Source organism: Gastrolobium bilobum, unplaced genomic scaffold (assembly GCF_033153095.1).
Source record: "Gastrolobium bilobum isolate Gb01-03AN ecotype WA unplaced genomic scaffold, APGP_CSIRO_Gbil_v1 utg66532, whole genome shotgun sequence".
NCBI classification, from domain to species: Eukaryota; Viridiplantae; Streptophyta; class Magnoliopsida; order Fabales; family Fabaceae; genus Gastrolobium; species Gastrolobium bilobum.
In genome coordinates this window covers 1-142,498 of record NW_026895091.1, presented here as the reverse complement: position 1 = coordinate 142,498, position 142,498 = coordinate 1, and the positions used below count along the sequence as shown (strand labels likewise).

The following is a 142,498-nucleotide window of genomic DNA, read 5'->3' as shown; positions in this document are numbered from 1 at the left end:
TTCTTTTTCTTCACTTCCACTGTTGATTGCATATGCATTTTCTATGATAAGCTTATACTGAAATATGAAATATGTGATATATCATATATGCTTTGAAAATTACTATAATTGCTTCAAAGGATCATGGTAAACACGATAAATCTCCCACAAGCAGGGTACGATAGGTAACAGATATCAAGAGTATAGTTCAAAGGACCAGCACCACAGTCTGGGTACACAAAATGAAGCAAGGAACAAGAACACTTTTCAGTTCACTCCTGAGTTAGGAGGTAATTAAAACTGCAAGGCGACAGAACTAAGGGTTGTCGTGGAAGCAAAGGAGAGAGAAAATATCCAATTTGTAAATTTTTGAGAATGTCTGCATTTTGTGACATGCATTGCATCTTGCATCATCATTACAAAAATAAAAATAAAAATATTAATTATTATTATAAACATCTAGGTTCTTTACATAAATGGCACTCATGCCTACACCTAGGCAAAGCGGGTCAAGTCCGCCACCTTTAAATTTCTGTCAAAGCGGGTCAAGTCCGCCACCTTTAAATTTTCTGTCAAGCCGGGTTCAAGTCCGCACCTTTAAATTTCTGTCAAGCCGGGTTCAAGTCCGCACCTTTAAATTTCTGTCGAAGCGGGTCAAGTCCGCCACCTTTAAATTTCTGCAAAACGGGTCAAGTCTGCCACCTTTAAATTTCTGTAAAAGCGGGTCAAGTCCGCCACCTTTAAATTTCTGTAAAAGCGGTTCAAGTCCGCACCTTTAAATTTCTGTCAAGCCGGGTTCAAGTCCGCACCTTTAAATTTCTGTCAAAGCCGGGTCAAGTCCGTACCTTTAAATTTCTGTCAAGCCGGGTTCAAGTCCGCACCTTTAAATTTCTGTCAAGCCGGATTCAAGTCCGCACCTTTAAATTTCTGTCAAAGTCGGGTCAAGTCCGCACCTTTAAATTTCTGTCAAAGTCGGGTCAAGTCCGCACCTTTAAATTTTTGTCAAGCCGGGTTCAAGTCCGCACCTTTAAATTTCTGTCAAGCCGGGTTCACGTCCGCACCTTTAAATTTCTGTCCAAGCAGGGTCCACTCTCCTGCACCTTTAATTTTTTGTCGAAGCGGGTCCACTCTCCTGCGCCTTTAAATTTATGCCAAGGCGGGTCCATTCTCCCGCACCTTTAATTTTTCTAACAAGACGGGTCCACTCTCCCGCGCCTGTAAATTTCTGTTAAGACGGGTCCATTCTGCCGCACCACTTATTTTTAGCTCAATTCAGGTCCATTTTCCCGAACCATTTTATTTTTAAGTTAAATTTGGGCAACGCCATAATTATTCAGATCCTCTGTCCTTCAAATCATCAAAGTTGGGTCCCCTGTCCCACAACTAAGATTAATTTAGCCGTGACGGCTTGTTAATTTTATAATATAATTTTGGGTTATTTTAACTGTGACAGTTTGATAACTTGAAATTGACAGCTTATCCCGCACATAATTATTTTTTTCCTATTTAAGCCGGGATCTCAATTCCGCATATATTTACCTTTTAGGCCCCCGCGCCATCACTGTTTACCTATTGAGCTCCTACGCTCGTCATTTCTGTTCTTCACTCATCAAAGTTGGGTCCCCTGTCCCACAACTAAGATTAATTTAGCCGTGACGGCTTGTTAATTTTATAATATAATTTTGGGTTATTTTAACTGTGACAGTTTGATAACTTGAAATTGACAGCTTATCCCGCACATAATTATTTTTTTCCTATTTAAGCCGGGATCTCAATTCCGCATATATTTACCTTTTAGGCCCCCGCGCCATCACTGTTTACCTATTGAGCTCCTACGCTCGTCATTTCTGTTCTTCACTCATTAAAGCTGGGTCCCCTGTCCCGCAACTGAGATTAATTTAGCCGTGACGGCTTGTTAATTTTATAATATAATTTTGAGTTATTTTAACTGTGACAGTTTGATAACTCGAAGTTGACAGCTTATCTAGAGCATACTTATTTTTCCTATTAAAGCCGGGATCTCAGTCCTGCATATATATACCTTTTAGGCCTCCCGCGCCATCATCGTTTACCTTTCGAGCCATGGTGCTCGTCATTGATTATCTTTCACCTTAATATTCACCACCTCATATGTTCCCCGGACAAAAAATGAGAGTTCACGTCTTTACTTATTCTTTATAATGATAATATGAAAACTACAGTTCTTCATATTTTCTACTAAAGATAAGTAAAGAGGGGCAGCTGTAACCACTCAATTTTGTCCTCATATATAAAAATATATATATAAATATAAAAAATAAAAATGTGAAATTTCTATTATCATTATTTTTGTTTTATAAAAGAAAAAAGGAAAATAGAGAATAAAAAAATATTAATAAAAAAATAGTAAGTAAAAGAGAGATATTGATAAAAAAAAAAGAGAGTTCAGATTTTTATTATTTATTTAAAAAAATAATAATCATAATGATAGTAATATAGGGATTTCTTAATGACAAAGAAACGTGCAGGGGAGGTCGGTTCTGAAACCTCAAACCCGTCTCTCATCGTTACATTTCAATCAATCCACTTGCTATCCATATCCGAAAGAAATATAATAAGTAACAATGCTGCAAGAGGACCCAGTTGAATTTAATGACCATGCTCAGAACCTCTAGAGTGGAAACTGAGAGCATGGGCGATAAACCAAATTGCAGGACTTGTTCATTCAGGGCCGATTTTTGTTCTGACTGATAGAGTATGGGTGATGTTAGCAGAGCAGATCATGGGCCATAGAGGATAAGGGATGCATCAAACTAAGGCGGTGATAGAGGCAAATAAGGGTAAAAAAAAGGATATAAAAGGGGAATTGAGGGGGAGGAGTTGAGGTGGCTTTTAAAAAGGGAGAGGAGAGGCAGAACTCAAAAGGGGAGAGTTTGAAAAGTTTAGAAAAATAAAGGAATAAAATGAAAGGGGTTTCAGGCAGGCTATTTCTTTGATGCAAAATGGGAGTTAAGGAGAGCTTTTTTTGGGCTGGCTATTCCTAGTTGCACGACCCCTCTCTACAAGCTCGGTTGCCATTACTCTAATCCATATGTTGAAGGCTTTTCAAGTTCAGTTGCGTTCTTCGTAGCACTGTGTACAAGGCCAAAGAAGTCAGGTGAAGTTCTGCACTCCAAAACATAGAACCCAAGTAAATGGAATCTAGACTTCACCTTTATTCTATTATTTTTTAACTATTCTGTATATGATTCATCTATATTGCAAGACACATGTGCATGCGCTATCTTGATTCTTTGAATTCATATATATATATATATATATATATATTTGTTGTTTATATATTTTTTGTTCGTGTCCTTCCCCATCGTTTGTATCATATACCTGTTCGTGGTATCATTTTTTACTTTGGGTGAGTTATCAGCTTAATAGATTTACAAATTTTGTCTTTCACCCATCGTTGACTTCATTCCAAAATGAACTAAAAACACCATTCCATTTTGTAGAGTTTGAATCTGAATTCCCAGCCCACTATAAATTTTTATTCTAAATGTTCATATGCTTTTGTGTGATAATATTAAGAAGAATAATTTCATTTAATAGTGGTGGGCTCCTCTGTAAAAGTTGGTATACGAATGATGTGATGTTAGTTCACCAATTTGGCAATTTTATTCCATTATACATTATTAGACAATTTGGTCCTCATTACATTAATCTTAAAGTCCAAATATTATTAAGTAAATGTTGTTACAATACTTGATATGACAATTGTGGACTGAATATTTTCCTACTTGCCGGAATATCATAGCCCCAGATACTATGTTATTATTTATCGTTGTTGAATTACGAGGATAGGTAATATTATTTTTGGCTAATGACTTGATGATAATTTCTATAAAAAAAGATAATAAAGAATTTAAAATAAAATCTCATAAATAATAAGAGAGGATTAGCTGAGTTGAGACAGCTTGTTAATCCCATTATTTTCTAAAATCATTTCGACTGTGACAGTCCGATGATTTTAAAATATTTTAGAAATAGTAAGTAAACAAATAAATAATCATAATTGTTTATTTAAAATTATTGATTTAACTTAAAACATAAAGAATAAAAAATAGTTGGTATCAATTGAAATAGGAGTCAGCTGAGCCGTGACAGCTTGTTAACCTCACACATTTTGCTTTTGACTCATTTTTGCCGAGACGGCTTGGTGATTCAAAATTAAATCAAATTTATCATAAAATTTACGATAACAAAAATTAATAATATGAATATTATTATTCTTTTAAATAAAAGGGATTAGCTGAGTTGAGACAGCTTGTTAATCCTGCAATTATCGTTTTGGATTATTTTAACTGCGACAGTTTGATATTCTGAAACCATCAAATTCAAAACTTTCAAATTATTTTCTTTAAAATACTTTCAAAATTAAAATCAATCAACACACAAATATTTTCTACAGAACGACGTAGCTTTGAGTTCCCTATTGTACCGAGGGATACGTCGGAGCGGGACTCTTCCCGTCAAGCACAAAAATACATTTTCAAAGTTTGTTTTCCTTTCCATCAGTCAATTTTATTTCTTAGGGTGAAATAAATATTTAAAATCTTATCAATAATTTGCACAATTAATATAAGGTAACCGTTTTTTAACGGACGGTGTAGGGTGCTAGTACCTTCCCTACTCGTAATCGACTCCCGAATCCATTTCTTTTGTTTACAAAGACCAGTTGTCTTTAAAAAAGGTTTTTCCAATGTTTTCCTAAATAAACCTTGGTGGCGACTCCATTGTTTTAACCATTCAATATTTCTTTCGCCGTCACGTCGCGATACGGTTGCGACAATGACCTGTCAAAATCGCTAGACGAATCCAAAAAGAACAAAGAGGACCTCCAATCGGAAAAAGACCTATTATCTGCTGAATTGGCCTCCGTGCATGGGAACCTTCACGCCACTCAAGAAGATCTCAAAAAAGCAATTGGGCGGGTGTAAGAATTGGAAGAAGCCATGGAAAACCTCATGTACGAGTCGTTCAACAATGCGATCCGACAGGTCTGCATTCGACATCCTGAGCTTGACATAACCGGTTTCAGCCCTGAGTATGAGGTGGAAGGAAACAAGATAATTGAGCGGCTAGAAGATGGCGGGTGGAGGTAATTGAAGAGGGTCCCGCCACTGACGAAGATGAAGGTTCGCTAGGAGCCCCTCAAACTGGCGATGCAATCGGTAATGGCCATCCTGTTGAAGATGAGGCTGGGCGTGACTTGTCGACGGAACTTGCTGGCGTGACTTTATCTGGCCCAGAAGCGGGGAGTGGGGGTGGTGTTGTTACCGTCGGCGTGGCTGAACAGGCCTCGATAGCTGTAGAAGAGCTGGCACCGACAAGAGACCGCTAAGTTTAACTTGCAGATTTAGATTTTCCCTTTTTGCACGGTTGGTATGCCAACTGTTAGCTTTCCCCTTTTTTTCATGGTTGGTATGTCAACCATGGACTTGTACTTTCTTAACTATTAATGAATTTTTCCGCTCCTTGTTTAATCCTTTTTGCTCATACCCAATGCGTGGGTTTAATACATTGTAACTTTCCATTAACGCGTGGTGGTGGTGAGAACCATTTCGTTACTTAGGCGCTGGCTGGAGGTGAGAACCTCCCGTTACTCGGTCGTTGGCTGGGGGTGAGAACCGTCCCAACCCAACGCATGGCGGGGGTGAGAACCGTCCCGTGACTTGGTCATTGGCTGAGGGTGAGAACCGTCCCAGTTCAACTTATGGCGGGGTGAGAACCATCCCGTTACTTGGTCATTGGCTGGGGGTGAGAACCGTCCCAGTCCAAAGCATGGCGGGGGTGAGAATCGTCCCGTGCCTTTGTCGTTGGCTGGGGGTGAGAACCGTCCCAGTCCAAAGCATGGCGGGGGTGAGAACCGTCCTGTGCCTTTGTCGTTGGCTAGGGGTGAGAACCGTCCCAGTCCAACTCATGGCGAAGGTGAGAACCATCCCGTTACTTGGTCGTTGGCTGGGGGTGAGATCCGTCCCAGTCCAACGCATGGAGGGGGTGAGAGCCATCTCGTTACTTGGTCCTTGGCTGGGGGTTAGAACCGTCCCAGTCCAACGCATGACGGGGGTGAGAACCATCCCGTTACTTGGTCGTTGGTTGGGGGTGAGAACCGTCTCAGTCCAACGCATGGCGGGAGTGAGAACCATCCCGTTAATTGGACGTTTGACTTGCACTAAGAGTTGTGAAAAATTGGCAATCATGTTTATTGAAAAAAGTGGGACCCTACCTCGTTAAAAATCTTTCCCAATAAATCCCATTGGGATAAAAACTAGGGAAAGGAAAAGAGTGCAGGAAGTGTTACATGGTAGTTAACTATAATACTTCTTGAGCTTGTCTGCGTTCCACGCCCTGGGGATTGCTTTTCCATCCAGTGTTTTGAGGGAGTATGCTCTGTTTCCCAGTTTGTTTGCTATCCGGTAAGGTCCTTCCCAGTTTGGGGCGAGCTTTCCTTCGCGGGCGTTTTTGTTCCCAACGTCTGCTCGTCTACGCACCAAATCTTTTTCTTCGAATTTTCGGGGGACGACTTTCTTATTGTAGCAACTGGCTGACTTTTCCTTGGAACGACAGTCGGACTTATAGCATGTTCTCTGAGCTCATCCAGTAGATCCAATGCTTCTTTAAAATTTTGACTGTTGGCGACCTCAGCAACGTGATCTCTCCGCCAAGAGGGTTCGCCAATTTCTACGAGAATCATGGCTTTAGTGCCGTACGTTAATCTGAAAGGCTTCTCTCTAGTGGAAGATTGGGCGGTTGTCCTGTATCCCCATAGGACGTTGTCCAAATTGTCAATCCACGCTCCTTTATGCGCTTCCAATTTCTTCCTAATTCCCTTAGCCAGCATTTTGTTGGCCGACTCCACTAAGCCGTTGGATTGGGGATGTTCTACTGCGGCAAAATGATGCCGGATCTGCAAATTTCCCATTAATTCTCGGAACTTAACGTTGGTGAACTGGGTTCCATTGTCTGTAATGACCTCTCCAGGGATGCCGAAGTGGTAGACAATACTTCTCCAAAAGAACCTCCTCGCTTTCTGGGATGTAATGGTGGCTAAGGGTTCAGCCTCTACCCACTTGGTAAAGTAGTCTATGACGACAATCAACCATTGGACCCGGCCAGCTGCCATGGGAAAAAATAAAATTGTCGGTAATAGAAATTTCTTGCCTTAACCTTTCAAAGCTTTATAGTGAAAAATAAAATTCCTGATAATGAACATATAGAAAGCTTATATCATGCAAAGTAATTTTTCTCTAGCAATCATTTATTGTAAATATGTGATAGTTAAAAGGATTTTTAAGTACATTATTCTAACACTTGGAATTGAACTTGGAAATGTTATAGGCATAAGTGAGAGTTCAAACATGTTTATTTATTTCAGTTTATTGAAGAAAATATTGACTTTTTTTTTTTTCCAGAAAATATTGACTTCTAAACTAATCATTCTTAGAGTGAAACCAAGCCGCTTAACTCTTGTTCTATAAACCCATCAATGGAGCATTATCAATTTGATATTTAATTGTAGGGAAAAGTTTACCAATGCCTCTGTGATTTCTTCCAAAATCACTTATGCTCTTATGATTTTTTTTTATCATATATGTTCCTGTGGTTTGCAAAATAATATGCTTTTTATCACATATGTCCTTGTGGTTTTTTATATTTTACAAAGCACAGGGGCATATGTGATAAAAAAAAATTACAGAGACATAGATGATTCTGAAGCAAACTAGAGGGGCGTTGGTGAACTTTTCCCTTAATTGTAATGTCACTTAGGAGAATAAAAATAATTTTTGGTGTTATAATATGCAATTTATGATTTCACAATGTTTCACAACCCACTTCATCTTTCATGAATAATAATAATAATAATAATAATGCAATTGAAGGATTTAATTTTGTCAAAGTATTTAATAAGAAATAATTTGGAGACAATTTCAATTCATGAAGGTTTCCATATTCTGGTACCTAACCTAGATGTCAAAGCATCAACCAACACGATAAAATAGAGCAAAGAACAGCAACCTGACGTAAATAAAATATCGGCAAGATTTAGTGAAAGAGTTACAATTTTCATCTTCAATATTGAAAAAAAAAAAAATTACACAAGATGAGGCAAAATAAGGTAGCTAGCTAGAAGTTCTAATCTTTCGTTTGATAATATATACAAAGATTAACTAGATACTAAGTTATTAGGATTAACCTAATAGCGAGGGATTTGAATAATTTGTATTAAATTATGTGTTCAATTTTTACTAATGTATCAAAAAAAAAAAAGATACTTGACAACTAATTCTAATGCTTACAAGTTTCTACAATAAATTAGAAATCCACTATATAAGCATATTATTATTTATATAACAAAATTTCATCTGCGTACGAATAAAAAGTTAACTAAGAAATTACAATTTAATAATTAAATGGAGGGAATATAATTTCTTATCTTATATAAAACAATTTTATTTCATGCACAAAAAAATGAATAAGACCCATTAATTTTCTTTCTTTCCCTTTTTAACGGGGCCTATTCATTTTTTCATCTATGCATGAGAAACTATATTCTCTTAAATAAATATATTGGTGTTAACTGAGTTTTTCATAATAAATTATTATTTTTAATGAGTTTGATATTTTTATATTATAAGAGATAAAATTATATCTTATATGAGATAATAAATTATGTTTAATAAAAAGAGAGAAAAAAAATTTATAGACACACATATTTTTGTGGGTATAATATATTAAGGATTTAGTTTTTGTCATTTTAAATGACATAAGTTATGTCATTTTAAGAGAGATAGACACAGAAAAATAAAAATCATGGAAAAAAGAAAATGAATAATTTTTTTAATTTAAAATTTAAATAAAATTTGTTTTCCGTGTCCGTCTCTCTATGAAGTATTATACAATTTTTTTTTCCGCACATTAAATCATTTTAAAATCACCATTTCATTACATCGAGTGGCAGTTGCCGGCAGGAGAATTGTGTTGCTAACTACAAGAGTCAGAAAGAGAAGGTGAGAAAGCGGAAGAGTGGTTATTGGTTTCTCCAAATGAACTCTCTTCATATATTTGTCTCTGCTTCAATCGTCTTCTTCCTCTCATTTCTCTCTCTGCCTCTTCTCGACCCAACTTGTAAGTAACTCTTACTACTACTACTACTACTACTCTCTCTCTCTCTCTCTCTCTCTCTCTCAGACACACACTGTTACGATGCAACGGCACTTCAACATAGTGGCCATGTTTCTATGTATTACACTTAAAAATGAATTTTTTGGTCTCTTTCAGTTAAAAATTCTTTATTTTTAAAAAAAAAATTATAGGAAACGAAAATACTATGATAATTAAATAAACAATAATGTTAATTTGTTATGATTATGAAGTTTCTGATTTTTTTTATTTTATTATTATTTTAAATTCTCGTTTTAGATTTTTTGGCTTGGAAGTCACCATTGTCTCACCCAGTGGCTGATTTGGTTTTGAGGAATGGGGTGATATATACCAGTGATGAACATGTCCCATTTGCAGAGTCCATGGCAGTGGCCAATGGAAGGGTTCTTCGTGTTGGCAATCATTCATTTGTTCAGGTTAACCTTGTTTTGGTGCTGTATTCAGTTCCCCATTTGTTTTTTTGTTTTGTTTTGTTTTTTAAAGGAGCGATTTTGATTGAACCTCGTTGTTGTTGCTGTTGCTGTTCATGAATGTGGGCTTCAATTATTGCAAACTGGGTCTGACGCAGATGTGTTTTTCAACTGTTATGTAGGAGTTGGCAGGTTATGGAACTCAAGTGTTGGATCTTAATGGGAAAGTTGTGGTTCCTGGGTTTATTGATTCCCATGTGCATTTCATCAATGGTGGATTGCAGGTTTAGTGCATGTCCCATTTTTCTGAATGGTTCCTTTTCCCAGTTCTTATGTGCTTGAGTCTGTTTATTTACTTGTTCTGAAATGATCATATGGGTGTATGGTAAATTTGCTTAAAACGATTGATTGTCATGGAGATTATCAGAATATCAAATGTTTGATTCTTGAGGGTACTTACGTAGAACTGCTAGTCTATCAATCAGGTGCAGTTCTGAAGTAAGCACATCAGAAAGTGAAATCGTTTAGGACGAATTTCGGGTGACCATAGACTAAGATGCTTGGATCGTTTGATTATATAAACCTAATTTTGTTTTTATTATCTAAGTAGGCGAACCTTGACATCAGTTGGTGTTGTTGCCATGTGACCTAGAGGTCACATGTTTGATTTATGTAATCTACCTCTAGCAAATGCAAGAGGTAAAACTGCCTAATATAGACCGTTCCCTGGACCCTGTGCATAGCAAGATACTGCATTTTTTTTATCTAAGAAATCTTCTATGTTTGGAAACCTACAGTATGTTCCCTGTTTTAAAGTCCAGTCAGTAGTTGCAGATGATGCAGGTGGAACTGAGAGGTGTGAATGCAAAGGAAGAATTTATCAGAAGGATCAAAGATGCTGTTCAAAGTAATCCTTGATCTGTTGCATGCTTACTTCACAGTTTTGATGGAGAGATAATTTACACAGAACTTGTATTTTCCTTGAAGAATATCATGTGTCAATTCATATTCTTCAGTTGCTCAAATGCAAATTGTGTTGCATTTTTCAAACTTGATTGAGATTCCTAAGTTACAATTATCATCTAAATGTTATGTTGATGCAACTAAAAGTTGATGATACTTGCAGTCACATTTTCATTTGTCATAAATCACCTTTTGGATTTTGTTAATTCTAAAGTTCAACTCCATCAGATATCTGATCTGAGTCTCATTTTTGACTTTTCCTCTGGTTGGAGTTTCATTGAAGTTGGCTAGTTTTACCTGTTGCTTCTTAAAGATTAACCTACTTAGTGGGCTTTATAAAAGATTGTCATTCTTCTTTCTCTGAGTGATAATGCTGGAACAGAAGGCTTAAAAGCATGTTGTAAAATCTGCACAAATATGTTTATCAAATGGGAAAATATTAAATGGAACAGTTTTCAAAATGGACATACTTATGAATTATTATATATGATGTTTACTCATCTTGCACGTTTTAACTTAGGCACAAAAAAAGGTTCCTGGATTTTGGGCGGTGGATGGAACAATGATCTATGGGGAGGAGATCTGCCAGATGTCTCTTGGATCGATGATATTACTCCTAACAATCCTGTGAGCCATACCTTCTCTTTTGTTCTTCCTATTTGAAAATCTCCGTTCACAGCAATGTAATCTTATTTGGAGTATATAAAGCAGGTTTGGCTTTCAAGAACGGATGGTCACATGGGCTTGGCTAATTCAGTGGCCCTAAAGTTGGCTGGGATTACAAATTTAATTGATAATCCAAGAGGAGGAACTATTATGAGGACTGCCAATGGAGGTAATAGTTTATTATCTTCATATTAAAAGGAATTCTGTTCATTCTGGTAGTTTCATTGTTTTGTAGATAGAATGATGAAGTGACTTTCTAAAGAATTAAGACTGAAAAACTGGACCTTTCTGCAATTTATCTGTGATTACTCTATTTGCATATCCTACTCTTTATTAACCATGTTTCGTTGTGACCTCGTGAATCTCAAAAGGAAATAACTTGGACTATGAACTTTTTAGTTTGTGCATTTTTATGATGATTTTCTGGATGCTATGTTATGAGTTTTGTGACTAAGATTTTAGGGTAATTAAGCATTGTCAGATATAAAACCCTCCACCTAACAGCATAAATTCTTATGAGAGTTACTCCTTGACATGGTATTAAAGCCTATTACCCAGTGCTCATAAGTTCAATCCTTGTCACCCCATTCTTAATAAAGTTGAATTTTAGCACAAGGTATAGTAGATGTGCATTGTCTGCACTTTAGGTCTAAAGGGCTCTTCGTGAGGGAGCATGTTTGAGAGATTATTGTTCTCAACAGTATTAATTATATATATGAAAAAAATACAATTACATAGTTTGATAATAGGAAACAAATCAAATCAAATCCCCTAATTATGTACATCTACAGCATCAAATTTATATGATACGATATGATATGCTCTAAAACAGGAATAGGAAACTAACAATAAGAAAAAAAAATAAAAAATATTCAGCTATATTCAACAGAATATAAAACCATTGTTGAGCCTCCACTTGATAGCTTAAACTTTAAGGCGAATTGGTCCTTGACAAGCATATTAACATGTTCTGTAAACCAACACAGATTTCCAAGAAACACTACAACGTATTTATGATAAAGGATTACAATGAAATCTCTCTCGACTATGCAGATTGAAACTTAACAGATGACATTACAATGAACAGAAAAATGGAACGAAATGAAAGATAAATCCAGAGCAGGTTTGAGAGTGCTCTAGTGCTCTCCCAGTCTAGATTATTTAACAGTACCAATTCCCAAGATGCCTCTCCTCTTCCTTGCTTCCCCCTTATAAATCCCTTGCTCTAACTGTTTTCCATAACAAACTTCCTCTCTCTTACTTATTAGTCAGCATAAGAAAGTTGAGGGATTGTAATTCCACGCTGCCAATGATACACTTTAAGCTTAGGTGGTGTTGTATCACCATTCCATGCCAACCTTTGTTGGCATTTTGAGTGGCATTTTCCTTACCAGGTTATTACTCTCCTTTTTCAGTTTGCTTCATGTATTTTCCTGATGCGGTCTACATGTTTTGGTGTTGTTATGTTAGTAAATGTATGAATTTATTCCAACAATGGAATTGGAAAATGCTAACTGCCCAATTTCATATCAAGATTCTTTTTGGTTCTGTATTGGCTAAATTGATGCAGTATTACTAGTTTTTGTATTGTTGTTGTTATCCTGCAGATCCTACTGGACTCCTAATTGATTCTGCAATGACACTTGTTTCCTCCCAGATTCCAGAGGATTCAGTAGATGATAGGAGAGAGGCGTTGCTTAGAGCAAGCAATCTTGCTCTGACAAGGGGGGTGACAACGGTTGTTGATATGGGAAGATATTATCCGGGGGTTTCAGCAGATCTTTCTTGGGAGGATTTTTCAGGTTCAATCAGAAAGTTTGAATTATATTCACTTTATCATATTTTATGGTTTTTTTCTAAATGTAATTTTGTTTCTTTTTATTTTGTATACCAACTGAATGCCAACTTAGTCATAAAGGGAAGACTGTTTATATCTTCGAAGAAGTGATATAGCAAGCAGTTTCTACCCTTTTCAATATTGTGTTATACTTGAAGAAACCTTCTTAATCCATTCAAATGCTACACTGAATAGAGTAATGGAATAACAACAATGAGACTAGAAGATCCACCTTATTCCATTGTGTCACGTGAGCAACTCCCAAAAGCTTAAGCCGTGGGATGAAGGCATATGAATTATTTTATTATATCTCTTAGCATGCCCTCTCATGCGAGAACCCTTTGGACTTTGAAGTGCGCATAATGCACAAGCTCATTTTTTATTTTATTTGTTATCTTGTGCTTAAATTCAACTTTTTTTTTTATTTGATGAATAAGGGCGGCAAGAATCAAACTCTTGTTACAAGCTCTGATACCATGTCACATAACTAACTCTCCCAAAAGCTTAAGCATTGGGTGAAGGCACATAAATAGTTTTATTATGTATCTTAACACTGCATCATTTCATTTGTGTAATAGCTGGAGTTGATCTAAATTATATTATTCAATATTTAAATTAATTTAAAAAGGAGTTGGAAAACATGGATGATGTGATTTTTTTTTTTGTCTGACACAGCCCTAAAACCAAGGGTAATGCTTTTTGAACTGTGACTGGCGTTTTCTCCTAATTATCTGAGATATGTAAAAAGACTTATTCTTTAGCTTGGGTGACCTTCGTTCATTTTATTGTTTGTTTTTCTGAATTGTACAGATGTTTATCAATGGGCCAATTCTATGTCAAAAATGAAAATTAGAGTCTGCTTATTTTTTTCAATGGAGACATGGTCACATTTAGTGGTACGACTCCTTTCTGACATACGATTTATATGTTTAGTATATTTTTACTCTGCCTCAATTTTGAGAGCTTATTAAGTGTTGCTTCTTTATAATCTTTCTTTCCTTTTTGCAAAAGTAGATTTTTGGCCACAAAAAGAGTGATTACTTTTACATGAGTGTGTGTGTATATATATTACTGTAACACTTGATAACACTAATTTAATATTTGAAACAATTATAGGAATATATTTATTTTATGTCAAGTAAATTTAACACTTCCTGAAATCTCATTTTTCCTACTTAGGATGTGATTAATAAAATGGGCCATGCCTTGAGCGAATGGATTTATGTGGGCGGTGTCAAAGCTTTTGCCGATGGGTCTTTGGGTTCCCACAGTGCATTGTTTTATGAGGTGAGACCAGGCATTCAAATTTTCCATATAAATCTTCTCTTGATAAATTTTTTTAAAATCTATTTTTTGTTGTCCATTTTCTATCTTTTTTTGTTCTTGAACGTTGCACTAGCCTATGATTTGATGCTAGTGAACACCTTTTTCCAGAAAAGGGAGTCACATCTTTTCACTTATCATAGTGCCAAAATCGTAGTCAAATTGATTTCTTCATGGCTAGAAGAGAAGATAGAAATTCTTGTGTCGACTGCAAGGTCTACCCTGGAGAGTGTGTCGCTACGCAACATAAGCTGGTAGTTATAGAGGTTCGATTCAACAACATACCTAAAATGAGGAAGATGGCTCAGAACCCAAGGATAAGATGGTGGAAGCTAAAGGAGGAAAAACAATTAGAGTTCAAAGAAAGAATGTTGCATGAAGGACCATTGGAGTTTGCTGGAGGAGCTAATGAAATATGGAATGAGATGACTATGTGTATCCAAAATGTGGGAAAAAGGGTGCTAGGAGAAAGTAAAGGAATTGGATTCCATACTAAGGAAACATGGTGATGGAATGAAGAGGTGCAAGAGGCAATTAAACAGAAAAAGGAATGCTTTAGATCTTTGCATAAAAGTCCCAATGATGATAATTTGCAAATGTTTAGATTGGCGAGAAAAAATGCAAAGAAAGCAGTGCGCGAAGCTAGAGGTAAGGTTTTCGCCGATTTGTATAAAAATCTTGGGAGGAAGGATGGTGAAAAAAGTATATATATACTTGCAAAAATGAGGGATAAGAAAAGTAAAGACCTCACCCAAGTTAGATGCATCAAGGATGAAAACCAAAAACTTTTGGTAAGAGACGAAGATGTAAATGAAAGATGGATGAACTACTTTAACAAACTTTTTAATGGGGATGGCGATAAAAGTGAGGTGGACTTGTAGGATGCTTATGATGATCTGAATAGAAGATTTGTGCGCAGAATCAATACACATGAAGTTAAGGAGGCTTTAAAGAGGATGAAGACTAATAAAGCTTTGGGACCCGATGGCATACCTATTGAAGTGTGGAGGGGCTTGGGGGAGGTGGCAATAAATTGGCTGACCAATCTTTTCAATAAGATTTTTCAAACAAATAAGATGTCTGATGCTTGGAGGAAGAGTGTGCTTGTGCCTATTTACAAAAACAAGGGAGATATCCAGAATTGTTCTAACTATAGAGGAATTAAGCTTATGAGCCATACTATGAAGTTGTGGGAGAGTTATTGAACATCGTTTGAGGAGAGAGACCAAGGTGTCTGTAAATCAATTTGGATTTATGCCAGGAAGATGTACCACAAAAGCTATTTTCTTGATGCGTCAATTGATGGAAAGATATCGAGAAAAAAAGAAGGATTTACATATGGTGTTCATAGATCTTGAGAAAGCATACGATAGGGTCCAAAGAAAAATTTTATGGTGGGTTCTTGAGAAGAAAAAAGTACCATCAAAGTATGTAAATGCAATTAAGGATATGTATGATGGGCTACTACATGTGTGAAAGCTTGTAATGGAATATCAAGTTATTTTCCTATTACAGTAGGTGTACACCAAGGTTCGGCTCTGAGTCCTTATCTCTTTGCCTTAGTGATGGATGAACTAACAAAAGACATTCAAGAGGAAGTGTCGTGGTGTATGCTTTTTGCAGATGATATTGTGCTTATTGATGAGACCAAAGACGGTGTTAATAGGAAACTTGAATTGTGGAGAAGCACTTTGGAGTCTAAAGGTTTCACGCTAAGCCGGAGCAAGACTGAGTATATGAAGTGTGAGTTTTCTCTTGTAAGAGATGGAGATCAAGACCCCGTGCATCTACTTGGTCAAGAGGTTCCCAAGAAAGATGCTTTTAGATATCTGGGATCAATTTTGCAAAAAGGTGGTGAGATTGATGAGGATGTAAATCATAGAATCAGAGCAGGATGGATGAAATGGCGGAGTGCATTTGGGTTTTTGTGTGACCGCAAAATTCTCCTTAAACTAAAAGGAAAATTCTATAGGACAACAGTAAGGTCTGCAATGTTATATGGAGCTGAATGTTGGCCAACACATAGGCAACACGAGCTTAAAATGGGAGTAGCAGAAATGAGGATGTTAAGGTGGATGTGTGGTTATACGAGGATGGATAAGATAAGAAATGAAGATATTCAACGAAAGGTAGAAGTAGTACTGATAACTGAAAAGATTAGGGAACGTAGATTGAGGTGGTTTGGGCATGTAATGAGATGGCCCTTGGATGCTCCTGTAAGAACAAAAGTTTGTTACCAAGAGCTCGACACAAAGAGAGGTAGAGGTAGACCGAAACTTACCTGGGGAAAGATAGTTAAACAAGACTTAATGGAATAGGATATAGATTGGCGGACGGTGTGTCTTAGGACGGAGTGGAGAAAAACTATAAGCAGAGTGGAAAGTTAAACCCTTTGTTATTCCTATGTTCCAGATAGTCCCTTTTTAGTCCTTTTCCTCTTCAATCCCCCCTCTCCTTCTTTTCCCCTTCTTGTCTTTTATCTTATTTCCCCCTTCCCCAATTTTTTATTTTTATTTTTATTTTTTGTATTTATTTATTTTTGTATTATTTATTTATTTTTTATTTTTTTATTTTATTTTATTTTTAATTTCTTTTTATTTATCATTGGGTTCATCTACCACCGACCCCAATTAGCTTGGGTTAAAGGTGATGTTGATGTTGACTGTATATTGGCTGGGGGGTGACGTGGAGCACCTATCTTTAGAGAGTCAGAAATTTAGGTTCTAGTTTAACACATGCACATTCAATCATGTAGTTGTGATGGTATTTACCATGGTATTTCAAATTTTATAGCCATATGTTGATGAGCCTGACAATTATGGCCTACAAGTGACTGAACCTGAAGCTCTTCTCAACATGACCCTGGAGTCAGATTTACATGGTCTACAGGTGATTTATTCTTCTGTTATTCGTTATCAACCTCTCATGTCTTTGTATGAAATTTCAGTTACCAGCTGGCTGCCTTCCTGTTGATTTATTTCAGGTTGCTATTCATGCTATAGGGGACAAAGCAAATGACCTTATCTTGGACATATATGGTTCAGTTGCTTCTACAAATGGAATGAGAGATCGAAGATTTAGGGTAATATTTTCGCTAATACATGCAAAACTTCAATACTTTTCTATTTTATTTGATGAAAGTTGAATAATGGGAACATTTTCTTCAGTGATATTGTTCTAATGTAATAATTGTGAAGCAAGTCAAGGAACTGAAACTCTGCTTTCAGATTGAGCATGCCCAGCAGTTGGCATCTGGAACTCCAGGCCGATTTGGCAAACAATGGGTTGTTGCTTCCATGCAGGTTTCCTATGTTCATTATCTTGTGGCATTTTTATTTAAATAATATATGTAAAATGTTACTAGAACAATCACTAGAGTGGATGCAGTGTGCAATTAAAATGAGATGGTTTGACACATATCTGCTCTATCAGTAACTATGATTTCTCTTTCTTTTTTACAATGATTCTCTCATTTGATATATATCTTGAATCATCCAATCTTGGTGTTTTTTTTTTTTTTTTTAACACAATTCAAATTTCTTGCCAATCTCAAGAACATTAAGGTAAAGGCAAGTGAAATCATACAAATAGAGTTCTACCTTTCATGCTGAAAGTCAGTTTTGTTTATATAAACATATATGGGACACTGAATAAGGGTTTTGCAGATCTTAAGATCATATACTTTCTACATCTATTAGTGCATTTGGTACTTAAAGGTTCATTTCTTACAGCTTTGGGGAAAAAAGAATTGATGATTCTAGTCACCTATAGTTCAGTTGCATCGGGAAAATGATTTTTCCAAATCTTTGTTGCAGAAACGGATATTTGAAATTCCTAGAATTTGACACTGTTATGAAACCTCTTTTGCTCCATTCTGTGTTCCCCAAACTTGCCAGCGGCTTTATCCTTACTTCAATTTGGCTGATTATTGTCCTCGCCTCAAAAGTGACTTAATATGAACCCTTTGATATGGATTATATTTATATCCGCTCCATGTATTATATGTTTAGACATTTTTAACAATTTGATGTATTATTGTCCTCCCTTACAAGATTGTTAATAATTTCTTATTACCAATCATCAACAGCCAGATCAATTGTTGGACGATGCTGACTCTGCTAGTAAAAAGCTTGGCAAGGATAGGGCAGAAAAGGAATCATATTTATTTCGGTCACTCCTAGATAACAATGCATTACTGGCATTTGGTTCTGACTGGCCAGTAAGTGTGTGACATTTATTAGCACTCATCACCGTGCACATTTTCATATTCCCTAGTGCGAATTAGTTAAGAGGTACCTTGCACAATATAATGTCTCTGTTTGACAGGTGGTAGACATCAATCCCTTGAGTGGTATTAAGACAGCTCTGAGAAGGAGGCCTCCCACTTGGGAAAATGCATGGATTCCATCAGAGTGCATTTCATTAGATGATGCAATAAAGGCGTAAGCAGCATTAAAGCGCTCTTATTATTCTGATGTTATGTGGCATGTTGATATCACTTGTACTTGTGGGATGAGAGTCACTTTAGGTGGACTAGAAACTCTGGCAAATATTTGCATATATCGAAAAGATAAAACCAATCCCCATTAAGCCTCGACTAGTGAAGGTAGGGGTAGAGCAATCCTTATAGGTAGTCTTATAATATGCAAAGGAGTTGTTTCTTAGGTTCAAACCTGTGACCTTTCAGTCTCAAAAGAGCAACTTTATCACTCTCCAGACTCACCCTCGTTGGTTTGTCAAACTCAGAAAAGTAGTCAAAACATCCATGGCATTAATCTAATGAATTGGTATTGATGTTCTTCTTATCTGTACTAAGAAAAAAAAAACAATTTAGACAGACACGAGTTCAAGTTTTTAAGGAGAATAACAATAACATCCTATAGATGTGGGGATACATACATAAACTCTGGAATCATTGCATCTTAGTGGACAAGTTCCTTTGTGCTCATGCCTGTCAGAATTTGGTAGTCAGACCATTGATGCATGAGCTTTTATTTAGTGGAGACCACTAATCTTCAGTGTTTTGTACTTTACAGAATTTTTTATCTAGTGCTGTATAGTTATTTCTGTTAATCTGATAGTGATAACATGGTACATGCACGATTTCTTCATTTGATACTTTTAGCAATTCTATTGCTATACATAATCTTTTAACTGCATGCTCAACTGATTGGTTCTCTTTCCTTTTATTATCAAAATTCCAATTTCCACATCATTGCACGATTTTCTTTTACTATAAATGCATTATTCTAAAACTCTCAAATCACCTTGACAGTTACACCATTTCTGCTGCACGAGCATGCTTCCTTGACAATGATCTAGGGTCCTTATCTCCAGGGAAACTGGCAGATTTTGTCATATTATCCACTGATTCATGGAAAGACTTTGCTGAAGAAGCATCTGCATCGGTTGAGGAAACATATGTTTCTGGTGTAAGAGCATATCCTTGAAGGTGTTTCATGTTCAGTTAGATAACCAAAATTTTCACACTAAATGTACACAAAGGATGGTTGCAGTGGTAGTTTTGGGTTCAGATAAACTCAATTTGCTTAAGTGGCACGTCTCATAGTAAATGAAACAAAAAAGGGTCCATATTTTATGTCAGCCTGAAAACATTTGGATCATCATGGGAAGGTAAAGCTAATATTTTATTGTTTAAGTTTAGTAAAAGAATGCTCGTAGATTCAAATTGTGATGGTTGTATCATACATAGTTTTCAGAATGATGTTTTTTGAGAAAACCAAGAGTTCTTCTACAGTGTTAAACTTTTTTTATGAGTTTATGCTTTATTTGATATGATAAAGAGAAAAGGAAAGTAAGGAATATAATGAAATGGAAAGAAAAGAAAGAAAAGTAGATGAGTTACCACTCGTTATATAATATTATTTGGAAAAACTTTACTTTTATCCTTGTGGTTTCACTTTAATCTCTTGTAACTTTAAATTTATTAGTTAGACCCCTCTTGATTATAACCTATATTATCCAGTCCTCTGATTACCAAAAATGTCCTTATTATATAAAATTTTAAAGCATCCTTAATAAACAAAACACTAAACTATAAAAGAAATGTAAAAAAACCCCAATTAAAAATTAAATCTTAAAAATTTATATAAAGTCTACATAAAAAATAAATCATTTATAAAAACAATGAAATGATAGTTAAATTCAGCTATTTTAAAAATATTTTTTATTTCTTTACAATCAATAAAAAAAATTCAAATTCGATTTTTAAGAGTTTTCCAAATAATGATTGTATAAAACAATTTTTAAACAAAATCTCAAATTATTAAAAATTAAGTTATTTCTATTTAACAAAAATTTGAATAAATGATATATTGTATATTATCTTAACAAAATTATCATAATCAGTCAATGAATATAAATTAATATATTTGAATTTATATATGTGAGAAAAATAATTTGAAATACAAAATATAAAGAAATATTTTTCATATATAAAATTATAATATCGGTGCATATTATTTCAGTCAAAACGTTGGTTTGAATTCTAATTAAACTACCTAAACCCTAAATTAGAATATTAATATATTTACTGATTTGAATATTCTAAATTTATAAAATTATGAATAATTTCAAATAAAATTAATAATATTTTAAATATTATTTTGTATGTCATAATATTATATTTACTTTTTATATTCACATAATATATTGTCTAAAAGGTAAGTTAAATAATACAAGGGCGTTATTAATTTTCAGAGAAGTTATCTCTAGTTGACACATACTTCTTATGATACGATTCCATATGCTGAGAAGCATGTGATTGCCACAGATAACTTTTCTTTCCTGCAGCTGAAGAGACATATATCCCATAATACAATAGAAGTTTATAAAAAAAAAAGAAAATACTATAGAAAAGAGTCTAGAACGAAATATTATAAGGATATATTGTCATGTGGGAAATTAAAATATTTAAAATTTATATTTAAGATAATTCAATAGTAAAGCAAACATATATCATCGCATCATAAAAAAAGAAAAGAAAAGCAAACATATATCATCCTATGATAAGTTAAAACCCTAATGTGTATAAAATTCATATTTTATAGTTAAAATATTTTTTGTTGATTAAAATTCAATAATATATTCTTATTATTTTTTAATAATAATATCTAATTATCTATATTGTTTTATTTATAAATATTAAAATTAAGTTTGATTTGTATGAATTATGAGATTATTTTAGTCTAATTATTATATTAAAATTGCAAACATATGTTTAAACTTTTTCTCAATAATTAATATGAGTTGATTTATCAATTGCCCAATGATTCTAATTTATGTTATTTTCTCTTCTTTGACATGTATTATTAAACTATAGTTAAATATAATTAATATAACACAATGATTCTAATAACTATAGTGTTAAAATAATTTATAGTTTAACACAATGATTTATCAACTCATATTATTTAACTACATGTACAAACTCATATTATTTAACTATAGTTTAACACATCTTGCTCCGTTACTAGTAATAGTTGTCTAGGCTTGGCCCTAGGGGCGAAGTTAGCCTAAACATTTTTCCAACTTTTGCCAATTACGTATCTTGGCTAGGGGCTAAGGCATAACGCTATATGCATTATTCACAGCATATAGAAATTACCGCTGCAATTATTTTAGTAGTTCAGTAAAACTGCCGCGTAATGACCCTCACTACAAGTGGTTTTAATATATGGGACATTTACTCATACAAATTTACCGATATGTCATGGGGGGTAAATTTTTTTATCAAAATGTCACGACGGCAAACCCATTGTTAGTGATAACGGGTTTCAATTGCCATATGACAGAATTAGAGAAACTTTTTGCCAATGACAGCGAGTGGCCATAACTTTTGGTTTGGGTGTTTGAATATGATATATTTTTTTATTTCACGTAATTTTTTGAGATTTATATGCTAACAAATTTTCAGAAGATTATTTGTTAGTGTTGAAAAGTAAAAATAAGAATAGAAATTAAATAAAGTCATTTACAGAGATAAAATGTGTCAAACAGGGCACAAGGAAGCATTTTTTTGAAAAATATTTTGCTAGCACGATATATAAAAGTTACATAGAATAAAAAAATCTCCTCATTTGGACACCCAAATCAAAAGTTATGACCTTTTAAAGTTTTAGACTAACTTTCAAAATTGTGTCATGTGTCATCAATGTGTGAGTCTAGAAACTCTCCGGCCGCTAACAGTGAGTTCCAGACTGCCTGACATGGTGACGCCTGTACCTGATGCAGTGAGTCATCTGACTTGTTTGACCATCAAACCCGCTGCCACTAACAGTGAGTTTTAATGGCCTGAAGTTTCATGCCACGTTGCATTTGAAAGTTGCTATCACTGACCACGAGTTTGATACAATGGCATTTTGCCAAAAAAATTGGGTGACATTCCGATACATAGTCAATGTGCTTTCATATATCTATTTATCTATAGACTTGTTTATCATAAATCTTTTCATATAATTTTATAAAAAGTTATTCATGTAATAGTTAATGTGCTTTCATATATCTATTTACAGAAAAATATTTTTGCAGTTACTGCAGATAAGTTATCTGTATTTATTCCCAAAACGACGTCGTTTTGGGATTGAAATATTAAAAAATTATAATTATAAAGACTAGAATAACCGTGAAATAAATTAAAGAGTAAATACCCTTTTAGGTCCTCAGCAAATTTTACGATACCCGCTTTAGTCTCTAGCAAATAAAAAGGTTATTCGTGGTCCCTAAGAAATTCAAAGTAGACCCATTTGAGTCCTTTTGAGGGACTAATATGAGACTTTTTTGAATTTGTGAGGGACCACGATTTCAACTAAATGAGTCCATTTTGAATTTCTTAGGGACCACGAATAGCCTTTTTATTTGCTAGGGACTAAAGCGGACATCGTGAAATTTGCTAATGACCAAAAAAAGTATTTACTCTAAATTAAAATTACAAAAACACCATGATTTCCACCCAAAATGACGTTGTATTGGGCTTACTGCAGATAACTTATCTGCAGTGACTGAAGAAAAAGCGAACCCATCTATTTATCTATAGACTTGTTTATCATTTTAATATAAAAACTTATCTACCCTTAGCATTAAAATATAAAAACTACATAAATGTGAATCATTTTAAAATGTCAAATTACTAGAAAAGTCTCAAATACCGACATAATATATCGACGAAAAATATTTCGTCAAAAATAGTATGAAATTTTTTATGAAAATCATACACGTCAAAAAATTTTCATCAAAACTAAAGACGAAATTAGAGACGGAACCAGATTTTGCCATAATCAGTGACAAATGTTTTACAGAAAAAAATTCAGTCAAAATTATTGATAGAATCTAAATTCCGTTAAAACTTTCCACGAAAATATTTGTGTCCAAAATTTTGACAAAACACATTTCCATCGAAAATTTTCGACGTAAAACAATTACGTCAAAAAATTTTACGGAAAATATTTCCATCAAAATTTTCGACAAAAAATATTTCCTTCAAAATTTGTGACTAAAAACATTTCTGTAAAAAATTTTGACGAAATTTTTTTTTTGTCAAAATTTGTTAATCTAAATTTCGTCAAAACATTTCCCTCACAATATTTCACAAAAAAACATATTCATCAAAATATTTGACGAAATATATTTCTATCAAAATTTTCAACATAACACATTTCAATCGAAAATTTTTTATGGAAAAAAATTTCATCAAAATTCTTTATAGAATAGAAATTTTGTCAAAAGTTTTCGACATAAACATTTTCGTTAAACTTTTTGATAAAAAAATTTCTATCGAAAATTTTCGATGAAAAATATTTCCCTTAAGTTTTTTGATAAAACACATTTCAATCAAAATTTTCAATAAAACACATTTCTGTCAAAAAACTTTGACAGAAATTATTTTCGTAAAAAATTTTGACGAAAAATATTTCGATAAAAAATTTTGACAGAAAATTTATTCTGTCAAAATTCTTTACAGAATTTAAATTTCGTCGAAAATTTCGAATGAAAGATTTCCCTCAAAAATTTTGACAAAACAATTTCGGTCAAAATTTTTGTCAGAACACATTTTCATCGAAATTTTGAACAGAAAATATTTCGTCAAATTTTTTGACAGAATTTTTTTTTCGTTTAAAACATTTGATGGAGGAAATCATTTTCGTCAAAACTTTTGACGAAAACTAAATTTCGTCGGAAATTTTAATAGAAAATTTATTTTTGTGAATAATTTTATCGGAGAAAAAATTTTGTCGCTTTTCGACGAAAAATATTCTGACGAAAAAATAATTTTGTGACGAAATTGTGGTCATTTGCAACATAAAAATTTCGTCGAAAATATGATCTTTTTTAATATTGTGAAAAGTACATAAATATTTTTGTTAGAAATTTTAAATTTAATTTAATTTGTAAATTTTAATAATTATATTTATTTTAAAAATGGGGTAAAATGGTAAAAATATCCTATTAATCCTCTATTTTCCTTCCTTACCATTTTTTTAACTCCCAAACAAGGGAAAAAAATATCCTTCAATTTTCTTCCCTTCCTTCCCCTCCCTTCCCTTTGGATCCCTTTCCTTTCCTTCCCCTCCAAACTCCCAAACAAAGCCCCTAATTTCGTCTCTAATTATGTCACTGATTATGGCAAAACTGGTTCCGTCTCTAATTTCGTCTTTAGTTTTGACGAAATATTTTTGTCGTCTATGATTTTCATAAAAAATTTCATCACTATTTTTAACGAAATATTTTTCGTCGATAAATTCTGTCGGTATTTGAGACTTTTCTAGTAATTTGAAATTTTAAAATGATTCACATTTATGTAGTTTTTACATTTTAATGCTAAGGGTAGATAAGTAATTTTTAATATTTTTCCCCTCAAACCCCCCAAATTGGGGGAACTTTAATTTTATAAAGAATGAGGGTTTTGGAGGGTTTAGTAAAAAATTTCAATTTCTTCCCCTCATTTTTTTAAACTCACGAACAAAGAAAGGACTTACTAAAATTCTCTCTTTCCTTTCCTTTTCCTCCTAAAACTAACTCCCAAACAAATCCTCAGTGGAAGAGAAGTTGTCTACTATTTTGGCATAGGTTTATCACTTCTTTTTTTGCATAAATATTATTACCTATTTAATTTTTTAAATTTAAAATTTAGATAATTTTTAAGATAGTATTTTTGGCAGAAAATTTATGCAATTTTTTGAAATTATTTGCGAATTGAATTTAACAATAACTTACATACTATAACAACTTAAATGAAAAAAAAAAAACCAAAAAGTGATATTTCCTATTTATGTAAGGATAGCTTAATAGTTTACCCAAAAAAAAAAGGATAGCTTAATAAATGCCGTATGTATACTTTTTCGACTAACGCTATCAACGTTGAACAAAATTTGCTTCAATTTTAGTTAAACTCACATAGATCTTTTGCACATTTAATTTTTCTACAACAACTAATTTTTGTTTTTATGGCATTCTTTTAATCATTACAGTAAAATGCTCGGATTAACAATTGTGTGGCCTCACTTTTGCTCATTATAAAACTTTGGATTTATTATATCTGTTCTAGACTAGTATATTAAAGCTCCCACATAAATCTTTTATCATAAAGAAACATCTTCAAAGAGGCTTTTTTTGTACACTTCTGCTCTGATTAACATGTAAATATTGGGTATGGCTCATATTTCATATGTTGATGAGGATTTTTTTTGTCGGGATCTGCAGAAAGATAATTGGAGTCTCGCTTCTAGGTGAGCAGGCGGGGGTTCGGGGGGCAGCGACCTCAGGCCCGTAGAGGCTAAGTACTATTATGGGCATCTGATTTATTATAAATTTTCCTTTTCTTAGTAGTTTGAGCTTGGATCCATGAATAGCTGTTGTTAGAGTTTTTTCTAATCCTATTTATATTCTACTTATAAACCGAGTGACCTGTAACAAGTGGCGGTGAGGTGAATATAATACACACAAGCTGGACGTAGCCTAAATTGGGTGAACATGATAAATCACTGTGTCTATTCTCTCTCTTTTTCTCTTTTCGTTTGCAATTTGTGTGAATATCGATTTTCAATAGTAATGGCTCTATAAAAATTATGTCAAGCCACTTACATCTATAAACAATCAGGGGTATCCTCAAAACTGGTCATTCTTCTATTATAAATATCAACATCATCATCAACAACACCTTTAACCCAAGCTAATTGGTGTCGGTGGTAGATGAACCCAATGATAAATAAGAGGAGATTAAAAAATAAAAAATAAATAATAAAACAAGATAAAAAACAAACAAAAATAAAAATAAACATAAACTAAAATAAAATAAAATAAATAAATACAAAAATAAAAATAAAAAATTGGGGAAGGAGGAAATAAAATACAAGACAATAATGGGAAAAGAAAGAGAGGAGGGATTGAAGAGAAAAATGACTAAAAAAGGACCATCTGGAACATAGAAATAACAACGAGTTTAACCTTCCACCTTACTTGTAGCTTTTCTCCATTCCGTCCTAAGACACACGGTTCGCCAATCTATATCTCACTCCATTAAATCTTGTTTAACTACCTTTCCCCCAGGTAAGTTTCAGTCTACCTCTACCTTTCTTTGTGTTTAGCTCTTGGTAACAAACTTTTGTTCTTACAGGAGCATCCAGGGGCCGTCTCATTACGTGCCCAAACCACCACAATCTATGTTCCCTCATCTTTTCCGCTACCGGTACTACTTCTACCTTTTCGTCGAATATCTTCATTTCTTATTTTATCCATCGTTGTATAACCACACATCCACCTTAACATCCTCATTTCTACTACTCTCATTTTATGCTCGTGTTGCCTATGTTCTGGCCAACATTCAGCTCCATATAACATTGCAGGCCTTATTGCTGTCCTATAGAATTTTTCTTTTAGCTTAAGTGAAATTTTGCGGTCACACAAAAATCCAGATGCACTCCTCCATTTCATCCATCCTGCTTTGATTCTATGATTTACAACCTCATCAATCTCACAATCTTTTTGCAAAATTGATCTCAGGTATCTAAAAGCATCGTTCTGTTAGGAATGTGACTTCCATACTCAAGAGGGGGGGATGAATTGAGTATTACAAGATTTTCGTAAAAGCCTCATTCTAGTTTCTAAATAATCATTTCAAGCAAACATTGATATGTAGAAAGTTAATCAATATATTCAAGCAATCCATAATATATAATATATCACAATTATAGAACTTATACTAGCACACACAATATATTAGAGAAGCAATTAAAGTGCTAAACATAAAGAGTTTAGAGAATTGCAAACACAATATATCCTGGTTCGCTCACCACCACTTGTGACCTATGTCCAGACTAAAGTCGCTCGATCAACTCTTTTACTAATGGTCAAGCTTCTCGGGTGCTTGACAAACCTTTACAATCTTCCAAGACTTCGGGTTCTTGGATACCTTACAATCTCCAAGTTTACGGGTACTTGGTAACCTTACAATTCACTCCAAATTTACTTAGGTATTTGGCCACCTCTCAAACAATGGGTCTCACAACCCTTTCAACTCAAGAATACAAGGAGGGAAATATTTAGAAATGAATATACACTCTCAAAGTGTGGATATACAACTTGAAGCACTATGGACATATGAATTTTCAAGATATGAGCTCAAATATGTTTGATCTTTGAAAGATATGAAAGAATATGCAAATGATAGAGTAGAAGATCTCAAAGCATGCTTAGTATGTGTAGAAATGATGCTCAATGTTTCTGAGTCATTGTGAATGCATATATAGTGTTTTCATTGAAATACTAGCCGTTTATAGCCGTTGAGAAACTAGCCGTTTATAGCCGTTAGGATCCCATTTGAAAAGCTAGCCGTTTTATAGCTGTTTATAGCCGTTGAGATCACTTTTGAAAAATTAGCCGTTTTATAGCCATTGAGATCTGTTGCAGTGGTAATCGATTCCCAACTTAACAACAAGAACACTATTTCGTATTTTGGCTATAATTTGAGTTATACTTGTCGGATTGATGTGATCTTGGTCTCATTGGAAAGATAAAAGAGAGATATACAACTTTTATGAAGAACACAAGATCCAAATCCATTATCTTAGATACGAAAAATTGTATGGAAGGAAGAAACGAAATTAAGCAACAAATTTTTAGTTCAAATGTATTCTAGCTTGCTTCCAACTACTTTTTGTGAAAGATCTTAACTTGATAAATATGTTTTGAAGTTAATGTCAAGGATCTTTTCCATGGATTTTTCAAATTTCCTTCAAGTATATAAAGGTTATGATTATGCAATTTGAAAACACGTTTACTTTGAGAAAAACTTTGAGCTCATGCAATGCAATCTATCATACACCCTCACATATATTCTAAGTCCTAAAGATATATTCTAAATATGATTTTAGACTTAGCTTCATGTCTTGTGTCTGGGATCTTTTCTTGAACTTGATGCTTTGACTTGTTGAATATTTCAATGCTTGACACTTTGTTGGTTTTGATCATTTTTCACCATGGTTATGATATTGAGCTTCTCTTAGATGTCGTCCATGGTTAGTTGTCTTTGATCTTGTTATTGCTCTTCTAATTATTCCTTTTTGCTCTTGATCTAATGATCTTGCCACTTTGATATGACATCACTCTTCTTGTGTGGCCGCATCATACATCTTCAATCCACATATGGTTGATGTTTTTTGCTCTTGATCAAATGATCTTGTTTTTTTTGTTGTTGCCACTTTGTTATCATCAAAATATACCTTGTATCTCCACTTTCTTGGGTACTTCTTGACCAAGTAGATGCACGGGGTCTTGATTTCCATCTCTTACCAAAGAAAACTCAGACGTCATATACTCGATCTTGCTCCGGCTTAATGTGAAACCTTTAGACTCCAAAGTGCTTCTCCATAATTCAAGTTTCCTATTAAAATTGTCTTTGGTATCACCAATAAGCACAATATCATCTGCAAAAAGCATATACCACGACACTTCCTCTTGAATGTCTTTTGTTAGTTCATTCATCACTAAGGCAAAGAGATAAAGACTCATAGTCGAACCTTGGTATACACCTACTGTAATAGAAAAATAACTTGATGTTCTATTACAAGCTTTCACACATGTAGTAGCCCCATCATACATATCCTTGATTGCATTTACATACTTTGATGTTACTTTTTTCTTCTCAAGAACCCACTATAAAACTTTTCTTGGGACCCTATCGTATGCTTTCTCAAGATCTATGAACACTATATTTAAATCTTTCTTTTTTTCTTGATATCTTTCCATCAATTGACGCATCAAGAAAATAACTTCTATGGTACATCTTCCTAGCATAAATCCAAATTGATTTACAGAAACTTTGGTCTCTCTCCTCAAACGATGTTCAATAACTCTTTTCCACAACTTTATAGTATGACTCATAAGCTTAATGCCTCTATAGTTAGAACAATTCTGGATATCTCCCTTGTTTTTGTAAATAGGCACAAGCACACTCTTCGTCCAAGCATCAGGCCTCTTATTTGTGTGAAGAATTTTGTTGAAAAGATTGGTTAGCCAATTTATTGCCACCTCCCCCAAGCCCCTCCACACTTCAATAGGTACGCCATCGGGTCCCAAAGTTTTATTAGTCTTTATCCTCTTTAAAGTCTCCTCGACTTCATATGTATTGATTATGCGCACAAATCTTCTATTTAGATCGTCATAAGCATCCTCCAAACCCACCTCGCTTTTATCTCCATCCCCATTAAAAAGTTTGTTAAAATAATTCATCCATCTTTCATTTTCATTTTCATCTCTTACCAAAAGTTTTTGTTTTTCATCCTTGATGCATTTAACTTGGGTGAGGTCTTTACTTTTTCTATCCCTCACTTTTACAAGTATATATATACCTTTTTCACCATCCTTACTCCCAAGATTTTTAGACAAGATGATATCTATAACAGCCCGTTGTACATCGGTATTGTTAACATTAATTATGATATTAAGCGCAGTTACAATCACATCAATTCATTTATAAAAATGCGAATAAACTTTTTCCGATTATTACGCGAGCATTTAAAACAATAAAAATCGTAATAATTAAAAGTTGTGACCATAGATGTAAACTCTTTCGGAATACTTATTTAAACTATTTTTATATCTTATTTTACTTATTATAAGTTACTAAGGGGTTCCCATAAACCCACTTAGCCAATTTCTCAATCTTACGTTTTTACCTATCCGAACATGGTTCACTAATTATTTTTCTGCGAACACACCACGCAAAACCAGACCTCTCTCTCTAGTTATCTTTTTTTCTTACTTAATTAACTTTCTAGGAAGCTATCACACACCTTATTTAGAGCTCGTTTGCTCCGGTTATCGACGTTTGAAGTTGGACAAGCAAAACTGCCAACCAACTCCAAAACAGCTCAAAACTACTCTCACTCCACGAATTACTGCAGAAAATCCACTCATCCAATTACTCTCAAATTTTTATACTGAAAACTAGACACCTCAACCTTCAATTTGATATATCATACGCTTAATTTGACTGAGAAACGAAGCGGGAATTAATTTCCCAAAAACTGCCAGAAACAACCCCTCCATAGGAATGATCTGGACAGTCAGGGTTTACTGGCTCCTACAGGGCGTCGTCCAAACCAAAAAATTCTCATATTTTAACACCATGTAGAGGATATCTTAAGATTTAAAATGGCATATGGCACGTCCCTATCGGACCTCTGTGAAGAGAGATATGCTCTCCCGAAGTTCGTTTAAAATCTGTCAATTCTACAGAAAATTCGCTAGAGTTTCCTTTATTTTTCCTAAAATCCCCAAGTTGTAAATGCTCACTAATGTCTCAATTGTACCTAATAACCAATGGGTGGCACACACAATGACCAACAATGCCTTAGGCACTTACAACCCAACTCAGTTTATATTTATTACACAATATTGCTCACTTTATAATCCTTAACTTGTTTCAATCACCAAAGTCCATTTTCATGCAATTTCTCAACATACAAATAATCATAAACCTAAAATAGGCCTAAGGCCCTTCCATCATAGTACATCATGCATCCATTGTACAATTACAACATTTAACTTACATGTTACAACTTACAACTTCAAACTATAAATTACAACTTACAAATTCACAACTTTAATTTACAACTTGAAACATAAAACTTCAAATGACATATACACTAGACTTAGGCAAAACGACATGAACAAATATGACTATGAAACTCATCCTACATACATATGGGATGTTCATGCCCTAAGTCTAGCCTAGGCCAAGTGGCCACCAAAATGCAAAATAATAAAAGTGCTCAAATTAGTCATCCTACGGGCTTCTTGCTCGCCGCTCCGCTGCCACTGCTACCTCCTGAAATAAAGCCCCCAAGACGGGGTGAGATATACGAATATTTCTCAGTAACCCAGAGGTTCTGGAGAAAACTCCGCCCAATGGCTCACTTCGATGCATATAAATAATATAGAACAACCACTTTCAAAACGGGATATAGCAAGGGATTTAGAGAAACTGGGGAATATCAGGATATAAAATACGACGAAGCTGGAATGGTAGCTACCAATACCACGCAACGTCCTCGGCATATAAGGGGTCTCATCCAAGGCGTGTTCCTAGAACATCAACCAAGGTACCCCTCCCATCCATATACACCCGAGACATTCTTAGTGTGCTCCTATCCGGATCACACACCACGACCCTAGGTCAACTGGAACTCCCTCTCGGAGACCTATCCAGTGGAAGTCCGCACTGCCCGAGGGCTAACTGTCTACTGGCCAGAGACTCGGTACATAAGTACCCTCATAAATACTACATGCATGCTCATTTTATTCTACACTACTCATATATACTTCCTACCATCACCCTCAACAGGTATGGCGGAACACACAAGGAGAATAAGCCCCAGGACCAAGAAGTTACCTCAATATGTTCCTCCACTTAGCTCCGCAGCAGCTTATTTCCCAAACTTGTTATTCAACAGAATGCCTACACAGAGGATATTCCCAATTACTCAAAAACTCATACAACACATGCTAATTTACAATTATACATGCATTGATCCAACCACTTACCTCAATCCACTTGATCCAGGACCAAGGGAAATCCACCGACTCACAGTTCAGGGTTCAAATCGACGTACGACAACCTACATATCCATGTACAAATCGTCAGTACACGAAAATTCTATCAAAACGCGAAAAACGTCAAATTCCTACACCCACACTAGGTAGGTTCGGCCAAACAAGGCTAAATTCCAAATCTATTTTTCTAAATTTTCTTTCTCATTTTATTATACATCCTTAGGTTGCCAAATGGCTAAATCAAGTGTCGTTTTCCCATTTTATGTCTTTTAAGCGTCGTTTTACTTAATAATTCGTTCTAGGATCCTTTATGACATTTTACATCCTCAATTATTTTTCATTGATTCTTTCACTTTCCAACCACCACACAACCCTTCTAAATACCATTTAACACTTGAAAGATCAACCAAGCAATGCAAACAACCTCAATTCCCTAAAACTCTTTATATGGCCGAATTGCCAACTTGGAAATTCCAAAGAATTCTCACTCAATTTTAATCATTCCACACCTCATACAATCTCATTATATCAACATATAATCATCCAACAACTCACCACTAAAATCCTAACACATTTTCTAAGTTCAAAGTCATGACACCTCAAAATATTCCAAGTTACAAAATCATATTTTTCACCTAAAATTTTCATTGCATTTATCACTAATACACATTATTCTAAGACACTTTCATGTACAAACTTTTTTCAATTGAGCTCTCTAATATCACACATCAACAATTCAAGGTTTAGGGTTTATAAATAAAATCTACATTTAAACCATGGAAATGGGGTGAAAACATACTCACAACCAAGGCTTGATACTCCTCCAAGACTTATCCAAGCAATGGAAGACCAAATGACACCATGAACATCAATTTTCCCTAAAATTTCGCAGCTGAAAAAGGCCAATAACTCACCAAAGAGAGGGTTTCAAGGGTAATGGATACCACCAATGTGTTTGGAAGGTTGTTTCCAACAAATTCCAACACAAAAATCACTTGATTTGGTTGAGAAATGAAGGATTTATCAAGGAAGAAAAAATGGAATCCTAAGGTGCCTAAGGAGGGGAGCTGGTCGGTTTTTGAGAGAGAGAAAATGGAATGAAGGTGATAGTGAATAGTGAATAGCTTAGGTGGATAAGTGGACTTAAGTGGGATGGGTCTCACGCCACCTCACGCGACTTAAAATTCATCCGAACTTTCACTAACCGTCCAAAAATTCATAACCTATTTAGAAACTCTAATTTTTAACATTAACTATTGTCCTTTAATTATACTTGATCAGATGAATCCAGAGTTTTCCGGTCGTTCGGAGAAAACACTGTTTTAAGCTGTTGCGCGCGTCGTTGGCACGCTTCCTCAAACTTACTTAATTCCATAAAATATTATCAGAAATCATATTTCCTAATTCTATAGACCGTTTATAAATCATATTTAAAACCTAGAGCTCAAAACTCGATCGGCATGTTTTACGGTGCAATCGTACCGCGGTATTTTTCCCGATAAAAATACTATTCACTGATTTTTCTAAAACTTGCCTATTCACTCAATTTTTCGTTCTGAATCCATTTCTAGGGTTCTTTTTATCATCTGAGACCTTCTACTCAATTTTTTTCTTCCTAAGGTTGAGTGTTGGTTAATTATCGTTTTGTCATTTCTTTGTATTTTGGCCTAATTTTTAAGATTTTCACTAATCCATCACTTAATTACTCATTTAATATTTTAATATTTAAACTTAGAATTGCGAGGTGTTATAATATCTTCTCCTTAATCTGTTTATACAAAATCTGATTTGAGATTGAAATATTTTACGAATACAACCATCATCTTATTTCATTAAGAACGATAAAAGAGTTACATCAAATTATGGATAAAAGGAATTTCATTAATCATGGTTAATCCAAAAAAATTCAGGTTTGATCAATATCATTGCAACAATTAATAATGAACTTTATATTTAGTAAATAATCAAAATATAAAATTCAGGATTGAGAATCCTTAATCAGTAAAGAAAAAAAAATCATTACGCATGTACATCAATTGATAATTTTTTTTTAATTTAATCAGTAATTTTAAACTTAAATTTTATGTTAAAAATTTAATAGAATATCTCCCTTATTATTATATTCGGCTTGAACAAAATTAATTGAATAATTATTAAAAAAAATAAAAATTAAATAATAATTTAAGTTTGAATTATTAATAGAAAATATTAATTTAATATCTCATATTATAAATATAAAATATATGAGGTCCACTTTTTTAAAATAAAATAAAAAAATAAAAAATGGATCCATGTACTACAACTATGACATGCAATACTAATTTCCTATTAGATGAGACTAATATTCCCCTTTCTAATAACTATAACCAGTTTTTTTCTCGTTTTATATTGAATCATGAAAGGAAGAAATTAAACAGTAAAGTTGATTGATTTCAGCCAAAAAAATATATATAAATATAAAAGTAATAATAAATAAATAAAGAACATCATTATGTCATATCGTTGTCAATCCAGTTGGCGAAAGTGACAAAGTTGAATTGTGAGGGCCAACTTTGATCTAGTGAAATGAGATGGCTACAGTCTTGTAGGCCATAGGGAATACGGGCTATTTGTTTCCAATAAGGCAAATTTATGAGGCAGTTAGGGTTAGGCTCTGATCATGACCTGCATAGACTCTTTATATCTATGATCCTATATAGGGATTCCGTGATGGTATGATGCACCGATATTGATATGAGATATGAGATATGGGATACGACACAACACGTTGACATGTTAATTTTAAAAAATATTATATTTTGATATGTTGGAATATGTTTTGATATTAAATAAATTTTTTAATATATATAATATAATTTATATTTAATACATATAACAGTCCATCATAAGTCATATAACCAATCAAATATTCAAATTTTATAACATAAATATAAATAATAATTTTTCGTACTTTGTTAATTTTTCATGTCAAATTTCATAATAAGAAAAAATTAATTTATAATTAATTTTTTTATATTTAGTTAATAAAATAAAAATAAAACTTAAAAAAAAAATGTGTCGGAACGTGTCGGAGCGACTGTGTGTCCCAAAATAGTAACCACATATCAAACGCATGTCGGTGTCCGACACATAAATTTTTTAAAAATTCGCGTATCCGCACTTGTTAGCCGTGATGTTTACCAAACCTGCTAATCATTTCCCCAAATTTAGTACCATGTCATTTGCCACACTTCTTCCACAATTCACCATATAAAAATGGAGTGCTTTGTTATCAAAAAAAAAAAAAAAATGGAGTGCTTTTTATTTTTATTTTTGAGTTCATGATTTTCGGATTTCCATAGGAATTTAGTGTAATCATTCTTGATTCCATGGGATATTTCAATTAATTACGTACTAATGATAAATCATAAAGAAAATGAGAAAAAAAGAAGATGATTCCTTACCAAGAGTGTATTTCATATTTATAATATTGAAAAGAGTTATTTTTCTTTTCTTTTAATGAATTTGGAGTAAAAATTAAAAAAGAATACAATCATCACGTGAATATGATTATTTACTGCTTAATTTTATGGGAAATAGTTGTATTATGTCACATAAGATAATTGTCTTATGTTGCACACTCATAGAATCTTGTGCCCATATTTTCTTTTCTTTTTTTATTTTTTTAAAAATTTTGGGCCCCACAACTTTGTTTCACTCACATAAGATACCTATCTTATATGACATAAGATTAATAACTCCCTAATTTTATATGCTTCTCTGTTTCTATTATAATTTACTATGCATGAAAAAAGTTTTAATTAGTTTTTATTTTATATTGTGGATAAAATTTTAAAATATTTTTGTCAGTACATGAATCAATAAAAGTGACAAAATATCCTCACCAAAAAAAGTGACAAAATATAATTCATTGAATATTTTATTTGATAAATATTTTGGATTCAAAATTAATTCATTATGGGTGTAAAATTTGGGCTTTTTGACCCTTTTGTCCCTAATTAAATAATTAATAACCAATTTGCCCCTCCCCCGAACTATCCACCATCCTGCCCTCATTTAGTCGATTAAGTTGCACTTTTAATCGACTAAATGGGCTAAACTCAGAAATCATGAAACGCGAATTTTAGTCAACTAAAAACTCACCTTAATCGACTACATTGTTTGCACTTTTAGTTGACTAAGCACATTATTTAGTCGACTAAAGGTCGCAGATCAGGTTTTTTAAAAATCTCCCATTTCGCAAAGGGGGTTATTTTCAAACCCTAATCGACTAAATCGCTCAATTCCGTCCCCTCTCTCCAACCAAGTCCGAATCTCAACCCTTGAAGGTGCGATTGAAGCTTCCTTGGTTCACACTTGCGAAATCGACATTTAGGTAACGTATTCTAACTTGCATTTGGTTTTAAGTTTAGTTTTTTTTTTTTTTTTTTCTCCATGCATTTGATTTCTGTTTGCGGTTTTGTGGATTTAGGTTAGGGGTAGGGTGCTAAGTTTGTTGTGAGGGTGAGGGTTAGGGTTGATGTGGTGCCTTAGGCTTATGGTTAGGGTTATGTTAGGGTTAGAGTTAGGGTTTATGTTGCTGTTTTGTTTGGGTTATAGTGTTAGGGCAAGGAATGGGTTTTTGTGATGTGTTAGGGTTAGGGTTTCTGTTTTAGGGTTGGGGTTAGGGTTTCTGTTTTCTGTTTTATTTTAGGATTAGGTTTCGTTTTTTATATTGAATTTTAAATTTTTTGATATTGTTATTGTTCATTGATTTTTGTTTCCACTTGTATTGTAGGTACAGTTGTTCCATGGCTGGCCGTAGAAGATCGTCTAGCACTGGAAATGAGAGGCGACAGAAGCTACGACAAGACCGTCCGTCTTCGTCAAGGCCACAAGAGGAAGACACCGCTGCTGTCGACCTCCCATTCGGATACTTGTTCGAGAATGACCCGGTGGTTCATGAATCTTTTGTCCGTGACTTTGTTAACCGACCGATTTGTGGGGCCAAATCACTTGATACAGCCTTTTTTGAACAAGAAGGTTTTAACATTGTGAGGTGGTTGGAGGAATCACATCTTAGGACCTTGGCTGAACTGTCGTGTTCATATTCTGAGCTGCATGTACGGGCCTTCTACCATAACCTCAGCTACCATCAGGGTGAGCTGAGGTCTAGGGTCTGCGGGGTGGAGATCATCATGACGGCTCCGGTATGGTTGGAGTTACTGGGGTATGACTTTGATTCTGCGCAGACTGTGGAATATGACGCAGACAGCGGGACCATACTTCCAGGATATACACGCGGTGATGCCGTGCAGGAGCAGAGAAGAGTCCGTGGGCAACACATTGCCTATACGGTGGGGTTGCTTACTGTGGAGTCCCGCATACTACACTATGTCATCACCCACATTCTGTTTCCGCGAGCGTTCAATCATTCCAGGGTGTTGGAGCATGACATTCCCATCATGTGGGCTATCCGACATGGTACTTCGGTGAACTGGAGGCACTACATCTGTTGGATGATGTATAAGGCCAAACACAAGGGTGCACTTCCATTTGCTTGTCTTGTTCAGAGGATATTGGAGCATTTTGATGTTCCCATGGGTAATGTGACCTTGAAGAAGACCACAGGGTATAATCATAAGTTTGGAAAACGTCTACTGGAGCAGTGCAAGATGACAAAGAACCCCCAAACAGGAGTGTGGCAGTTCACAGGTGCGGCTGATGTTGAGGTTCCTGATGTTGCTCCAGTTGTAGACATGGTTGAGCCCGAGGTGGAGGATGATGATGACGATGATGATGAGGGTGACCAGCAGGAGATAGCTGAGCCTGAGGGTGGGTTTTCATTACGTGATGTCATGAAGGGCATAAACGCCACGCTGAAGAAAATAGGAAAAATGGCGCTGAAACACAAAAAATGGAGGAAGAGTCACGTGCAGAAGGGAAATGAAAGATTTAGACATATACAGGGACGGTTCAAGGGTGTTGAAGATAGGCTTGCTCGTCTAGAGCTTGGACGAGGACAACAGATTGAGGATGTTGCAGGGCAGGGGGCTGATGTGTCAGATGAGGATGACGAGGAGACGGCGTCCGAGGAGGATGAGGATTAGATTTAGGGTTTATGTTTCTATTTTACGTTTGTAGTGTATGTTGTTATGTAATTGACTTCAGTCTTCCTATTTGACATTTGTAGTTTATGTAATATTATGGTTATGAAATGAACTATTTGATGTTCCCATCATGTTGTGAACCGTTTACGTAATTATTGCTGTTTTCTTGTTTACCAAATGAAGGAACAAATATCTTTTACCTTCTTGTTTTCAATTTGTGTCTAATCACAGTCCAACGGGTCTAAAATGTCCAATGAAATTCAGAACAGGTGCTCATAACAGAGTTAAATGAAGAACACAAGTTTCGGATACCCTAACCCAAGATTTATGCAATACATGTACATTCGTGGTTTATAACCTGTACAATACTATTTTGTACCTGAAAGTGTGTTCCCCAAGTCATTATATGCGTGTACATTGATATTCGATCGGTTCCGTGCCAAAAAAATGCGTGCAAAACAGAATGGGGTGTCAAAACCAGTTATTTAGTCGAGCAACCTGTACTGGTTTAGTCGACTAAACTGTGTAGTCGACTAAACCAGTACAGGTTGCTCGACTAAAACTGGTTTTGACACCCCATTCTGTTTTGCACGCATTTTTTTGGCACGGAACCGATCGAATATCAATGTACACGCATATAATGACTTGGGGAACACACTTTCAGGTACAAAATTGTATTGTACAGGATTCGTATGCGATTGGGTACGTATTACCCCAAACCGTTTGTTTACGCTCCCCGAAACTTGGTGATTTCATTTTTTGGTAATATTAGTATTAGTTATGAGTTTCAATCTATCAATATGGACCAATGTTAGATAATGGACTTAGAAATGAAATGTCAAATTACATAATGAGTTATACAGTAACACAAAGTAACATCAAAATTCATAACAGAATTACATGAACTCTTACAAAAGACCTTAAATACATGCACAACATTGGTTCAGCTAGGATTAATCCTCATAGGACATGTACGTTTATTGTGACCAATTTGCTTGCAGGTGCTACATCTAGTTTGACTGCTTGTGGGTTGGGACTCAACCCAATCCATTTCATTCTGTATCCTTGAAGACTTCGGTCTACCTTGTGCACGAACCAAAGATGCATTTGGGATAATAGTTGGACCATCTATTTCTGGGATCAACAACTCATTACCCATTGGAAACCAATGTGCAGCATAGACCTTCTCAATTTGTGTAATTGAGAACACAGGATCGACATAGTCATAGTGGTTCAATTTTTCAACCTTGCACACCGCTAGCACATGACTGCAAGGAAATCGTCTAGCCGTGAACCGTCCACATTGACATTTACGATTTAGCAAGTCAACCCTCATAATGTCGCCGGCATCATGCGTAGATTGATTGTAGGCATCCTCAACTTCAAACAACTGCAAGTCTCTATCAAAAACACGGACACGGAGACTGACAGTTAACTGATCATTCTTTTGTAAGAAGTCCTCAACCTTTTTTGCAATTCTCCAGCCTTTGTCCTTTACTTTTTGGATCTTTTCACGCCTCTTCACAAAATACTCTACAAGTCTACTTTGCGTCATCTTGACCAATGCCGTTACTGGCAAATTACGTGCACCCCGTAGGACCTTATTGATACACTCAGATAGGTTAGTCGTCATATGACCAAACCTTCGGCCCTCCTCATCATAAGACCTGCACCATTTCTCTTTGGGAATCTGATCTATCCATGAGGCTACTTGTGGGTTACTGTCGACAAATTCTTGAAATCTTAAATCAAAGTGAATCTTCGAACACATGTAACCTGCAAAAAATGAACCCAAATTGCAATGAGTTATACATAAACAACATTACATACAACATGTACACATTCATGTAAATAGGTTACCTAGTTTCATCAGCGTTTTCTTCAGTTCCACGTCCCTAAACTTAGTGTTGAAGTTGCTTCCAATGTGACGAAGACAAAACACGTGATACGCAAATGGAGGCTGCCAACCGGCATGATCCTTCACAGCCCTGATGATGCTGGGGTGACGATCGGATATTAGACATATACCATGCCTACGTGTGACATGGAAACGCATCTGGCTAAGAAACCACAACCAATCATCCAATCTCTCACCCGGTGGAACAATGGCAAACGCAATAGGCAGAATGAATCCATCACCATCCTGTGACGTAGCAATCAAGAGGGTACCTTTGTATTTCCCGTACAGGTGTGTGCCATCAATTTGGATTATGGGTTTACAATATTTGAAAGCCTCAATGCACTGGTGAAAAGTCCAAAATACCCTGCGAAAGACAGCCTTATCGGTGTAGACACGTCGTTCGTCACAACACTGATCCGTATCAATCTTGAACACAGAACCAGGATTTATCTGTGTCATGTAGGTCAGCCAACCAGGTAAGATGGCATATGATTTTTCCCAGTCCCCAAACAACTTCACAATGGCCTTCATTTTAGCCTTCCAAGCCTTCCTATAAGATATGTTGTATCCATACAAACTTTGTACCCTCTCCTGAATAAGAACTGGTTTCATGGATGGATCTTCTTTTAACATACCTATACAAAATTCGAAGTCAACACAATCAATAAATATACCGAAAAATTAAACCATAAACAAAAATTCTGTAATACATACTTATAATGGCTGCACAGATTACATCAGAATCCAGCTGTCTATGGTCCCGAGTAAGGCCTTGGTTTAGGCAGGTGTGTTTTTTACCTCACTTACTAACAACCCAACTATTTCCATTCTTGGGCAACATAGCCCGCACGTACCAGGGACAACCATCATTATGGTGTCGACACTTCATCACAAATATATGGTCATCACTTTTTGCCACCACAGCAGTACGATGAGACTTCATACAATATAATTTGACTGCATGTTGCATTTCAGATTTAGTTCGAAACTCCTGGTACAAATATAATGGATCCCCTAAATGCCATCCACCGTGGATGTCATCGTCGCTATACAATATCTCCGTCTCATCATTAGGGTGAGCCCAATTAATGAACGAATAGTGTGGGCTGTCGTTCCAAAATGGCTCAATCTCAAAACCTACGTCCAAATTTAAACTTATCCGTCAGTACGAAAGAAAACACAAATATATATATATGCAAAATTAAAACTTTAATTTACAATCTTACCACTGCTAACAGGGTCAACACGGAGCGGTGGCATAACCTGGGAACTCAAGTTTCCTGAACTAGTATCAGCGTCAAAATTCCCCTCTATGTCCGTATCTGAGGTGTCACCCAGCGGAATAACACTCTCGGGTTCACCATCGTCTTCACTGTCCATGTCCTCGTCATGCTCATCCTCATCCTCATCCTCGTCTATTTCCCTCAGTGGTATCTGACTTAAGACAGGTGCAGGTGCAGATAAACCGACCACTCTGTCTTCTTGACTTTGACTTCTTCCATGCACAGGTGCAGATGAAGATTGACCACAGTCTATTTCAACATATATCTCAATAAAGTTTTGAAATTTTCGGTCCACAATTGCATCTATGACACAGCCAAATCTTCATCGTCACATATATCATTACCAATGTAGAATATAGCATCCTTACTAACTGTAGACTCTACCCTAGCGATCATCCGTTGAACGCCATGGCTGCTGTGTAGCCCCAATTTTTGGTGAATCCTCCCCTTCAGCTCATTGTACGTAGTGCCCCGTTTGATTTTCAACATTTTTGTTTTTCCTTCAAATTGAACACCGTTGGGGCCTTCATAATACTTTCCATCATAGTAAATCATGGTAACATACATGTTTGGACTTGAGCTCATCTTTCACACAAATTTTGGGGGTAGGAATCGGATTTTAGGGTTTTGGGTTCGGATTTGGGGGAAACAATTGAGAAATAAAGGAAAATGACAATGATTTCACAATTACTATGCTTTAGAGGTGGTGGGATGAAATGGAAGGGTGATTGGAAGGTTCGCAGCTGACAAACAAGAGAAAGAGACCAAGAGATGAGTTTTACATTCGAATATAATGAAAATGAGACCAAGAGAGGTCTGGATATAGGGTTTTTCGCGATCTTTAGTCGACTAAATAATGTGCTTAGTCGACTAAAAGTGCAAACAATGTAGTCGATTAAGGTGAGTTTTTAGTCGACTAAAATTCGCGTTTCATGATTTCTGAGTTTAGCCCATTTAGTCGATTAAAAGTGCAACTTAATCTACTAAATGGGGGCAGGATGGTGGATAGTTCTGGGGGAGGGGCAAATTGGTTATTAATTATTTAATGAGGGGCAAAAGGGTCAAAAAGCCTCCTATAATCACCAATTAAGTAATCATTTCACCTACACTTTATGGCTTTTCTCTCTGTTTTCTAAAAGGAAATGAATAATCTAGATTTAGAAATTTAATATGACCGGAAGCTTTTGACAATTCAATGAACATAAATAAATTATCTATGTTCTACCTTGTACTGTCATAATTTCACTAGAAAGAGTTTAGGGGGGGCGAGGATTGAATTCTTGAAAAAAATTAATATACTATCGTCATATGTACATCTCACCAATAGAAACATAACACATTAGCTGGCATGTTTCGTGAAGAGAGAAAAATAACAACTTTAATATTATAATTATATATTTTTCGAAATACATAGTTTGTAATTTTCATTTTGAACTACTCCCGTACTCAATGGTCAATACGACGGTAGTACTGAAGATGCTCTCAAACTCTTAATCTCATTGTTACCAATCATAATAAGTGCTTGTTTGGATCCTCTCTTTTTTAAGCTAGAAGCTACTTATAAGCATAAGCTAAGCCAAACAGGTTTTGAAAAAAACTCTTATAATGAAAAACTTTTTTTTTATAAAGAAGAAAAAAGCTAAGAGCTAAAAGCTCCAAGGAGGAGCTTTTTTTTAAGCTCTTATTCGCTTTTTTTGAATTGTATTTTTTTTTAAATAAAGAGCTATAAAAATAGAGAGCGATAATTTTCTTAAAATATGTGCTTTTAAGTAACTTTTAAGCTAAAAATTGTATGTAATTATCAAACAATTTTTAACTTTTTTTTAATTCTTTTTTTTAACTTTAGCTTATAAGTAGTTTCTAGCTTAAAAATAAAAGAATCCACCTTACAAATAGTAGAGAAAAACAAATATTATGTTGCAGTAAATTTGATAGATTATGCTATAGAGACAATAGTTATTGGGGCCATTGTTGTTGTTTTTTTAAAAAAAAAAAAACACACAACTTCCCATGAGTTAGATGAAAGAAGTTTATTTGTCCAGCAACATGAGGCTCACATCGGCCTTTATATTATACCTCTAACAAAAATCAATATCAACATATCCATGTCAAATTAATTCCACTTATTACGTGCTAGCTTTCTGATCATAACTGGAATCAAAAGATTTTGATTCACACATGTACAATATATTGAGGATATGAGACGTTGACAAGTGACAGAAATCTTGTCCCACTCCCAAAAGAATGGGCCAAAAAGAAAATGATCAATTTCCTCAGCCAATTATAGTGAGGAGGAAGAGATAGAATATTCAATAACCAATTAATATTCATCTTTTAAAAAGTTTGTGTTAATAGTGCATGTGCTTATCAAATCTAGGGGTGTTCATCAACCGATCCAAATCGATTCAAATCGCGGAGACCGAATCGAAAAATCAATAACCGAATAAACCGAAAACAAAAAAAAAAACCGAAAATTTTAATTGGATTGGATCGGTTTTTGGATGGGTTAATGAAAACCGATCCAATCCAAACCGATCCAATATATTAATTCTCATGTACCTACTTGGGTATTTTCTCAATCATAGCCCAAAAATTTCTAAACCCAAGACCCATTAACCCATCAACTAAACCCAAGAAAAAATCTTGTTACATCTCATCAACAAAAATTTATCTTTGTAGAGTTTCATATCTCATTGCCTGAAAAAAAAACTATATTATAGTTTACTAATGCTTTTATATTTCAAAAAAAATAAAATTTACAAAGCCAATATATATAAAAGAAGTTATTTGCACAATAATCATGAAATAAATTTTAAAATTTTCAAAAAACCGAAAATCGATCCAATCTAAACCGAAAAAAATTGGATCGGATCGGATCTGATTTGAAAAAAAATCCAAATCGAATAGATGATTAGATGATCAAACCGAAGGGATTGGATCAGATGATTTTTGTTTCCAAAACCGATCTAATCCAGACCGCGAACACCCCTAATCAAATCCATATCCCTTATATATATAAGTTCGTATACATCCTGTTATAAAAGCCATGCAAACCCAAAGTTGTAAATGGATAACAAAAATGCTTTTTTAAAAAAAATAAAAAAAGAACTCTCTGAACTCTGTTCGATTCGAAAGGACTTCTATATTATAAACAATTTCATTTTCAGTAATTGTTCATGAATCAATAACATGATCAGATGGAAAATAAAAATAAAAATTTGCCGTGGATTAAAAGCAAGCTATTAGCATTACCCTTAAATTTGACGAGTTTGTATTAAAAAGAAAAAAAGTTTATATTAAAAAAGAAAAAATAGAACGAGCGTTCTTTTTCGGTTGGTATCTAATTTTCTGTTTTGTTTTTTATTTTTAAGCTTCCTTTGCATAGGCTTAAAAGTAGGTTTTGGGCCCTAAAGCCATATTAGTTTCCCTTAATGGCATTTTTAAGGTGGACCAAAAACGAGAAAGTTTTACCACAGAGCAACATTGGGCCGGGCCTTGAATATCACTAAATAATCTGAACTCACTTTTTATTAATGAGGACAGTTTGAAATTTCACTCGATAATAAACAAGTGTTAGAAAGAGAGAAAAAATAAATAAATAAAAAACAGTGTGTGAAAAGAGCGCGTTGAATTGCAAAATTTTGAACTTAGCTGACCACAAAAAAAAAGGAGGAACAAATTAATGGAAACCGGTGTATATTGTGAATGGGTTTGCATTCATCATTTAACATGACACAAAAAAATTTCCTACACACACATTTTGTGAAGCCACACTTTTTGAAGCAAAAAAAAAAAAATTACGGCACGCAAAACGAATCTCTATAACATTACAACATAACTCTTATTAAACCCTATTGTGAATTAGGCCTAAACTGAAAACGAAAAAAGTAAAAAAGTAATCTCTCTATAGAGAAATCCAATATAATTGCCAAATTATCAGCACTTGTTTATAATTTTTTTTATCTCCTGATAACATTCCAAAACAGTCTTCATTTCATTTGAGAATTTATAAATATTTATGCCAATAGATTTATTGATTGAATTCTTTTGACGGTATGATTTTTTCACATACACAGAATATGGAATTAATGTTTCTCATGTTATAAGAGATAATTTTATCTCCTACACAAATAAAAATATGTGTAGCTCGTGTGGAATCACGTGAAGAGAAGAAAAAGAAAATATGGACCCTACACACTTTTATGTGTACAGAAAATAAATTTATCTACTACTATAACATGAGAAACATTAATCCCATAAAATGTTGTGCCATACTTTTCTCTCTTCTGTTTTGATTGCATAAGCACCAAAGCTAAAAAAACAGAAAGTAAAATAGCAATTCAATTCAAAAGAATATGTGTTAGCACTTAGCACCATAGTGGCGGACACAACTAGCAAAAAGTTGAATTTGGCAATCCAATTACAGAAAAAAAAAAAAAAAAAAAATCAATTCAATTTCCTCATATACATTCTCCTCCCCCTCTAATGTTAACTATTATTGTAGATAAATCTTCTTTCCTTTCTTTCATTCTTCCCTCTTACCATCTTAGACATCACTTTCTAAGAAAACAAAGGTTAATAATCCGCGCATGCTGTACTCTCCCTTTTACAAATTTTCATGCCCCATATGGACCCAAGAGAACAATGATCTCTTCAATTTTTATACACTTTCAAGGATAAAGTAACTTGGCAAACAGAAGTTCATTCCAAGTATCCTGTAGTCCAGGTAAACACCAATGCACACAATCAGCGTAGCTAACAGGGTTAGATAGTTGCTCTGGAGTTAATGGACTCCATTGCTTCTTGTAGATTGAAGTGTGTGCATCTTTGCGGTAGCTGGAGAGCTGAGTGATGTTAAGAAATGTTATGGGCACTCTGGATTTTCTGAACACCTCTCCAATTACTTGCATTATGCTTTTTTGAGAATCAGAACTCCAGTATGTTGGATCATTGATTGGAGTTGTTTCATTGTAGCAGTTCCCTCCTGGTTCACCTCCCCACTCTATGCTTCTGCCATATATACTTGTACTATATGAGTCCCAACATTTGTGCTTCCATATACCAAGCTTCTTAAATAATTATTACTCTCTTAGGAATAAATAATGAAGCATTGGTACTAACAGATTTAGCATATATAATATATTTCTCGTGTTGCATAAGACTTTGTACACACACAAAAATAGATAGAACCCACTAAGAAAAATATAGAGAAAGTAAAGAAGTAAGTCTTATCCACTTTTTTGTATGTGCATAAGATAAAATTATCTCATGTAACACGAGAAATGTATTTCCCCTAGATTTAACTTAACTCCAAATGTAAGGAACATTGGAATGTAGCTATCACTCTTTATTTTATTTTTACTTTTTTGTCAGCACAGAAAATTATGACATTGTTGGTATATTATATATGTGTGTGAACTATACTCACTTTCCATGAGAAGGTGACATGCTGGTGAAGAAGACTCTTGTTTTGTTGGGGTCCATGTTCATACTCACCCATCTAACCAAACTTTTCATAGCCATACGATAGGCATCCTCTGTTGACAGCTCAACAATCTCTTTTACTTCATCATTAAAAGATCCAAGCCTAAAAAATTTGAGGACACATTAGGTATTATTTTGCAATGGCATTGGCAAAAGAAATGAGGACCAAGTGAATAATTATTTGAATAGTATAGAGAATCATACAAAATCTTCATCTTGGAGCCAGTTATCCACCAAAGATAGGTGTTGAATACCACAATGTCAGCACCTCTCCAATAACGGCCATGCTTATTGATTGAACCCTTCCTCACAATCCTATCAGTTACCCTATGGATGACAGCGTTATCGGAGTTTGATTCTAGAAGAAAAGGTGCCCAATAGAACTCAATTGTGGCATTGTATTCCTAATTAAATACAGCAAAACGAACAGAGAAAAAAAAAAAGATGGGCACATTAATGTAGCTAAAACTAACTATGTTTGTGAATTGTGCATGAGCTAAGAGTAAGAGGGTACACCTACTTTGGCTGTGAAGACAGTGAGTGAATCAAAGGTTTCCATAGATTTGGCATCTTCAGGAATGAATTGATGGAGAAGGCATATCAAAGAGACATACTGACCCCGGTTGAGGGAGTCTCCAATAAACATCATCCTCTTCCCACGAAGCATTTCCAGCATCAAACTTGCATTGAATCTGTAACATTGGTAAAGAGGTGTGTTATGTTTGGCTTAAATCTACGAATCTATGATTAATTGTTGCTTTTATTTTTTTTTTAATACAATTAATCCTCTTCCCACGAGGTTTTTTTTTTCATCAGGGAGCATCTAATGATTCTAATATCATATTGTAAGAGACATTCTCTCTCATGCTACAGACTCAACACATGGTGGGTCCTACCATGTATTAAAAAAATAAAAATAATAAGACATATTTATTGATGTATCTACAACATAAGTTAACTCTCTTCTATTACATGAAAGAATAATTTCCCTTTTTTTTTAAATACAATCCATGAAACATATTCATCAAAGATAGGTAAGATCAAACCAACATAGTTACTTCTAGTAGTTTCTGTAAGTAGAACTTCAAGGAAAAGGAAAAGCTAAATTTGACATTCTAAATTTTGACGTAATCTTTATAGGAGAAGGTTATATTTAGACATGTTTACAAACTACGTTAAGTATGACTGGTTATACTTCAATCAAGAATGTATGACCGGTCATACTTAGTGTAATTTGTAAAAAAAAATTGTATACTGATCATTCCGTATCTTTATATTATTTTAGTCTTTCTAGGAGAATTGGATCATTTCTTGCATCAAGGATCAATATTTAGAAATAAAATAGGTACAATAAATTTTAACTTGTGCATAACATTTCCGTGTTTTGTCATTGGAATTCTTTTTAGGTAATGGGCATATAATAGCAATTAATTTTCTTCTTGTATGTCCTTTTCCTTCTTGCTGAAGAACAGTGAAAAAGTAGGTGATGTCTGAATACACTTGAACTTTATTGCCCAAATGAAGGGTCCTGATGTATTAAGTTCTTTGATCTAATGAAGATCCATTAGGACTAAATAGCATTCACTCAGTTTTTGGTAAATACGCTGCTTATGGATTAGATTCTTAAATATTCTCTCAATTCCAAAGAAGCTAACAATTAAATCAATCTAACCAGTACCTAAAAACACCTAAAGTTTCAACCACAAACAAATAGTCATTCAGGTAAGAACCTAACAACGTAGCCATAACTAGAGAATAAATATGTCCAAAAGAAGGGTTCAGAAACTCAAATTTGACATAAATTAAAATAGAAAATATCAAAAGCATCAAATTAGTACAAGTTTAAGGTGACTAACTCGCATATACTCAAATTACTCATAACCTTTGCATTGTAATGTCCGTATTGTATGTAAGGTCCCACTACCACCGATAGAATACAGAAGGCAGAAGCAAAAAAAAGGAGTGGATTCTTTTATAGAAAAATGGTCACGTGATCATGTTATTTAATCACAACCACTCATTGATAATAATATAAGAGAAAGAAAATTGTATAATTTTTAAATGAGTAATTATGATCAAATAACATGATCATGTAATCACTTTTTCACTCAACAAAAAATGCTAAAAAACACTAGGTGGCAATCATTCAATTGTTGGTGAGTTATGACTTATATGACTACAATATTCATAGCATCCAACCACCGTTTCACACGTGACTGTCATGTCGGAAACGGGTCCAACAAATCCAGTACTCCGACCCACCGACAACTTGACCCGAAAAAAAAAAAAACCACACAAAGAAAAAACAAAACAAAAACAAAAGCACCTACGTGGGAAGATCGCAACCGTGAGGCTGCCAGCGCCACCGCCGGTACTCCTTATCAGGCCGACCGTGTTCTTGACAAGTCAACTGTGGTTGTATGTACGGACACTCCGATTCCTCGTACAGTGGCCGAGTCAACTCGTCGCGAACCCACCTTCCGCTGAACAAGTCGCAGCCTCCTTCTTCCGCCGTTTTCCCCACCGCGAACGCCGCCACCTTCTGTTGCTTGCTCCTCTCTGATATTGAGATCACCCCACAAAATAAACAACAACACGAAATTCAGCTGAGTTGACACTTGAAAACCCAAAAGCAGAAAGAAGAAAGAAGAAAGCACCTTGACTCGGTGGGCTGAGTCAACTCACCGGGTGTGGTGGAGAAGAGTGCGTGTGTGTCATGATGATGGTGTTGGCGGAAGATGAAGATGAAGTTGTGGCCATAGATGAAGGAAACAAAGAGAATGAAAACTAAGAGGATGAAGAGATAGGGAGAGATACGATGCTTGGTTCTGAGAAACGGTGGATTCATCATTTGCATGCATGGACCCCAACTCCTTAATTTGTTGTGGGGTTGTTCGTTTCTTTCCTAACCTTACAAGTATTTTCATTCATATAGCAAATTATTATTCTGATTTAAAATTTAAAGTGGAAGCTATGGTGAGTTGGAGCCATCAATGTGGAGTTTTTGTCCTCTTAATTAGGTATGGATTCCGTCAAAGGCAAGCATCACTATCTGTAGGTACAATTTTTATGCTTAAATACAGTTCCACGGGGAAATTTTGAAGGTCCAGTGTGTTATTTAAAATTAGAACAAATATCATTTTCGATACTCAACAAATTTACCCGCTTTAGTCCCTAGCAAATAAAAAGATTATTCGTGGTCCCTAAGAAATTCAAAATGGATTCATTTTAGTCCTTTTGAGGGACTAATGTGGGTCTTTTTTGAATTTGTGAGGGACCAAAATTTCAACTAAATGGGTCCATTTTGAATTCCTTAGGAACCACGAATAGCTTTTTTATTTGCTATGGACTAAAGCGGTCATCGTGAAATTTGCTGATGACCAAAAAAGATATTTACGCTTAAAAGTATATAAGGTGTGTTTTTTTAGTAAGTATGATCGGTCATACTCTTGTAATTCTGAAAAGTTATTTTTTTTCACTTTATATATAGAAGAGAAAAAAATAACTTTTCAGATTTACACAAAATATGACCGATCATACTTTATATAAATCATCTAAAAAGACACAACTTGTGTCATTTTAAATTATACTTTGAATTGATTAATGCAACTACAAGTTAAATTATGTATAGGTATAGCCTAATAAACTGAATGACCTGGGAAAAAAAAGCAAAAAATGAATAGAATGAATGAAGTAAATAATATTTTATGTATCTTCTGTCTAATTAAAGACAAAGATGCCTAGTGAGAGATTAATATGTTGATTTTGGATTTAAAGATTTTCTTAGATATCTATGAGTTAAATATCTTTAAGTTTGGCATATACACTAGGAATACTTAGCCAAAGAAGTAATGTGTGTACAATGACAACATAATAATATATATAAAATGTTCATACATGTAAATTTTATCTCTTATTTATAAAATTTACGACAGTAAAATTTTGGACCTTATATAGCTATTCTAATAGCTCATGTCCTAGGATTCATGTCAATTAATAATCATTTCCTTTATTTGCATTACTTCCTTTTCTCGTTCCCCTTCTTGGACCAATATGGACATCTCTTATGGTCCATAACAATGTATAATACATATTTTTTCATTATTAAGTTTATTTCCAAGGTTAAAATGTTTGACGGTCAGCTAAAGGTGTGAGGAAGATTAAGACTAATAATCACTTTTCATGTTCACATTGGATACACATTACATCGAATAAACAAAAAGGTCTCAACAAGCTGTTTGGTCATTTTTTTTCTTTTTAGTTACGATTAAGGCATTGGACTTTAGGTGGCGGGTGATTTACGTTGCTTTGGAATTATGTTGCTGTTGATTCTCGCAGAAACACAGGAATTTTGGACTCTGCAAGTATTATATTATTATGGAGCTGTAGTTGTGCTGGACATTCAGAAAATGTTTAACAATGGGACAACTAAAAACGAATAAAATAACTATAGTATCTTCAACTAACGAATTATAATCCCTATTCTGATGCAAATTATAAGCATTTGTGTATCCAAAAAAAAAAAATTATAAGCATTTAAAGGGTGACTCCAGGCTGCATTTATTATTTTATTATACACGAGTTTGGTTAGGAAGTAGTTCGTGATAGTTTGAGGTCGCACAAAATATTCTTTATTCTTCCACAGTTTTGTCATTCACAAAGTGCTTCATATGGTTTTAATTGCGGACACCGGGAAATTCATCTTATTTTAAAATTATTTATTAATCTATTTTATTTTGAAAATTATTTATTTATCTTCTTTATTTTAACTAAAGTTAACATTTTTATTATGTGAGTTTCATAAAGATGACACGCATCGCATCATTTATATGATTAACTACACGTATCAGTTATAAGACCTATGCGATGAGAAGATCAAATTAAGTCAGATTTATAAATATTTTGTTAAAATCAGTAAATTAATATCGAATTTTTAAAATAAAGGCGATTTGGTTATTCTGCCGGACTATCGTGTTAGATACAAATTTTTAATTCGAGCGTAACTATCGTGATAGATACTGTATCTTTTTTTTCTTTTTTTTCCATCTTGATCAATAAAGTTTCTATTACAAATTGATTTTATGATTATCAAGAGTCGAACATAAATTTACTTTTTTTCGTTTGTTTTTTACCATAAAAAAAGAAGGTAGAATTTTCTAACTGAAATTAAGAGATCGGGGTTTGATCCTGGTTTTTTCTATTTTTGAGCGAGACGCTTGGATCAAACGAATTAATAATGTTATAAATACTTTCTAAGGATAAGGATGCGTACGTCATGTGTCTCTAGAAAACTCTACCTTAGATACCAAAATATCCTCAATATTCCTGTAGTACTCAAGACCCCAGTGCATCCTTTATTTATTTTTTTTGGTACTTATTCTTTTATGTTATTTTCACCTAAATCCCACATTTTCCTATTTTTAATAAAGGAATATATACTACTGTAATACTAAATGTATACTCCTTAGGTACATATATAAATAAATCACCTATAGCAGTGCAACTTTAAGAAAACTAAATAGGTATTTTAAGAAAGATTTGTAAGATTCTTTCGGAACAAGGAAAATTTCTTATTCTATATATTAAATAGGGAAAAATTCACCAATGTTCCTGTGATTTACTTCATAATCACTTATGCCCCTGTGATTTTTTTCTTATCACATATGCCCCTGTAATTTGTAAAATATACCCCTGTGATTTCTTATTTTTTACAAAGCACAGGGGCATATGTGATAAGAAAAAAATCATAGGAGCATAAATGATTCTGAAGCAAACCATAGGGGCATTGGTAAACTTTTTCCTATTAAATATGCACATTTTCAATTATGAGTCATTACTTTTCCTTAAAATTTACCTATATTTTTACTGTTATATTAAGAGTGATAAGTAAGGAAAATCTAGCTCGAATACTGCGTAAGAATTTCCCGTTTGTCTCGTAAGGCATCAGTTGTAGACATCTTTCATATATTTTCTTCTCTCATCCCAATAAAAGACATCGAACTTGAATGTTATTTTTTTATTTTATTCTTAAATAAAAAGAATAAACATCAAGTTTAGTCTTCAAAAGATTGGGTTGACAACTTGACATATTACTAAAAGATAAATAACATCAATCTATTCCTTTAATCATATAAAGTGACATTAAAACATCATTCTGTTCATAAATCATGAGATTGAGAGACTAAATTAGTGTCATTTTCGATTATTAATATACTAAATGCATGTCAACTTTATAAGATTGAGACATTAAATTAATATCATTTTCTATTATCGAGAAACTAAATCGATGATAATATTTTTTTAGGAGATGGAATCTTTTGACACCAGTGTCAAATTTGAAGTTTAACACCTCATCTAATAGCCGTTAGATCAAAAAAGATCAATGGTGTCACATGCTTACAAATCAGAGTCGTTGATCTTTTTTGATCTAACATCTATCAGATGAAGTGTCAAACTTCAAATTTGATACTGGTGTCAAAAGATCCTACCTCTCTTTTTAGAGGACTAAATTAATATCAGTTAGTTTTTAGAGATTAAATTGATGTTAACTCAATGACTAAAGTAATAGTTTACTCTTAATGAAACCATACGCATCACTAAAACTAGCTAACTAGGGCCATTAATTGAGTTAACCCAAGCTTGTAGTTGGCTCGAATCCAGTTCTAACCTAAACATAAACAGCTAACCCAACCGTTGATCCAGCAATCACACAATGCGCAATCAATCACAATTCACTAAGATAAGTACTAAGTCATGTCGACAAGAGAGAGATTGATGATATCAGGTTATGATAATATAATATAATGGCTCCATGTGATGTATCCATGCCACAGCAACAGTGTCTTCGGTTGGACTCTTGCTAAGTTGCTAGTATTATACAATTATTCATATTTGCGGTGCGCCCAGGCTAAGACAATAGGATTTAACAGGATGTATTGTTTCATAGGATTTAACACAGGCCCATCTCATAGTGCATCTGTTGGATGAAAGCGACAAATAACTCTGTTGACACAGGTTGTCTTGTTTTTCTCGAGGCAAAGGTACATGGCCTTTTCCCCCACAAAGCTACCTTTTGCTGCTAAGCATTAACATATATTTGATCCTATTCACTAAAAAATATCAACACCACGGGATCAACAGAAATTTCTACAATACTCTCATCCCACCCACTTTTTCATATATCCCTCTAATAAAAACTAAATACAAATGCTGACTGATAACATGGAAGAGAGAAAAATATTATCTTAAATACAGGTGTCCCATCAACAGGAAATTTAATTTTCAATGTGATTCCTCGCAATCTCCCAGAGAGCATCAACTATATCTGATTGCCGTGGCACCCTATTAGCTCTCACGCGTAAAGCACTGGGAGAGCAGGACTCGGTGATTTAGCAGGGATAAATAGGATGGAATTTGGCTTAAGACCCAAAGATGAAGCTGGCCATTGAAGTTGACATTTACTTTATATAAACTCAAGCTTCATTGGTAGAAAACGAACAGCATAAAGACACATCCAATCCATACATAAATTAACTAGTAATGCAAAAACGATTTAGCAGGGAAAAAGAGGTGAAAATGAACAAAAAGAGAAACAGTAATGAATTAATGGTCAAAGTAACAAAATACAAGTTACAATAAAAGAAGTTCATTCAATTACCTGATTATCAACTAAAGAATGTCAACCAAAATTATTGGATTAGTTCCATTGTATTGTCTTTTTGTCCCGTTAAGAATCACACTAAACTTTCTTTTTATCTCCTTTCTTTTCCTCCTCCTCCTTTTCTTTCATAGATAAGGATTAAAGAATGTGAAATACTAAATTCAGGGAGGGATAGTCAGAGCAAGAATTACAGATTTCTGCAGAATGTCCCATTTCAAGGAAGCATCTGAGCTGACCAGTAGGGCATCTGAAAAGTGACTTATCTGCACTTTTCTGCAGCATGTTCATCTCATATCTGAGATAATCCGTAATGAATTCACCAGATAAATCCAGAATCAAAAATATAATCTCAGAAGTTCACAGGAGAATAGGAGCTCCGGTGACCTTGAGACGGTCCCTTAAACTTTCTCACCAAAGATGCAAACAGATTCTGCAAAGACAAAGTAGACTACAAAGGTTATACGAAGAATGTAACTCCCAACCTTCTCGTGCATATGAGTGAGCTATAAAGTTTAAAAAAAAAAAATTTGTCTACGGACCAGATTGGGAAAACCGATATTGAAGCATTCATATGGAAGAATACCTGTGTTCGCTTTGGCAAGCTGACCCAAAAGTCCAAGTTAGGGATAACCTGAAAAATAGGGTCAATGAAAAATGATTTAAATCCCAATTGCCGTAAAGTCCCAGAAAAGTTTGCTTTAGTGTTCTCAGAAATTGGTCGTCAAGGATTGACATGGAATAACATTATAAAACATCATAAACCATGCAAGAACCAAAATTACTAACAGATTGACTGAGTGTAATTAACAAGCAATTTCCCGCCATAAGAAAAGAAGGAACAGTAATGATATTGTGTTTCAGCACGAGATGCATAAAAAATTAGCAATTACAGTTTACCCATACATAAATGGCTACAAAGTAAATCCACCATGAACTGTGTAAAGAAGCTTTACAATATTGATTCAAACTACCTCAAAGATAACTAAATGGAAATGGATCACGAATAACTAACTGAAAAAGGTTCCCTTTTTCTTTTTTCACTTTCTAATCAGAGCAAGTATAAGGAAACTGTTATGGAGTAGCCAATTCACACAACCTAAATGAAAAACATAAATAAAAATAGATAAATATATCCTACTATGAAAAAAGACAAGTAGACAACAAAAAGGACAGGAGAGAACATACATCTATACCACGAATCCCAAGGAAGAAAAATCGATAAGCTATACCAGCCAGTAGATATGCAGCAAAAAGGCATAAAACACTGAAATGGGATAATATGAAACAATTATTAGTAATCCAAATGACAGCCCCTTGTAATAATTAAAATTGCCAGGCAAGACAGTAAAATCCTTACATAGTTAGTAAGGTGCCAAACCACCCCCACCCTCCCCCATGAACATTTACGATCATGGCACAACCAGATGGATGCTTTAGCTCTGTAGCCTGCTTTGGAAACAAGGTTACAACACTGGTAAATAATACTTGTCTTTGGTTTCAAATTCCTATCAACTTCATATTGTCCTTCTGGTTTCAACTTTTACCTCGCCATCACTCCTATTCTCATGTTTCATTAGATGCATATTGATGCAGGGGAATAAGAGACTGAACTTCTGTCTAGGTTTCTTCATTTCGAACAAAAAAGAATTGAAGACAAAAGAACAAGACTCATTATGTTGTGTATTACAGCTGAAAGCTCGTTAGCTTAGCTCTGTACTGCAATTCTGTGAAAGCTATGAATCTTCTTGCCATCTATATGCAACATTTAAAGCTTAAAAAAATGCACTTTTGACTGTTAAGGACAATGGGTTTTTAATTTAACAATCAAAACTCCAATCAACATGAATGCAGAGATCAATCAACATGATTACAGAACAATCATGTCTTTGCATCATCGAGAGATGTAACGATTGGTGAAGAAAATAGCTGAAAAATGAAAAGCAAGATCTTCCTTCATTACTCTTTCAAATGGTAAATCATTTCATAGAAAAAAGAGAGGGAGAGAAAATAATAGGATGCCTGCAAGATAGACTAAACCGAAAATAGTAAATAAAAGGAAGCCAAACTCAAAGCATCAACATCAACAACACATTTATCCCAAATTAATTGGGGTCGGTAGTAGATGAACCCAAATAAAATATATGAGAGGGTTGAAAAAAGAAAAAAGAAAAATAAATAAAAAGAAAATAAAAATAAATAAATAAAATAGTAATAAAATATATATATATATATATATATATATATATATATATAAATATAAATATAAAAGTGATAAAAGAAGGGGGAAAGAATAAAGGGGGGAGATGAAGAGGAAAAAGGACTAAAAAAGGATCATCTGGAACATAGGAATAACAACAGGTCTAACCCTCCACCATGCATATAGATTTTCTCCATTTCGTTCTAAGGCACACCGTCCGCCAATCTATATCTCAATCCATTAAATCTTGTTTTACTACCTTCCCCCAAGTAAGTTTCGGTCTACCTCTACCTTTCTTTGTGTTGAGCTCTTGGTAACAAACTTTTGTTCTTACAGGAGCATCCAGGGGCCTTCTCATTACGTGACCAAACCACCTCAATCTATGTTCTCTCATCTTTTCAACCACCGGTAGTACCCCTACCTTTCGTTGAATATCTTTATTTCTTATCTTATCCATCCTCGTATAACCACACATCCACCTGAACATCCTCGTCTCTAATACTCCCATTTTATGCTCATGTTGCCTATGCGCTGGCCAACATTCAGTTCCATATAGCATTGCAAGTCTTACTGTTGTTCTATAGAATTTTCCTTTTAACTTAAGGGGGATTTTGCGGTCACACAAAAACCCAGATGCACTACGTCATTTCATCCACCCTGCTCTGATTCTATGATTTACATCCTCATCAGTCTCTCCACCTTTTTGCAAAATGGATCCCAGGTATCTAAAAGCATCTTTCTTGGGTACCTCTTGACCAAGTAGTGCACGAGATCTTGGTCTTCATCTCTTGCCAGAGAAAACTCACACTTCAAATACTCAGTCTTGCTCCGACTTAACGTGAATCCTTTAGATTCCAACGTGCTTCTACACAATTCAAGTTTTCTATTAACATCGTCTTTGTTCTCATCAATAAACACAATATCATCTGCAAAAAGCATACACCATGGCACTTCCTCTTGAATATTTTTTGTTAGTTCATCCATAACTAAGGCAAAGAGATAACTTGATGTACACCTACCGTGATAGGAAAATAACTTGATGTTCCATTACAAGCTTTCACACAAGTAGTAACCCCATCATACATATCCTTGATTGCCTTTACATACTTTAATGGTACTTTTTTCTTCTCAAGAACCCACCATAAAACATTCCTTGGAACCCTATCATATGTTTTCTCAAGATCTATGAAAACCATATGTAAGTCCTTCTTCTTTTCTCGATATCTTTCCATTAATTGTCGCATCAAGAAAATGGCTTCCATGGTACATCTTCCTGGCATAAATCCAAATTGATTTACAGAAACCTTGGTGTCTCTTCTCAAGCGATATTCAATAACCCTCTCCCACAACTTCATAGTATGGCTCATTAGCTTAATGCCTCTATAGTTAGAACAATTCCGGATATCTCCCTTGTTTTTTGTAAATAGGCACAATCATACTTTTCCTCCATGCATCAGGCATCTTATTTGTCTGAAGAATCTTATTGAAAAGGTTCGTCAACCATTTTATTGCCACATCCCCCAGGCCTTTCCACACTTCAATAGGGACACCATCAGGTCCCAAGGCTTTATTAGTCTTCATCCTCTTTAAAGCCTCCTTAATTTCATGTGTATTAATTCTGCGCACAAATCTTCTATTCAAATCATCATAAGCATCCTCCAAGTCCACCTCGCTTTTATCGCCATCCCCATTAAACAGCTTGTTAAAGTAGTTCATCCATCTTTCATTTACATCTTTATCTTTCACCAAAAGTTTTTGATTTTCATCCTTGATGCATCTAACTTGGGTGAGGTCTTTATTTTTCTTATCCCTTATTTTTGCAAGTTTATATATACCTTTTTCACCATCCTTGCTCCCAAGATTTTTATACAAATCGGCGAAAACCTTGCCTCTAGCTTCCCGCACTGCTTTCTTTGCATTTTTTCTCGCCAATCTAAACTTTTGCAAGTTCTCTTCATTGGGACTTTTATGCAAAGATCTAAAGCATTCCTTCTTTTGTTTAATTGCCTCTTGCACCTCTCTATTCCACCACCATGTTTCCTTTGTATGAAATCCATTTCCTTTGCTTTCTCCCAACACTCTCCTTCTCATATTCTGAATACACATATTCATCTCATTCCATACTGTGGATGGACAACAATATCATTCTGAATACACATAGCCACCTCAGAGCATATACCACACTAATAATCAACTGTGGATGGACAACAATATCATCTGGTAATATGATGAACTTCTACAAGTAAGCTAAATGAATAGCAATACCCGACAAATTCAATCATGTTCCTTGTTGATACAAGAGTCCATATTCAACATTTCTTAGATTTTCACCAATTGTCACTTATTTTCAATTTCTAAGTTAACAAATTAAAAAAATATATATATAGTGTGCACTTGGATACAAAAGAACTATGATAGGATGTTGGAAACCTACATCATACAATAATAAATAATATGCTAGGAAGCAATAACAGATATCCCAAAACAGAGTACTCACATAATTGCAATCTCCTACTCTCTTTAAAGTTTGCGGTCCCTGTCAACAGAAGATTGATAATGAAACAATCAAGTCATTATAAGGTCCATAATATCGGATTAAAAACTGGGGGGGGGAATAAAAACCTTACTTGTACTCCATTTAAATTGCAAAGCACAGACACTGCCAGCGAACAGTTGTACTTAAGGCCACTGCTTGACATTTTAACAATGACACCAGTATGGGGATTTTCCTTATCTGCCATTGGAATAGCATTACAACCATACAATATTCTAGTTTAGTTCATAATTTTAAGCATTATCCAAAATCACTTAAACCAAATAATACATGATGCCATACAAAAAGCACATAATCAAGAGCATAAATGAAGCACCAAAAATTAACAAAAGAAAACCATGATTTGAAGCAAATTAGAAAACAGAAACATATAGGGGAACTGGGCTTACCAATGACATCAACATCTATTTTTGGGCCACGTCCTAAGTTTGTGCATACGTGATAACCTGCATTTATCACTCTGTTAGAGTACGTGGATTCCCTCCTGCTTAAAATTTCACTCTCAGAAATAAAGAATAATTGACTTCAATTGGATATAGTTTATCAAAAAGTTAAACTGGATGAGCAAAGTAGAGACACCACTTCAAGTTTTGAGCCCTTCCCAACTGATGATGAAGGGCACTCAATATTTAGAACCAAAAACAACCTCTTCTAGAGAACATAATTTTTACTATGTAAAGCTCTTCTAATAATTCCATTATGGACAAACTGAAATAATGTCAAATGAAAAGACCCTTGTAGTTCATGTACGAACACATTTTTTAGATGTTTCAATGAGGTGTGAGAGCGCACATATGAATATATAAAAGCAGATGAATTAATAATTGCCACAGCACATGCTAGACTATATGTTCTCCATATGACAAAAGCAGTGCAGACAAATGAAAAGAAAAAGTCAAAATACTAAAATAATATTTAAAACTTGTAGAAACAAAAAGGTCTGTAATTCTTTTCTAGAAGAGTAAGGAGTGAGAATCAGTTTGGTCGTGCTGTTGCGTAACATAAAATGCTTTTAAAATAAATAAAAGTACTTTCAGGCAACCTAAATTGCTTGATGTGGCAGTAGAATCTTTTTTTACTGTGAAAGAGAAGTAGGTACTTGGAGGTTCTGCTAGCAACAGAGACTAAGAAAAAATTATCTGTATTGCATTTTTCCTTAATGCTGATCTTAAAAACTGACAGGAATTCTACCTCCAATGTTGTTTGCCACAAGCGCATTGCACTCCATCCCACAACGTGTTGGCCCTCCACAATCCTAAAGCATACAATAAGGGAATCAAATAAGCAGAAAATTTTGCAAAATTATGGGATAATAGATATTAATTCCATTTTTCAAGATATTCCGTGATAAAATTTACTTAATCCACATAGCAGCAGGACCTTTGAACTACCTTAAAATCCTATCCAATGTTATCCCTAATGATATTTATCACTGATATGCTCTACCTTTTCATCTCAACCTTTGAAGTAGCACTACTTACATGTGAACAGTGACCACTACCCTAGACAAACTGATTGCCAATTTATTTGTAAATTAAACTAAATACAATTTCAAATCAGTTTCATCTTTCTTTTGGAACATTTATAATATATTATTACATTATGATGCCAAATCATGCTTGATTATAAGGTGACTATTCTATTAACTTATTCTTCTGTATTCATTAAAATGTACACCTTTACTGTTATTTGTTGTTGGGTTTCTTGGCTTAAGTGAATATCCAAGTGAGAGTAAGTGTTGCTGTGTTAAAGCTTCATGTATACAATTGGGTTTATTTCCTATAGGCTCAGATCTCTGAAATGATTTTTACTCCACAATTCCTCGAGGAAGCTTAAAAATGATGGATAAATACTAAGGAAAATGACTCGATGAGAAGAAACTTGTACTGAAAAGAAAGCAGGAAACAGTATATTTGAGATATATATTACAAGTAACAAATATATCTACAAATCCTGTGACTTCATCAACTATTCCTTTATAAAAATATGCATTATATTCATAAGTATAATTAATAATAAAGTATGATCATAAATCACATCTATCAATACAGGTTTGATAGCAATGCAGAATCTATCAATATAGCGAAAATAGGTCAACAGAAAAAGAGACATATTTACCCAGCAGTCAGCACATGTTGGAGGGTCATGATTGAAAATCATTTCATCACAAAGCTGCTCAAACAACCAATACAAGAAATTCAATAATAGTTCAACTCGGCATAAAGCTACATCAAGGCTACCATTTCCTATAAAAGTATATGCTGTGCTTTGAAAGTACACCTATTATAAGCCAGTACAAGAACTGGCATAGTTACATATAAACACATTCAAACTCAGTCATTGAAGGACCAAAATGAAGCAAGACTCTGCTTTCAAAGTCAGTGTACCACAGCCCGGAAGCAAAAAATAAAACAAGATTTTTGTCTATGCTTATGCAGCTAAAAAATATTACTAACCAATGGAACCGGTACTAGTCAGAAATCAAAGAATTAAGAGTGACCTGATGGAGCCAACCTGAAACCAAAGGGTGGTCTCGTTTACTGCTACTTTGTAAAATCTACATGGACAGAAATAAATATAAAAAATGAAATCTTCAGTCAGAACCATATAATTAATATGTTCTTACAAACCAATCATATTTACATATAAAAAATAAACTTCTTTTCCAATTCGTGAAGTTATTGCCGAATTAGAATAAAGCCATAACGCAGACCCTAATTGCCAGAATCCTCCAAATAACTAAATTCCAAAACTCTAGCACCACAATTCACTAAGCACGTTTACGTCATAACATTATTTAACTAATCCAGGAAACGTTTCTAAAGATGAATCAAAATAACAAAAAATAAAATAGAATAAAAGAACCTAATAAAGAGACATCACCAAAACCGGAAAAAACGAAACTACGTCAGATCAACAGCAGTGGAAACACATATTGATCTGGATGCAGAGAGAGAGAGAGTGTGTACCCGTCTTCGCTGAGTATGCCGTGAGGGAAGTTGCGAATGGGAGAAGAGAGTGTGTAATTGTAAAGCTTGTTTCGGTCGAGAAAAGTGAATTCACAAGCTGCTGCAGCGTCAGCGGCGGAGCTTAGAGACGCGAGTAGGTGTAAAACGGTGAAGAGAGTGAGGAGGAACCATGTCGTTCTGGTTCGGGTTCGGGTTCGGGTTCTCGGGGATCTGCGTCCAGCTACCATTGTCATTGTTGAAGGATGAAAAGTAACAGCTATTCCATGCTTTGAAGATTGGAGAAGAGAAGACACCACCGTGGAAGCGTGAGATGTGAGCTATGACCTGTGGCGGAAGAAGGAACACCTAAGTAATTTCCGATAAATGCTTCATACGCCCTGTTAGATAAATTAAATTTAACAAGGCATTTGCCACATAACACTACTCTCACAATGAAATGAAATTATATATATGGAAAATCGTTTTCTCGTGAACGAGATTATTTTCATAGGTTGTGAGTATTGAAATGTGTGCTATTCTTTTCTTTTTAACAAGTGTTGAACCTTATTATTTGATATATCTATCCCACGAGAGATATTATCTCATGTGATATGTGATACGAGAAAATATAAGTTCTTGTAATATATGATGTTATATATTTGTTTATTGAGTTATATACTTCCGCTTGAACTATTTAAATACAAAATTTATTTGAGAATACTATTACTTGAATTTATGATCAATAGGAATGCTAAAATGTCTTATGGGCTGTATCAATATTTTGGACAAGATAAAATTAATTTTGGTGTAAGAGTTTTCATGAATTAGTATGGGTAATTGCCATCAAAGTGGGATTACTTATATTGTAAAAATTCTTTGTAAAATTTGAGAAATAGTTTTGATTATTTCATGTAATTTCCTGCCCAAATGGGATAATTGTGTGTTATAACTGTCAATTTGTTTGGGATGAAGTTAACAGAGGTGCACTGATCTATGAGATATGTCTGTCCAAAGGGAATAAATATCTGAAGTCAGTGTATGCTCACTGAGCAACTTTTCTTTGAGGTTGTAGATGAAGTTATTAGAGGCTCATTGGTCCAGGGATCTATCTTTCCAAAGGTGATGAATTTTCGAACCCAATGTTGTGCTCATTCATCTGAGGTTCTGACCTTGGTTTGTGCATTGGGAATGTACTATTATGTTGGCCTTGTTATAACAACTTGTTGTGCTAAATGATTAACTCATCCTGAGCAATTTCTTCTTGAGATTGTAGATAAAGTTATTGGAGGCTCATTGGTATAGGAATTTATCTGCCCAAAAGGGATAGATTTTCAAACCCAGTGTTGTGCTCATTGATTAACTCATCTGAGGTTCTGGCTTGGTTTAACCTTGGTTAGTGCATTCTGCCCAAAGTGGAATGTACTATTATGTTGTCCTCATTACAATATTTTGATTTAATTGAAGGTGTATATTGTCCTTTAGTTTATTCTGATGCATACATGTTTTGCCTTAATAATGAATTTCTATGTTAGTTCCTTTAAATAGATTTGAAAACATGTTTGATTCATTTTGAAATATTTATTTTAATTTTTTATATACATAAATATTTATTTGGAATTATTTGCTCTCATTCATATTTAATTTTGTGAGCTCTTATTCATGTCTAATATTGTAATAAATATGGGGAAAAAGTATTTAATGTTAATTTAGATAATTTTGTCTAATGTTCGTCGAAACGACGTCGTTTTGAGGTTGCAAATTTAAAAAATTAGAATGATAAAGACTATTATAACCCTGAAATAAATTAAAATTACAAATACGCCATGATTTTCGCCCCAAAACGACGTCGTTTCGGCGAACATTAGATAAAATTGTCTAAAGTAACTTTAGAAAAAACGAACCCAATAAATATTATGTTCCTTTTTCAAAATTTTAATTAATGAAAAATTGTTACATATTATCGTGATTAAAATATTAGTATTTACTCTCCCAATTTTAGCGTAGATTTTATGTGCTTTGTCAATTAATTTTGATTAGTGAGCGAAGATATATAATTGTTGATACTGCGGATTGAAATTTGTGACACAAATTGTAGTTTAGTAAATGCAATATGAATTTGGGAAATATATACTATAAAGTTTTTCATATTATTTAGGTATTATTATTCAAATTTTTATTTGTGAATCGACAATAAGGGTGTAAATGGGCCAGGCTGGCCCAGCCCAGCCTACATTAAGCCTGACTTGGCCCGGCCTTTCAGAAAAGTAGAGTAGGTTTAGGCTTTTAAGAAAGTCTTTTTAACAAATAGGCCGTAGGCCAATTTTGTCAAGCCTGACCCAAAGCCTTGTAGCTGGTCTATTTAATTTATTAAAAATAAAATAATAAAATAATATTTATTTTATGTTGCATGGCAAAGTACCAATACCAACCTTAATTTTTAGATGAATGACATTCTCTTGTAGACTTTATTTTAGCACTCAATAATTGTATTTTTCTTATTTTCCCCATTTCTTTGACTCTATTCCTCTATGATATACATTCTAAAGCTGGGGTATTATGTTGACTCTTTCTTGTTTGTTATTTTTTTCTTATGAGAAGTACTAGTGCATTCATGAATGAAACTTTATTTGCTCTATACAATTATTTTCTTTGCTTGGTATCTACACTGGTAGCCATGTCGGGCTTTCTTATTTTTTAAAATAGGCCGGGCTTGGCCTACAAATAAAGCCTTTGATAGGTCAGTAGGGCAGATAGGCTGAATTTTTTTTACGTAGGCTTGGGCTAGGAAGGGCAAAGCCCAGCCTAGCCCAGCCCATTTACACCCCTAATCGTCAGTGTCTTTTGTTAATAAAAATTATTTTTTACAATTATCTGCCCAAAGGAAGTTATTGTATGCATCAATTTTGAAATTTGCATTGAGTTAAAATTTCAAATAATGTGAAATAATTATGTACTATGTCCAAAGGAGAGTTTATAAAATGCTAATTATTTCGTTAAAATTATTTCATTGACCATAATTAATATAATTGCATTTTTGTAATACATATACTTATGATATGAATGATAACAATGTCATAATAGAATTATTGATTGGATTAAATTATAGTAAATAGATATGGAATCTATATTTTTTATTATGAATTTTGATCTTGATAAGGTATTACGTTAAAGTTAGCCTATAGTTAATGTGGAGATTATACTTGATATTTTCTTTAGCGGGAGAGATATAATTGATTTTGGGTGATCTTGAAGTTATTATGGAGTCAGTGGAAGATATTTGCTTAATTTTTTATATCAGGATACGAGTTTGTTTTGAAATAAACTATATATGAGGTCTCTTATAAAGATTTTTAATTTTTATCTTGTTTGGATCACCTTGAGTTTTAATTTTAAATCTGGTGATGGAAAAATAATGTTAAACTCTAATGTCATTGGCTATGAGTTTTATTTAATTATATGTTTTGTGGATGACTTAATTATTAATACATTGGTTGACCCTCTAATCGAAGGACTTAGGCCCGTGATATTTAAAATGCATATGAAGCACATGTGTATATGAGTTCCCTTGATTTAGTTGATTATTGGGAGTTTGAATTATTTATTGTTTTACAGTGTTTAACCATTTATTTTGGATATAATTGATGCTTGGTTGACAGATAAAATATTTTGGAGCAATTGATAATGCTTTGAGTTTTATTATTGTATATATTGAGTATGTATTTATGTTTATCAATTGTGAGATATTTTGAAACTCAGTGTCGTTGGGAGTTGGGACCACCATGTCTATGGTTGACACTGTATTGGAGTTTGAGGCATAATTTTGAAACTCAGTGTCGTTGGAACCATCATGTCAGTGGTTGACATTATATGGGAGTTCGAGACATAATGGTGTTGTTAGGACTACAAGGCCCGTAGTCGACACCATATTTGATTATATGATGGTTTTTTGATAAACCATGAAATTTCTATGACTTTAAGGCATTTGACAGAAATTGGAGGACTAACCGAGAAAATAGCAGTTTGCATGTTGTTGGATCACATTGGCATGCTATTTTCTTGCTACACTCTACACTAATGACTAGTCGACGGAATCAAGTAACATTTGTGACCATGGAAGGTCTTATATCGGTAAGGGTATAATCACCGCCTGATTCAATGTTATTTGATTTTAGTTGGATGGAGTCATATTCAGATATCGTACCTTGGATTATGTGTTTTCTTAAAATGTGGCCACATTATAAAAATTAGTCCTTAGCCCAAGAGTCGTTTTCAAATAATTTATTTTCTTTTTCTCTTTTAAATTAAAATTCTACAATTGATTTTGTCCAAGTGAGAGAATGTTAGAAATTTTTATAATGATTATGGACTTCAATCAATTGTAGTTTTTCTTGTTTTGATAAAAACAAGCTAAGTCATGATCCATATGGGGGTGCAGTATAAAGCCCATTTAATTAAATGATCATTTTGTTTGGGCTTGGATATTTGTAAACTGGTTAGTGTGGGTAACAATGTAGGCCTAACTCATAGGCCCATGATGAGAAGGGGACTAGGGTTAATAAGTTTGGCTAGGTCCCCTCTGCATTCACAACGTGTTAGAAAATCGTTACTCCATAACTTGCCCCATCGGCGGTTGTGATCAGGGAATGGTGTGAATTGTAGAGGAAGATCCTAGTCTTTTCATTGCAGGAGCATTAGAGGAAACAAGAAGCCTTCAAGAAATCAAGAATCATGTCTTCAACAAGTAAGCTTAAATCTTTTTGGTGTTCTAATTTCATATAATCTCATCTTGAGATTTCTTACACGTGCGGCCCGTGTGAGAATAAAAGAGATAAAATATGAGTCCCCACGTACTTTTATGTATGTGTAAGAGATAAATTTATCTCCTATAACATAATAAATAATAAATTCACACTCACATCATATATAAGAACTCCAAAAATATTAGGTTTTTTTTACCATAATAATTAAAAAACGGATACTGTTTTCCTCGCATTCAAAAGTTAAATTATTTGATGGGTGTGCAGTGCTTTACAATATGCATACGAGGTGTTCGCAACTTTAACATGCATGTGGTAATATGCGTCTTGCAAGCACAAAACATAGCAAGTGTACATGAACTTTTGCAAAGTCGTGCATAGAGATATGCACGACTTGAACGTGATGCACATATTGAAGAAAACGAAGCATGGTAGGCACGCGTTAGCTTTTGCATAAGTCTTGGCATGGAGTAATGCATGACTTGGAGGGCACACTAGGAGTGTTCCTTAACCAATCTAAATCGATTCAAACCGTGATAACCAAACCAAAAAATCGATAACCGAATTAACAAAAAATTGAAAAATCAAATAAAAAATAGCATATATTTTAATTGTATTGAATCGATTTTCTATTTGGTTAGTGATAATCGATCCAATCCAAACCGATCTAATGTTTTATGTATTTATTATTTTCGAAAGATGATGACTTGAAATCTTGTTGTTTTGTAGACTTAGAATCTTGAATATTATTAATAGTAAACTATCTTGTTTTAATTTTTTGGAAAAAGTTCACCAATGCCCCTGTGGTTTGCTTCAGAATCACCTATGTCCCTGTGGTTTTTTTTATCACATATGCCCCTGTGCTTTGTAAAAAATAAAAAACCACAGGGGCATATGTGATAAAAAATATACCCTTTTGCAAACCACAGGAGCATATGTGATAGAAAAAAACCACAAGGACATAAGTGATTCTGAAGCAAACCACAGAGGCATTTGTGAACTTTTCCCTAATTTTTTTAGTATCTATTAATCTATTTTAACTCTTCATGAGTTTTAATATTTGTTTTAGTTTAAAGACTTTAATTTTTCGGTATTTTGTAACTTTGAACGACTCTATTTTTATATAGCTAGTGATTGATATGACTGAAATTTTAGACTTTTCGAAAAATCGAAAATTGTTCCAATCCAAACAGAATAAAATTAGATTTAAAAAATAAAATGAAACCAAATGGATGATTAAATAATCAAACTAAAGGTATTGAATCCTATAATTTTTGCTTCAAAACCAATCCAATTCAGACCGCAAACATCCTTAGACAGTGGCAGAACCACTTGTATGCCAGCTGGTGCCTTGGCACGAACTAATTTTTAAAAATGGTACAGATTTTCTTCAAAAATTATAGTACAACCTTAGCATTGGTTGAGTTTTTTAAAATAGTACAATAATAACACTGACTGAATTTTACCATATAGGTCTTTTGACACTAATTGAGTTTTTGTTCTGACTCCATCACGGCCCCTAGGGCACACCCTCGTATGTTTGGCTTTTGGATCAACGAGGGAAAGTATTTTCCTTTTAGTATTAAGGGATATATTATTTTATCTATAATTTTTTCTGTTTATTACTCTTCAATATCATTAGATCATAATCTCAATACGAGAGAAAAATTAAATAGGTTAAAAAGCAACAATATTAATAAGATTTATTAAGTATTAACTAATGAAATTAAATGTTTCATAAGTAGTGTTCAACTAGTTAAAAAACAAAAATTTATTTAGAGACTCGCTATTATGTGTGTTCGTTTTTTTTTTAAAAGTGGGATCTATTTTTTTTTTCTTTTTTTAAATGCCAAGATATGTCGGCGTATTCTGGAAAAGATATATCTGCTGCACAAAAACCTTTTTACTGCGACGAGAGAAGTATTAATGTCCTATTATATTATACATAATGACAAAGATATTCTTTATGAAAGCCATAGTTACTCGCTAATAATAAATAATCGTTTGATTACCCAAAATAAAAAAAATCGTTTGACAAAAAAATATTATCTATTAATGTTAGTCACTAATGAGAATAAATGGCCACTTAATGATGAGTAATATTCAATCGTAAAATTATTCCTAACTATATCTAATATAGATTTTCATTTTCTATTGTTAATCACTCAATAAAAATAAATTATCACTTAACCACCCATGATCAATCATTTTTTCATTCTTGATTTCATATGTCTAATCTTAATTTCATTTATAAACTATCTATCCAATAAGAATAAATAATCGCCCATTTATATCTAATATTTATTCTCAAATTTCTTCTAAATAAAAATACTTTTGTCTATTAGGTAGAATACAGTGGCCCTTCTTGCTAAATAAATATTGTTTAGTTTTTCTTCATATATAATTCAAATTTTTATATGTTTGGAGATTAAATCTTTTTAAACTGTCACTGACATTAATTTTCTCGGTATTTAGAGGGATATATTTTGGGAAATTATTTGATTTGAAAGTCCCTTTTTATCTCGTTTGCTTGAAAAAAGTTAAAATTAATTGGATTTGAATGCATTTGGTTTGTTTTAAGTTTTAAAAGTTGAATTTTTTTTTTTTTTGGTGGAAAAAGTTGAAATTATTTAACCTGTTATAAGTAAGGTTGATAAAATGAATTACTAACGTAAAACTATTTCAATTTATCTTTAACGTTTGAAACACGTCAAATTCAATTTGTAAATAAACTTAAATTCGTTTATTTTACTTTGTGTTCCGAACAATAGATTTGATTTCTAAATCAAATCAATGCATTCAAATTAAATCAAGTTAAATGATTCCAAACACAATCATATTAAGTTAGCAGTATCTCTTTATATAATTGGAGAGTAAAATATTCAGTTTCATAATAGAATGGTTTAAAACAATGACATCTTGCAAATATTTTGAATTTTGTATAATCAATCTATACCTAATAATTTATGGTTTTAATGTTTGTCTTTCTCGATAAAGTCGATTGATTCAGATCAAATTGGATCCATTAAGAGCCGTACATGCACCTTTTGATGCATACGGTTCACCAAAAATCGCAAAAAGGAATCAATGTGTCGATTTCAACCCTTTTTCATATTGATAATCAAAAATCGAATGTAGATAAGTTGTCTATATTCACTCTCAAAACGATGTCGTTTTAGGTTGAAAAAGTAAAAAATTATAATAAATAATACTATTATATATAACTCTGAAATAAATTATAATTATAAAAATACATTGATTTTGAACTCAATGTAGATAAATTATCTACATTGATCGAGGAAAAAGTGAACCCATAATTTATTAGATTATTTAAAAACAAAAGTATTAATATTTTCTTACTTACCAAAACTTTGGAGTTTTTCTTACACTTTTCATTTTAAGTAAATAAACATTATAAAATGTTTATCAAGAAGATATAATGCATCCTTTTAAAACAGGTATATGTACATGCTTCTTAAAATTTTATAAAACAAATTAATTTATTTGATGACTCAAACTTATGAAAAAGATATGGCTCTACAGCAATTAATCTTGAATTGATTGGCGGGTTATACCTCCTGAAACTTGGTGGGTGAGAAATTAAAACATGCCTAAGCATGTCTACACAACATCTTGCATGGGGTATCTGATTTTATGGTGACACACTGACACTTGTCTCGTATGCTAACAAAAATATCGTCAGAATTAAGGGTGTCGTAGGTTAAATTCAAATAGTTCTTAAAAGAAGTGATCCAATTTAATATTATTGATTTTTTTTATTATCATCATCTAATTAATTTAATTTTAAATTCAAATTCTATCCAATTCAAAACGGTTTGGATTATTGTAAAAAAAAAAGGGTTTGGATTATATTATTTCTCCATCAATATAAGATAAAAATATTTCCATTAATTTCAAAACTATGTCATTTTAGACTAGGGAAATTAATAAGGGATGTTTTTGATAAAATTCATATAATAAGAAACAAATAAAATTTTAAATTACCTTTATTAATTTCCTAAACTCTCAAAATCACGTAATTTTGGAAATAATTGAGATAATTTTATTTCATATTAATGAAGAAATGATAATTTTTATTTATTTTTTAAGAAAAAATAAATATAAATCATTTTATATGAAAGAGAGTTACAGAATGTCGCAAATGACAATTTACCTTTTTTTTTCGGAAAATACTTTTCTTGTAGGAAAATAATTATCTCATGTTATAAAATTAAAATTACAAGTAGAATTTACAGGTAAAAGAAAAAAAAAGAGGTGGGACCCATCTTTTTTTGTGCGTGTAGAAAATTTGTTTCTATCATATAAAATAATATAAATATAATTTTTATTTTTTATGTGTTTTATTTTAGAGATTTATAAAAATAATGTTGCATGAGAATTGTTCTATCATGTCATAAAAATACCAAATATAGCTCCTATGTTTTTCTAAAAAAAATAAAAACCACACATTTCAATTGGTCTGCTTCAATTTCCTAGCAACATGATCAAAGCATAACCCTTTATTTTATGGCTTGTTAAGGATATCATATCTACTTTTATTTTATTTTGGTGAATTGTCCACTTTTATTTTTCTTGCTTATTATTTAGTACAACTTATTCTTTAATTAAACACAAATTAGATAATAAAAGAGAACAGAAAATACAGTAACATATTTTAGCCTAATTTTTCTTTTCAATAATAACATTAAGGTTCAGACCTATAACTCCATATAAATTATTCAAATCCATACTAATTCTTAGTTAATAAGCTTATAAATACTATTAAAATGATAAAACATAATTTAGATAATAATACCTGAACTAAAAATATATATTATAAAATAAGCTTGAAAAATAAATGAATCTAAAAATAGCCATGAACTTTAATTTGCACTGTAAATATGCTTCTATAGAAATAAGTATAATTCAGATATATGGACATTTTATTAAAATTCGTGATTATTGATCAACAATCAATAATAATTAGATACAAAAAGTACATGTGTATTTTCTAAATTTTGAATAATTTAAGGTCTTATCTCTCAATAAGGACACGAAAAAAAATACATATATAAGAGATAACAATCTTTTAAAATCATAATTACAAACTAATCCAATCTAATAGTTCTTTAAATTTTTCTAATTTTTTTATTTTAAATTTGGAAAAAGTATTTTTTTGGTCACTAGAGATAATTTTATCTCCGGTAAACTCAAAACGACGTCATTTTGAATTATAAGTTTAAAAAATTATAATGATAAAGACTAATATAACTCTACAATATATTAGACTTACAAAATATCTTGATTTCAACTCCAAAACGATGTTATTTTGATTTTTCCAAATATAACTTATCTTCGTTGACTTAAAAAATTCTTCGCCCTTTAAATTTTAGCGGTTTAGTATCTAATATAATCACTGAATTGAAAATTCAAAATTATATTATGATTTATCTTTTGGCTTATGATCTAATATAAAATTATATTCATAAAGCCATTAGGATTTATCTAATAATAAGAGATTTGGATAAATTGTAAAGATTATGTGTTTAATTTTTATTTGTATAAAAAAAATAAAAAATAAAATCATATTCATGGTTTGTCTTTGGGCTTAAAGTCCATAAAAGAAACAGTCAGGGGGCGTTTGGTACACGGTATTTGGCCGGATTCTCGGGAAATTGAATTTTTCTAAATTTTAAATTTCTGAATATTATCATATACTGAATATAAAAATCATATTTTTGAAAATTGAGATTCCCCGACAAATAAAAATTTCTCCTGTACCAAACGCACTAAGAGAAACATAGGAAGGTATAAAGTTGCGCTTTAAACAAGGAACAACATAAACCTAGTGAACTGCTAAGTGTTGCAAGGTTGCTATGGATTCCGACTTCCCCAACAAAGCATTAACCAGTACACGTTTTTCTGATCTTGAACCACCACTTTCTGAACCGGTTCTCCAAGCCCTATCCGGTTCAGGGTTCGAGTTCTGCACACCGGTTCAAGCCGCTACGATCCCTTTGCTATGCAGCTTCAAGGACGTTTCCGTTGACGCCGCCACCGGTTCAGGAAAAACCCTAGCTTTTGTTGTTCCGCTGGTTGAGATTCTACGCCGCTCTTGTTCTCATCCTAAGCCTCATCAGGTTCCTTCATGTTCTGTTTCATTGAGTAGTGTATGCAATGTGCTATTTGAGTTTAGACTTGTATGCATCCCTGAAATTCAAACAACTTTGATTTAGGGCTTAAAAGTTTTCAGCTTTGAAGAATTTGAGAGAGAGAGAGATATATTATTATGGAAAATGTGGAAAAGGGTTACTGGATTTTAGTCATTGGTGTTTTAATTTCAATCTATTTTGATGAGCTTGATTATAATTGGGTTAGTCATTTATTTTTATCAAAGATTCAAAATTGAATAAATAAATAAATAGTTGGGTTAATCATTGTAACATGTTCATTTTTTTTATTTTTTTTTTGGTGTGCCTCTCAAGCATTTCGTTATTTGTAGGTACTAGGGATAATTATATCGCCTACAAGGGAGCTATCTTCCCAAATATATCATGTTGCACAACCTTTCATATCAACCTTAGTGAATGTTAAGTCCATACTCCTCGTTGGTGGGGCAGAAGTTAAAGCAGACATGAAGAAAATAGAGGAAGAAGGAGCAAACATATTAATTGGCACCCCTGGGCGGCTATTTGACATAATGAATCGGATGGATGTTTTGGATTTTAAAAACTTTGAGGTATATGTTTCATTCTTAGCTTCCATGGATGATTTGGCCTTGGTTATGTATATCGGATGCAAATATTTACTGTAGAAAGAATGTTCAAGATTTCTTTGGTCCTGCTGACCAAATAATGTTTAATTCATGCTGCTGCATCCTGCTTTAAGATCCCTGATCTTCTATGGATTTATGCATTAGCAGAGGAACACGGATTAATGACTTCGCTCTAAAATGTTATGAACTAGCTGCAGTTGGAAAATTTGACTGAAAATGATAGAATGTTTGATTTGATGTATTTTTTCACCACTTTAGTCTGTTGACATTATTGTGATTCTGTGAATTTGTTTGTGCTTACAGATTTTGATTTTGGATGAGGCTGATAGACTCTTAGATATGGGATTTCAAAAGCAGATAACTTCCATTATATCTCTCTTGCCTAAGCTTCGTAGAACTGGGCTATTCTCTGCTACTCAAACTGAGGCTGTTGAAGAGCTTTCTAAAGCAGGATTGAGGAACCCTGTGAGGGTTGCAGTTCGGGCAGAAACAAAAACAGAAAATGATCCTGGAACATCAAAACAACTAGAGTCTTCAAAGACACCTTCAGGACTTCACATTGAGGTAAACTTATGAGGCATGACATCCTACTGCAGAGTAAATGTAATTTTTTTATCCAAGATTCCAATGATTTCACTCTTTCATATTAGTAGTGGAATCACTTCAATATTTTTTGGGTAATTTAGCAGTGAGTCTCTCATTGGCATTCTTACTAGAATCCATATAATATGTTTCATATATTTCTAATAGATGCATGATACAGTTTATGCTCTCCCTTTATTTATATATTCATCATCATCTTTTTGTTTTGAGTTTGCAGTACTTGGAATGCGAGGCAGATAAGAAGCCATCACAGCTAGTAGATATCCTTATTAAGAACCGCTCAAAAAAAATTATAATGTGAGATAGTCATAGTTAATAATCTATAATGTGATTTGCATAGTAGAAGAATAGTTTATGATTCTCAAAACATCATTTTGACTCTAATGCAGATATTTCATGACTTGTGCTTGTGTTGACTATTGGGGAGTTGTCCTTCCTCGCCTTTCTATTTTAAAAGGGTTCTCCTTGATCCCCCTTCATGGAAAAATGAAGCAGGTATAAATTTTGCTGTTAGCATTTCTCAATATTATATTGAAGAGTAATATTCTATAAATCAGCATTTTTTTCCTTATTTCCCATTATTATTGTCAAATTTTTACTGTTTGTATGCTTGATTGATTGTTATTTTTTTTTTTTCATATAGACTGTCAGGGAGAAAGCATTAGCTTCATTTACGTCTCTTTCAAATGGAATTCTTCTATGTACAGATGTTGCAGCACGTGGACTTGACATACCTGGTGTAGATTGTATAGTGCAGGTAGCTTTGTGACTATGTAGACGCTACTAATAATGTCTATGGACTATTATGTTTCTTTGCTTCTCTATCTCCATTGGTTTCCAAAGTAAATTATACATTTTGATTCAAATGTTCTCTTGATATTTACCATTTGAACACTAATATATATATATCCCCTGTTGTTGGACAGTATGATCCTCCTCAAGATCCAAATGTTTTCGTGCATAGAGTTGGTCGAACTGCTCGGCTGGGTAAACAAGGACATGCTGTTGTCTTTTTATTGCCAAAGGTATGGTCACAAATATATTCATGTTGTATTGCTTTTTATAATCTACAAATGGTTCTTTAAGTTTGTCTTGTTAATGGTAAAGTACTCTACATAAATCTGTAGGAGGAATCTTATGTAGAATTCCTGCGTATAAGAAGAGTTCCTCTTCAAGAGGGAAGCTGCTCTGATGATGCACCTGATGTTGTTCCTCAGGTTTGCCTCAGCCCTTTATTATCTTAATTTCTTGTATTGTCATAATATTTGTATAAACACCATACGAGGATCCCTTTGTTATGCTGGTTGGTAGTTAGTAATAGTCATTAGATATGTGAACTGATTAATCATTTGCTCTAATCGAGCCAACATAATAATAAGTGGAAATAAATTCCCTGATACAACAAACTGAAACCCTGATTGCTACTTAGGCTGATGCTGATATCGCTCATTCACTCTTAAAATAACTTGTTTTGATTTACTGTCTATTTAACGTGCTTACTAGTTCTATCTTTATCAAACTGGAATTCTATATGAAAATTTAAGTTCTTCAACTCTGATAACAAATTATTAATTGAAACTTGTTTTAGATTCGTTCTGCTGCAAAAAAAGATCGCGATGTCATGGAGAAGGGAGTCAGGGCATTTGTTTCTTACATCCGAGCTTATAAAGAGCATCACTGCTCTTATATATTTAGGTGAGTATTGTTTATGTACAATGTTGCAGTCACTCTATGATGGAACATTATCTTTATCAAACTGATTGTTCTCCCTCTTCCAGGTGGAAAGAACTTGAAATTGGCAAATTGGCCATGGGATGCGGCTTATTGCAACTTCCTTTAATGCCAGAGGTAAAACACCACTCACTTTCCACTGAAGGATTTGTACCAGTTAAAGATATCAATTTGGAGGACATCAAGTTCAGGTAAAAACATTTTCATAGCATGACCTTTCTCGGGTAAAAAAGCTTTGTCAAGAACCATTTCTCCCAAAACTTTAGTTATCACATGAAAGTTCATGAATGTTTTTATATCTAACATGTTCTAAGAGCCTTTTGGGCTTAAAGTATGGACAATGCACAAGCTCACCTTGTGCTGAAATTTAACTTTTTTATTTTGAAGAATGGCGGCATGGATTGTCAAGAATCAGTTCTCCAAAACTTAAGTTATTAGTTGAAAGCTCATAAATGGTTTTATTTGTAACAAGCATCATTTGTATCAATGTTATCTTAGGGAATGAAAAGCATATATAGCTTACATCAGTCTCACCTTATTGTCGTACTTCTAAGGGATAGCAATTGAGTCAAGCAACATAATGTTGCTTTGTTTAGTTTGAAGCTCACTTATGTCGAGGACTCCGAGTTGGAACGATATAAAAGCTCAATAGTCTTGGCTTGAGCTAGATTTATTATATTTTTATCAAATCATAATATTATATATTTAATTATGTAATTATAATTTAATATTTTAAATTATAATTCAAATTGAGCTTCAACCTGAAAATTAAATTTGAGTTGGAGCTCTAGCTTTGCATTTCAAGAGGGGAGGGATTGGGAACCCGTTCTTTTGTTTACTTAAAGCTATGTTGATCTGGATTAAGAAAAAGGGATTGTCCAATTCCCCTTTTAAGATTTTAGAATGATGAAAAATGAAGTTCTTGCCACATAAGGAATACAGCAGAGTTTCATATGAATGTCCTGGATTCATATTAAGTGCCATTCTCTAGTCCTTCAAAATTTATTTTTCCTTTTCTCTTGTAAACTTATGCTGATGGCTTAAAACTTCAATTATTTAGGGATAAATCACGAGAGAAACAGAGGAAGAAGAACCTAAAAGCAAAGAAAGAAGCCAAAGAGAAAGAGCAAAAACCTCAAAAACTAAGCAAAACCCCAAATGCACCTACCGTCACGAGGAAGAAAACAGCCCGACAGAGACGTGCTCAGCAGACAGTTGAAGATGAGGAAGAGTTGATGCAAGAATACCGCTTGTTGAAGAAATTGAAGAAAGGGACCATAGACGAGAATGAATATGCCAAGTTGACAGGCACTGAGGAATTACTACTATGAAAATATGCTGTTCTGGACATCATGTTTGGTGTTGTAAAGGTGTTCAGTACTGAATGACAGTTCTAAAGACCACAAAGTTTGGGTGGTAAATTACAGCATCTTTTGATACCACATGGTTCTCTTGGCATTCTCTGAAAGATCTTGAGATAAATACATCTTTCATCAGTGAGGGAGTTTAAAAAGTTCAGAGGATCGATTTCCTTTATTGGATGACAGAAAGAGATCCTTTAATCCCAATCAAGGTTATGAACAGCTTGAAGATTAATGTTATCCAACATCAATTGCCTGCTATTTAGTCTGTCTTTTATTTATTTTTTTAATTATTCTTTTCTTAGTTTGATAGTGTCAGATTTTGCTGGAGCATAATAGTAAAATTATGCTCTAGGTGTTTGTATCATTAATAAACAAAGTCATATTAAAGAATTTTGCTTTGTACTCATTACTGAATGTCAGTGAATTAATCCCCTCGCCTAGTTTGAAGTTATATTCTTTTTTCTTTTCTTTTTTCAATTTCATCCTGTGGCGCGTTTGATTGAGGAGAAATTTTTTGAATACTAGGAAAATGATTGGAAAGTGAGTTTGGTAGGAAAATATAAAAAAAGTTGTTTGGTTGATTAAATTATTATCAAGAAAATTTATTTAAATTTGTAAAATCTATGTTCGGGGGAAATTTCGCACCTGTTTTTTCACTTTCTCAGTTATCTCAAAATATCACATCTCAAGTGGTATTCTGTAACAGTGAATTTCATCCAAAAATCAACACAAAAGTCATTTCTCCATCTATTCTATTTGCTTAGTATTTTTTTTAAAAACCTGAACCAAACGTGGTATTTTTCAATATCCACTTATATTTTTTCATCAATCCCAAAATAAATCTTATACCAAACACCTGAAGTAGTTTTGTCCCTGAAAGCGTTGAATTTAACTTTGCTAGGATACTTTCTTTAATGGAAAGAATATTTTCTACCTTTGGAAGTCCTTTGTAGCAAGATTACAAGTCATTAAGGAGGCTAAGCGGGTAAAGCTCTGAGTAAAGTTTTCAACTGCAAGGTTGAACGCAACTGAAAGATTAAGTGAACAACAACTTGTATATCTATTCAAACTTCAAAGTAACCCCATAAATATCTTACCAATAAAAAGAAAAAGACAAAAAGTAACATATTTTCTGTGGGACTTTTGTCCTAGTAGGGCATGCCCGCCCTTTCTAAACTCTAAACCACTTTGATGGGAATCAAATTACGAAGGTTTTTGTCTTTGGAAGAGATTTAAAGTCTTAATTTTTGAACCAATTTCAAATCTAACTAGTCACAAAACGATGAATCGATTGAAATATCTTAAAAAAGAAAAAGAAAATTACCACAGCCTTGGCCCCACAAAGAGCATTATATATGTCATTTGAAGATTTTTAACGCAACATAAATCTGTGAATTGGGTTATACTTAATCTTCTCCAGTAATGTGTGTAAAGTAAATAAATGGTAATGATCTTAATTTTGTTTTACTCCATCATTTCATATCAGACCTTTCCAAATTCAGAAGAAACTTTTTTCATCTTCCAATACTTTGTTACTCCGTTGTCCGTAAAAGTTATATGCATAGCATACTCTTACATTTCAGTATTAATGATGAAGGCATAATGGGTTACCCTTCGAGGTTCATGCAGAGGTTCATGCAGTCACAGTTGAAACATCTTGCATGAAAATAAGTATTAACTTTTGTTGATGTAAATGTTCATATTAAGAGTGAACTATCTTTTCTTTTTAAATATTTTGTTTTTAATATCTATAAACTGGTGATATATTTTGGATTCTTAATCTTTGAATTATAAAGCTAATATATATTTACACACACACATATATATAATATATATATTTTATATATATATATATATATATATATATATATATATCAAATTCAAATTATATAATTATCATGAATAAAATGTTTAGCAGATGTTGCAACTTATACTTTATCATTGTTTCCAGTTTAGAATTTAGGATTTGATTCTTTTAAAACAAAGAGTGTATTTTAGAAGGTAAAATGAAGAATTATAATTGTTGATTGAAAAATTAATTAAGTAAAGTTTAATAATTGTTACAGGGAAATGATATTGTAACAACCAAGTTGTGTTACTATCAAGTTACTACCAATAAATCTCACCGTTAGATCGATCATGTTGATCCAACGGTTATATTTATTTCCATCTTTGTATGGTCATGATTTTTCAAATTTAATACTTTATATTTATTTCCACCTTTGTATGGTTATGATTTCTCATATTTAATGCTTTCACTTTAAATATGGGAAATCATAACCATACAAAGATGAAAATAAATATAACCGTTGGATCAACATAATTGATCTAACGGTGAGATTGATTGGTAATAACATGGTAGTAACACGACTTAGTTGTTATAATATCCTTCTCCTTTGTTATACTGTAAATTTATTTTATCATCATCTTAACTATTAATTTTTTTAATAAACATCATCTTAACTATTAATTTTTTTAATAAAAAATTATAACTTTATATTTTACTTTTTAAAAATGCATCCTTCACTTTAAGAAAAAGTAAAATTCTAAAATCTAAACTTAAGAAATACAATTGTTAAATTGAAAATTACACTTATAAGCTACCTTGTGTCTTAAAAGAATTTAATCCTTCAAAATTTACTTGTCTTAATTCGTATTATTGGAAATAATATTTCTCTTCCGAGATGAAAATAATTTTATTTTTTGTATTTACATGAAAATAGGTGAAATTCATCTTTTGTCTTTCTCTTTCCTCTCTTTATTAAGCTTTACTCATTTTTATCTGAATGCCGGAATAAAATTAATCCTATGAAAATTTAAAATTACTTTCGAATTACAAGTATCTTGACAAAATCTTGTACTGTTTTTAATTTGAGGAAATGGAATCATAACCGTTGACGTTGGAAAGTTTCTTTATTATCCCAGCCACACTGAAGACTCATTATTATCACGTATTAAAAGAAAAAATATCTACCTAACTACATCTATTTTACCCCTTCTCTATTAATTAATGACATACGAATTTTATTTATTTATTTGATATATAATTTAGAAATATTCTCATTCAATCTCCTTCTATCACGTTTTATTAGAGTACGGTCTTAAGATTAGACCATCACTGAAAGAGATAATGCATAAACCCTTGTCATTAGAAAAAGAAGACTAATCGAGAAACGATTTTTCTCTAACCATGCTTTAAATAAGATTTGAACCATTGATGAAAGCAATTGCTTAGGCAGGTTGTCAAGCAGTGTTAACTCTTAATAAAATCGGACCGACTCGGTCAGATCAATCTGAGAATCAGTAAATCGGTCATATAACCGATTCGATTGAAGTAACGGACGGGCCATGCATCAGAACCGATGCGACTTGGCTGATTTTCATAAAAATCAGTAACTCGGCCCGATCCAAAAAAAAATTCCAATACTTTATTTCAAAAAAAAATTCATAATGGACATATTTGAATATTTTTTTGTTTATTGATTTACATAAATTATGTACCTTCAACATTAATATTATCTCAATTATGCATTATGCAAAAAAATTTAATTTGATTTATAGTTAGAGATGTCATTTTCTGAACCTTAAGCCCCGCATCACGATCATTATATTTTTGTTTGATCATTTATTGAATAATAATATGTGATTTATTATTTTTTATATTAAAATATTTGAAATTTTTATATTTTTTAAATATTTGAGTATGTTTATAATTTTTTAATATAAATTATAAAATTACATATAATTACTTGGTGATGCAGTTGAACCAGTGATCTACTACCTCGACCGAGTCAATGACCGATCCAATTTTAATAACACTGTTGCCAAGTGAGCTACTTGGGGCTTATTTTTATTTTTAATCAATAGATAAAATTACCACATAATTACATTAATTCTACCTCTTTAATGGAGCACTTTTTTGGTGCATCAGATCCACCATATATCTATCCAAAAATAATAAAAATTTGAGATTAGATGAAAAACATTTAAAAAGATATGAATTAAATGAGTTTTTTTTTTTTTTTTTTTTGTTGTAAAAAGATGTATCTACATCTCCAAGAAATTTCCCCTTCAATCAGATTAATGTAATGTTATCTCATTTATTTCTACATAGTCAAAAAGTACAAGCTATGCGAACGAGTACTTGCTCGTTGTGATGGTAATGAATGTGAAAGAAAGAAGATTTAGCGTACGATGATTACTCAGCTTCTTCGAACCTATATAAACCGCGAATTCTTAATCTATGTCCGAAACATCCTGCGTTTCCTTGTTAAAACAATCCGAAGTCTCAACCTTTTTGTTACCATGTCTAACCCCAAATCCGAGACACAGCCTCAAACCTCTGCTTCCGAAGCTCCACCCTTTGATCCAACAGAACCATCCGTACCCATTTCTTATCCAATCAAAACCCTTCAAGAGCTTGAGTCTCGCTCCTATTTTGAGTCCTTTCACTACCCTTTTAACATAGCTACGGTTCCCCTTCTCAATGATGGTTTCTTCTCTACTTCATTGCCCAATAGGCGCAGATTGCTTGTGTGTCATGATATGGCTGGTGGTTACTTAGATGACAAGTGGATTCAAGGTGGTAATAACCCTGATGCTTATTCCATATGGCATTGGCATTTGATCGATGTGTTTGTGTATTTTTCCCACACTTTGGTTACTCTTCCTCCTCCTTGCTGGACTAACACAGCTCATCGCCATGGTGTTAAGGTACTTGCTTGTTCAAGATTGTGCCTTTGCTTTCTTAACTTAGTTATTAACTTTTTTTAAGTTCAATTTTGAACTAGTGGTGTTAGTATAGAGTATAGACTCATGTTGTTATGTGTCCATATATCTACAGTTAAATTTTATAATATGCAAATGTTTGTAATTTTATTTTATCTTTTGAATGGTCTGTATGTTATCACATGTAGGATTTACCATGAACATGATTCTATAGTCACATCACTCCTTTTTAATTTGGTGAGGTTGAGGTGAGTTTGCATGACCACTAATTGTTGAATTTGATTGACATGATTATTTTTGTTGAAGGTGTGTTTTAGATGATTATTACGATGCTAAGTGAGTAGCTTCACTGTCCTTTCTTTCAGTAGTGATTTTGTAGCCATAATTGTTGTTCATTTTGATTTCGGGGAAGGGTTGGGATTTTCTTCTTTGGCTGCCTCTGCTTGTTTAAGTTTTTAATTTGAATGGTTTTGTTCGATCCAAGAGGGATCATCATTGATATTGGACCTGAGGACTGGTGGTATCTATGGTGGAGATAATCGCCAATGATAGCAGATTATTGTGCACAAGAAGGCTAGAAGTCAATGGGGGTGGCATGTGTGCCTGATGGCAATAAAGGAGGCTTGGGTTTCAGAAGTGTTTGCCCGTGATGTTTAACCCTTTATTTATAGAGTGAGTTTAACTAAAGTTGGGAGAGTTTGTTTATGACTCAAACTCTTTAATGGTAAAAACTCACTATCTATGATTCGTATTCGGAATCAGAATTGGTTTGGGCTTTTATCTTCTAGAGCACGTGAGACCCATTATGTGTGTCCACTGTCCAGAACAATTTTCTTTATGTTTGCAAGGATTTTTTGTGAACACTGACCCACTCACCCTCAAATACTAAATAGTTTGACATAAATAGTAACGATTTAGGTTTGTTGCCATATGGAAGTTTGACAGATGATATAACCACTCATATAAACTTTAAAATTTTGACAAATCGTTTCTTCTTTGCTTTACTAAGAATCAAATATTAAGGTCAAATATATTCTTATAATGTTGGTTTAATTTAACTGATGATCTATTGGTAATGTTAACTTCTTTTCTGAATCCTTTGTGGGAGCTCAGGATTTTTGGCATTTGAGTTTTTTCTCACTTGGAGATGTTTCTGGCATTATTTATTTCTCATGCTTTGATCAGAATAAATAGTTTATTTTTTGGTTGTACTTGTTACTTTTATGTTTCAGGTGTTGGGAACTTTCATCACCGAATGGGATGAGGGAAGGGCTGCCTGTGACGCACTGCTTTCAACAAAGGAGTCTGCACAAATGTATGCAGAACGTCTGGCAGAGCTTGCTGTTAATTTAGGCTTCGATGGGTGGCTAGTAAATAATTCGTTATCTCAGTGTGCTTTTTAGGGTTTTTATTCAAGTCTATTTGAATTTTAGATTATCTAATTAAGTTGATATGTGATTTTAATCACATCCTTGAAGTTTGATTATGCGCAATAAGTGAAAATTCACAGCATTAAAGCTTGCTCCACATGCACGTTTAGTGCCAAAATTATAAACTAGAATGGTTAGAGTTCCCGTTCATTGAAATTTGGCTCTCAAGTTGAAGGCCTTTGGCCTGCTATCTAAATACTGCCCAAATTGAAACAGAAATAAATTTCTAAGAAAATGATGGGAGATGATAATATTGTAGAGATTTTACTAGAATAATAATGAGGATTTGTTTTTTAGCTAAATTTTTTATTATCTAATGTTTTAGAAGATAAATGTATCATTGGAAATTTTATGAGTGGCCTCACCCATCCATATTTTAACAATTGTCAGACATTCTCAATGAATTGACTTTATTAAGTAAATCATATTCGGTGCATTATGCATATTTATACTAAGAAGCAATACATATCTATTTTTCTAATACTTCACCGAATTGCATTTATCATATTCTTGTCAATGATTAAAACCAGTAATTTAATTGCAGATAAATATGGAGGTAAATTTGGATCCGGGGCAAATTGCTAATATGAAAGAGTTCGTAGACCATTTATCATTGACAATGCATTCTTCTGTGCCTGGATCATTAGTGCTATGGTGAGTGGTGTAAGATAAGTCAGCAATTATTTATTGCAGTGGATGGTGCCAAAAGTCGACTTTGATGTGTTTTCTTGGTCATGTAGGTATGACAGTGTTACAATTGATGGTAAACTGAATTGGCAAGATCAACTAAACGAATATAATAAACCATTCTTTGATATATGTGATGGAATATTTGTAAACTATACATGGAAGGTATTGCTTATCTTCCCCTAGCATGCTTCTGCAACACTGATTTTTGATTAATTGCCGTTTTTCTTAGTTAATTTTATGATGTATGTTGTAGGAAAACTATCCAAGGCTCTCTGCTGCAGTTGCCGGTGATAGGAAGTTTGATGTATACATGGGAATTGATGTATTTGGAAGGAACACATATGGTGGTGGACAGTGGAATGTATGTGGTCTGTAATATACACATTTTTTTTATTGTATAGCAATATGTTGTATGTCTGCTTTCCCAATTTCAAACTTGTTCGAAAATCTTTTTTTTTTTTTGGGTCCTGAGTGGAACATAGGCCAGAAACTGAATTTGGCCCATTGGACCTTTATATTTCTTAGTGAACATGCTTATGTGGCATTTAATAGACATCAGAAAAGAACTACATGTACCACCAAGCACTTGGATCAACTGGTAAGGGGTTGTTCAAGCTTAGCCATTGGTCTCGAGCTTGAGTCCCTGAGAACACAACTGTGTTAAAAACTTGGTAGACATTTAATCATCAGAATACATTGATTTCATTTTGGTATATTGCAGAATTTATTGTGGATGTTCTTTTAATGTTATAATTTCCTTCAGATAAGTTTCTTATTGCATGTGGCACCCCTTCCTACGCTGAAACAGCCAACTTGCCTGTAACCGCATATCTTTTTACCAAAAAGATAATTATCACTTACTTTTGTTTCAAGTTGCATTGTATTTAAAGTCTATGTATGAAAACACTTTCTTTTGGAGTTTTTGTGGGACATAAACTTGTGAAATTTGAGATGCCAATTAGTGTTGGACAAGTGTAGTGTATGAATGGTAAAGTGAATAGGATATGTGTTATATTCCCTTTTCTTGTTAATTATATCAGAGTTGTTTTTAATGCTTTCTTTACTCTGTTATGGATATCTCAGGCAAATGTTGCTCTTGATTTACTAAGAAAGGATGACATCTCTGCCGCAATATTTGCTCCTGGATGGATCTACGAGACAAAGCAAGCACCAGATTTTGAGACTGCTCAGAATAGGTAATTTAGCTATCTGTTTTGCAGTACCCAAAAATTTATTGCAAATTTGCTATAAAAAGGTCAACTAAGTTGATGAATAATAATATTAATAGAAAAAAAAACACTCCCCATTAAACCCCGATTAGTAAGGGTAAGGGTGAGTACAATCCTTGTACGCAATCTTACTCTTGCATAGTTGTAAAGAGGCTGTTTCCTATTTAGAAAAAAAAAAAAAAATCTAATGCCAGAAATGGCCAACATTGTAAATAAGAAGGAATATAAAATCGGAGACACCAAAAAGGCTAGAGGTGATGAATACAGTCCACCATCTATAAGCTGGAATCATTTTGAAAAAAAGAGGATAAACATATAGTTGCCACAGAAACTACTCTTCAATATCTTCAAACGTTTTGATTTCAATCTGATGGCATCTTTAACTTTTAAAAATTCTTGTATTAATTTTATAGATTCAGACAAATAAAATGATACAAATTACTTGAAAGAATTGCAAGTACTCTGAATATGCTTCTTTGTATTTATATTATCCAGAATTACAATCAAATGGAAACACATTACATCTATTTCTCCATAGTTCTGCTATGGCTCAGCGTTTAAAGGAAAGAAATAACAATGAAAAGTAACCAGGAGCAGCCCCTGCATACTCCTAAGAAAGATTCCCAACTATTGACCCCTTGGTGCCTCCACTCTCCTCTCACCTCACTACTAATACTCATTTCTAACTAACTTGCAAAATGCTGCACGTTGCCCTCCTCTAACCGAATGGCTGACTCAGCATTAGCCAGCTGCATTGCTTGGGCTTCATTGGCTGACTCAGCATTAGCCATTGCTTGGGCTCCATTCGATACTCGTCTCCTGTTTGGATCCCTTACGTGGACCTTGCTTAGTTGGGCCTTACGCAATTGTGCTCTATCATAAAACCTGTGTCATTTTTGGTTCTTGTGTTTTCTTTTTGGATTCCATAATACATTTGGATTATTCCACATGTTTTTTTTCACTAAAATGTATCACATGACAAGCCTGGTATTTTATTTCAAACATTCTCCTGATTACATTTCTTCCTGATCACTCCAAAGTCCAAAAACAAACCATTTTTGTCATATGCAGTAGCCATAAACTGTAGTTTAGTAAATTTAGTCTCAAGTTTTTTAGTTCTTTGATTCCCTGAGAGAACCTTATGAAGTATTGTTACTTTTATCTCAATTCTGCATTGTAGCATTATGTCAGGTCATTCTTCTCTGTGTTTATTCCATCCTGAATGGAAACTTTACTGATTTATGCCAATCTCTTGGCGCACTTGCTATTTTCTGGGAGTTGATAATTTTATTTTTTTTGAACCCGCAAAAGTCATATACATTATTTACGCAAGCAGAAAAATTTAAGAAATTAATCTATTCTTAATCATGCATATCTGATTGCCACAGAAATTCTAAAATTTTTCATGCATTTTTCATATGGGTTATGATAGTGGGTACCAATTACATGGTCAAAGTTTCTTTTTGTATTAATGATGGAGATCAAAACTTAAATGTCTTTACTCATGAGTACCAACCAGCATCATTGCCATGCATTTGATATTGCAGTTGGTGGGGTCTTGTGGAAAAGTCATGGGGAGTACTGCGAAATTATGCTGGAGTACTACCATTCTACACAAATTTTGATCAGGTTAACAATTACAATTCTTTTCCCCTTTTATACTTTTTTTTTTCCATTGTGCATTTGGCAGCTGCCGATCTGAATAAAACTTCCAACATGCTTTTTCCATATTTTATTCAATAGGATTTATTTTTAATTTAATTTCAGTGAAACTGATTCTAAGAATAATTTGTAAATGCCAAGAGGCAGATGATGGATGGACTAAAAAATTTTTATATCCTTGAAGATGGAACTTCCTCTATCCAACTTTAGTTCAGTGCACACCAAACTGGCAAGGAAGAGATGACCAACACAAAATGTAGCACTTAACCTCTGGCAAAGAAATAATTTGCTGCATGGTAGCTTAAAAGCCTAAACAAAGACCTTGGCAATCTTCTACCAGAAATAATTAAATAAATAAAAACCTCAGAAAATTTCCTTTTTTGCAATCTCACTTTAGATCAAATACTTATGCATCCTATCTTTATTACTTTTAGGGACGTGGTTATCATATTTCAGTTGACGGAGACAATGTATCAGATGCTACTTGGTGCAACATTTCTTGCCAAGGCTTTCAGGTATGCACCCAATAATGATTCTTTCTTATTGTTGGCTCAACTATTTGCCGTATAGATAGTTGGATGGATGACCTAGAAAAGATTATATGCCCCCTTATTTTTTAATTCTTACTTTGTCATTTGTAAGATTAGTGGTTTATTTTAAGTAATATCACTATAATAACTGGAAAACTAGGTTTAGTTTAATATGGTGAATTTGTGATACTGGTTAAGAGTTTTATTTTAATCTAATATTATCATATATTTGTGTGCAGCCGCTACTTGGGTTTGCTGGTCCTACAAATTCTATTCAAGTTCTTGTAGAGTAAGTGATAGCATATATCCAATATTTTGAAATGTTCCTATAACTGGGAAGTGCAACGGAATGTATATATCACATATTGCATATGTTCAAAGTAAATATTCTATGATAATATATGGCTAATAAACTGAGGAACTCGTGTGTGTGTGTGAAGAAAACCATCATAGGTTCTTTTTACTTATTGAATTAGAGAGACTTATCTTGGCTAGAAATATGATTTATTACTAATCTTGCTTCAATTATTTGGCCATCCCCTAGAACATCTTTGTCTATTCTTCCATTTTAAATGTAATAGAGTTACTACATTACAGATCTAGCTCTGACAAGATCTAAAGTATTTGTTGTCTTGCTTGCAAATTGCAGCTTGAAAGAAGCATCATATAGTGGAGGGGGAAACATTACATTCAAAGGATCTCTTGAAGAGCGAACTTACTTTGAGAGGAAAATCTTTCAAGGAGAATTTCTTTTGAACGAGTTGCCTATCCACTTTATTTACTCTGTAAGCTATAACTTTTTTGTCATAATTGCTGAAAAAACTGCACATCAATCTATTATCCTAGAGATTAGGGGAATTAGGGTGTGTTTCCTTGATCAATGGTATAATGCACATTCAGACAAGCTCACCGAAAGTCATTATATATTATGATTTAGTATTCCTATCTATACCGTCTTTTTTCACACGTGAAGTCCATGACTAATGCAGGTGAAATCTGATGGAAAATCTTCGTTGGGGCTTAAGCTCGAGTTCACTTCCTCCAGCAACAAAAGAATGTCTGTACTTCTCACATCCCGTGCCTTGAATCATTTCTCAAGCAAATTCAGCAAAGTAATCATGACAAGTGAACATAAGGGATTTTCCCATGGATGGGTTATAAATGAAGGTACAATTGCAATGGATGGATACACTTTAACAGAAATCCATGCAGTGTGCTATAGATCAGATTCTCCATTCAATGGAATGAGATGGCAATACAGGTTAGATGGCAATGATGGTACTGTGGCTTCTCCATCAGATTATTTTGCAGTCCTTGGTCATGTCACAATCAAGGCTGCTGACTATAAATCAGATTTTCCCATGTCTTCTTCATGGCTAGTTGATGGCAAATACATAAAATGGACATCAGGTCCTCAGGATTCAAAGACCCTTAGCGTTAAAATTTCTTGGAAACTGAAAGATGGAAAGAGTTATCTATGTCCAAAGTATAACTTGTATTTGGTGAAAGTACCAAAACAAGCAGGTGGTTATCAAGGTAAAACATCAGAACATGTGAAGGAGTACCTTGGAGTAGCACAAGTAAACTGTTTTTATGTTTCTGACCTCATAGTTCCTTATGGCACTTCTAGTCTCAAATTTATAATTCAAGTCTGCAGTGTTGATGGGACAGTTCAGGATTTGGATGAGTCTCCATATTATGATTTGGATGATGAAGATCCCTATATTGTCATAAGAATGTAAGATTATTTCTCCTATAAAGGAAGAATGTAACATTGGATCTATTCTCTTAACATGTTATACCTAATAAATTACTGATTCCTACTTTCATGTTCTATATACAAGTAACAGGACCGAAACAGTAGCTTGACTTGTGAGTTCATTATCCATAGATGACTGAAACTATTTCTTAAGTCATTCTTGACATCCTATGGTAGTGTAAAGTCAAGTGCTTATTTTTTCTTAAAAAAACAACTATCTTCTTAATGTAGATTTTTTCAGGACATAGTATTAATTTTGTTTTTTTAGGTGAAAGTCGTATTATATCAAACACTAATGCCCTACAACTTATTAAGATATAGAATGTTACACGTCTAAACTTACTGGAGTGAATTAACAACGGTTATTCTATGAAAACTACTACTAAACACTACAGTAACTGGTTTAATGTTTAACCTGAACCAGGATTCAGGTTTGAAGTGACATGGGTAGGACTCTTTCAACATAGGCTTACCCGTGATTGAACACTGCAATACCACCCTTGTTAAGTTAATCATTAGATATTTTTGACAAAACAGCTTTGTCTGCGTCCACATGGTGGTGTGGAAAATTTAGGATCAATATTTGTATAGCTTCAAGTTCAACATTGTGTAGAATTTATTTTTTTCCATATATGTTTATTTGGTTGGTATTGAAGCAGATCTTACTTTGACTTAAGTAAGAGAAAGAAGAAAGATGAAGAGAACTGAAGTGGGGTAGGTTAGTGGCATCTGAATTCCAATACAAACTTTCGTTTGGAATTATTATCCTCGAGCCCTCAAAAGGAAATTCATGCTGCCACAATCACTTTCTTTGTCTCCACAAAGGTGTAGTGTTTTAGATTGATAGACAACATCAACAAGGACATGCCTTTGTCTCGTTGTGTTTTTTAACTTATTATCAATGCTATATTAAACTTAGGACTTTACTTCTCTCATGTAATATGAGAGAAATTATCTTATGTTGTGAGATAAATAAAATGGGATCCACCAATTTTTAAAAAAAAGAAAAAAAAGGGCACATTTTTTCATGTGAGTGTAATATGAGAGATGAATTTCATGTAACATAAAAGTATAAATTTTTCTTAAACTTACATTATATAATTTGAGGAGCGTTATATTTATAAAATTTTCGTTTATAAACTCAATTATGTATTTTGGAGAATACAAATATTCAAATGTATATTTCTTGAAATACATAGTTAAATTTATAAATAAAAATTTATAAATATAACCTCACCCATATAATTGAGTATTTTTTTTTTATTTTATCTAACCCGACTGAAGTTTCACGAATGAGAGGACACGTAGTCAAGTATAAGGTGCAAGTTGTGTTCGTCTCTTTTGCAATCTTAGCTATAATCTGAAGCTTCCTGCACTTACCACCACGTAAAGTTCAAGAGCAAACACGCAACTAGTTCCCATTACTGGCACATGACGTGTCTCTGTAAAGTGCAAACCAAAAATTGAGTTACGGTGTTACAACATTGACTCTGATTTATGGTGTTAACTACTGTTATAACTTTGTCTTTACCCAAAATTGAGTTAAACATAAGTTAGATCTAGTTGAAGCCACGTAAAAATCCTGGTGTGAACAATTCACAATTGAAAGATAAATTATCAATTGAACGAGAATTGTTCTTGTGAACAATTCAAATAAGCCAACTTATAAGGATAGCTTGTGGTTTAAATAAATAACAATTATTATGCTATGCATCATTGTAATCCATAATGTCAATATCCACTTAATAAATATTTGGAGTTCTTTCTAATTTAATGCATTATTCCAAACTTCAAAGTATTCGGGTGCATTTTATAAGAAAATTATTATATTCATTTTAATTCCACAAATTAAAAAGTTTGTCAAGAAAAACATTAATCTCTTCCTTTGAAACCATCCGTGCATGATTCGGTCTAATTTTTTTTATGGGAAGTGTTATAGTTATCACCAACTAAACTTATCATCGTTACAACTAATCTAATTTCCGTTAGATTATAATTAAATCTAACGGTGATTAGTTACCCTTTATAATCTTAATTTTTTCTCTCATATTCTCTCTCTCTTTAAATGATTCGGATACTTGGACAACATAATATTCAAACTGAGAATGCCCATGGATCCTAAGAAGATTAAGAATATACTGCAATGGCCTGGGTTCGTCAAAGACAATGAAAAATTCGTTAAGTTGTTCGTTAATCTTATTAAAAAATATTTTTTATTACTCAACTCGCTGATCTGGAGGGGTCTTCTGCACAGATCTGGGTTGCTGCACCTGATTAGTTTATTTCTTCTTACTGTTTTGTTTTTGCTTTGTTGTTTTTAGGGCATTGTCCCTTTTGTTTAACCAAAAAAAAACTAGAGAGAGACAAAGAAGGATGAAAACCAAGAGAAAGAGAGAGAGAGAGAGAGAGAGAGAGAGAGAGAGAGAGGGGATGTGAGAGAAAAAATTAAGATTATAAGGGATAATTAATCAGCATTAGATTTAATTCTAATCTAACGGTGATTAAATTAGTTGTAAAGGTGGTAAGTATATAACCCTCCCTTTTTTATTGGATAAATAACAGATATTTTTCATAGGAGGCAATCATGTTTGAGCCAAAAATATTCACATCATGGTGGGATTAGCTCTCGCAAAAAGAATTTTTTGCATTCATAAAGATTTAAATCCATGATTTTGCTTAAGCATAATCAAACATCTACCACTTGAATCAATGCCCTTGATTTTTCTTGCCCGATTCTAAGCAAGTATAATGGATCTAGTGCACGTGAGTAGCTTACCCATTCTTTGTAACACGAAAATTATAGAGACAAATACTAAATTGTAAAGGCAAAGAATATTGTAAATTTGCAATTGTTTTGAACAATATGGCAAGTATGTAATAATATAATTAATAATTTTTTCCAGTCAAATAACTAGTAGTTGAGTAAAACTATATTTGGAATCCGAAAGACATGTTCTTTTTAATATAGTTTCTTAAATATTAATTGTGTCAACTTAATTAGTTTTATCTTAATTTACATTTCCATTATTTTTAGCTTCTCTGTCCATGTTAATTTAATGAATGGAATTTTTAACGTGGTATTATAATATTCAAATATTGGAAGACTGGTATTCGAATATTATAATGTAAATTTTAAATGATTAAGTATTTGATCAGATATTTATTTATTGACCAAACTTGTATATTTTAAAGTTTAACACATAAGTATCGAAGTGGTATGTTGTACAATATTTGAATGCAGAATCCTGATGTTTGAATATTTACAATTTTCATTGAGATATTTGATGACTAGCTTTCAATATTCTAATAGTATAAAGTTATATGAGCACTTCATTAATGGTATTAGGTTAAATAAATGATAGGACTAAATTATTTAGATTTATATCTAAGGGACTAGATTAATAAAATTAATCTCTAAAAAGTTAAACTAATATTAATTGTTTTTTTATATAGATCCTAATTATCTCTTTAGGTGGTGTTTGGTTGGGAGCTTTTCAGCGGATATCTATGTTTCTGAAGTATGGCTTTTAGAAACACCATGTTTGTTTCAAGTATTTTCCCCAAAAACCCATCTATCCAATTTGTCTGGATTTATGAGAAATATAGATATCCGCACTGTTTAGAAACCCAATTTGAAGGTGGGATTTTTCGAAAAACTGGTTATCTGACTTTTAATGCACTGTTGATTTCATAAAGTTACCTAATTTTCCCAGTAAAGTTTTTCCCCACCAAACAACTTTTTTTTACATTTTTCTACCTATCTCACTTTATCTATCTTTCCAATCATTTCTCTATCTATTACATTTCCCTACTATTCCAAAAAAATTTCCGAAACCAAACGCCCCCTTAAGGTAAGTCGGCTTCCGGGGATCACTACAAACTTTAACTCTTCTAGTCGGCTATAAGATTAATTTCGAGTTGGAGTTTAGCCACAGTTAAAGTTCTTCGCCCCAACTCGAGATTAATCTCATAGCCGGTTCAAAGAGCTGAAGTTTGTAGAAATATTCCGAGAGCAACTCGCTTCAAAAAGATAATTATGATCGATATACAAAAAAAAAATGGATTATTCACTTTTTGTACGTAAACCAGACACTTAAATAAAGTTTAACTTCAAAATGTTCAAAGAGGCAGGATCCTTTGACACCGGTGTCAAATTTTAAATTTGACACCTCATCTCAGAGTCGTTAGATCAAAAAGATCAACGACTCTGATTTGCAATCATGTGACACCATTGATCTTTTTTAATCTAACGGCTATCAGATGAGGTGTCAAATTTAAAATTTGACACTGGTATCAAAAGATCCTACCTCATGTTCAAAATAAAATACTAAACTCATTCACTAGCAAAATACACTAATTATCTGGCTTTTTGACCCTTTTGCCCCTCATTAATTAATTAATAATCAATTTGCCCCTGATCCAGAACTATCCACCAACGTGCCCCCTTTTAGTCGACTACCTTGCTTTTTTAGTCGAGCAAATGGTCAAACTTCAGAAAGTGGACTACCGCATATTTAGTCGACTAGAAAAGCATCTTAATCGACTACATTTTTGGGATATTTAGTCGACTAAGTAACGATATTTAGTCGACTAAATACCGACTGAAACCCTATATTTTCCATGTTTTCAGTCTCGTTTCGATTGTTGTTGTTGTGTAAACCTAAATAGCTCCCTTTGTTCATGTGTAATCCTCTCAATTCGATTGTATTTCATCCCACCATCTCTACAGACCTAATATTGTGAAATCATTGTCATTGCCCAATTCCAAACCCCAAAATCCGAACCCAAACCCCCAATTTCAGAACCCTAGTCCCAATTTCGTGAGGAAGATGAGCACAAGTCCAAACATGTATGTGACAATGATCTACTATGATGGAAAGCATTATGAAGGCCCCAATGGTGTTCAATTTGAAGGAAAAACGAAAATGTTGAAAATCAAACGGGGCACTACATACAATGAGTTAAAGGAGAGAATTCAGCAAAAATTGGGTCTGCAAGGTAGCCAATGCGTTCAACGGATGATTGCCAGGGTAGAGACAACAGTTGGTAAGGATGCTATTTACTACATTGGTAACGATATATGTGATGATGAAGATGTCGAATGTGTCATAGATGCAATTGTTGATCGAAAATTTCAAAATTTTATTGAGATATATGTTGAATTAGATTGTGGTCAATCTTCATCTGCACCCATGCATACAAGAAGTGAACCGTATTTTGGTCATGAAGAAAGAGTAGTCGATTTACCTGCACCTGCACATGTCATAAGTCGATATTTAGTCGACTAAATATCGTTACTTAGTCGACTAAATATCCCAAAAATGTAGTCGATTAAGATGCTTTTCTAGTCGACTAAATATGCGGTAGTCCACTTTCTGAAGTTTGACCATTTGCTCGACTAAAAAAGCAAGGTAGTCGACTAAAAGGGGGCAGATTGGTGGATAGTTCTGGATTAGGGGCAAATTGGTTATTAATTAATTAATGAGGGACAAAAGGGTCAAAAAGCCCTAATTATCTATATACTGTTGTACACCGTGGGTAGAACAAAGGCTAATTAGACCAAACCAATTCATAAATAAAAGAGTAAAGTTAATTTTGGGTCTCTAACAAAAGATATGATTTCTATTTTAGTCTCTTACAAAAAAAATTAATTCTGAGATCTTTAAAAAATTCAAAGTGGACCCATTTAGTTAAAATCGTGATACCTCATAAATTTAAAAAAGATTCACATTAGTCCCTTAAAAGAACTAAAATGACTCCACTTTAAATTTCTTAGAGATCTTGAGATTTTTTTTTTTTTTTTTATAAAAAACTAAAATGGAAACCATATTTTTTATTAGGGATAAAAAACTTTACTCTAATTAAAAAAAGAAAGAAAGGCGAATTAGCTCAGTCATTAATAAAACTAGTTTAAGTGACAAAACATATCCAAAAAGTTATAGGGGGAAGGGGTTTGATGAAAGTCTTATATGTTGTGTAGCGTTCGGTAGAGAATAAATTTTTTTATTGAGAAAAAATAATTTTTAGAAATATGATGGATAATTTTTTTTCTGGGTAAGTTACTAAAAGGTATTTGGTAGGTCAAATTTTTTCCAAAAATATTGAGTTAATTTTACTGATGCTGTGTGTTAATTTTCCCACCACATGAGAAAAAAATAATTTTACTTCTTCAATGATAATCTTCCCCAACCATTTTACATAGAAAAGCAAATATAGAAAAAAAAATTTCTACAATATTTTTATTTCACCTTCTACTAAATATAAGCAAATAATTTTCTCCACCTCATTTTTATAGGAAATTTTTTTTGACCTCCTATCAAACACCCCTTTTAAACACGAAAAACTTTGGAGAAGGCCATCCTAAAGAAGCTTGGCCACTGATTAGTTTATAGTGGTAGGATAAGATCACAATGTAGGTACATAAAGAAAAAAATCGATAGGGATATGAACGAGTATAATATATATGCTTTCAAAGTTTGACTTTCCACATTAGACAAACATGTGAGGAATCCTAATTAACTCGGTTGTTAACCCCTTTTTTTTTTTTCTCTGTGTATTTATTATTTATGGAACAGTCGTTGTCGTCCTTTCGGCTTTTCTGGTTTTCTCTTGACCATTTAATACAATGCTTCGATTGTGACATAAACTTGTTAGGAGAGATGGATTTAGAAACCCTCCATATAATAGTTCAAATGTGCACCTCGCATGAGATGGAGAGTATTTTTTAGTGCTTTCATCACATTCAATAATGGGTAGTATTGTCATTTAAAACGCGATACTTTGGTATTTAATAAATAAATTATGCGGAATATTACTTTCATGTCTCTCATGCTATAGAGAAAATTCAAGTAGGGCCCACCAGTAAATAGAAAAAAAAAAGGTGAGATTTTCAAAGTGAAAGAACACGAGATAACTATCTCCCATAAAATGAAAGTAATATTTCTCATAAATTATTTGTGATTGTTTTCATTTTTCTCTCTCTTCAGCACTGACATGTTAAAGTTCCCACAAAATAATATGTCAGGAGGTAATATTTTTTTTTATTGGATGAATGTATCAAATAATGAATGTCATGAGAACACTTAAAATATTTTCCATAAACTGATGAGAATTTTGTTGCACAGCCTCCCACGTGAACCAGCTAGGAGGAGTTCATAACCTCTAGCTTATTTAAGGTTTTTCTAATATGATTAGAAGATTGTAGCCTGTGAGGAAATGGACAGCTGAAACATGGAAGTGAAAGCGAAATGCATTGAGCATGTTATCACTCTTGATAAAAAAGGATAAGACTATATGGGGGTGAAAGTAACAATAAGGAAACTTTGTGAATAATTCCAACAACAATATGAAACAACTAAACAAGGATATTATATCCTAGGAAATTAATGAAGACTAAAATATGAAACTACGGCCTTATATCCTTGGAATGTCGTTTCCATGCCAATCATAATAATTTGGGATGATTAGAGCATTATTTACATTTCATGTTTATTCTTGTATGAAAGTATTATATTAATGGGAAATAATTATCTCGTGTTGCATGAGATAATTATCTCATGCAACAGAGACAAAGTAGTGGGATCCATTATTTTATTTTTATTTTTTTTGAAAAAGTAATGGATCTCACTATCTTGTTTATGTTTCATGAGATAATTATCTCATATAACATGAGATAAATAAATTTCTGTATTAATTTATTCACATGTTAATTAGGCTGTGGCCTTGGGATGGAATCATATATTCCAAGAATATATAATTGGTAATATTTACTCAACTTGTGAGAATAAACCGCGTTAACTTAAAGATGTTGGTTCAATTTTCAATAAGTATTTATTATCTATGGATTTAGATTAACTTATTTTGTGTTCACAATAACTTTCAATTAGTTATAAAATTCCAAGAAAGAGTTAGAAGTTAAGGGATCACTAATTATAAATAAATTGTAGTCATTAAATCTAGTTAGGATCAATTGCTTATATGAAGTATAAAACTTTTATTCTTATATTAAGTATAAAATAATATTCTTTTATATATAAGGTGAGAATTATTTATATTAGTAAAAGTTATGTTCTCAATTTTAATCGTATATCTCATTTATATTTAATTGTTTTAATTATGTGAACTATTGAATATAAATGAATAAATAAACAAAAATAAATATAAAATTTATTATTCTTACATAAATATTAAAATTTTAAAAAGATGGAGTTAGATATTGGTGACTCTTGATGTGAGTCATTTGTACAAGTGCAAGAATATTCTCCTAGTCCTAGATAGTGAGCCATTTGTACACTTATATCTAACTCCACTCACCTATTTCTACATTTCTTAATGCTTGTTTGGATTCTTTTACATATGTTGAATTTTTATTTTTTTTGGATTGCTCCACTGGTTTCCGAGGTTTCGCCCTGACTATGTTCAGTCCGACTCGGGTAGGTTACATAGCAATGGCAGGTGAGTCTCTCAGCGAGAATTTTTTACATACACAAAATCTCGAACTCGAGTCCTTGCTTAAGCGAACCCAAGTACCTTACCACTTGAGCCAACCCCGGTACATATGTTGAATTTTAACTACTAGATTTTTTGCTGACATTTTTACTAGGTTATCCAATTTTGTTTTAGTTTTTGAGTTAGCACAAGCGAGTGATATTTCTTCATTCGCATGCAGTATTTCAGATACTTGTAACTAATGTTATTATCGGGTCAGTGAGTTATTGATTAAACCACTTAAATTGAATTTATGTCAAAATATATAATAAATATATAAATAAAAATAATATGAGAACCAAAATAATTTGGATTATTAATTGGCATGTCACTTCCCTTACTTTATGTATCAACTTCAAATCCTAAGGAGGCGTTTGGTTAAGTAGAAAATTTTTCAATACTAGGAAAATGTAATTACTAAAAAAATGATTGGAAAATGAGTTTGGTAGGAAAATGTAAAAAAAGTTGTTTGGTTGACCGAAATATTTCCATGGAAATTTATTTAAATTTGCAAAATCTATGTTCGGGAGAAACTTCGCACCTGTTTTTTCACTTCTCCAGGTATCTCAAAATACCACATCTCAAGTGATATTCTGTAACAGTGAATTTCATCCAAAAATCAACACAAAAGTTATTTCCCCATCTATCCTATTTGCTTAATATTTTTTTCAAAAACATGAACCAAACGTGATATTTTTTAATATTCACTTACACTTTTTCATCAATCTCAAAATAAATCTTTTACCAAACACTAGCTAAGAGTGTAATTGTAATTAAATATTTTGTTACAATTTTAAAGAACCGATTCAATCAAAAAACTAGTATCGAGTCAGTAATAATTATACCCAATTTTTTACAGATTCACCGGTTTTTAACCCAGTTACATGTATAACCGATTAATTAATTAAAGCAAATCGGTTAAAAATTCGTTTCCAATTCAATCAATCCTACCGGCTGGGCGGGGTTTAATAATACTGTTTTGTAACTAACACCTTATGCAATCCTGGCTCGAAATCGTATAAAACAATTGGACAATGACACTGCTTTTTAGGGTCTTCAAGGAAATCTAAGCAGAGGTCCACAAAAAGTCTAAACACCTATATATTCCCACCAACAAAACAACTGAAAAATTCTAGCGGAAAAACAAAAATGTTTTAGGTAGTGTTTGGTTCGGGAGAAATTTTTTTTTATCAGGGAGATGTAATTGATAGGGAAATAGTTAGAAAGTGAGTTTGGTAGAAAAATGTAAAAAAAATTATTTGGTTGATCGAAATATTATCAGGGAAATTTATTTAAATATGCAAAATTTATGTTCGGGAGAAACTTTGCATCTGTTTTTTCACTTCCTCAATTATCTCAAAATACCACATCTTAAGTGGTATTCTGTAACAGTGAATTTCATCTAAAAATCAACATAAAAGTCATTTTCCCATCTATCCTATTTGTCTAGTATTTTTTGAAAAAAACCTGAATCAAACGTGGTATTTTCCAATATCCACTTACACTTTTTCATCAATCCCAAAATAAACTTTCAACCAAACACTAAATTAATGTTGTTAGACCGGTTAGTTGTCTTTCAATATTATGAGACGGTAATTTTATAAGTAATTACCAGAATGTTTGCCATTTTAATAAGGGAAAAGCGTTTGCACTGGCGGAGTTCAGTATGTCAGCTGGTGTCATCATATCAGAGCTAATTTTTAAAAAAATATAGTTTTTTTTCAAAAATTATGATACAATTTTAATAATAATTAAGTTTTTTAAAATAATATAATTTTGACACTGACTAAATTTTATCTGATGGATCTTTTGACACTAATGGAGTTTTTTCTTTTGGATCCACCACTGAATGTATGTCCTTTTAAGAAAAAGATAGACATAAATAGAGGAAAAAATATATCTTCTTTCACAGAAAAAGATAGACACAAAAAAATGGAACTCACACATTTTTTTTGTCTTTATTTTTTTAATAAAACCCATATCGTTTATCTTTCTCTTAAAAGATCTAAATTTGAACCCCCAAGGTAGCTCAGTTGGCAGCTGAGCTTCCAATGATTTGCTTGGGTCAAGAGTTCAAACTCTGTCTCATCCTGCCTGATCTTTGGAGGCCAAAGGACGTGCATATGTCCTCGAAGGGGAATTAGTCTGTTGAGATATATAGTCTCACATTAGTTGTATGAGCAACTAATGTGGAGTTTATAAGGCCTTGGGCACTCCCACCCTTTTAGGTAGCTTTGAGATGGTGTATCTCAAGGTTCTTTACATAGTCTCATCCTTCTTCTAGTACCCGTTGTTCCAATGAGGAGGTAGCCTTCGGATCGTATTCCAAAAACAAGGTGACCGGAGAAGATTGAATGGAGATACCCTCCAGATTATACCAAAAAAAAATACAAGATCTAAATTTCTGTCTTTTAAAAATACACACACTTTTACTTTTTAATAAAAACCAACGACTATCGAAATAAATAAAGACCAAGGACCCTCGTCTGAATGCATTGATGTTCAAGCACCTTAATCATTAGTTTAATGGGTTAATTACTGATCCAGAACACTCTAAATTACTTCATCGATACTTAATCACATGCTAGAGTTGACCTTAGAACTGCATTCCTGTGTCTTAACTTAAAAAATAGTAAAACAAAAATGCAGAGAACTTTCCACACTTCATAAATGTATGGAAAAGAATTTGTCTGAATGATTAAAAAAAAAAATAAGGGGGCTAAGAACCCAAAGCATGTGAGAGACAAATTATAATTTAAGTAACCATGTCATGTCCAAATATGGTCTCTCTTGTGAGAGAATCATGAATTACATTGCTAGAAGAGGCAAAGTCAAGGTACTGAGGGAGGTCATTTTGTTGAAGGCAAGGTTTATGATCTGTGTCCATTTGTGGATTATTGGGCATTCCAGGCTCATGTTGCATCTGGATGCAGAGCATCTCTGCTTGAGCAACTGCAAGCTGCATTTGAAGCTCAGAAACCTGGTTTTGCAAGTAGGATATGACTCCAACACAACCATACACTGGGTCCCTCACTCTTGCATGTGCTTCATACACTAAACTGCTCACTGCATCTGCTCTCTTATGAACTGGAAGTTCCTGAAACATTGTAAAAGAACCCTTTTGAGCCCAAAGGATCAAAACCCAAAAAAGTTTATTTCTTTAATCAAAAGTGAGCAAAGGGAGCACAGAAAGAGTAAGTGGTACCTGTAACATTTTGCTAACGTTGCTAGCACCAAAAACCTTGTGAACTCTGGCAAACTTTTGTGGGTCATCAGAAGGGAAATAAGGAGCAAAGATGCAATCTTGGGTGCACCGGCGTCTCAGAAGCTTGCATGAAGCACATGGGGAATTCCCACCCATTTTGATTATGAAAATCAAAGGAAACAACAAAAACTCTTTTTTTGTTTGAACAGAGGAAGTTAGTGGAATACAAAGCTTCTACTACTGGGCTTGAGAGAAAGAGAGATAGGGAGTGTTTGTATTTATAATGGCCCACAGCGTGTGAGGCTAGCCCCTAGCATGTTGTGAAATAGCATCACTAGCAAAGTATCAACCACACTCATCTTCTAAAGATATTTTATTAAATTTTGAAATATTAAACGAATGGCTTTGGCTTTTTTAATTCTCTTTTTTTGGTGTGCACTTGAAAAGATGTGCTTTGCCGATGTTTCACACGCACGAGGACTAGTGGTACCATGTGGACATTGGAGCCACGTTTTCAATGGTCATTGGTTATTAGTTTGTCTTACGAGAAATATAATTCTGCGTCACTTATGCTATCGCAGCGCAAGTTGGTTATTGCAGAATTTCAAGAAAAGGGCTGAAGCGTCTCGATTGTTCTTAGCCTTTGACTTAAAATTGTCATTACAAAATTAATAAAGGAGTAAATACTCTTTTTGTTCCTTAACAAATTTCACGATACTCACTTTAGTCCCTAACAAATAAAAAGGTCTATCGTAGTCCTTAAGAAATTTAAAATGGACCTATTTTAATCCTTTTAGGGACTAATATTGGTCTTTTTTGAATTTGCAAGGGACCATAATTTCAATTAAATGAGTCCATTTTGAATTTCTTAGGGACCACGGTGGGCCTTTTTATTTGATAAGGACTAAAACGGACATCGTGAAATTTGCTGAGGACCAAAAAGAGTATTTACTCTTAATAAAAAGGAGAAATTCTTAAGGGATTCTTGAAGTAAGAAAAAAGGGTTATATCAGTGTAACTTTTACGGAACAGAGATCAAAATATCATTTTTTGACAAAAAATTTATCTAAATACTATGTGAATAGTACTTTTTACCAGACTGTCATATAAGCATAATTCGCTGCGACGGGTAGCATATTATGTTCGTCAATGATTTTATGACACGTGGCACATTTTTGCAGGAAAAATCTGACGTGTCATAATTCGCTATCACTGATAGCGAATTTGGTCTGCAATATGGCCTCGTGTCACGAAATCATTGACCACGAAATTGGCTACTAGTGGTAGCAAATTATGACACGTGACAGTCTGGTAAAAAATACTGTTCGCGTGGTATTTGGATAAATTTTTTGATAAAATGTGATATTTTGGTCACAAATCCAAGTTTTACTCTCCATCTTGATGTTTATCTCATTTATATGTAACCATTATGATTTATTAGATGTGAGCTTTTAGATGCCAAAAATTTGATATAAGACTTCTTCTTTTTATATCAGTGTGAGAATAACCTGAGGTAAAAAAAATAAAATTACTTTTATGTTATTGAATGTATAACACTTTAATTATAACATTGTTACTAAAGTAGGAAATTATAATGATTTACAAAATTAAAATTAAAATGTATATGCAATATGCATTATTTTATTTCATATCCTCTGACGTTACTTATTATATAGAGTAAACACCTTTTTTAATCCCTGGCAATATCTACGAAGTCTTTTTCAGTCCCTGGCAATAAAAAAGGACCAAATTGGTCCCTGAAAGTACAAGAAAAGGGCCACTCTACATATTTAGGAGTTGACATAAGGACTAACATGGTCATTTTTTGTAATTTCAAGAACCAATTTGGTCCTTTTTTATTGCCAGGGACTAAAAAAGACTTCGTAGATATTGACAGGGACTAAAAAAGGTGTTTACTCTATTATATAATTTTCGGAAACAGATTGTTGCCTACTCTCAGATGTTGGAATGATGATATAATTGACCCTTATTTTCATTTATTCAGTAAATTGAGATCTCCAGAACTAATTATATAAGAACATGCATGTTCGGTAAAGATTAATCATCAAAACACAATTGCATTTCTCTCAATTCCTGGCAGATGTTGTAAATCATCAAAGTTGGAGGCTTGGAGCACCAAGAACTAGAAGAGGTCTATAATAAACTAATTTGAATCCCATGAGAAGAGAAACGGGGGAATAAATTCAACGGTTATCGCCGGCGCGCCGCCAAAGGTTGTGAATTGTGATAACTAGGTTGGCTAGTATGGCTTCCACGTTGTTTGACTCTTTCATGAACGAGTGTTGTAGCCTGATTAGTTGCGCTTAGTTAAGAGTACAGAACTAAGGGTTGCCATTACTAAGAAATGAAGATCAACGTGGATGTTTGTTAGACATACAAACATTCACGTGAATGCACACATTATCATTAATTACTCGCTCTCGCTCTCTCTCTCTAGTTGTGTGTAATTTGACTCAATTCATTTATTAGCTCAATAATCAAAGAAAATTGTCCTTTTGTACATATATATATAAGTGCTATATATATGAGTCACCAAACCTTAGGACTTTCCCATGAGTTATGCTATGCATGACAATGAATATAATATACATGACCCAATTAAATATATGAATCACATGGTGAACGTAATAACACTTAGGGACCATTTTGAGAATTTGTGAGAGCTCAAGAAAGCCTAACTGTTATTAATCTAATGACTAATTAAAGTTTTTTATTATTCAAATTAGTAGAGAATTAGATGGAAGGAAGAAATGAGAGAAATTAAATTCTTAATATGTAATAATGTGATATGATATGATATGTTACAAAAGACAAATGCTAGCTAATCCCTATCTATATTAATATTATCATAATTAAATAAGGGAAAAAAATCATGAAATATAAAAATTAACCAATTATAAGAGATTATTTATGATACTTAAGGATGTTATAACACTCGACTTTTTGACCTTTTTATCCTTTAATAATTAAAAAATAACTATTTTGCTCATATTCCAAAATTATACACCAAACTGACTCCATTTATTCGATTACAAGACACATTTAATCGATTAAGTATTGAAAAAAGAGAAGAATTATATTGATAAACTTTTTTTCTTACGAACTTACAAATTAGACTAAGTTTGACTAGTCAATATAACTTTAGTGTAGTTTGTAAGTTTATAAGAAAAAAATTTTGTCAATATAACCCTTCCCAAATGATGTAATCGATTATAAACTTCTTTTAATCGATTAAGTTTCGGTTCTTTTGACACTGCCTTCTTTTTTTTGTGCTTTTTTTTTGCTCTTGCATAATAATCACTTCCTCTTGCTTATTGTCCATGGTTGTTGGCATACTATAAGCACTCTATGCAGTAGACTAAAAGACAAGATCACACCATCAAATGTAAAAATACTAATTCACAGCATCAGCACCATTTTTATTTATACGCCTCACCTGCCTACACTTCTTTCACTACAAGAAATATGATTATTTGTGACAAAAATTTAGTGATGAATATACAATTGGTCACTAATAATATATTATCTGTGACCAAATTTTATTTTGTCACTATAATTATTTTTAATTGTGACAAAATGATAAATTGTCACTATAATTTCATTAATAGTGACAAATATATATTTATCACAAATAATTGGTCACTAATAATATATTATTTGTGGCCAAATTTTATTTTGTCACTATAATTATTTTTAATTGTGACAAAATGATAATTTATAACTAAAATTTCATTAATAGTGATAAATATATATTTATCACAAATAATTCGTCACTAATAAAAATTATTAACTAAAACACTATTTTCACATAATTAGATCGTCATTGATATAAAATTTTAAAGATGCAAAAAGAAACTAATAGTAACAAGAGGCAAATTCTAGCGGCAAAGGACTTTTTGCTTGTAGTCGGATTGTGATTGCTTCATCGGTGATTTATAATGCTAATAGATATGTTGCCCCCTGAAAAACATGAAACATGCAACTTGCAAGGAAGATGTCAATCAATTGCTAAAGTAAAAAACTCTATAAACAAAAGGAAAAGATAAAGTAGTTGAAGATACAACTTGTGCTAGGAACCGGTAAAATAGGCTTATTTCAAAAAATCCCGATATGAGCCGGTTTGAGTTTTGTGCTAGGAACCGAAATAAGAATCAAATTTTTTGTTCTTTTGTTCCCGGACACAAAATGTGAAACATCTATCTCTCAATCACTCTCCACCTCTACCATCACCACCACCACCACTACCATCATCTCGACACGACCACTGCCACCATCGTAGTCGTCGTCGTACCACCAGTTTCGTCGTTACCATCACCATAACCACCACGATGTCACCGCAACCATCACCACCGTTACTAAAACTACTACCACTGGTGCCGCCGCCGCCATCATCATCGCAGCCACTGTTGTCACTGTCATCGCCCCCACCGCCCCCGCCACAAACCACCACAATCATCGCCGCAGCCACTACCGTCACCATCACCACGCCACCATCGCCACCATTACCACCACTGTTACCATCACCACCGCCAATACACCACTACCATCGCCACCACTACTATCACTGTCATCGTCACCAACCACCATCACCATCGCAGCAGCCATTACTGTTACCACCACCACAATCGCCGCAGTCATTTTTCATAACCACTGCCATCATTGCCACTACTACCGTCGTCACAGTCACCACCACTATTACCACCATCATTCCCGTAGCCACCGCCTCCACTACCTCTACCACCATTACCATGTCATCACCACCACCACCACCACAACGCCACCGCTACCACTACAACCATCACACCGCCACCACTACCACACCATATAGAAAGGAAAATGATGATTCAAATTTTTTTATGTTTAATAGAAATTATTTTTAATATATTATTTGTTGTATTATTAAACGTAATTCTCATTATCGGAATAAAAATAAAATATGTTATAAAATATTCAATATTAATATAATAAGATATTAATAATAGAGATTGCCAAAAAAATAAATATATATTAGTGAAATTTTTTATCTTTTTCTTAGTTTTTATATCATATAAGTGATAATTATAATAATTATCGATTTTTCTCTATTTGTAATGACAAATATTGTTCATCATAAAAAATTTGTACATAATTTTTCTCCACAAATATTTAATATTAACATATTAATAATTATTATAATTTTTGAATAAAATAAGCTTTATTCAAAAACATTATTTTTAATTTTATTTAAAAAAAGATAAGATAAAGAGAATAAAGTCAACTTTTGAATTTGAATATTTTTTAAACGTAACAATTTATTTAAACGTAAATATTTGAATATTTTTTAAACATAACCAATCTATTTTTTAAACGTAATCAATCTATTTAAACGTCTTACCTCACCAAAAAAAAGATTACGTCTTATCAAGTTATCATAACCAATCTATTTAAACGTAAATGTTTTTTAACAAATTATTATAACATTCAATTCATATTAAAATAATCGTTGTTTATGATAATAATAACACTTCAAATTTGAATAAATGATATAAACTTTTTTATATTATTCCAAATGAAAATTATTTATTAATATTCTTAAAATTTAAGAACACCCAGATTTTGTTATTTTGTGATCAGATAATTTTTAAAACAAATCATCCTTTCAAATAAAGCTAAGCAGTTATTTGTTGTAACAAATTTATCCACTCACCCCCACTTCACTCCTTGTACTTAGGAACATGGGTAGTTAAGAATGAAGATAGATAAATTTCTTGGCTGGAAAAAAATAGTTTTTTATTTCATCAAATATCTGGCTCTACTCCAGGCGATTGAAACACTCCTCCTCGACATCATTTACAGCAATTTCTTGATATGCTTCTAGTGGTATCAGGTATGTGCTCTTGTGATTCTGTCAAAATCAAATATGAGTCAACACTCAAGCCAGTTTTTTTATTATCATTCCATTGGGGTGAAGGAATCGATTGAAGGGGATGTTTGGTTTTTTTATTTTTTAGTTGAAGTATTGATATGAAAATAACAAGTTGCTTATTCATTTTTCTGCTTGGAGGTAGAAGAGAACATGATACTCCCCAAGAATGGTCTTCTTCGTCAGATAAGTTTTTATTTTCTTAATATTTACCATTTATTTTTTATTTTTTCTGAATGAACCGTTTCAAATATAGGCATCAACATTTATTGTTTTATGTTAAAATAATTTAAAAACTAAGTACTGTTTTTTATTTTGATCTTTTTTTGAGAAATTTAAACTGAGTAATGTTGCCATGGACGCAGGAAAGACCATTTATGGCTCCAATTGTTAATCTCACTTTGTTGGAACATATGGTGCGTATTCTTTTCATTTCTAACAACATTTAGATCGATTGTATAAATATTTTTTTCCATTATTTCACTTGTTTTTAAACTTCTCGTCACTTCAATTATTTGAAGCATATAATTTATGTTGCTTATCTATTGTGTTACATTTTAAAAAAAAAATCTAATTATTATTTTTTTATTTGTTTGCAGGATCAAATTTCCCGGACATCAAAATTTATGAAGTTTCTACTTTTCACATTTGAATAAGTTTAGGCATTCACTCCTCGAAGATAATTCTTTTATACTTTTGTAACAAGTTAATTGTAATGAAAATTTATATATGTATTTTGAATTTTGTTGCATTTTTATTAATGTGTAATTGATAATTTTTTTAAATGTTAGTTTTGAATGAATTCTAATAGTTTAAATGTTCTTTATTATAATTAATTAAAAATTAAAAATTATTCTGATACTAATTATTTATAAAAATGAATTATCATCACTACAATTAATTTGTAAAAATGATAGAAATTGATTCATAATTTTAGAATAATAATGATAATTTATTGGTCACTATTAGTTAATAGTGACAATTAAATCATCACTTTTATTGTGTGTATTTGTGATGATATTTTTTTATCATTATTATTCATATATATTAGTGACAATATTTTTCATCATAATAGATATTATTTTTAGTGACTTTTTAAAAAAATGTCACTAATACAATAGTGACTTAAGTATTAGTGACCGAAGTTGACAAATTGAAATATTGTCACTAAATTATTATAGTGACGATTTTTTAAACTTTTAATGACGATTATTATCGTAACAAAAAATACATTTTCTTGTAGTGTTTTGATATGAGATGCAGAGCTACCACAATAATACATGTGGCTCGTTTAAGTGTATGTGTTGAATGTGTTCTCTTACATGTCAGGTGAAAAAACTAAGCCATTTTTTTCATAAACCAACGTTAGTAATTAAAATAATATTTTCATAATCAGTTGACTCAGTCCACTACACCGTTTCAACCCAATACCCACCCAAGGAAAACTTACTTTGTACTCATGTTACTTTTTCAATTTGATTTTTTGGTCTGAGGTGGTGAAAGATACAAGGGCCTTAGCTACTCGAATCTCAACTTTACTCTTAAGAAGTTGTGTATGTGGGAGAAGAAGTTGTATAACGAAGTCAAGGTATTATATACAAGTTGTTAGTTAGTTTGTCTTTTTAAAATTTAGTAAAATAAAAAATATGTCTTTTACGGTTGAAGATCCTTGGTGTGCCTTTTTTTTTTTGGTCAGACTGAGGAGAAATTGTGCACACTTTATCAGAAGAAATGTAGGCAGGTGAGACGTATGAATAAAAATGATGTCGATGTTGTGAATTAGTATATTTACATTTGATGGTGTGATCTTGTCTTTTAATCTATTGCACAGAGTGCGTATAGTATGCCAACAACCATGAACAGTAAGCAAGAGGAAGTGATTAATATGCAAGAGCAAAAAAAAGCACAAAAAAAAAGGCAGGGTCAAAAGAACCGAAACTTAATCAATTAAAAAAAAATTATAATCGATTACACCATTTTTTCAATACTTAATCAATTAATGTGTCTTGTAATCGATTAAATTGGATCAGATTGATGTATAGTTTTGGAACATGAACAAAATAGTTATTTTTTAATTAATAAAGAATAAAAAGGTAAAAAAAAAAAAAAAAAAAAAAAGCCTATAACACTCCCTCTTTAGTTTGGTACAGTAAAATGTACTAAAAAAATATAAACCAATAGCTGGAGACGGGACAAAATTGCATATGAGAATGGAGGCGGAGACTATACCTGATATTGTGCCAAAAAACTAAATATTACATTATTACTTTAATTTGAAGTATTTTATTAAATTAAATAAAATTGCTTCTTACCCTTAAATTGGAGTTCATGCATATATGTATAGGCATAATAGTCTTCACCCATAGTTTTAACGTGATTAGTGAGCGGTTTTGGTCTCTTTCTCTTCTCGGGTCCCAGGCAACTTTGAATATGCTGACATTAAATCTTTCCATATCGAAAAAATTCTAACCAAAGAAAAAGATATATCAGCAACTTATCATATAATATATTTTTTTTCACAAGTTGAAATGGAAGGATAACTAGATTCGTGAGTATTGTTTTTAAGGAATACATTCTCTCATGTATAAATTTTATATAATCTGATTATATGACCATTTTGTATTTATATATATATATAATTATTGATTAAACCCTACCTATTTAATGGTAGTAAAAAAAGAAATAGATATAAAATTTAAAGAAATTATATAATATTTACATATGAAAATATATACTCCGTATTGTTATAATATATTGTCAACTTAATTACGCATATAATACAATTGATTAATTGCATGCATTTGTGTTATTTAGGGCTAGCCAGCTAGCGGCCTCTTCTATCGAGGTAAACTTCACAACCTATCTAATCTGTCTTGTTTAGACTCTTGATGTGTTAATTTCATCCTAATTAAATAGAGACGAAAAGAAGTTTCTTGCAAATGATGGAACAAATTGTAGCCACCCCCATTCCCTTATTTTATTCTCTTTTAAGCAACCATGTAACAAGTTTTCATTTCTCAATGTTGACCTTCCAATCATTCTTTTTAGGTTTTTATTACTATTATGTTACATAATCCAAGAAAATTTTTCCACACACACAATTAAGAGGTGGAGTTCATATTTTTTTTTTTCTCTTTCATCATTCCACCTTCTCTTTCTTTTTTATTGTGAAGGTAGGAAAATGTTCTTATATCATGTAACATTATAGTAATAAAACCCTTCTTTTTATATATCAATCGCAGTATAAGTAATAACTATTGTTAAGTTTTCATAAATTTATCTACTTTATTAAATTAAATTAAATTAAAAATTTGTCTATATTTTAACGGTAAGACACTCTTGATGAAATCTTACCTGTAAGATATAGTATAATTTGTAAAAAAAAAAATATCAATATAACCTTTCTCATTACATTAAAGAGTTGATATGATATTTTTAGCTCAGTAGTTGGTAACAAGAGAGTTGAGTAAGTAGAAATAAAAGGATCTCGGTTCGATCCCCACATACAACCTTCGGGAGAGGTTTAAACATCTTCATCCCTGACCTGCTTCACACTCCCGGTTAATCTCATAGTCAGCTCAAAAAATCTAAGTTTGTGGGAATACTAGGAGAAGGCAACTCACTTCAAAAAAAATAATTAAGATTGATTTAACTTAAAAAAAATACCGTACGTAGAGCTGTGTTAAATATTTATTAATAACTAATTTCATAATAAATATTTAATAACTTAAGTGAGTGTTAATTATTGCTAAAAAACTTGGGTATAAATAATTCCTGTTAATCTATTATATATATATATATATATATATATATATATATATATATATATATATATATATAACTCAAATCGTTCAGCAATATATATGTGCCATATTGGGTTAAGTTATGTATAATTATGTAATTATAATAACAGAGATTCTTCTCGCCCAGCTCAGTACTTATTAAAAGAAAATATATTTAATATTTTGAAAAACATAAAAAAAAATCAACTTTTTAATTAATAAGTTATAAGGATAATTGGTTAATAAGATTTTTTATTTTTCTTATAGAATATTTTTCAAGTGACTACCCTTTTTTTTGGTAACAAGTGACTACCCTTTTGTTTTAAAATAATTGTCACTTTAAAATTTCTAATTTATTTAAATTATTTGTTATTTTAAAAAATTAAGAAGATTTTTTTTCAATTTTATCTTTATATTGTAATATTTATATTTAGTGAAATGAAAAATCAGTATTAATAGAATAAGAAGAAGAAAACGGTCAAATAAACTTATATTTTTAAAATTAAGAATATTTAATTTTTTCAATCTCTATATAAAACCTTAAATGATGATATTTTTAAAAGGTGATAGTATATAATATCACAAGGAAAACACAGATACCCCCACCAAGCTATTAATGAGATTCCTGACATGCAATTAAATTGTAGGGATTATTATAAATGAAGCTCATTTCGATGGAGATTAATATTGAAACTTGTAGAAGTTGTAGTTAGTGTGATAACTTTGTCCTTGCATTAATTGCCTCACATGATTCAAAGTTTCTTTTTCATGCCTTTCAAAATAAAACAGCTCTCCTTTCATGGTATGACGGTCTCCTATGCACCTTCCGTTTTTTAATAAAATGTTTACTAAGTTATTCACCCCCTCCCCCCTTAAAAAAAAATGTTAACTTTTCTTATCGTAGGCATATTCAAATTTACATGAAGACAATAGATGAAGATAATATAAATAGAGATAGATTATTTTACTTATCACTTTTCAATATCATTATATTAGAAACTTAAGAAGAGAGAGAAATGATTAAGATTAGTTGAGATTCTAATCTAATGATATTAAAAAGTGATATATAAAATAGACATAAAAATAAATAGAATAACTTATCTCATATAAATATAACAAAACTTTTAAGTAGTGTCTATAACTAAGGCTCCCCATTCTTGTTCAAGATTATGAAGATTGCATCCGATATATATATATATATATATGAGGTAGGATCTTTTGACACTGGTGTCAAATTTTAATTTTGACACCTCATCTGAGAGTCGTTAGATCAAAAAAGATCAATGGTGTCACATGCTTGCAAATCAGAGTCGTTGATTTTTTTGTATCTAACGGCTCTCAGATGAGATGTCAAAATTGAAATTTGACACCGGTATATATATATATATATATAGTTTCAAGTTATATATATCCTTACCAAATGTTATATATATACATAGCTGATAACTAACCTAAAGTAAAATCCATCAAAATGGGACTTAGTTTAATCAAATTCCTTCAATGCATTTGAAGTCGTTAATTAGATTGCAGATTGGGCAACATTTAGAAGTTCAACCCCTCGGAAGGTGAGAAGATCGTACATGGAAGCTGAGACACAGAAACTTGTCGTTTGGTTTCTCCGAAATTGCAAATTTTGAAGACATTAAAATATGAGTGAAAAAACAGACATCTCACCACGTTAGAAGGAAAAACATGAGGTCTCCAACGCGGACATTAAATGAGCATCGTGGTTATGAAGATTCATTTTCGAGATGCATGTTGTTTTCTGCCAATGATATATATAGTGGATGGTTTAAACTTTATCCTTAACGTTGGTAATCTAATCTCACAACGAACTATAGAAAATGCTGAGGGACACTTGTCCAGTCAGTCCCTCAACCGTTGATTTTATGTTTCAAAACTGAAATAATTTTTTTTTTTTGTTTAATTTTTGTTAGAATCTAATGATGAAAGCGCCAAAAGATAAAAGATGCTTTCGTGTCTTAAGGTAAGGGAAATATTAACTATATTTTTTTACACAAAGTAAAGAACCACTTCAATCCAAAATCTTAGAATTTTGCGTAAGGATCTTTTTAATAGTTTATATAATTTTTTAATATATCTTCTCACGCAAAAGCTCTTTGAGATTGAAACCTGGCTATTGGGTGGCAATACGGATCAACCCGACACGACCCGCGTTCGACACATACACTATTCGACACGACCCGTACACGACACGTTTTGTAAATGGGTCAAAAAACACGAACCCGAACACAGCCCGTTGAGGGTCACGAGTCCACACGACACGACCCGCAAAATTTAAAATTTAAAAAAAATTGAGATTTTTTGAAAAAAAATAAATTTAAAACAATAAAAAAACTAGCTACTGTTTTCTGAGAAAATTACAAAAATAAATGAATAAAAATAATAATATATAAATAATAATGACTATATATATCAATATATAAACGAATAAAAATTACAAAAATAACCTTGTACAGGTTGACACGCGACGGGTTGACCCGTGACCCGTCACGAAAAAAATGTGTCACATTTATACAACCCGTACACGACCCGCTCCTACCCATGGGGTGACACGACACACGTTTTGACGGGTCGGGTCACGGGTCAACCCGCGGGCCAATACCTGTATTGCCACCTATTGCATAGGCCTATTTTTTTTTATTTTACCTTATGCTTATTTAATTCAACAAATGAAGGGCGATGAGGATCGAACTCGTGATTATGATCACTGGAAGATGAAGGACTTTTTAATGGTTTATATAATTATCTAACACATACTTTTTTATATAATTTTTGATTCTTACGATGAATTTTATGCGAATTCTACTAAATAGAGAGTGAGTTCAATTTATTTAGTGACATTAATTCACCTAATAAGTATGTATTAAAAACAAAGTATATAAGAGCAATGACCAACCTAATTTTTTTTTACGACGTTGTGAAAATAAAATATTAAAGTTACAAGTATTTTTAATATTTATGGAACGGGTTAACTATTATAAATACATTTTAGAAAAAGATTAACTATTAACATTAATAATTGATAATTGATAATTAATAAAAATATTATTTTATATATATAATAATATATAAAAAATAAAAATTCAAGGAGGAACGATCGTCTATCATTGCCTCTCCCCTAGGTCGCCCCTGTATAGGAGTGTGTTGCTAATATTTCCGTCACTACTAATTAGAAGGACATGTTGCACCATTAAAAAACTTTTTTTCATTATTATAAAAAAGGTAATGAAGTTCTCGTGTTGCATAAGAGGAGGATAAATTTCTACTCACCCATCGATCCACGTGCTTCTACTTTTTTGATTTATTTTTTCTCTCTCATAATACATCTCACTTTAATTGAGTGTGCATAAAAAAAGTTTTTGATTCCTATCACATAAGAAATATAAAGTCCTATAAAAAATGCACATAATATTATTGTAAACACAATGATTATAAAAATTGTTGAAAATAATATGAAAAAGGATATGAAAATACGAACTATATATATTGACCACAATATTTTAAACCTATGTCATGGATTTTTTTTTTAATTCATGTTAAAATATATTTTTGTATAAATGAGAGTAAAGTGAAAAATGGCTCAACTTTTACATTCATCAGTCCCTTGTTCTCCAGTTTTAAAGCATTTATTGCAAAACCATGTTAAAAAAAACAAAAAAAATTAAAGACAACGGCTTGGAGGTGCGCGCGTGTCTAGAGAGAGAGAGAATACTTTTTACCTTTGAAAAAGCAAAATTTTGGTAAAACAGTAGCTTAATGCATAATTTACAAGGAGCCATGTATATGAGTGACTGCAAAATTCTTTATTGAAATTATGCTAGCCCAATCGAAGTATTGGGTTCATTGAGCCCATTGTAATAGAAATTAGGCTTCCCAAAACCTTAGTGCAAGTACAAATCCAAAGCCCAACAGATCTTATGGCCCAAAAAAATTATGGTCGTATTCTAAATAAAATTATAAATGAAGAAAGTACTTATACAATTTCAAAATGAACAACCTTATTTTTGTCCAAAATAGATTCACTTTACTTATTTAGCAATAATTTTTGTATCTGCTCAATTGTCTTTATTACCTTGGTATTGAATGAAAATCATGAGAGTAGTTCCAAAAATTATAAACGAAACAAAATTGTTTTGATTAAAAATAGCAAAATGTGTAAATTTAAATATAGAATAGCAAGAAATAAGAATCTGCCATAAGCAAACATTCAAAGGTAACTATGGTGTACACCACTTGTTCAAGTGCTAAAGAATTTATTCTCTTTAACTAAGGATGAACATGACAACCATTCTATTCCTTAGCACTGTTTCTAAAAAAAAAAAAAAAAATTTCTATTTGTGCCTTGGAACAATTTCAGAGTAAAAAATGTGTTTGATAACATGTTATATTTTTATTCTGAGAATGAGAATTGTGTTTGATAACACAACAAATAATATAATAAAAATTAATTCCTGTTAAATATAAAAAAAATTCGGATCATCACTTTCCTTTCCATATGGTGTACCTAAGGGTTCCTCCGCAAGGTTCGTCCACGAGTGATTGTGGTGGTGGTGGTGGCGGCGGTACGATAGTGGTGGTGGCAATGACGTGGTGATGATAGTGGTGGTGGTTGTGACGGCAGTAGCTATAGCGATGGTGGTGGTAATAGCGACGGAAGTTGTGGTAGTGGTGGGGATAGAGGCGACGACAGTGGCTGCGACAATGGTGATGGGGATGGTGGTTGGTGGCAGTTAGTGGCGGTTATGGCGATGACAATGGTAGCGGTGGCATGGTGGTGGTGGCAGTGGTGGTAGGTGACGGTGGCGGTGGTGGTAGTGACGGTAGTGGCTGTGACGATGGTGGTGATGGTTGGTGGCGGCGGTGGCGGCGGTGACGGTAGTGACAATGTTGCGCTCAAGGGTCTTGCCAAGTAATTATGATTTGGTTTATCTTTGGGTTATGTTGTTTGTTTTGGTTTACCTTGTTAGGAGTGGTTAATGATTGTGATGATTACAGGTTTTCCAAGGAGTCAAGTGAGGAGGAAAGGGAGCATGCTGAGAAATTAATGGAATATCAGGTATAAGTTACGGTTTCCAATCGCCGAGAATATGTTGTTTTAATTAAAGATGCAAGCTTTCAGTCTTGTCTTCGGCAAAAGCGATATTGGATTACTTTTCTATGTATCTTTCAGAACAAACGAGGTGGAAAAGTGAAGTTGCAGTCTATAGTGATGCCACTTTCTGAGTTTGATCATGTGGAAAAAGGAGATACGCTATGTGGTTAGTTTGTCTGGCTTCTCCCTGTATCTTAATTTTTTTCACGTGTTTTACAATTGATTGTAAAACTTGTCTCTTTTGCTGCATTGTTGAGCATTTATTTTAGTTGGATGTGTGTTTTAGTTTCTTGGTGAAATACATTTCTCCACATCCAAGAATTTTGTGATTTTGAAGATATGGATTGAGCCTTAAAATTTTACAATTTGAAAACATTTTAAGAACATGCATAACAAATATATAGCAAAGGCCGAAATGAACTCCTCAATTGCCTGACTTCTATTGCATGTTTTTTTGTATCTTATTCCTTTTGATGCTCCCTAATCTTGAGAACGATCTCCCACATGAAATATTCTATAAAAAAATAATGAATTGTGATTGCTTATTACATTTATCTTGTTGATATGCATATGATTAATTAATTATGTTTGCAAGTACGTAATTTCTTACCAAAATGTTGCATTCAATTAAAGAATTATGTAACACATGATGTTAAAAGGTTTAGCTTTGCCCCATGAACTTCCCCAGTGAATTTTGTATATTTGTCACTAAATGTATTTTTTGTTGTTGCTTGTTACAGCGATGGAACTTGCTCTGTCATTGGAGAAGCTAACGAATGAGAAGCTCCTTGACTTGCAATGTGTAAGATAAGTTTGTTTGTTCTTAGTTTTATATTTACTTCGATTATGTTAAAATGACTTGAAAAAGGGTATTCTAATATATTATAGAATTGTAAATAATATGTACAAAGGGTTCTCTATTTATAGAGAATACTTGACCTAATTTTAACCTAATGGGCTTGGCCCAATACAACAAATAAATCACTAAATAATAACTAAATAATTATTATTTACAACACTCCCCCTCAAGCTGAGGAATAGATATTTATCATTCCCAGCTTGCTAGTAAGTTCTTGAAATCTGTCTGAAGGAAGCCCCTTTGTTAATAGATCAGCTAATTGACGCCCAGTGGGAATGTATGGAGTGGTAATCAACCCGCTATCAAGTTTCTCTTTGATGAAATGGCGGTCAACCTCAATATGTTTAGTCCGATCATGTTGGACTGGATTATGAGCTATACAAATAGTGGACTTATTATCACACAGCAGCTTCATAGGTCCCTCACATTTTATTTTGAGATCATCAAGTACAATTTTCAGCCACAGTAACTCACAAATGCCTTGAGCCATAGCTCGAAATTCAGCTTCTGCACTTGATCTGGCAACCACATCTTGTTTCTTACTTCTCCATGTCACCAAGTTACCGCAAAGAAACATGCAATAACCAGTGGTAGAACGACGGTCAGTCACGGATCCAGCATAATCAACATCTGTGTAGACTTCTAAAGACAGATTGCCATCACGTCAGAATAACAATCCTTTACCATGAGTACCTTTAAGATACTGAAGAATTCTCTCTACTGCCTGCATGTGTTTTTCTTTTGGATCGTGCATAAACTGACTGACAACACTAACAACATAAGCTAGGTCTGGTCTAGTATGGGCCAGATTTATCAATTTCCCAACTAGCCGTTGATATTGTCCTTTATCAACTGGAGGACTCTCTTCTTCATAGCCCATCTTGTGATTCTGCTCAATATGAGTATTAGAGGGTTTACACCCAAGCTTTCCTGCTTCTTTGAGAAGATCAAGAACATATTTCCTCTGGCTGATAAAAATTTCTTTGCTTGAATGAGCTACTTCTATCCCTAGAAAATATCTCAGTTTCCCAAGGTCTTTGATTTCAAACTCAGAGGCAAGCCGTGTTTGCAGAATCTGTCTCTCCACAAAATCATCACCTGTGATAATAATATCATCAACATATACAAGGAGCACAGTAAGCTTCCCATTTTGGGAGTGCTTGAAGAAAAGAGTGTGATCTCATTGGCTCTGTCTGTATCTTAAGGTCATCATAACCTTAGTAAATCTTCCAAACCAAGCACGAGGTGACTGCTTCAATCCATACAAGGCCTTTTCTAATCTACAAACTTTATTTTCCCCTTTCACAGAATCAAAACCAGGCGGGATTTCCATGTAGACTTCTTCTTCTAACTCACCATTGAGGAAAGCATTTTTCACATCAAATTGATTTATATCCCAATTGTAATGGGCAGCAAGGGATAACAAGATTCTCACTGTATTCATCTTCCCAACTGGAGCAGAGGTTTCTTCATAATCAATGCCATAGGTTTGATTGTAACCTTTGGCCACTAATCGAGCTTTATATCTCTCAAGAGTGCCATCAGAATTATATTTCAGGGCATAAACCCATCTGCACCCTACTGTTTTCTTTCCGTTGGGTCTATCAATAACCTCCCATGTTTTATTTTTCTCCAAAGCATTCATTTCCTCTTGCATGGCTTGAGCCCAATTCCTATCTTTCAAGGCTTCATGTACTGATTTTGGGATTGCAATAGAATCTAGTGCTGAAACAAAGCTTTTGTGCTGCACAGAAAGATTAGCAGAGGAAACAAAGTGGGAGATAGGGTATTGAGTACAAGAGGGACAGGAGGAACAAGTTTTCTTGTGACAAGATCTTTTTCCTTTTCTAAGAGCAATAGGTAAGTCATCAGAAGTAGAAGCAATGGGTAAGTCATTAGAGATATCAGAATAAATAGACAAATCATGAGAGGAAATAATATTAGAATCAGAAACAGGAGATTCAGGAGACTCAGAAGAAATAGGAGATTCAGGACTTACCAGTGGTTCAGACGATTGAGGTTGCTGGTGAGACAGTATGGGTTGTATCTCAGGTGTATTTGAAGGTTCTGACATACCAGGAGCAGACACACTAGGAAGAGAGAAGATTGATCCAGACTCAAAGAAGGAAGGGGACGAGTCTTCTGAAGAACTATTCTCCCCCTGACGAAGAGGACCCATGAAATAAGATTCAGATTCTTGAAAGGTGACATCCATAGAAACAAAAAATTTTCGACTTGGTGGATGAGAACACTTGTACCCTTTTTTATAAGGGTTATAACCAAGGAAGACACACTTAAGAGCCCTAGGATCTAACTTACTCCGATGTTGTTTATGAACATGGACAAAGGCAACACATCCAAACACTCTTGGTGGAAGGCTCTGCAATATGGGAACAGAAGGAAAGAAGGAAGTCATGGAATGAATAGGACTGATATTGTTAAGGACCCGTGAAGGTAAACGGTTGATCAAAAAAGTTGCAGCTAATACTGCTTCTCCCCAATAAGAACTAGGAACAGATGTCTGGAAAAGTAGTGCTCTAGCAACTTCAAGAAGGTGACGATTTTTCCTTTCAGCAACCCCGTTTTGTTGAGGGGTATCATCACATGTGAGCTCATGAATCATACCTATGTCTGAAATGAATTGTGACAGGCGTTGATTGACGTACTCAGTACCATTATCAGATCTGAGTCTTTTAATACCCTTACCAAACTGAGTCTCAACCATGTGATGAAACCGAATAAATATCTCTGGTACTTCAGACTTGTCTTTCATCAAGTATATCCATGTTATCCGAGTACAATCGTCAATAAAAGAAACAAACCACCTTGCATCTGAAACACTGTGCACTTTAGAAGGGCCCCAAACATCAGAATGGATAAGAGAAAAAGGTTCCCTGCTTTTAATAGTGCTAGAAGGAAATGACACTCGATGGTGTTTTGCAAATTCACAAACATCACAATGAAAGGTCTCAACCGACTTATTGAGAAACAGAGAGGGGAACATAGACTTCAAAAGACTAAATGGTGGATGCCCCAGACGCTTGTGATGGAGCCAAATCATAGACTCTGCAGTTGAAGGATGACGTGTCATTAATAACTGATTTTTGCTAGCATGGTCTGGAAGAAGATGATACAACCCATCCTATTCATTAGCAACTCCAATTGTCTTCATCGTGGTAAGATCCTGAATAAGACAATGAGAAGGAAAAAATGTGATAGAACAATTCAAATCAGTTGTAAGTTTTTGAGTGGAGATAAGATTAGTAGAAAGCTGAGGAACATAAAGAACATTTTTAAGAAACAAGGAAGGTTGAATTTGAATGTTACCAGAACCAATAACTGATTTATGGGATCCATCAGCTACAGATATAGTATGACTACCAACAGTAGGATGATAAGAACAAAACAACTCAGTACGACAAGCCATATGATCAGTTGCACCAGAATCCAAAATCCATGAGGTTTTAAAATCAGTGCAAGAAGCAAGAAGAGATATAGAACGTGTGCTCTTACCAGATAAGATCGAAGAACTATCATGCTCGGTCATTCTTTAACAAAAAAAGTTAACAACCAGCGATAAAATCAACCAAACAGAATATCAAATGACCTCTGATCAGAAAAATAATTATAGATCCAGACAGAAGACAAGAAGACGAGAAGAATGGTGGTGGTCCGGTCCAAAAACACGGCCGCACGCGCCGGAGAAAGGAGCTGCGCGTGGGATTCACTCGCCGGGAAAGGGACGACGCGTGAGAGCGCGTGGAGGGGCTTCGCCGGCTGAGATTTTTCTGGTGTGGTCGTCCGGTGAGCGCGCACCTGTCTGTGGGTGGTCGCGGTTGAAAAGTCGCCGGAAAGTGGTCCAAACGGTAAAGACAGATCTGATTGGAGGCGGTCGGAGGTGTTTCGGTCGTTTGTGGCGGAGGAACAGTGCGTAGAATGATAGATCGGAGGAAAAATAAGGTCAACAATGGTCCCCTTGGTCCAAAAGGTCCCCGGAAAAATTTTCCGGTGGCGGCAAGAGGCAAAGAAATTAGGGTTTTGTTATAAAAGAAGATAATATGTGTGGAAGCAAAGCCCTCAGATCGAGAGCTCTGATACCAACTTGAAAAAGGGTATTCTAATATATTATAGAATTGTAAATAATCTGTACAAAGGGTTCTCTATTTATAGAGAATACTTGACCTAATTTTAACCTAATGGGCTTGGCCCAATACAACAAATAAATCACTAAATAATAACTAAATAATTATTATTTACAAAACAAAATGGAAACTTTTATTTCTTTGAACGTGTTGCATGTTGTTTCACAGGTTGCCTCAAAGAACAATGATGTGCAATTGGCAGATTTTGTTGAAAGCGAGTTTTTGGGTGAACAGGTATTTAGTAATTTGGTTTTGCAATTAAGGAAACTTTTTTCTTATAGGTCACAGGCAGAAAAAGTGTTGCATGCAACTTGCAAAAGAATCATTTATCAATAAAAAAAAAGTTATTTATTTATTTTATTTTTGGGGTAGGTGTAAGATTTACAAATCCAAGATCATGTATATGATTATAAAATATCCAAATAGTATGAAATCAAAATAAGGATTGGGCGTACCTTGTTGAGTTATCACAAAGCCGGAGGAAAGGGGAACTACATGCTAGGATCTTCCTCTCTATGACCTATTTCGAAAGTGGCAGCCTCAGCGATGGAAGCATGACGGGCTCATGGGGCTTAACCCCAATATAAATAGGCTAGAGAGGGAACCTAGCAAAATCTTAATCAACAGTGTGTCTGATGGGTCCACCCATCACGGAAGCCCAATCAGACATTAATGCCTACACTGTGCTGCCCAACTAGGCCCAATATCAAAAGATGCCAAGAGCCCAACTCAACATGATCACAATGGGCTTATCACAATAGATTAAATTGAAATATCCATTAACACGATTATTTTAGAAAATACAAAAACATTAATTGATATTGCCCACATATAAAAATTTTAACATTCTCCCACTTGGGCTATATTAATTAATTTAATTTATTTTAAAATACTTTTATTTGAAAACGACTCTATCAGGTTAATAACAAGGACAAAAACATTTTATGTGGCCACGATTTTGAAAAACAATATTCCAATTTCGATACCAACATCTCAACACAATTCAATCCAACATAACCCCATCATAGGAATATGGCGATCAATATACTGAAAATATCATAGTATATGACCTTCCATACTCACATCAGATACAATGAGTATTACATCTTCATGAATCAAGGCCTAACAGTGTAGTAAGAATTAGTGCCAAAATATGATCAACAATGTAACACATTAATTCTTATCGGTCCTCATTAGTGCAATTTCCAAGCAACATGAAATTACACTCCATAATGCAATTTCTCAACAACATGAAATTAAATTACCGCAATTTTCAAACAATATGAAATTGCCTTTTTCAATCCAATTTCTTAGCAACATGAAATTGAATTACCGCAATTTCCAAACAACATAAAATAGCCTTTTTCAATCCAATTTCTTAACAACATGAAATTGAATTAACGCAATTTCGAAACAACATGAAATTGCTTAGTTTAAATAAACCAACATGTCACAATAAAACATGAGATCTCAAAATTTGTGACATCCAATTATCTTTATGCTCACAACATGCTTAAAAATACTATTCATACATATATTTCTCAGTCGACAGGAGAAATAACAATAATGATGATCATCAATTATTAAAATTCAAACAAAAGTCACAAAAATATCATCAGTTTGCATGACCAAAAAATCAAACTGAATATATCTCCCACAGATCAAGGGAATCAAAAGAATTTAAAACACTTAAAAGAAAACCTCGAGTACAACTCCCACTAATTAAGGAAATCAAAAGAATTTAAAGTACTCATGTAAACAAAGGAGGCTACTTCAAGGTATTTCCTACAAAAGCTTTTATTTCATTTAGTAAATCATCATCTTACTGAAAAATAAAATGTCATCTGCATAAAGTACTAAGAATATACATCTACTCCCACTTGCTTTCATGTAGATGCACTTGTCAAATATATTTGAATTAATTCAAAGGAATTAAAAAATTCATTGTTAAAGCAAAACAAATGCTTCCAAATTAACTATAGGGCAAAATACAACCTCAATTAAGGCAAGTCATTACAACGAGGCCAACAAAATATTACATTCCCCTTTGGGCAAAATGAACATACCAAGGTTTAAACCAAGGTTAAATCCTCAGATCAATTGATGAGTATACACTAGCTTCAGAGATCTGTCCCCTTTGGGCAGACAGATCACCTAGACCAATGCACCCCCAATAATTTTATTACAGACAAGCTTCTAATTAAAACACACAATAACCCCCTTTGGACAGGAAATTGCATAAAATAACCAAAAGCATTTCGCAAATTTATAAAAATTTTACAAGACAAATAATTCAATCCAACTTTTGTGGTAATACTATAGCAATTTGTAGAAACTCTTACAAATCTTGCCCAAAAATCATGATGCATTCCACAAGGAGTGGTAACACCTTCACTGATCATGAATTCAAAAACAATAGCATTCTTAAAAAGGTTTTACACTTAAACAACTCAAGTGGAAGCATATAACTCAATAAATAAAATATTCTATAAATTATACATCTCAATTTCTTATAACAACTCAACAATAGCATGTTGTTGTTGATGGCAAAAGAAAATAACTGATTGACATACACAATGCAATAACATTAAATTTGGGCAACAACAAAATAATTTATGTACCATAAACCCCCCTTGGGGCAAGGAATATAATATACAAATATTTTCTATCACATGATGATTTGAACAACAAGGAGAATTACATACAATTATAAAAATTCATCCCCTTTGGGCAGACAAACTTTTAAATTATATATTTTTTCCCATAATACCACATGCAATTTAAAAATAATTTATCCCCTTTGAGAAGATAAATATTTTTAAATTACGTAATCTTTTCAATAATTTCTTCATGGAATTTCCCAAATTATTATACGTAATAACCCCCTTTGGGCAGGTAATTAACATATAACAATTCAAAATAACATATCAATAATAATGCTCAACAACATGAAACACTTAACAACATGTGTTTCTAACAACATGAAACACTTCACAATATGTGTTTCCAAAAATTATATTGCATTTGTCAATCCAACAAATTTTGCCACAACAAATCATACAAGAATTTTTATTATATTTGTATGATGAATTACAACTAATGTTACACCATTCCTGTGATCCAAAGACTCTCAATATATAATTAAAATAATTAAAGGTATTGAGGCTAATCCCTAATTAAATTAAATTATATGAGTCACTTGACATTAATTTCCAAACCCAAATTAAACCATAGGCAATAATACCAAATATACAAATTATTTATCTCAATATTGTATGTATAAGAAAACTTTAATTAATACATACAATCAAATCATTATAATACATATGCCTCTCTGTTTTGTAGCTATTATTGCCTTATGCAAGATATAAAAAAGCGTATAATGTGGAGAGATAAATATTATACAATACAAAAACAAGCATATCTATCAACATGAAGAGGAAAGAAATATCAATGGATGGATCCGTGCAATGATAGATAATTATAATGCCATTACCTAAAATACAACTTAATTTGAAGCCATCCCAAAGAAAGTTTGCATTGTAAAGGCATTTCTTCTTCCCATCACTGGTAGCATTGCGAGTTGAATTTAGCCGGTCCATGCAGTCCAACAATGATGAACAAATCGGCTCTAATGGAAGCTCCCAACTTAATTCTATTTCTACTCCTTGTTTCAGGGGAGCATTAAAGGCATTTTAACCATTTTGCTCCTAATTAATTATTTAATAATTATTTTAGCCAAAAATTTAATCGATTAAATGATCGAATGAAAATTTAGTCGATTAAAACTTCAACTTAATCGACTAACTCTACCTCTTTATCAGAAGAACAACCTTGTGTATGGGAGATTTAGTCGATTAAATAGGGAGATTTAATCGACTAAATCTTCATTCGATCATTTAGTCGATTAAATTTTTGGCTTAGTCGATTAAAGAGGGGCAGATTGGTTGATAGTTTCCAATCAGGGGCAAAATGGTTATTAAATAATTAATTATGGGCAAAATGGTTAAAAAGCCGAGCATTAGAACTAAACGTGGTTGGATCAGCATGGCAATGGCCAACAAGAATTCTATCAGCCACCCAATGGGTGCAGCTCAGTTGGTAACTTGGCGCTGAGTTAGTGGGGTTGGATATGTGTTCGATTCCCGCTGAATACATTCTTGGGTAGGGGGCTGAACCTTTAGCCATCACTGTTCCCCCGCACTCCGGATTAGTCCCATAGCCGGCTCAAAGAGTCGAAGCTCGTGGGGATACCGGAGGGAGCCAACTCGTCTCAAAGAGATAATTAGGGTTGGGTAACTCCAAAAATAAAATAAAAAATCTATCAGCCGAGAATAATTCTGTAATATTCCAGCCACAAAAGAAACAATAACCGTGTGATGTCTATCATATTCTTTTTTTATTTTTTTAATGTCCGTGATTGTATGCCCACTACTATTTGTATATGAAGCTCTCTTAGATGATTGCAATATTGATTTCTTCATGGGCTTTTTATGCACCATTATTTTTCCAAAACAAAAAGAAGGAAATGAAGGTATGATTATTAGATGGTATGAATTTGAAGTTAACAAAGCATGAATTGAAGAATTAATTTTCTATGCTATGTTCTTCTGATTGAGTATTTGGCTTTACAAATATAATTTGCTGAATCATATGGAGCAAGAGTTTGAGGCCACAACACTGTACTTGAGATGTAAGATACCAAATAGGATTAGATTCAATTTAGCCGCAGCTAACATCAGTTTATCTTTCTCCCTTGTTTTTCTAGTTTAGCTCTTTCGCTTGATTAAAAAACAAAAAATTTCATGCATGCTGCATATATATAACACCTCTGGAGTTTACGAAAATAACATCTTTGATTGACCCTTGGTCTCTGTCATAAGGAATATAAATTTTACATGAAAATCTTTTGGGAAGACAGTTTAAGTTGCATGTATCTTTCTTGCTTAAAGTACTTGATTGTAGGCTTTTCTGGATATGAAAATTGGCCATTTGGCCTAGGATAATTTTTTTAATTGTTTCAGTTGATTACTAGTTAGGGACAAGTGCACCAACGAATTTTTTGCTGTCAAGTTCATTGAGAGAGGCAACCAATTGCTAAATGTTCATTGGATGTTTGTCATTAAATGCTTTTCTTCAAATTTTTGATTTAAATAAAAAATGACATCTAACATTATGTGAAAAACAAATTATAAAAATTTAAAACGCTGTAAAAATGAATGATCATTAAGTGACCATCCAACTCCTACATTGAAAAAGATATTTGTCATTAAATATTGTACAGGCTAATTTATTGTTTGCCACAACTTTTTGCATGAAACTTTTTTAAGCCTATTAATAGTATTTATTATTATGTCTATTGGATGGAAAAATATATAATATTTTAAACTCAAATATTTTAAATTTGAATTTTGAACTTGATAGGTAAGAAAAGAGCTCATCATTTAATATCTCTGTTGTAGGAAAAAATATGCATATATATAGTAAATTTAAATTTAATATATGTAGAGTTGATCAAAAATAATTGAAATTTGAAATTTAACTGCAAAAAAATAAGACATGACATATTTATACTTTAAAAGAAAATAAATTAAAATTTTAAAATAAAAAATAATACAAAAAGAGAAAAAAAATCCGTACAAGTATTATTTTAAAAAAATTTAAACATAAACATTTTAAATATATATGTATAATCAATATAAAATTATAAATTAAAAGATAAAACATTAATTTTTCAAAAAATATGAATAATTAATACAAAAGAATTATGTATAAAAAAACAAAAAAAACTTAAACTCTTAATTTAAATAAAAAACTAATATCTATCATTCTCTAAAAAATAATATATAAAGAAAAAAAATTGATCTTTTTCACCCGTGCCTTGTCGGACGGGTAATGCACTAATTATATAAACTTATTAATTAATATACCGGTTCAAGTACCGGTTGAATCAGAATCCGCTCACCTTTCCGGTTTCCGGTCCAACCAGTTAAAGCACAAAGCGTGTGAGTGTTTTTAGCTTTCGGTGGTTCGAATTTGGAAGTTGAAGAAGCTGGAAGCTGGTTTTGCAGAGTGCAATCGCTGAGAGAATGAAGAAGGTTATGGCTTTTGTGCTGCTAATGTTCCTTTCAGTGTTAAACTACTCAAACGCCGAAGAAGCTTTCGATGTTCGCAAACATCTCTCCACTGTTTCCAGGTCTCTCTTTCAATTCTCCCAACACAAATGAAATCTCTTTTTCCTTTTGTTTGTGTTTTCCATTTCCGCAGTTTATTTTGCAACGTTTCTGATTTTTGTTTGATCTTTAATTCAGCAAATCGAAAATTTGTTTTTGGCATATTTTGGATAGCATGTTCGCAAACATTTTTTTACGTTTTCTTTTTTAATATTTTGGTTTTTTATTGAAGAATTCGCTTAACTTGTTATGATATAATCTTCTTGTCGGTTAATTATTGATCTTATCAATTTTAACATGCTGAGATTGATTAAGTTGTCCTTCTTATTGTTCTCTGCAGATATGGTGTTGTGAAAGACATTGCTGACAATAACTTTATACCTTCTAATATTCCTGAAGGATGTGTTCCAATCCATTTAAATCTTGTGGTAATTTTCTCTACAATGTGAGGATAATGGTTTCATTTCGTTAATTATGAAGGATGTTTTGCGAGACACTTTAATTTTTAGTTGTAATTTTAAAAAGCAACTCTTATATTTTATGTTGTTATGGTGTTTGCACAAGAAATGAAGGACGTTGTTGAATGGAGGGTTAATATTTTCTAAAATGTCCTGCTTGTTATTGTTCATAGTTTTGAACTGTCTGGCAAATACTTCTTGACGAAATGTAGAAGCATGATAATGCTACTTTGCGTTCCCAGGCAAGGCATGGAACTCGTTCTCCTACAAAGAAAAGGATAAGGGAGTTAGATAATTTGTCAGATCATCTGGAAGTTCTTATAAGGGATGCAAAAGAGCGAAATTTTCCTTTGGAAAGAGTTCCTTCCTGGATGAATGGATGGAAATCTCCTTGGCAAGGAAGACTTAAGGGTGGTGAGTTAATTAGCAAAGGAGAGGAAGAATTATATGCTCTTGGAATTAGGATTAGAGAGAAGTTTCCAAATTTGTTTGATGAGGAATACCACCCGGACGTATATCCTATAAAGGCAACTCAGGTGAGTTTATCTTCAATTTCCTTTTCTTTGTCTAGGTAGATTTCAGTGTTTTAAAATTTTTTGTTTACCTCGATTTATACCAATAGTTGTGGGGTTCGTCAGGAAACATTGGTTTCCAGGGCAAAGAAAAAATATTTATGTCTGTTGTTTTGAGTTGATGAGTGAATGCTGAGATGTGATGATGATTAGTTGCAGTGCCACTTCAGCATAAGAAATGGATTTTCTTTTTTATGTTTGGAAGCTTCAAATATGTATAACTTATGCATCTCTCTTCTGCTGCAAATAGGTTCCCCGAGCGTCAGCTAGTGCCGTGGCATTTGGAATGGGGCTTTTCAGTGGCAATGGAAGTCTTGGACCTGGTCATCATCGAGCTTTTGCAGTTACAAGTGAAAGCCGTGCTAGTGACATCCTGCTGAGATTTTTTGATTGTTGTCATAACTACAAGGTATGTTCTAGCCATAATTGATTTCTCAGGAGGACTTTTCATGTAACCCTTACTTGTGGATCTGACACTATTTCATGTAATCATAGACCTCATAGTTAACCAATTTCATAAATTTTAATGTCTGTTTTTAAATATGCTTGTCATACATTATATAGAATGACCCAAACCATGTGTCACCCGACCATGTTTCTTTGTCTGCCCCTTTATTGATAAATTTGTTTCTGTATTGCTCGAATGGTACTTAGTATTCAATTTTGTCCTGCTACTTTTTTTATGGAACTTAACATATTTTAAATGAATTAAAATTACCATATTTTCCTCATTTAAAGGCTATCATAGGTTCAATATAAAAGTTGTTTTGTGTTTTTTAAGAGGCTACCTGAAGTAAATGATAGGCAGCATACTTAGTTACTTATTGCTAAATGTTTGAGCATGACTGTATGGTTAATTGGACATTTTGTGATCTTTATTGTTCTTAAAGGTATTGTTTGGGCTTTTATTTTCCCTACCCTTTTTTATGTCTGGTTATGCAATTTCTTGAGTTATGGATGCAGGATTTCAGGAAAAGACAAGAACCTGCAGTTGATAGGCTTAAGGAACCTATCTTGGATGAGATTACATCTACCCTAGTTGGGCGCTATGGGCTAAATTTTACTAGGCAGGATACATCTTCTCTCTGGTTTTTGTGTAAACAGGTGATTACATTTCTTTATTCTCAGCTCCTTTTGGTTTTCGCTATGTTCTTTTTTTGTTCACATATTATTTATTGATGCCGTGGAGATTGATTATTTTCTTTTCTTTCTTTTCAATTGCCCAATTTGTGGTTATTTGGACAGGAAGCATCCTTGTTGGATATAACTAATCAAGCATGTAGTCTATTCAGTCCTTCTGAGGTACGTTTGTAATCATGATGTTGTGATGTAATCAGTGATCTAATGGTCATCATTTTCCTCTTTCCTTGTCTGTAAATATTTAAATAGAGAAAATAAAATTTATAAAGATGTCAGGAAATTATTTAATGTATACCTTATGATATAAGAAAGCCAAGTTTTGAATCTTTGATATGATGTTTCTATATATACTTCCCATTAAACCTTGACTAGTGAGGGTAGGGATGAGGGCAATCTATAAAATGTCATTTATTTGTTGTAATAAAACTGAAAACTCCATGTAGGAAGTGCTTCTGTTAATTGGCTGCCAAGAAACAGAAGTAGAAAAAGGAATATGTTGATGCTCCTAATGAGTGCCCAGAAAGTTACTATTGTTGAACGGGCACAATATTAATTTAGCCTTCCCATTTGTAATCAAGATACATGTTAGCTTATGGCTGCATTTTTTTACAATGCTATTGCATTCTGCATGCTTATTAAAGTGCTAATTTCTGTGTACATAGATTACATTGCTGGAGTGGACAGATGACTTGGAGGTGTATATTCTGAAGGGTTATGGTCAATCACTAAACTACAGAATGGGAATGCCATTACTTGAAGATGTTATTCAATCCATGGAACAAGCTATTAAGGCTGAAAAAGGTACTTCAGATTTTGTACTTTTAAGTGTGTACTATATATCTTTGTCTTGCATGCCATATCCTTTCAACGAAACTTATATGGATTAGCATTTTCTGGTAAATTTTATATTAAAGTTGTCTTGTTTAACAATACCTTAAAGCATGGGCTGCAGTGCAAGCGCTATCTAGCATATTTATACAGTATTGTCTGTCAAACACTGACATTTATTTCCATATCTTGTGCAATAATAGACTGGATTGAACTCTAATACCCATGCTGATTTTTGAAATATTTTATATATATATATACACACACACACGGTCACACACACAAACACCTTTCTCAATGTATAGTTAATGCAAAATTAGCAAGGAGAATTATTATCACTTCACAAATAATTGCTTCTCCTTTTGAAAGCTGTCTCTTGAATATGTGAACCTTTGGCTCATTTCCACTTTCCTGCTTGCTTCTGTAGAAAGACATGCTCCTGGCAGCTTTGAGAAGGCAAGACTTCGATTTGCACATGCTGAAACCGTAGTTCCATTCTCATGTCTGCTTGGTTTATTTCTTGAAGGATCTGGTGAGGCTTTTATAATCTACGCTTGAATAAATATGAACAGAATTACGACTTCTTTTGTTGTGGTTTTACTCCTAATGAGTGGTGACAGAGTATGCTTATCGGTGTTCACTTTTGATAATGTACAGAGTTTCAAAAAATTCAGGAGGAACAATCTTTGCAGCTCCCTCCAAAGCCTCCACAGAAAAGAAAATGGCGGGGTAGCACTGTGGCTCCTTTTGCTGTTAACAACATGCTGGTCTTGTATAGTTGTCCTTCTTCAGACAAATCCTCAAGCAAGCACTTTGTGCAAGTGCTGCACAATGAACACCCCACTCCAATGCCTGTAAGCTTTTTGCCTTTCATGTGAAGATTATGTAAATTAATTTGTTGTCTTAATTTTACCAATGGTTAAGATGCGAATAGCTGAATATGATTCAGGGGTTGTAGGATTTCACTGCTGATTGTTTAAAATCGTATTATGCTGTTGTGCATGAACCTCACAATTTTTTTGTACTGTTGTGTACAGGGTTGTGATGGTTCTGATTTCTGTCGATTTGAAGAATTCAAGGTTTTAGTAGATACGTCCACTCTAATGCTCACGATGATTAATATGCAATCTTAGTTATGGTATCTTGTTTTTTTTTCTACTATTCTTATTTCTGAGTTTTCGTCACAGGAAAAAATAGTTGCACCTCATCGGAAGCATGACTACGATACAGTCTGTAATGCAAATCCAGAGCAGAAGCCCTCGAGTAGCAAATTCTTTCAAATATTTCAGTGGCTTTCGTCACTAGGGAAAGGTGATAAGCACCCCAAAGATGAATTTTAATTTGTTTCCTGGGAAAGGAGCCTCAATTCTTACGTTCTTTTTCCTTGGTGGTACCGCTTCCAAACAAATTTTCAGACATGAGCACCTATTCCTGAGAACCAATTTTACATAGATTGTGCTGCAAGTACAGGAATCCCTGGGTATCTTACGTTGGGTGCTTGAGCCCTCCTCATCTGTAGCTTCTAACACTGGAGAATTTGGAGGTGGAAAGAAGTTGAGTTCTAGATGTCATTTTTCGTTTTTCCGTAGTAGCGTGACTCTCAGCACTCAATTAATTCCAGAGTGATATAGCTTGATGTGTCATTTTCCATGCTCGTCATTTCATTTGTACTCTTCAACTCCAGTCTTGTTCTTTTGGAATAGGAGATATCCCATACTTCTCAGAATTCTAGTGTTCGCATTTGTGTGTGTGTGTGTGTGGTTTTTTTTTTTGGCTGCTATGGATAAATGATGATTTAACCACTTGCAATAATGTTGTTGCACAGTAGTTACAACTTACAATGCATTTCATGAATAGATCTTAACTGCAAAGCATCTGTCATTCGTTTTGTAACACATGGATAAAAAATATCATATTATCTGATAAAATTGACAGCAAACCAAATGATATAATATCATTCATTTGCCACAAAATGAATGATAAATACACTAAATCTTCGGTGCATCAACTGTACATGCCTAGATTTCGCATTCAAGAAGCCAATTTTGTCCTTTTGGACACAGGCAAAGGTTACTAATTATATATTCATAATTTCATATACTTATTATTTTAGCCTGCTAGCAGCCTGACTTAAAGCCTGTTTAGATGAATTTTTTTAGAAGTTATATTTTTCAAAAAAAGAAGAAGAGTTTTTACTCTAAATAAGTGTTTGGATGTTGGTTTAAAAAAAAATCAGAAGTCAAAAAATAAATATATTAAATCTTATTATTTTTTAACTAATATTTATGGCTTTTAAAAAATGAAAGTAAAAATTTTAATATTTTTCTTAAAATTTAAATTTGCCACAATTTCAATGTCAATCAATTCCATCACACCCCTTACCACCACCACCACCACCTTCACCATCAAATCTATTATTATTATTCTAATTATAAATTTCGTTTTCCATGATTTGATTTCATATATTGTTTTTAGTAATTTTTTATATAAAAAATAATTTTAAATTTTAATGTTTAAATAATTTTTTTGATTACAAATATTTTTCAATTACTATATTTAAATGCAAAAATAACTTTATTTTTTAATAGAAATCCTTATAAGAGAACAATACATAAAAAATTATTTTTCTTAAAAAGCCATACAGTTGATGCCTATGGTTGCAGCTCTACGTCTCATTTACACAAACACTTCTGAACTGCCTTATATGGTAATGATTTTGGCACGCGATAGAACGAAATCAAGGCCTCTTGATTTACTATGGTGAGGAATCATCTTCCGTTTGTGTCAACCTGCAAAAAGTGATCGATTGTTAGTAGTTATTAGCAGGTACCTTTGATAATTTATCAATGTAAGTCGAAAGAATTGAAACAAGTATGGAAGAACAACACTAGTCTGATCTAAAACGAAGTCAACTCAAAAATATTTTTTTATTTGTAAAAAAAGTAATAAATAAAATTTAGAGGATTTTTTTAAATAAAAAAAATAAAGCTTTTATTTTGGAGAATCATACTAAGGGGTGTATTGGATTGAGATTTCAAAAGATTTTAATGGATTATTTTTGGACAAAAAAATCCATTGATATTTAATTAGAATTTTAAATGATTGAAAAAAAGTCACATGGTATTCTTTTAGGATTTTAAAAGATTATTTCAAAGTCCGACCAAATCCGTTGTTATTCAATCAAGATTTTAAGTAAAGAAAAAATAATCTTATGGTATTAAAAAATATGACGATTTTAATGAATTTTCTATGGTTCGCTTTTTCTGCCGTTACTGAAGATAAGTTATCTGCAGTAAGCCCAATACGACGTCATTTTGGAGCGATAATCATGGTGTTTTCGTAATTTTAATTTATTTCAGGGTTATAATTGTCTTTATATTTATAATTTTTTAAGATTTCAATACCAAAACGATGTTGTTTTGGGAATAAATGCAGATAATTTATTTGCATTAAATGCAGAAACATTTTTCCCATTTTCTATTGGTGTGGATTTCGTGAGACTTTTTATTGATAAATATTGCAGTGTCTTCTTCCTTGTGCTAGTTGACCCGCTCGAAATCATGTTCCATCATAGAAGCTTCGTTAAAGCTCAAAAACAATAAATTTTTGAGCGATTTTCATAACAAAACAACCCAGAAACAACAAATCAACAAGATTCTAATATAATCTATCTCAAAAGCAACAGATTTTTGAGAGATTTTAAGAGTTTAAAAAATGATTTTTCAAGCTACGGGACACGATTTTTTTTTGGCACAAAATGTGTGATTTTTGTATTAAAAACAATATAAAACAATGAGAAAACAACAGAGGAACATAAATCCTCAAACCAATTTTTGTTTTACATCAATGAAACAATATCAATTTAAAGAAAGATTAAAACTTTCATAATACGAACCCTATATTTTCTAACAATACATTCATCAACGAAATTCATTCGCTATAGAAAATGATTTCAAACATTTTTTGTGTCAATAGATAACTAAAGACTTATTTTTCAAAAGCCTTAAAGCAATTTAAGGTTTCAATGTTTTGATTGAAAATAATTTGATAAATTTTCTAAACTTTCATGTAATAAAACCCATAAATTCAGATTCAAAATTTTCTTAAAATACTCAACGAAAACATTTATATGATATATGGTTAGAAAACTCTCATCACGTAGAACAAAAAACTCAAAGTTTCCAAGATCAATTGCAAAAAATTTCAAACAAAATTTTATCATGATCTTTAGGTTCTATATGCAAATTTAGAACTATTTTAATAAATAAAAAAATGTGGGTCTTATAATCATATATGTATAGCTCTGATACCAAATGAAGAAAATAATTTTCAACCTATCTGTCAACCCCAATAGCAGGAATAAGAAAATGTTAATGATTGGAGGACTAGTATAACTTTAGATATGTGTAGTTGTTGCTTAGTAATTTTGATTGTTTGTGAAAAATTATATTAAATTTTACTGATTCAGAAATTTATATTATGTTTTACTTTTTTTATTAATATCATTACATTTCTTTGTTAACTTTATTATTGACTCTTGTAATCAGTGGCGGACCTAAAGAATTTTATTTATGTCTGCATATTTAAGGGCAATGCCCCCGAAATTATTTTTAAAGAAAATTTCAAGTGTATTAAAAAACAAAAGAACATAAACAAGAAAAAAACAATAAAACTTCAACTTAGCGTAAAAAAAAAATAGTAATCAAGAGCCAACTAAGTTGTTATAATAGAACAATTACAAAGTATTCTTTGATTCTTCATTCCTTAAAAATATTGCGTTATATCTTCATCATCAATTTTTTCAATTTTATTTGTTAGTTGTTTCTTAGATATAATCGGGTCCGTTTGCTGGTTAGGGTTATATAGGAAACCAAATTTTGTTTATGATGATATATTGAATATTGCAGTTATTTTTAATGTTAATGTTAACATTTAATACTGAATCCAAATAAATTTAAGATTAAATAAACGAAAAAGAAATAATCAATTAGAAAAAAATTAGATATATAAAGAAAATAAATAAGTAAAATATAAAAAAAATTGAGTAATAAATTATTTTAAAAAAATTTCTAATTCAGAAACGAAAGTCCCCGTGAAAATAGAATAATATTTTATTCAAAAAACAGAACGCCTTTTTCTATTTCGCAAAACATGAAGCCACCTCCTCCATTTATAAATGAAACTCAATGTGAAAAAAAATTTCCCCACAAATTTATGTCTGCAAGTGCAGACAATTGCACACATATCGGTCCGCCCCTGCTTATTACAATATTCAAAAAAAAAAAATTAGACGCAAGGGCGGCGCTTTTTGCGCCAAGAGTGACGCCTTTTGCGCCAACTATTTAAGAAATAAGAGCGCATTTTGCGCCAACTCTCTAACAAGTGGGCGCGCAAAGAGCGTAGACATATATATGTTTACGGCGCGTTTTGCGCCAACTCTCTAATAAACTTGGCGCAAAAAACATGGACGTATATATATATATGTGTGTGTGTTTACATATATACATAATAATAATAATAATAAAAAGAAATAAGTAATTAAATATTAAAATAAATATATATAATATATAATATGTTAATAATAAAATAAATGATAATAATAATATTATAATAATATAAATATTGATAAATAAATATATTACAGAAACTAAATAAAACGTATTACATAACGTGGAATCACCTGATGAAAGCTTACGAAAATTCTTCTAGAAACTGTTAACGTGGATAGTTATCATCTCAATAGCAATCATTACTCAGTTTCAATTTAACTAGTTCGTTCAAATCTAACGAAATGCAACTTAAACTGTAAGCAAGCCTCCTTGTATATATATATACATCGCTATCCATAAGAAGAGAAAAAGAACAGCGAGAAGAGAGAAAAAGAAAAGAGAGAGACAAAGAGAGAAATCAAAAGAAAGAAGGAAAGCGACGAGACAGAAGGTAATATTGGGTGATGAAAAATGTTCTCTCATTTTTTTTATATAGAAGATTTATTTACAAGCTTGTGTCGTTTTGCCAAACTCTTCTCTCTATTTATTCTGTAGTTCAAGTTTATTTCGTTACCGTAGTTGATTTTGTTCGGTGATTTCATTTCTTACAATACCTTTAGCTCCTTTTAAATTTTATTTCTTTTCACCTACTGGAGTAATTAATTGGTACCAAAATAATTACGAAGAGAATGTGTAAATTTAACTGATGAAGACTGCTATGAACTGAACCACAGAGTGTGGGTTCAGATGATTATAGGGTAAGGGACGCATTATCGTGGTTTGAGCTCCTCTACAATAAATCTTTCATATGCAGAAAATCACAAAGTTGGAAAATTATTTAGCTTTAGTTAAATATTACACAATGTATTATTTTATTTTATTAAATTATCTAAGAGAATGGTATTTTTCGTTATTACGGTTGGAAATGGTTATAGTTAGAAACCTCAATATTACTGAGATTTATCTCAGGTGTGTTTGTTTTTATGCTAACCTTTCCAAAAAATCATAATGCCTAGTCTAAGCTTAGCAGGAGAAGGATGGAGTATCAATATTTACTCTTACGAGGACCGCATGAAGTTTTATATTGTAGTAGAAAATCAAGGAGCTGCTTCAATATTTTATGCTGAGAGTGTGGAGACCTACACCTATAGACTAGATTATGATAAGACTTGTGTATTGTATAATTATGTAATGCCAGTATGTAAGATATAAACTGAAGTGATGTAATATTTAGTAGACTCTAGGACCTATGTAAAATAACTTCCTTTTGTAATAAAGTAATTTTGGTAGATGTTTATATAATTTTATTTACTGTTATTATCATCAATATGTATTAATTAATAACATTAACTCCTTTTCATCTCATTTCTCACTGATTATGCGAAAACGTAAATATAAAAGTAAAAAAAAAAAAAAAATCATGTAATATTCCTTATAAATGTTGGAAGCAAGGGATGTTTCATTTTATGATATCAGAGCAGCGGTTCAGGTAAATAAAGGACCTAAACTATTATCGTTGTTGGGTATTTTGTCACAGATTATGCATATTTTGAATTATTTTACTGAGCCTGATCAACTCACTATCATAAAACAATATATGTAGATATATGGCAGATACAAGGCAAATATCTTCATCAACTTCTGAACCAGAAGTTAACCCAGTAACAGATGCATTTACCCGTGTAACAGAAGCTCTTAGAGAACAGACTATAACTAATCAGCAAATTATTCAAGAGTTGAGGGAGTAGGGGTGGCAATATGGGTTGAGCCCGACGGGTCAACCCGCCAAAATGGGGCGAGTTGGGTTGAGGTTTTCAACCCACCAACCCACCTAACCCGCCCCGCCTAGAAGTGGGTCAAAACGGGTTCAACCCAACGCGGGGCGGGTTGACCCGCTGGGTTATATTTTTTTTACAATTAGGTAGTATTTCATTAGTCCTTAAATTTTTGTGATATCCAAATTTTTTTTTATCTTAGTACTTCCTAGAAAAAATAAAGAATAAAAACTTTATTTATGACAAATGTTATCTATATATAAATTCTTAAAGAATGTTTGACAAATATTAGTATACACTTAAGATTGAGACTAAAAAAATATAGAGAAGTGTGAAATAAAATAAAATAATATTAAAAAAATTCATAAAATATAATTTATTTTTGAATTTTAATTAAATTTTTTTAATTGGCGGGTTGGTGGGTTGACCCGCCAACCCGCAAACCCACCATAAAAGGGGTGGGTTCATTTTTCCAACCCATATTTTTTGGAGGGTCAACCCGCCCTGCCCAGTTTTTGGCGGGACGGGGCGGGTCAACCCAAATTGCCACCCCTATGAGGGAGGATCGTGTTACCATAAATCATACCCATAATAATGAAAGTGAAAGTGGACCTAGAATTGTCAATGCTCTGGAAGGACCTAATTCTGATTACAAAGGACTTACAGAATTTTGTAAGCATAAACCATCCATTTTTCGTGGAGACTATAACCCTGAGGCAGCAATGGAATGGATAAAAGAACTTGAGAAAATATTCCTAGTGATGGACTGTCCTAATACCGATCGTGTAAACTTTGCCACATACTTATTGATTGGAGAAGCAGAGCATTGGTGGACAAATACCAAAAGATATTTCCAAAGCCAAGGAACAGAGATTACTTGGACAATCTTTAAAGATGCTTTTTTAGAAAAAAAAACTTTCCTCAAAGTGTAAGAAACAAAAAAGAAATAGAATTCCTTGAACTAAAACAAGGAAACATGACTGTTGGAGAATATGTGGCAAAATTTGAGGAATTATCCAGATATTCTAATTATACACAAAATCAACCTAATGATGAATGGCTAACAACTAAATTTGAATATGGACTAAAACCTGAACTAAAAAGTATGATAATAGGACACCAAATCAGGAATTTTTCATCATTAATAAACAAGTGCATAGACATTGAAGCAAGTTTGAAGGAGGCTGAGGATGCAAGAGAGAAGGACAGAGCCCTAAATCGAAGAAGGAGTGATGACAATAACATAGGGAGGTTTTCACGGATGCAAAACTCAGGAAACAACTTTGCTAGCAATGGAGGGAAGACGAATGCGGGTCGGACGAATTCCCAGATTCAGGTATGTCCAAAATGCAAGAAAAATCATGCTGGAGAATGTTTGGCAGGAAGAGATGTATGCTTTAAATGTGGGAAGCCTGGACATATGTTGAGGAATTGTTCTTAGAATCAAGGACATAATTCAGCAAACCAACCTATAATAAGAGGAAGAGTTTTCACCCTAGATGGTCAGAAAGCAGCTCAAGCTTCAAACTTGGTTCAAGGTACGGGCTTAATACAAGATTCTCTTATAACTACTTTTTGACTCTGGGGCATCTCATTCTTTCATATCCTTATCTTTTGCTCAAAAGTTAAAATTACCCATTTTCATTTTACCTTCTTATCTTGAAATCTTTCTTCCTACTGGAGAGAAAATCACCACATCTCAAGTCTGTAAAAATTGTCCTCTTCAAATCAAAGGAAAAGAATTTAGAATAGATTTAGTTTGTTTGCCTATGATTGATATTGATATAGTCCTTGGTATGAATTGGTTGTTTGCAAATTGTGTGGTCATTGATTGTCATAATAAAAAGATAATTTTCACAAAAGAGTCAGAACTTCCCAATGAATCTTTATTTTTGTCAACTTCCCAACTTTGGAAAAGTTTGTTAGATGGAGCACAAGGATATGTTCTCTTTAATCTTTCAGAAGCAAAGGTTAAACCTGATGCAATCAATATCTCTATTGTTTCTGAATACTCAGAGGTTTTTCCGGATGAAATTCCAGGTTTACCCCCAAACAGAGAAATTGAATTCTCCATTGACCTAATACCTAGAGTAGGGCCAATTTCTATTGCACCCTATAGGATGTCACCTGTAGAGCTTGTTGAACTAAAGAAACAATTAGAGGAATTTCTTTCAAAATAGTTTATCAGACCAAGTGTGTCACCTTGGGGAGCACCAGTGCTTTTTGTCAAGAAAAAAGATGGAAGTATGAGATTGTGTGTGGATTATAGGCAACTAAACAAAGTCACCATTAAAAATATATACCCTTTGCCTAGAATAGATGAGCTTTTAGATCAGTTGAGAGGAGCCACAATATTTTCTAAAATAGATCTAAGGTCAGGATATCATCAGATTAGGAATAAGACGGAAGACATTCCAAAGACAGCCTTTAGGACTAGGTACGGATATTATGAGTATCTAGTGATGCCTTTTGGATTAACAAATGCTCCAGTTGTATTTATGGATTATATGAATAGGATTTTTAGAGCTTACCTAGATAAATTTTTAATGGTGTTTATAGATGATATTTTAATATATTCTAGGAATAAAGGGGAGCATAAAGAGCATTTGAGGATAGTATTACAAATTTTGAAAGATAAACAATTATATGCCAAACTTTCAAAATGTGAATTATGGATGGAAGAAGTTAAATTCTTAGGACATGTTATATCAAAAGAAGGTGTGACAGTTGATCTTAGTAAAATTGAGGTTGTAGTACATTGGGAAAGACTTAAGACTATCAATGAGATTAGAATTTTCCTAGAATTGGCAGGATATTATAGGAGATTTATTAAAGGATTTTCACAATTTGTATTACCTTTAACTAGGTTAACTAGAAAAGGAATCCCTTTTGTTTGGACACAAGAATGTGAAGATTGTTTTCAACATTTGAAGAATAAGTTAACATCTGCACCGATTTCAATAATCCCCGATCCTTTAGGAAAATTTGAGGTTTATAGTGATGCATCTAGAAAAGGGTTAGGTTGTGTTTTAATGCAAGAAAGAAAAGTTGTAGCTTATGGGTCAAGGCAGTTAAGGCCTTATGAGGAAAATTATCTCACTCATGATGTGGAATTAGTTGCAGTAGTTTTTGCACTCAAGATTTGAAGACATTATTTATATGGAGTTAAATTTGAAATTTTTAGTGATCATAAGAGCCTTAAATATTTGTTTGATCAAAAAGAGTTGAATACGAGGCAAAGAAGATGGATGGAATTTTTGAAAGTTTATGATTTTGAACTCAAATATCATCCAGGAAAAGCAAATGTGGTGGCTGATGCCTTAAGTAGAAAATATCTTCATATGTCATATTTAATGATAAAAGAAATGGAATTATTAGAAAAATTTCGAGACATGAGATTATCTGTAACTGTATTGCCTCGACGTTTAGGTATTAGTGAAATAAGGATTGAAAATGAGTTAGTAAATAAAGTTAAAGAAGATCAGCAGGAGGATCTTAGTTTAGAAAAAATATTGGAATAGGAAGGATTTACCAAAGAAGATGATGGTTTAGTAAAATTTAAAGGAAGGATTGTTGTACCTAGAAAGGAGGAATTGATGAAAGAAATTTTAAATGAAGCACATAGCAGTAAATTCACAATTCATCCTGGATCCACTAAAATGTATCAAGATTTGAAAAAGACATTTTGGTGGCCCGGAATGAAAAAAGATATTGCTGAATATGTTTCAAAAATTTTGGTTTGTCAAAAGATAAAAATTGAACATCAAAAACCTTCAGGATTACTTCAATCATTAAACATACCGGAGTGGAAGTGAGAAAGTGTAGCAACTGATTTTGTGATGGGTTTACCAAGAACTCAGGAAGGATATGATGCAATTTGGGTAATCATTGATCGATTCACCAAATCTGCTCATTTTCTATCAATTAAGGCTCAATATTCTATCGAGAGATTAACTCAGTTGTATATAAAAAAAATTGTCAAACTTCATCGTATACCTTTAAGTATTGTGTCAGATAGATACCCTAGATTTACTTCTAGATTTTGAGGATCATTGCAGCAAGCCTTCGAAACTAAATTAAGACTGAGTACAGTTTACCATCCTCAAACTGATGGTCAAACAGAAAGAACCATTCAAACTCTAGAGGATATGTTGAGAGCATATATTTTGGAACAAGGAGGTAGTTGGGATAAATACATGTCATTGATAAAGTTCGCCTATAACAATAGTTACCACTCTAGTATTGGAATGGCTCCCTATGAGGCACTCTGTGGAAGAAAGTGTAGATCTCCTATGTGTTGGTATGAAAAAGGAGAAAAACAATTGTTGGGACCAGAATTAGTCCAAGAAACCTCGAGACAAATTCAGATGATAAAGGAAAACCTTGAAAAGGCACAAAGTAGATAGAAAAATTATGCTGATAACAGGCGTAAACCTTTGTCTTTTGAAGAAGGAGAACATGTCTTTCTTAAACTTTCTCCTACAACAGGTGTAGGTAGAACCCTCAAAGTTAGAAAATTGAGTCCTAGGTATATTGGTTCATTTCAAATACTCCGAAAAATAGGGTCAGTTGCTTACCAACTTGCTCTTCCACCTCATCTTTCTAATCTCCATAATGTTTTTCATGTTTCTCAGCTTAGAAAATATGTCCCAGATCCCTCTCACATTCTTAATTTAGATTCAGTACAAGTTAAAGAGAATCTGACTATTAAGACCAGACCAATCCAAATTTTGGTAA

At 33.0% G+C, this 142,498-nt stretch overlaps 8 protein-coding genes across 14 annotated transcripts; 5 read left to right on the top strand and 3 right to left on the bottom strand.

Annotated features, from left to right (window-relative positions):
- Window positions 1–8,958: 8,958 nt before the first annotated feature.
- Window positions 8,959–19,999, top strand: LOC133296337 (protein LONG AFTER FAR-RED 3). Of its 2 annotated transcripts, XM_061495329.1 has the most exons (15): window positions 8,959–9,135; window positions 9,430–9,587; window positions 9,764–9,865; window positions 10,416–10,488; window positions 11,065–11,171; window positions 11,256–11,379; window positions 12,818–13,012; window positions 13,858–13,943; window positions 14,227–14,334; window positions 17,164–17,259; window positions 17,354–17,452; window positions 17,598–17,672; window positions 18,458–18,589; window positions 18,697–18,812; window positions 19,646–19,999. In XM_061495329.1, the coding sequence occupies exons 1-15, from the start codon at window positions 9,054–9,056 to the stop codon at window positions 19,818–19,820; spliced, it is 1,728 nt and encodes a 575-aa protein (XP_061351313.1). In that variant the 5' UTR covers window positions 8,959–9,053; the 3' UTR covers window positions 19,821–19,999. The 2 variants fall into 2 exon arrangements, with proteins under 2 accessions (XP_061351313.1, XP_061351379.1); XM_061495395.1 differs by lacking the exon at window positions 19,646–19,999 and having other exon boundaries at window positions 18,462–18,589.
- Window positions 20,000–46,051: 26,052 nt separating this feature from the next.
- On the bottom strand, window positions 46,052–50,120 carry LOC133295814 (protein trichome birefringence-like 33). 2 transcript variants are annotated; one of them, XM_061494769.1, is made up of 6 exons: window positions 49,859–50,120; window positions 49,526–49,747; window positions 47,716–47,887; window positions 47,400–47,599; window positions 47,140–47,298; window positions 46,052–46,721 (listed from the first exon to the last, which is right to left on the bottom strand). In XM_061494769.1, exons 1-6 carry the CDS (start codon window positions 50,050–50,052, stop codon window positions 46,382–46,384), a joined length of 1,287 nt encoding a protein of 428 aa, XP_061350753.1. In that variant the 5' UTR covers window positions 50,053–50,120; the 3' UTR covers window positions 46,052–46,381. The 2 variants fall into 2 exon arrangements, with proteins under 2 accessions (XP_061350753.1, XP_061350680.1); XM_061494696.1 differs by having other exon boundaries at window positions 49,526–49,754; window positions 49,881–50,120.
- A 4,688-nt stretch (window positions 50,121–54,808) lies between these two features.
- LOC133296597 (uncharacterized) lies at window positions 54,809–62,958 on the bottom strand. 4 transcript variants are annotated; one of them, XM_061495783.1, is made up of 11 exons: window positions 62,576–62,958; window positions 62,121–62,163; window positions 61,725–61,778; window positions 60,798–60,861; window positions 59,996–60,052; window positions 59,680–59,786; window positions 59,550–59,588; window positions 56,213–56,304; window positions 56,041–56,119; window positions 55,395–55,486; window positions 54,809–55,285 (listed from the first exon to the last, which is right to left on the bottom strand). In XM_061495783.1, coding segments are annotated over exons 1-11 (861 nt in total). In that variant the 5' UTR covers window positions 62,809–62,958; the 3' UTR covers window positions 54,809–55,284. The 4 variants fall into 4 exon arrangements, with proteins under 4 accessions (XP_061351767.1, XP_061351628.1, XP_061351707.1 ...); XM_061495644.1 differs by having other exon boundaries at window positions 55,439–55,486; XM_061495723.1 differs by having other exon boundaries at window positions 55,439–55,486; window positions 56,213–56,301.
- A 10,229-nt stretch (window positions 62,959–73,187) lies between these two features.
- Window positions 73,188–78,186, top strand: LOC133296267 (DEAD-box ATP-dependent RNA helicase 18). Its single transcript, XM_061495241.1, has 11 exons — window positions 73,188–73,451; window positions 73,814–74,050; window positions 74,390–74,650; window positions 74,907–74,986; window positions 75,079–75,184; window positions 75,333–75,446; window positions 75,616–75,714; window positions 75,817–75,906; window positions 76,278–76,384; window positions 76,468–76,611; window positions 77,481–78,186. The coding sequence occupies exons 1-11, from the start codon at window positions 73,188–73,190 to the stop codon at window positions 77,749–77,751; spliced, it is 1,773 nt and encodes a 590-aa protein (XP_061351225.1). The 3' UTR covers window positions 77,752–78,186.
- Window positions 78,187–81,961: 3,775 nt separating this feature from the next.
- Window positions 81,962–89,859, top strand: LOC133296181 (cytosolic endo-beta-N-acetylglucosaminidase 1-like). The gene is made up of 11 exons (XM_061495159.1): window positions 81,962–82,497; window positions 83,745–83,882; window positions 84,487–84,596; window positions 84,683–84,794; window positions 84,886–84,993; window positions 85,716–85,828; window positions 87,409–87,490; window positions 87,958–88,038; window positions 88,293–88,342; window positions 88,703–88,838; window positions 89,043–89,859. Exons 1-11 carry the CDS (start codon window positions 81,979–81,981, stop codon window positions 89,793–89,795), a joined length of 2,202 nt encoding a protein of 733 aa, XP_061351143.1. The 5' UTR covers window positions 81,962–81,978; the 3' UTR covers window positions 89,796–89,859.
- Window positions 89,860–101,054: 11,195 nt separating this feature from the next.
- LOC133296092 (LOB domain-containing protein 12-like) lies at window positions 101,055–101,660 on the bottom strand. Its single transcript, XM_061495071.1, has 2 exons — window positions 101,505–101,660; window positions 101,055–101,396 (listed from the first exon to the last, which is right to left on the bottom strand). Exons 1-2 carry the CDS (start codon window positions 101,658–101,660, stop codon window positions 101,055–101,057), a joined length of 498 nt encoding a protein of 165 aa, XP_061351055.1.
- A 14,417-nt stretch (window positions 101,661–116,077) lies between these two features.
- On the top strand, window positions 116,078–126,327 carry LOC133295926 (ferritin-3, chloroplastic-like). Its single transcript, XM_061494893.1, has 6 exons — window positions 116,078–116,142; window positions 116,229–116,289; window positions 116,404–116,491; window positions 117,066–117,127; window positions 121,495–121,560; window positions 126,292–126,327. Exons 1-6 carry the CDS (start codon window positions 116,078–116,080, stop codon window positions 126,325–126,327), a joined length of 378 nt encoding a protein of 125 aa, XP_061350877.1.
- Window positions 126,328–127,372: 1,045 nt separating this feature from the next.
- Window positions 127,373–132,269, top strand: LOC133296469 (uncharacterized). Of its 2 annotated transcripts, XM_061495557.1 has the most exons (12): window positions 127,373–127,522; window positions 127,840–127,927; window positions 128,200–128,493; window positions 128,780–128,938; window positions 129,493–129,633; window positions 129,775–129,831; window positions 130,332–130,470; window positions 130,925–131,029; window positions 131,155–131,351; window positions 131,535–131,576; window positions 131,685–131,808; window positions 131,913–132,269. In XM_061495557.1, the coding sequence occupies exons 1-12, from the start codon at window positions 127,416–127,418 to the stop codon at window positions 131,930–131,932; spliced, it is 1,473 nt and encodes a 490-aa protein (XP_061351541.1). In that variant the 5' UTR covers window positions 127,373–127,415; the 3' UTR covers window positions 131,933–132,269. The 2 variants fall into 2 exon arrangements, with proteins under 2 accessions (XP_061351541.1, XP_061351475.1); XM_061495491.1 differs by having other exon boundaries at window positions 131,685–132,269.
- Window positions 132,270–142,498: the final 10,229 nt, after the last annotated feature.

What these genes read in the sequence shown, in the direction of transcription:
- LOC133295814 (XM_061494769.1), bottom strand. Translation starts at nt 50,052, where the DNA reads ATGCAAATGATGAATCCACCGTTTCTCAGAACCAAGCATCGTATCTCT. An exon ending in CACGGTTGCGATCTTCCCAC is followed by an intron (nt 47,888 to 49,525) that starts GTAGGTGCTTTT and finishes CCAATGTTACAG; the next exon opens with ATTCAATGCAAGTTTGATGC. An exon ending in ATGTCACCTTCTCATGGAAA is followed by an intron (nt 46,722 to 47,139) that starts GTGAGTATAGTT and finishes TATATATGGCAG; the next exon opens with AAGCATAGAGTGGGGAGGTG.
- LOC133296597 (XM_061495644.1), bottom strand. Translation starts at nt 62,808, where the DNA reads ATGACAATGGTAGCTGGACGCAGATCCCCGAGAACCCGAACCCGAACC. An exon ending in TGTGGCAAACAACATTGGAG is followed by an intron (nt 60,053 to 60,797) that starts GTAGAATTCCTG and finishes TGATAAATGCAG; the next exon opens with GTTATCACGTATGCACAAAC. An exon ending in TTGGGATTCGTGGTATAGAT is followed by an intron (nt 55,487 to 56,040) that starts GTATGTTCTCTC and finishes CCTATTTTTCAG; the next exon opens with GTTATCCCTAACTTGGACTT.
- LOC133296337 (XM_061495329.1), top strand. Translation starts at nt 9,054, where the DNA reads ATGAACTCTCTTCATATATTTGTCTCTGCTTCAATCGTCTTCTTCCTC. An exon ending in TATGAGGACTGCCAATGGAG is followed by an intron (nt 11,380 to 12,817) that starts GTAATAGTTTAT and finishes GTTATCCTGCAG; the next exon opens with ATCCTACTGGACTCCTAATT. An exon ending in TTAGATGATGCAATAAAGGC is followed by an intron (nt 18,813 to 19,645) that starts GTAAGCAGCATT and finishes TCACCTTGACAG; the next exon opens with TTACACCATTTCTGCTGCAC.
- LOC133295926 (XM_061494893.1), top strand. Translation starts at nt 116,078, where the DNA reads ATGGTTGGTGGCGGCGGTGGCGGCGGTGACGGTAGTGACAATGTTGCG. An exon ending in AGCTCCTTGACTTGCAATGT is followed by an intron (nt 117,128 to 121,494) that starts GTAAGATAAGTT and finishes GTTGTTTCACAG; the next exon opens with GTTGCCTCAAAGAACAATGA. An exon ending in GCGAGTTTTTGGGTGAACAG is followed by an intron (nt 121,561 to 126,291) that starts GTATTTAGTAAT and finishes ACTTGATTGTAG; the next exon opens with GCTTTTCTGGATATGAAAAT.
- LOC133296267 (XM_061495241.1), top strand. Translation starts at nt 73,188, where the DNA reads ATGGATTCCGACTTCCCCAACAAAGCATTAACCAGTACACGTTTTTCT. An exon ending in GTGTAGATTGTATAGTGCAG is followed by an intron (nt 75,447 to 75,615) that starts GTAGCTTTGTGA and finishes GTTGTTGGACAG; the next exon opens with TATGATCCTCCTCAAGATCC. An exon ending in CACCTGATGTTGTTCCTCAG is followed by an intron (nt 75,907 to 76,277) that starts GTTTGCCTCAGC and finishes AACTTGTTTTAG; the next exon opens with ATTCGTTCTGCTGCAAAAAA.
- LOC133296181 (XM_061495159.1), top strand. Translation starts at nt 81,979, where the DNA reads ATGATTACTCAGCTTCTTCGAACCTATATAAACCGCGAATTCTTAATC. An exon ending in TTGTAAACTATACATGGAAG is followed by an intron (nt 84,795 to 84,885) that starts GTATTGCTTATC and finishes TGTATGTTGTAG; the next exon opens with GAAAACTATCCAAGGCTCTC. An exon ending in ATGGTGGTGGACAGTGGAAT is followed by an intron (nt 84,994 to 85,715) that starts GTATGTGGTCTG and finishes TGGATATCTCAG; the next exon opens with GCAAATGTTGCTCTTGATTT.
- LOC133296469 (XM_061495491.1), top strand. Translation starts at nt 127,416, where the DNA reads ATGAAGAAGGTTATGGCTTTTGTGCTGCTAATGTTCCTTTCAGTGTTA. An exon ending in CATCTCTCCACTGTTTCCAG is followed by an intron (nt 127,523 to 127,839) that starts GTCTCTCTTTCA and finishes TGTTCTCTGCAG; the next exon opens with ATATGGTGTTGTGAAAGACA. An exon ending in ATTGTTGTCATAACTACAAG is followed by an intron (nt 128,939 to 129,492) that starts GTATGTTCTAGC and finishes TTATGGATGCAG; the next exon opens with GATTTCAGGAAAAGACAAGA.
- LOC133296092 (XM_061495071.1), bottom strand. Translation starts at nt 101,660, where the DNA reads ATGGGTGGGAATTCCCCATGTGCTTCATGCAAGCTTCTGAGACGCCGG. An exon ending in ACGTTAGCAAAATGTTACAG is followed by an intron (nt 101,397 to 101,504) that starts GTACCACTTACT and finishes ACAATGTTTCAG; the next exon opens with GAACTTCCAGTTCATAAGAG.